Here is a 124,760-nt window from a genome sequence, read left to right as displayed (position 1 = left end):
GGATAGCAGGAAAAAGAAGGTGGATGCTGAGAGTTCTTCCCCCTTTCTGGGCTTGTTCACACATGTGGGTTAACCTAAGTTCACTGTCTCAGGGGTTACGAGCAGCATATGTTTTGAATAAAATAATTAATTGAATAAAAATAATTAGGGTATTCAGCTGGTGAACAGAAACTTACTATTAATCAACACAATGCTTTCTTCCAATACAATCCTTCCCATGGTTTTAAGGTTTTATTTTATTTTATTTATTTTACAAGATTTCTGTACTGCTTGCTTGCAATTACAGAATTGTAGAGTTGGAATGGATCCAAAGGGTGACCTAGTGCATCTCCTTGCAATGCGTAAAACCTCAGAGTTGTCTGCAAAAGAAAAGAAAAGATCAGTAAAAGAAAATAGTTTGATCTGCTGTAGAGGTCTACTGAGCATGCTTCTCAAAGTTGGGCTACAACTCCCATCACCCTTAGCTATTAGGACCAGTGGTCAGGGATGATGGGAGTTGGAGTCCAAAAACAGTTGGCGATCCAAGTTTGAGGAAAAACAGGGTGCTGTGTGCATATACAAAGGAATGGGTCTTCTGGAATTGGAAGTTGCCTTATAGGGATTCCCTTTGTGCATCTAGCTCAGCAGGGGTCACCAAAGTGGTCTCTCCAGAGGTTGTGGACTCCGATTCCCATCAGCCCTAGCCACCACAGCATATAGACAGGGTTGATGGGAGTTGTAGTCTAAAAGTATCTGGAAACTGCCAGGTTAGCTACCTCTGGTCTACATTGATTCACAGCCACTCACCTAGGTCTCAGCCATGGGGTTTCTCTATCTAAGTCTAAGCCTTTCCACCAGACAGCAGGGACTGAGCCTAAGACTTCCTGCAAGCAAGGCAGATTGCTCTCTGAGCCATGACCCTTACACTGCAAAGTGCAGTGCCAGTGAGATCCCAGGACATCTTGATTTCCGCAGAGGCCTACATTTTGTCTCTACGCATGCAAATTAGCATATGCACGCTTTATGCAGATTTGTATTGTGGGCCTGGCTTTGTCCCAAGTCTTTTAAGTACTGCCTCTGACAATGCTCACTCCACTGGTGAAGACAATAGCCTTTTCAGGAGCCATGGAACGGTGTGTCGATTGGAAAAGAAAACCACCTGCGGAATTAAGTATTCCAAAAGAGGGTGTGGCTGGCTGGACAATAAATACAGTACTGTATATAGAAAATAGAAAGAGGGGGACTGCGTTGGTAAGAGATGATAAAACAGGCAGAAAGGATCCGTTCTGGATGCTGAAAGAGTGTTTTCGTAGTAGAACAATTTAACAATCCATCTTGAAAAGCTGTTGTGAGGGGATGGGGGGCAAGAAAGTGGGCCGGCCAACAGAGCCAAGCCCTTTGCTGTAGCTGAGAGTGGAAGAAACAAAGGCCACTGAACCAGAGTCACCTTCTGCTGTCTGGCTGTCTGTTCGTGCTTGACGTGCCGATTAGGCTAGCTAAATGTAGTGGACAAATTCTCTCTCTCTCTCTCTCTCTCTCTCTCTCTCTCTCTCTCTCTCTCCCTGCATGTTTTCAAATAGGATTGTTTGGCAAGCCAAGTCTTCAGACCTGTTCTCCCGCTTTTCAAGCCCCAACTGCTCCTACATCTCTCTTTCAAGAGGACATGCCTAGCGCCCAGCTCCTGCTAATTTCTCACAGACTGGGAAAAGAAATAGGCTGTGTACACACTATACATTTAAGTACATTACTCCCCCCCCCCAAGAAGAATCTCGGGAACTGTAGCTTGTTGAAGGTGCTTGGAACTTTAACTCTGTTATGGGTAAACTACAGTTCCCAAGATCCTTTGGGGGGGGTACGCCATGCACTCTAAATGTGCTTTAAATGTATGAGGTGGCTATGGCCTTAAAGACTGGCCACGGTTTACTGGGACATGTGGCCAAAGTGAATCTTTTATTGCGGTGTGTTGCGTGCTTGCAACACAGGAAGGGTTAGGAGCTGTTATCTCCCTGTCTATTATATAGATAGATAGATAGATAGATAGATAGATAGATAGATAGATAGATAGACTTTTCAGGTTTATACATTTCGCTGATTTTACAATCATCTTGACATTTCAAAACTTGACTTCCTTCCCCCTCTTTCTGTGGTTCCTTAAATTTATTTTTACTATCTTCTGCATATCCAAATCGTAACTTAACTTGCTCATTTATTCATCTTCTTGCTGGCTGTAGTAGCGTACATGAATAAATTTCTATACAGTTTAGGCAGTTCTGTCCCTATAATTTGTTACCTCCCTGCCCTGCCTGGGCCTCAGTGCAAGAAAACAATACTCATTGATTTGATTTGCAGGCCACTCTTTTCCAAAGCCTTCAGTATGGTAACAATGTGTAAAAAACAAAGATCCCACCCCCCCTCCTGGGAACTGTAGTTTTTAAGGGTGCTGGGAGTGGTAGTTCTGTGACGGGTAAACTACAGTTCCAGGGTGAGGGTAATTCACAGGAGTTGACATTTTAATCATCATTTGGCTATCATTTTAGCTCAGCAGTGAAAACCCTCAGGGGGACCTAAGCCAGGCCCCCAAGACTGTCCCCAGGTCACACCCCACACTAGCCCTGCCCAATCCCTTCCTTGAGTGCTTTCTCTGGGCTGGGATGTGCCCTTCATCTGGGATAAAGCTTATTTCCTTGCACCTGAATGGAGACAGGTGTGCTTAGAAACCCCTGACTTCGGTGTGGCCTGACAGAGTGGGTCACATTTGTTGCCCTGCCCATTTTTCATTTGTCCCTGCCCACCACTGGAATGCAGGCCCCGCCCCTAAGGAATGCGGCCCTCAGGCTGAAAAAGGGGACCTCCTCCCTGTTTCAACTGGTTCAGAACACTTTGGCTGTTGTAATAAGAAAAAATCTGCCCTTATTCCCTTATGGGGTACACAAGAGCCCTTGCAAAGTCCTTTGCAGGTTCTCCATTGGTAGGAGTAAAAAACAGAGGCCAACCAGAGAAGATTGAGAAGCAAAGCAGCTAGTAAGCTTGATCTTTATTGAAGCTGTTGCAACAGAGGTGATTTTCAGGGGGGGGAACCAGAACAATGCAGGCATGCTCTTATAAAGAAATTTCAAAATCCCTCCTGGAGTCTAGCCCACCCCCAGAAACATCATCCAATCAACAGAAGAGATGTCACCCAAGACCACCACCCCATACATCAGAGCTACATCACAAAATGGGAGGGCCAGAGGAGGTAACTTGGGAATTTTCCACACCTGTGCCCTCTCTCCTTCACCCCTCCCAGACACACATTTCTGCAAAACAAAAGGTTTCCTGCCCTGGCTGTTAGGGCTAATGGCTGTCCTTTGTGAGGGAAATAGCCCATCATCTGGCACTCAGGCAGAGACTTCTCACCTCCTCCCTGCAGATGAAAACACTTGGCCAGCTAGGATCAAAATGGAGTGAGGCCTATCTTCCTGTGCTGTTTTCAGACATGTGGCCTTATTTGTTTGGTACATTAATAACAATTATTATATATGAAAGACCTTTAAATTCTTATAACACTGTTCAGCTGGGAGAGCCCTGGCTTGCGGTCCGTCTTCCTTCCACCCTCCCGTTCAGAACCCTTAATGGAAACTCCCATCTTTGTTCCAGTCGGTTTCCTCTTTGTTGACATTTGTTAAAACAATCTGACGGGCGATGAAAATTATTTAAGAGCCGGCCTTGCTACATCAAAGCAAAACCGCTTTTGCAGCGTACACGGCTGAGGTCGTTTGCACAATTGAAATGGGAGGCTGGGCACCGCCAGTGGCGCCAGGGACAGTTCTTGCAGGACGTCTTAAGAATTTGCAGAGCAGGAAATGCGTTCTCCCCCACCTTTAAACGTGGGAAAGAAATATACAAAAGTGAAGAAGAAACGAGAGTACAAAAAGGGTCCTCGGACAAGAAGGTTGTAAAATCAATATAATGTGAGAACAGTCTCTCTGCTGCCTGCTAATAAGGGTCTGTTTGGGGCTTCTGTAAATAAATCAGATACAGTGCTGCAAATGGCCAAAATCCAGTCCTCATGTAGTATTTTTAATAGTCTTAATTTAAGTAAGAGAGTTAGGCACCTGCTTTAACCTGTCCCACTGAAGTGAATGGTAGTTAAAGGGGCTGTAACAAGCTCTTCTGTTGCACCTGGAAGGCCAACAAGTTTATTATGTCATAAGCCTTTCTGGACTGCAGTCTGCTTCATCAGATGTATGAAGTGTGCGTGTATTAATGATTGTGACGAGGAGAGATTTTCGAACAGTGAGGCAGAGGAAAACAAATGCAGAAAAGAACAGACTGCAATAATTATGTAATTAACAGTAGCAATTGACAAAACAGTTGTCAAGACACAGACATCTTGGCATTGGCAAGCCAATTTTGTTGTTCAGAGCACGCCAGGCACCCCTATCCTCCACTGCCTCCCACAGTTTGGCCAAACTCAGGCTACTCTCTTGGAGAACACTGTCCAACCATCTCATCCTCTGTCGTCCCCTTCTCCTTGTGCCCTCCATCTTTCCCAACATCAAGGTCTTTTCCAGGGAGTCTTCTCTTCTCATGAGGTGGCCAAAGTACTGGAGCCTCAACTTCAGGATCTGTCCTTCCAGTGAGCACTCAGGGCTGATTTCTTTAAGGATGGATAAGTTTGATCTTTTTTGGAACTTCCGGTTAGGTGCTGGTCAATGGCGGACGGGAGCCCATACATTACTACTGGGAAAACCATAGCTTTAACTATACGGACCTTTGTCGGCAAGGTGATGTCTCTGCTTTTTAAGATGCTGTCTAGGTTTGTCATTGCTTTCCTTCCAAGAAGCAGGCTGTCACCATCTGCAGTGATCATGCAGCCCAAGAAAGTAAAATCTCTCACTGCCTCCATTTCTTCCCCTTCTATTTGCCAGGAGGTGATGGGACCAGTTGCCATGATCTTAGTTTTTTTGATGTTGAGCTTCAGACCATGTTTTACGCTCTCCTCTTTCACCCTCATTAAAAGGTTTTTTAATTCCTCCTCACTTTCTGCCATCAAGGTTGTGTCATCAGCATATCTGAAGTTGTTGATATTTCTTAAGGCAATCTTAATTCCGGTTTGGGATTCATCCAGTCCAGCCTTTCGAATGATGAATTATGCATATAAGTTAAATAAGCAGGGAGACAATATACAGACAATTGGTAAGCCAATTAACACATCCTAAAAATTCTTTCTCTCCACCCAGTTCGCAATCACAGCATTGAACCTTCTGGTGTATTGTACTGCAGTGATCTCCCTTTGAACCAACCAGTCAGGTCTGAGGCCAGCATTAAGGACATGGAACCTATTATCGCTGCAAAGTGCAAGGGGCAAAGCACTATCAAGAACTGTACTCATGGGAAAACATGGCAGTCAACAGTCTCCAGACTCTGCCTACCTTGGAAGACCTGGATGTCCCTCCCTCCAATGACCAGCTGAAGAATAACATCAAATGTGGGGAAACTTTAGCCCTCCAGATGTTGCTGAACTACAATTCCCACCACCCCTGTCCATTTGTCATGCTTGCTAGGGCTGATGGGAATTGCAGTTCAGCAACAACTGGCAGGCCAGAGGTTTCCTACACCTTCTGTAAACCTTAGAACTTCTTGCTGGTCAGGAGAGTATGGAGCAAGTGACAATCCTCAGGGCCGGATTTAGGTTTGATGAGGCCCCAAACTACTGAAGGTAATGGGGTCCATTAGATGTCCAGCTGTCCTTTGTCAACAACAATTTGTTGCTGTTTTTTGTGTTGAATATATGCTATATGGTAATTTGTGGACCTAATAGTTATCTAAAGCCATTTGCACATAACAAAATATGTATTTTATCAAAGTAATTGTTGAACTTACATTATATTTTGGAAATGTACATCCTTTAAATTTGGGGAGGGGGGCCCTAAGCTATAGCTTGTTTAGCTTATACGTAAATCCGGCACTCACAATCCTGACAAATGTTTCTGAGCACCTTTGGAGCAGTTCATTTTGCTTTTTGCAGTTTTTTGTGAGGCTGAATTATTCTCCCTGACCCTTCACCCCCTAGCACTCCTGGGCCAGGGGTCTCTCGAATGGATTTTCTCAGTCCAAAGATACAGAACAGAAGCTCTTTCACTCCCACCCTTTTCCTAGCATGCACAACCGTCACTCAAGAGGGCTCTGGTTTGTCTGCAATTTACTCGTTCACTCTTATTTCTTCCTTTCTGGTCTGCGATGCCAGTTAAGATATTTCCAGCGTCAAATTTAATCCAGCCTGCAATTTCCAAGAAGGACAGAACAGCACTTCAAACGAGGAGGATTGCTCTGAAGAGCCTATCTGGTCTTAACTACCTGCTGCCACCCAGATCTGGAGACCAGCTGCGGGGAAGAGTTTGCGACGTGATGGCACTGATAACAGATTCCATTGTTGCTGCAGCGCGTTTGAGATGAAAGATGCTTCAGTTTGGGGTCGTTTATAGATTCAGCGCCTCACTTTTGTGCCTCTTTTGGCACCGGCATTTTGACTAGTTTGAGCAACTTTCCAGGAAGGTACGTGTTCCTAAGCTATCACACACCTGACAAAAACACACACAGGCACCTAGCAATGTTTCTTTTTGTGTGTACAGACGCTAAATAAATACAGTGGTACCTCGAGTTACGTACTTAATCCATTCTGGAGGTCCCTTCATAACAGGAAACCGCTCGTAACACGAGGCGCGCTTTCTCTAATGGCGCCTCCTGCTGCTGCCGCGTGACTTGCACTCGCATCCCGGAGCAAAGGTCGCAACAAGGAGCAAAGGTCGCAACAAGCATATACTTCTGGGTTAGCGGAGTGCGTAACCCACAGCATTCGTAAGGGTATGTAACACGAGATACCACTGTAGCATTTTGATGGGCCTTAAGAGAGCCCTGCTTGGATCAAGACAAAAGCTCATCTAGTCCTGTTAGTGGTCTGGCAAATTGTAGGGCAGTTTTTCTATGTTCCATACCCTCTACCCCTCACACTTCTCCATCACCAACCAGGTTTCCAGGCATGCAACTTAATCCCATCCGAAAATATCAAAAGAGTCTGGAAGCATCCTGAGCGGCACGCTGCCAGATATTCCTGCAAAATAAGCAACAGTATGGAGGGGCTGAATTCAGCTGCCTTTGAATGATGTGCTGAGAATGAATGAGTTTCGTTTAACGAAGTAAACTGATTTAGTTCAGAAATCTCTGAAGTACATCTCAAAGTCGTTCCCATAGTTACCAGATGAATGGACTGAATTAAGTTCATCCTGATAGAACTTTGAAGAATTTCAGTTCTAATTCATTCTTACGTCTGTTTTCTTTTACTCTTCAGATTCTTTGGGTCTATAAGCTTAATTGTTGGGGGTGGGGATAATTTCCGCCCTCCCTTCCCCGGTGGGCGGTGTTTGTGGCACCGGGTGGGATCACCTGGTCAGGTTCCCCTCCCCCTGGCTCAGGTCTGCCCTTGACCTGCCTCCGGCCAGGATGGGACAAAAGGACAGAGGCCGGGGTCGGGGTCAAGGGCCAGGTAAAAGTGGCAGAGAGCCGCCCAGATTTTCTCCCTTTCGGTTTCTCTCCCGCAGGTAAACAACTCACCTTGCAGGCTCTGTGCATTCTGATGTTTTCTTAGTCTTCTTAAGTGTAATTTAGTTTTCAGCACAACAGCTTGCAACATCCCAAATATGGAATCCCTACCCCCCCCCACCCCCTTAGGATCATTTGGATAAACTGGAACTGAGAAATAAACTAGTTCCTTTTCCAAAGGGATGAACATGAGCTGGAATTAGTTCCTTTTTGGGACGTGTCAAACATGAACAAGGACTACGGTATTTCATTTCCCAAGAGGGGCTGTCCACGCTCTGCTTTCACCGCAGAGAGGGATGCTGCGGTATCTGAAGAGCAAAAAAGAGATATTTGGGAGCCGCACGTTCTTTTATCATCTGCTTTTGTGACAACAAGGCTTGTCGAGAAGGCTTTCAGAGAGAGGTTAATACACTCTTAGCAGGCTAAAAGGCTATCTCCTTCACCAAAGTGACAATAGCAGTGAAAGGCTAAGTGACACCTAGCATTTCACAATGCAAGATTCATTGCTAGATGGCGGTACTTTTTCTAATGGATTGCCCAATAGCAAAAGTGCTACAGGACTCTGCTATTGTTGGGTGGCATGTATATATATCTATCTATATATCTCCCAGAACATCTCCCTGTAAGCTGCATTTGCCAAGGATTTAGCCCACACAAGTGAAACTTAATAGCATCTCATTTGAAAGGCCACAAAACAGCAAGGAAAGCAGGGTTTGGGGTGTATTGATACAGCAACATCAAAGTGTGCAGTGCTTTGCAGAGTGACAAGCAAAAACAAAAAGGAAGAAGGATCCCTGCCCCCCAAGCGCTTCCAGTCTAAATTCAGCCCAGCCGGGTGCAGGGGAAGAGGGAAGAGGCAGCAAAGGAGGTGCAAATGAAAGAAGACGGCCAGGTATGAATACGTGGACATGCAGTTACTCACTTGGGGATAAATAATAATCCAAGAGAAGGAATGTCATTGGTGGGTGGCTGGCGCCCTTTGCAAGTGGTAGGGCAGAAGGCAAGGAGGCCAACAGTAGGTGGCGCCAGAGTGAATGTGAGACAGAACCAAGTCATTCTCGGTTTGCCGGCACCCTCTTCCTCTCAGCTGGTTGGAAGCTCTGGGCTGGTTGGAAGCCAGTGGATTGGGGCCGGCTGAGCACAGACCGGATTCAGAGGGGCAGCATAGCTTTCCATTTCAAAATCTTTAAAATATTAAAGGAGGAGTGTGTGTGTGTGTGTGTGCGTGTGTGATTTAAAAACCAGAAGAAGAAGGAAAAAAAACCGCCACAAAATATTAACATGCACAAGCAAAAACACAGCATGCCAAAAAAAAAACCCCAAGTATTTCTTGTTGTTATGTTATAAAAGTTTGACAACAACAGCAACAAAGAGAGAAAGGGGAAATTAAAAAGACAAAGGAAAAAAATCAGCTTACATTAATAATGCAATAATCATCAAGTAAAAGACAAGTACTTGTAAATAATAATAATAATAATAATAATAATAATAATAATAAACTTCTTTTAAAGTGGCATCAGTTCTCCCCAAACTGTAGTGAGGCCAAAGGCCAAAAAACCACCACCACAGCCAGGGGTGGAAAGTCAGAAGAAGTTTATTTTCAGACATAAGGATGAAGGCATAGGTGTGTTAAAACACCGAGTCTGTGCACCATGCTAAGGCATGAAGCTCATAGTTACAGGTTTTTCTACCAAGTGTCACGTGTGCACTACATGTTACGAGTAAGCATCACCAGAACATGTGTACAATTCCATTGGTTACAGAAACATGCTCCTATCTTAATTAAACCAGGCCATGGCAATGAGAAACTTTGAATCAAGGCTGCATTCTTTAGCTAATTCTACTATCCCATATAAATGTTACATTCCCTCCTGCCCGCCTTATGAAGCTGTCTTTGAATCAGGTGAGTTACTATTCCTCTGCTTTGCCCAAAGACCTGTAACTCTGCCAAGAGACATCAAGCTTTGTATATATCCCCCCAAATAATAATAAATAAGGGGGCTACAGGCAGGACCGGTGCTAGGGCTTCTTGCGCCCTAGGCGAGACCACCTTCTGGCGCCCCCCGCCCCCCCACCAAAGCCTGCTTTAGTGGGAGGTGGGGGGTGGTGAAGAGGCAAGCAGCAGTTTCTCCACTGTAGCAGACAAGCTGCTGCTCGCCCATCCCTCCCCCGCCCAAGCCTGGCCAGCACCCCCTCCATTTTGGCGCCCTAGGCAATTGCCTAGTTTGCCTTAATGGATGCGCCGGCCCTGGGTACAGGGAGAAGAGAAAAATCTCCGTTTTAAAGATAGGAAAAGGCTATTTGCACTTTGACCCTATTCACATTCCACCCTTGCAGCCTCACGGCTTCTAAATGCCTGTGATCTCTTCCTTCCTTTTCTCTTGTGCTAGAACCCAGCTGCATAGTGACTTGTTCTGCAGCCCCACAACTCTGGCTGTTAACTGTAACTTCCATGGCCATCATTTGGCCGCGAACAATGCCAAGGCCTTTTAGGAGGAAACTGCATGGACAAAAGCCTAGAGGAGTAGTTGTCCCTTCACAATAGCAGCTCCCTAACATGACGGAATTGATCAGTCAGCTGTTGGTTCCTTAATTTCTGCACATTTAACTCGACACATTTAATTCTCAAATATTATTGATAGGCACTCCCCAGATTATTATTTTTTCGTTATCAAATGCAAAAGGTAGAATGACTAGCAGCCACTGCCCTCTGCTGGGTGGAATTGGAACCGCATCAAATTATCTGAGGTTTTCGTCCCAATCCCTTGCAATGAGCGAGGTGGGAACCTCAAGGGGATCGAGGAGGAGGCGGGCCTTTGCTGACCCCGAGCAACTGAATTAGGGTGTCACAGTGCAAATGAGGGGGCTCCTACAGCTTTAATAGAAGAGGAGGTTTCTGCAAGTATTGTTTGCATGACTAGAAGCCTGGGTCACTTTACTGGTGACTTCAGGGCTGGATTACTGCAATGCGCTCTGTGTGGGGCTCCCCTGGCGCTTTATCTGGAGACTGTAGTTATTGCAGAATGCTGCAGCGCAGTTGCTGACAGGAATGAGACCCTGCCAGATTACGGCACCCCTGCTCACAGATCTGCATTGGTTCCCCATTTGCTAGTGGGCCAAATTTAAGGCGTTATCACTGGTGCACAAATACCTTAACAAGAGAGCAAGCAGACGCCCTCATCTGCCCCAGCTGCAACGAAGCATGTCTCTCCTGTATTGGTCTCTGTAGTCGCAGCAGCACTGTAACTCTCCAACGGTTTGACTTCACCCATGAAGGCGCTCTCTTCCATTGTTTCCCGAGATACACAGATGGCGACAATATCTGCACTGTGCAAAGCAGTGAGATGGCAATTTAAACAGCCATTGCTTTCCCCAAAGCATCCTGAGAACTGTAGTTTGTTAAGTGTGCTGAGAATAGTTAGGAGACCCTTATTCACTTTGAAGGGCTACAGTTCCCAGAGTTCCCTGGGAAGAGAACTGGATGGTTAAACCACTCTGGGAATTCCACATACCGGGCAAGTTCAAGGTGGTACTATTAGTATATAAAGCCCTTAACAACTTGGGACCAGTTTACGTACAAGATTACCTTGTAATCACGGGTGGCACTGTGGTCTAAAACACAGAGCCTAGGGCTTGCTGATCAGAAGGTCGATGGTTTGAATCTCCGCGATGGGGTGAGCTCCCGTTGCTCTCCCAGCTCCTGCCAACCTAGCAGTTCGAAAGCACGTCAAAGTGCAAATAGATAAATAGGTACCACTCTGGCGGGAAGGTAAACGGTGTTTCTGTGAGCTGCTCTTGTTCGCCAGAAGCAGCTTAGTCATGCTGGCCACATGACCCGGAAAGACAAACATCAGCTCCCTCAGCCAATAAAGCGAGATGAGCGCTGCAACCCCAGAGTCGTCCGCGACTGGACCTAACAGTCAGGGGTCCCTTTACCTTTACCTTACCCCATATTTGCCCACTCAAGCGCTTCCATTGGCAGAATTGGCACTTATGCAAGTGCCACATAATACATGCACCGGTTGTTATAGTGTGGCCGCACTGGCACTTTGGAACTCCCTGCCTCTTGAGAAGAGGCAGGTGCCTTCACTGTATTCTTTTTGGTGCCTGCTGAAGAAATTCTCATTTAGACAAGTCTACCCAGATTTTTTGTAATTTTGTAGCCGTTTTAATTGCGGTTCTAACCTTCTGTATGTTTTAAACTATGGTTGTAAACTTTTAGTGATAATGTTATTGTTTTATCTTTTTTGTAAACCACTTTGATGGGTTTTTTCTACAATCAATCAGTATATAAGTTTTATGAAATAACTAAATAAATTTTAAAGCAGCACAGAATGATTATGATTATTTTTATCATTATGCTGTCTGTTACTATGCTTTGTTTATGTTATTTATGTTATTATTATTATGCTCTGTAAATACGTTTTTAATGATGTTTTGATAAAGGGTGGAATGGACACTGAATTAATAACAGCAACAACAATAATTTTAGATAAGCTCCTCTTAAGCTTCAGGATGAACTAAAACAACTAGCACACGGGAACCTTAACAGATCCAAAACAGAGAAATACAGCAGAGGCCACACACACAGTCCAAACATGCGTTGCATGCATTGATAGCAGAGCTTTCCAAACTCTGTGTTGTGACACATTAGTGTGTTGGCTGCAGTGTATAGGCGTGTCACGCAAATGCTCTCTGTGTTCCTCCCGGGGCTGGAAAGGGGTTAGTTTAAACTCCAGTTTGCTAGTAAAACTGAATTACTGTGTCACGAAACATTGACACACAATAAGTATGTCACCAACATGAAAAGTTTGGAAAGCTCATTCCTGCTGCTCGCTTCCCAATTTAAGATTACATTAATAGGTGGGGCAAAATTACACACTCCTCCCCAGCCCTAGAGCTGCCTGCTCTCATTTTAGGCAGCGTCCACAATCCTTCCATACTGCCACCACAATACCCACAAAAAACACACAACAAAGGGTGGGTGGGTGTAACCCAAAGCTGTAATGGCATATTTTAACCACCAGAGGGCTTACACATTCCTTTTTCTCCACCTCCTCCCAAAGTTGCTTAAGGCTTTTCTGTATCGGTGTTTATTGTCAGTGTTTATTTGCTATTGCTTCAGCCATTTATGGTCGTTACATTATGCAGAAATCCTTCAGTAAAGAACATGATCTCAGCAGCACCTACGGAGTATCCCAGGACCGACAGCAGTATGCTCTGTGCTCACGTTTAAAGAGGAGCACAAAGGCTGTGTGAGCAAGATGCTTTTAAAGCAACACCTCCTGAGGCATATTTTTCTTCTCAAAGAATTGTGGGCGCTGCAGTTTAAAGGATGCTTGGAATTGTAGCTCTGTGAGGGGTAAACCGCAGTGCCCAGAATTTTCGGGGGGGGGGAGGGAATATGTGCTTTGAATGTGCCCTGAAGGTTATATCTCCTTCTTTGGCGAACACTCGTAGCTGAGTAAGGTTGTCTTCCATTAACACAGTCGTAACAGTGGGTCCATAAGTGACTGTGGAGGCCAATTCTGGATCCACACATCCTTCCACAGTGGGGACATAGGTTTCCGGGTGGGAATTGATCATGGTGAGGATTTGCCAAATGTGCCTTCCTCTTAGCACATTTCTCCCTTTCGTCTTGAGTTCAAGCATCTTCAAAGCCCATGACACCTTTGGGAAAGGCTGTTCTCCAACTGGAGCGCTCGCAGGCCAGTGTTTCTCAGTTGTCGGGGTTTATGCTACATTTTTTAAGATTTGCCTTGAGAGTGTCTTTGAACCTCTTTTGTTGTCCTCCGGCATTACATTTTCCATTCTTAAGCTGGGAATATAGTATTTGCTTTGGAAGACAATCATCAGGCATCTAAACATGACCAGTCCAACAAAGTTGATGTTGAAGAATCATTTATTTCAACACTGGTGATCTTTGCTTCTTCCAGTACACTGGCATTAGTTCACCTGTCTTCCCATGTGATATGGTTTATATAGCATTTACACAGATGTAATGCAATACACAACTCATTCTCTCCTTCTTGAAATCTACCTCAGCAAACCTCTCTCACGATTTTAGAGCAGCCCCTACAAATCTAACTGCTCTGTTACATATTTATAGGGATTAGCTTTTATTCTACTGATTTTTATTTATTTTTTTAATCTAGAGCCATATTATTTATGTACAAAATATTATTAATGTACAAATACTGTTCAGCCAAACACCCTCAAGGCAGTTACAGTTGGTGATTTAGAACCCGTCAACAGTTGGGGAATGTCCGGGCAAAAATGTGAGTTCCTTATAAGCAGGAGGTGGCTTGTTTAATCGTATATAAATTATAAATGCATGAAGTATAATTTATAATCGTTTTCTTCCTTAGCAGGCCTCCTCCAGACTGCCACCATTCAACCTGTTATTCAGTTGCACAATTAAAATTGATTTGGCACCGCCGCTTCTCTCTCTCTCCCCGGCCCCCCGGCCCCCCCCCCCCAAGTGAAAAAGAGCTGCATGCATTCAAGAGTGGTTTAAGGTTTTCGAAAATGGCTGCTCTCTGAAACACCAGGCAAAATGTGGCCCAGCTGCTGCTGGGGAGGGTGAAGGAGTTTTCTCTGCCCTCGCTTTCCACTAGGTGGAAGCACCTCCTTCTCCTGAAGGGCGTTCCCTGCTCAACTTGCCTGCCAAGGCCGCAGTGCCATGGTTGCTATAGCAACAAGCCTGAGGGGTTACGTCATCTCCAAGGCTGGAAAGGCAAGGATCGCACGGCCGCATTCTCCAACAAAAGGGGTGCAGTCATTTATCTGGATTGGACTTCGTAAGCACATTATTCTGCCTATTGAGTACATGTGCTCCAGGTTGCCCCTGCTACTGATGAGAGAAGGGGTTCTTAATTTTCGGTACCCGATCTCCTGATTACGTCCTTTTCCTCTCTCGCTCCAGACTGTCAGGATTTTTGCAGTGGGGGATGGGGAACTCAAGCGCGTACCAGACATTTAGGTTTGTGCAATTAAAGCAGATGAAAGAGATCTGTCGACCTGACCCACCCAACAAATCCACTTTAAAAAAGCAAACACACACCGTGGGCTTTTTGCGATTGGTGGGGGGCGGGGTGTGCACTGAGGGATGAAGGAATGAATGATTAGCAGGAAGATGTGAAACTACCCACATAAAACTAACCTCCACATAAAGCTTTGTGCAAGCAAATCAGGATGAACACTCGATCAAATGGGTCCCTCGGAGGAGCCTCCTGTTTATTTTTCTGAAATATGAGGATGCCTGGTTAAAATAATGTTGCAGGCTGTTGGGGTGCAGGGAAGGCTGTAGCTTCAGCAGTGGGACATCCGCTTTGCATGCAAAATGTCCCAGTTTCAATCTCTAGCATCTCTTGGTAGAGCTGGGAGACATCCCTCTGAAGCAGATCTGTGAAGCTCAAAGTCTGTCTCCTCCTGCCTTAATAGATGGATTTTTAATCAACTACCCAGAAATCTTCATCTTGGGGCAAATGGGGCTCCTGGGAACATAGCCCATCTAGGAGAAGGAAAACTCTGATCTTAAACCTCCACTGCCTTGTGGGATATCTTCGGGAAAATAAAAGGCTAAGGAGTAAACCCTACACAAATCCAGAGCGGAGTCCCTAAGATGGTTGGGTGGCGCCTTGTACACTTCCTTCTGGCAATTCCTAGAGCCAAGCTGGTGCCAAAAGTATTGCTCTGCTTTCCTTTGGACCATCAGAAGAGGGTCTTGTTGTCTGCGCAGCCCTGGACCTCCATGCACACTGCCCAGGCTTGCGCCCCTAGGTGCTTTGCACACTTTGGTGCTGCCAATGCAGCTGTTTGACTTCACCATTGTCTCTTGAGACAGATGGATGCCAACAATAACCCAAACCCCATCAATTAATTGGGCATCATATTATTAAAAAAAAAAAAACAACCGTCAATTTTTTTTAAGTTGCCCAGTTTTAGTTGACTGGGAGGTCTTGCTCAACAAACCAACAGCAAACACTATGCTGGGAAATCAGGATGAACACTCAATAATCAGGTCATTTGGAAGCAACCAAGGTTTGCCAAGACATTATATGCTGTCATCTATTTGTTGACTGGTCATCCTGATTCCTTTTGCAGGGAGATTAGACAACATTGTTTCAAGCAAAAATCACCCACACGTTCCAATGCGTTTTCCCCAACAATTTCCTAATCTCAAAAAGTTTGTTGTTGTTTTGGAAGGGTGTATGTCGATTTGTTCCACAAGAGCACCAGGTCTGCTTCAGTTGTGCAACTTGAGTTTCTCAATATGCAGTTGAATGCCAACAGTTTAGAGGAGCCCAAAGGCACAGTAGCTCTGTCAGAAGAAAAAGGCAACAAATCCTAATGCTATAGTCTGGAATGGCAAGGGCCAGGTTGGATGTTTCATTACTCGTGCTTTAAAAAACAAACAAACAAACATGCAGAATGCAGTTAATCATGCTTAAGATGGTCCCTTTAATTTGAAGGGAAAGCAGTCCCCGCACATGAACCCTCAATCTGGATCAAGTGCATGTTCTGGTTCAGGGACTGCCAGCTTATTTTCCTTCAGAATGAAAAACGCCTTGCTTGAGCATCCTTTGAAAGGGAGAAAGCTAGAATAACACAGAGTGTAGCTTGGCCCCGATTATGTAACATCAAGAAAGCAGAAAAGGCACAAGACACAACCAACCGACTGGTTTTGAGCATGCTTTCGTGATTGCTGTGCAACTAGCAGCAATAATTTCTGCAAAGGGGAAAACATAGGCCTAATTGACTTAAAACTGTAGACAGGTGAATATTTCAGCTACAACGCTTGGGCATGCTGCTGCATTGATGCTTTATTAATAATTGTGTTATCCCTCCCTATAAGCTCAAATGCTCAGAAGTTGAGAAATGCAGTGCTGCTGTCTGGGGAGGATGCTAGAAACTTGGAGAGGTTTGACTGCTTGCTATCAGTCCAGGCTACTCCAGTATATGGAGCTGGAGCTGGGTGTGCCCAATTGCTTAAGAATGTTTGGAATGTCTTGCCAGATCTGATCACGCTCTGTCTTACCTGGCACTCTGTGCAAGCAATCCCAGGAAGCAACATGTGCAAGATCATTCCTCCATCCTGGATGCAGAAAGTCCCAGGTTTAAATTTTTGAAAAAGGTTTCTTTTTTTTTAAGCACAGGAGCAGGGAAGCTGTGGACCTCCATATGCTGCTGGACTCGAACTCCTGACTCAATCCTGACCATGTTGGCTGGAGGAGCTGATGGGAGTTGGAGTCCCCATGCCAGAGGCTTTGAGAAAGGATTCTGCCTGAGTCCCTGGAAACCCATTGCCAATCGCTTCAAGATCAGGGGCTGAGACCATTGGACCTAGAGGCCTCTCTGTCCATAGGCCAGGCCCCCACCAGCCTTGCTCTGCCTCCTCCTCAAATGTTTTTCTCTGGGTGGAAGGTGTCTTGGAAGTGTGGTGGTGCTTCTTGCATGCCCAGATGGAGGATGGAGAGATTGGCAGGGGGCAGGGAGAAACGAGGGGGTAGAAACCTACGACAACTGTCCAATGAGGAAAGGTTGCAGCATTGGGGAAGGGGGTTAACTTAGGGGAAATGTGGGTAAGAGGATACACGACAGAAGTCTGTAAAATTATACATGGCATGGAAAGAGTGGGGAGAGAGAGGTGTTTTTCTCCCTCTCTCATAATGCTAGAATTTGGGGACATCCAAATGAAACTGGTGGTTGGAAGATTTAGGACAGAGAAAATAACCTTCTTCCTGCAGAGTATTGTTAAACTGTGGAACTCACTCCCACATGAGGTGCTGATGACCACCAACTTGAATGGCTTTAAAAGAGGATAGTGATGAAATGGATGTCCTGCTTGACCACTTCAATAGCCCCATTAGCTTTTTTTAGGGAAATCAAAGTTGTTTAGGGCAGACGCCGAAAAGCCAAGTAGCTGATGTGCCGCCCACAAACTCCACTGCCACCCAGAATCCCAACTCCCGATGCTCACTAAAGACCACCGTGCTGCACTAAAGACTCCTGTGCCGCCCTACAGACCCCTGTGGCGCACAAATGAACTTGATTCATGCAGTACATAATCTCTGGAACTTGCTCCGACAGGAGGCAGAGATGCTTCTGAATACCAGTTGCTGGAATGGGAGAATGCTCTTGTGCTCAGGTCCTGTTTGCAAGTTTCCGGCAGGCATCTGGTTAGCCACTTTGAGAACAGGATGCTGGACTAAATGAGTCATTGGCCTGATCCAGCAGGCTCTTAGGTTCTCAATAAAGGTCCAACTGGAGGGGTTCTAAATGTTTGGGGGGTGGGTGGATTGTTGCATTAGCAGCAGTAACATGGTAGCATGTGTGGGACGGGGGATGGCACACATGGCAGAACAAAGGAAAGCAGAATAAATTCTTTTTTTATTTTATAAGAATTTATTAAATGTTAATAAAACACACACAAAATACAAAATACAACATAACACTACAAAATACTACAAAACTACAAAAAAAAACAAAAGAATCAAAACACAAAAATACAAAAATCTTAACAAACAAACACTTATTTAACTATCCTTATAATATTCCTAACATTGTTTTGGGACCTCCTCACATCCTCTCTTCTGCATTCATTTCTAATCTTGTTTAGTAATTTTATAACATTATAAAATCCTCATTCTCATCTAATCCTAATCTTTAGGAAAGCAGAATAAATTCACCGCTATTGCACTATTATTGCATCAAGAACCTGCAGCAGAATACGTCTGCAATGATGCACCAATCTGGAGGGTCTCCTGTTTATTAAGCCCTTTGCTGATCTTGCAGTTGTGTTTCACGTTTTTATTGTAGCAAAAGAAACAGCCCAAATGTATTGTGGGGATAATCGAGGAAGCCTCTGTTCAGCTACGCCAAGTTTGCCATGCACCGAAAGGAAAAGATGCATGGGTTTTCTTGCAGAATAGTATTTGTAAAATGTTTTCTGTGTTAGGAAACTTGAATAAACGTGCTTGAATAACGAGTTGGGTGTGTGTGATGCTGGCCCTTTAAGGGAAAAGTCTGTAGTAAATTTCCACTCTCTTGCCTATGTGGCAGGAATCATTTGCAAGGCATGCTGCAGTGCATGATGGGAGGGGCCCAGGCCCAGATCCCCTTTCGCCAGTTGCCTAGTAACGCCTTTTGGTATGCAGGCTGCGTGCCAGGTTCCTCCTGGGAGGTGCTCCTGGCGTCTGGTGTGGGCAAGGAAAACAGCAAAAAAGAAATCCATGATAGAGAGCTCTTTCCAGTTAACATTCTTCTTAAGCTTGGAAAAAGGGAAGCCTGCCATGAAACCAGTGTGAACTCCTTAGCTGCAGCAACGGAGTGTCTTTATTAGGACTCCCTAAAATGTCACAAAGTCTTAAGCAAATCTATGCTTGGGAAAGACAGAAAGAAAAAGAAAGGGACAAAAGATGATGGCTGTGTGCACACCATACATTTAAAGCACATGACACACACCCCAAAGGATTCTGAGAACTAATTAACCATCCACAATGCTACAATTCCCACCATCCTTGGCAAACTACAGTTCCCTAACACCTTCTTGCAAACTCTAGGCTTTGGGGACTGAGGCATTGCATTTATTAACTAAATACCTGCACCCCTTCTTGTAAAGAAGCCCACAGAGGTATACACACTTTCCCCCTTCTGCTATATCTCCGAAACAACCCTGCAAGGTATATTAAAACGTCCACTGTTTATTGACCATTCTTTCTTTACAGGGAGGTTGTAGGACATTGTAACCAGGAAATTATCCCACTTTTCCTGGTTACTTTCCTTCCAGCAAACCGCCTAGGGTTTTTGGAAGTAGATTTGTTGTGCAAGATTGCCCAATTCGCTGTACCTGTAGTTTTGCAACCTGAATTAAGACAACCTGGTCACTGAACCACAATGGAGTTCACACTCTTCCCCCCCCCCCCTGATTTGTTTTAACATCCAACACGGGGGAGACTTTGGGAGAACTCAAAAAGCTTGTTCTCTGCTTTGGTTTTTTAATGGGTCCTTATGCTTACTTGAGAGTCCCATGGACTGCAAAAATATCAAACTTATCCATCCTTAAAGAAATCAGCCCTGAGTGCTCACTGGAAGGACAGATCCTGAAGTTGAGGCTCCAGTACTTTGGCCACCTCATGAGAAGAGAAGACTCCCTGGAAAAGACCCTGATGTTGGGAAAGATGGAGGGCACAAGGAGAAGGGGACGACAGAGGATGAGATGGTTGGACAGTGTTCTCGAAGCTACTAACATGAGTTTGGCCAAACTGCGGGAGGCAGTGAAGGATAGGCGTGCCTGGCGTGCTCCGGTCCATGGGGTCACGAAGAGTCGGACATGACTGAACAACAAAATGCTTACTTATTTATAAATCACACTTCCATTAACAGAGTAACAGAATTTTTAGGAGACTTCTAAAAGAAGGTGGAGACGGTTCATGCTGAGCCTCTTCTGGCGAGGATTTGCACAAGGCAGGTCCTGCCACACTCTCCCAGCAGAGGCTGAATGAACCTCAGGGGTGTGGAGAGAAGCAGAAGAAGTGCCCCAACAAAGGACCTTGGTGATCAAGTTGGTGCGCAAGAAATCAGATGGTCCTTAGCCAGGCTTTCTTCAAAAACCCTGATCTACGGCAAATTTCCCAGAGGTCCTGATCTGCCTGCCTCTGAGTGTATATTTTGATTTATAAAGAACAAGTTTGACTGGTCCCTCCCTCCAAGGCACTAGAAATCTAAAAATTAGACATAAGGGGGGAAATGAGGAAGGGCAAGGAGCCCACATTTAAGTTTGATTAGTTACAAAGTTTCTGAAATGTGTGAAAAGGCCCTGGGGCACAGTTTGCTTGGCACTTCTGCACCCCACTTGGATCATTCATTCACGTAAAGCGTTTCTATCCCACTGTTGTGCTGGAAAGGAAAGGCACACAGAGCAGCTTACAGATCAGTCAAACCCCTCCTGCATAGTTCTTGCTCTTGGGTTGGAGAGGCAGAGGCAGAGGAAGGGGGGCGGTGGGGGCGGGTCACCCCAGGTGTCACCATGGAGGGGGTGGCAAAATGCCGGGCGGCACTCACCACGGGCCTGCAGCGTGCCCGAGCCACGCATCTCTCCTGGGAGTGACACAGTGGTTTGGGCGCCCACAGGCTTTGCGCTGCCCCAAACAGTCCGCCCACCGCCTCCCCCTCAGCTGTAGGGCGGATGAGTGGGAGGAGGCAGGCAGACTCCTTGGAGGCCCCGTGGAGCGTCCTGCCCTGGCTGGCCCCACCCCCGTGGGTAGCTGGCCCCGCCCCTGGGCGCATGGCACACACGCTGCTCCAGGTGCCCGATCGGCTTGCTCCACCACTGTGGAGAGGCTTCCCCATTTCCTTCCTCCTTGTAGAGAAATATCTGAGGTCAATTTGGGAGAGTCAAAATGGCTCCAGGATTGCTCTCCTGTACTATTTCAGACACATGGTTTATATACTTATGTACGTCTTTGCCTTGTATATTTATGAACGTTTATTTTATATTTGGGACCTTAGAATTCTTATAACGCTATATAGAGGGGGTTCTGAGGAGGGAGGGAGCGAGGATGGAGAAGCAGTAACAGGGGAAAAAAGAGTAAAGAGCTTAGGCTAAGGCAGTAGTGTAGTGGCAAATCCAGGTGTCCCTTCATGGGAGTGACAGCCATGCCCCTTCTAAGTTTATAAATAATCTTATAATTATGCAATAATAATAAATAGGGATATCTGGCAACACGCAGATCTCCATGTGTTGCCTTTTAGCGAAGCTACTGTTTTCTGTGCATGCACATGGGCACATGATTTGGAGCGCTCCGGCATCCTCTTTTGGATTGACTTAAGTTGTGTTTTCTGTGAAGTTCCTTTGTACATAGCAGAACTTGCACACTATTCTCTTGAAACTGAAGCACCGTCGGTTTTTCAGTGCTCCTAGGTGCTTTACTTCAGGGCATAATGTGACTAAAAAGCTGCCTTTTCAGGCGGCTCTGACTCTGGAGACAGGGACCCTGCTGTAGAAATAGTTATGGGTCTTTGGCACCCGGCAACTTTGGACTACTACACACCAATCCTTGCCAGTGTGTTTTAGGATTCCATGTGGGAGGAAGGAAAAGGCAGCCCCTCCTAAGGCTAGCTACCTCAGTGGTAAATCAGGGAGAGAAAGGATTACTGGTTACTGGAGCAAGGGAGCGACTTATGGGATGATAGAGGGATTAATGGGGGAGCAAGCCTGCTTAAGTAAACAGATATCAGAAGGGCGGAGGCTCACCAGGTAGTTTCTGAAGGCAAGAGTGCCCCTGTGGCTCTGAAACCTGTGGGCTGTATCATGGGGAGGGTGGAAGCTCTCACAGCCTGCATGGGAACATCTCTGGAATCCACCGTGCTTTTAACTACAAGAGGGACATGCAAATGTCTTTTCCCCCAATCAAGATCCTCCCCCCACAGCCTAATATTTGTCCTGTTTGCAAAATGCATGAATACAAGATATAACAGTATATATAATCTCTTCTCGACATAGAGCAGATTTGTGTGATTTGGATCAGTGTCACAAGAAGCAGCGATGGCCACCAACTTGGATGCAGTGGTGGAGCTTCAAGCTCTGGTGAGGTGGGTGTGTCAGAGAGCAGGGGGAGTGTGGTGCGCGTCCCAGGGGCATGGTGCGCCACCTGCGGGGGCATGGCACCCAGCATGGGGGGGGGGTAGCTGTGGTGGCACCCCACTGGGATCGTGCCACCGGGGGCGGTGCGCTCCCCTCCCACACCCCTGTTCCTCTACCAGTGCTTGGGTGTCTTTGAAATATGATTCCAAGGCAGATTCATGGAGAAGGCTGTCAATAGCTACAGTAAAAAAATTCCTTCCAGTAGCACCTTAGAGACCAACTAAGTTTGTTCTTGGTATGAGCTTTCGTGTGCATGCACTAAGGTGCTACTGCAAGGAATTTTTTATTTTATTTTGTTTTGACTATGGCAGACCAACACGGCTACCTATCTGTAACAATAGCTACAGTAGTACCTCTGGTTACAAACTTAATTCGTTCCGGAGGTCCATTATTAACCTGAAACCGTTCTTAACCTGAGGTACCACTTTAGCTAATGGGGTCTCCCGCTGCCGCCGCCACGTGATTTCTGTTCTCACCCTGGAGCAAAGTTCTTATTTATTTATTTTTAATAAGAATTTATTGGTTTTTCAAAATCAAAATACACAAAATACAAACACTACACAAACTACACAAAAAACACACACAAACAAAACAATTAATTCCTCCTCCTTATCTTCTTTAAAATCCTAAACTTGGGACTTCCTCACATCCTCTCTTTTGCATTCATTTCTAATCTTCTTTAGTAACTTTGTAACATTGTAAATCTACTTTCTTACATCAAATCTTAATCTTACAATTATAATCAATATATCTTAAACCTTAAATCTTATTCTTATCATCCAATCTCAAATCTTAGATCTTGTTTTTATCAAATAAAACTTCAAATTACACATCTCTACCTCTTTTATCCTCTCTTCACTTAACTTAGTTATGCTGTGGCCTATATTTCCTCTGATTCCAATTTCAAATATATAAAAAAGCAACACATTTTAACCAGTACCTAAATATTTCTTCCATTCTCATAGTCCGTTTTCCCTCTGGTATTGGGGTGCTGTGGTCAGCCTTCCACTCCCTAATAATTCATACTTTACCCCACCCCTCTCCTGTCCAACATCACCCTTCCCTTTACCTTCCCCATCCCCCCACAGTCTCCCCCCCCAACATTCCACCAGTCCAGGTTCCCCTTCTTCTATTATTTCCTTCATGTTCAATTTTAATTCTTTTCCTTCTGATCTTTCCTTCAGATGTAACTTCCTCTTCTCCAGAATGTAGCAATCTTCTTGATAGGTAGTTGCAATAAGTTTATGACAAAGTATCTTTCCTCCACTCTCAACTTCTTGTTGCAATTTCCATGATTGTTGCTCTCGAACCTCTGGGCTGCCACCCCAGGAGTTCATTGTACTGTCCATACTGAGGGCTTCCCGCCTCTCACGCCAGGGAAGCCTTTCTTGTTTACCAGCTTGTGCATATTCCTCTTCAAAAAGTTGCACTGGATCAGCATTCTTTCCATCCTTTCTATCAAGTGGATATATAGAACAGTTTTTCAAAGTAGCTCCAATCTGGGTAAACTTTTCTATAACATTCTGCTGAAGTAGTTGTAATTCAAGCAATAGTCTTTCCTGGATTGATGTCATTGTTGAGTCTAAGGAGACAGTGGGATTTAAGTAGACAGGAAGTGATAGGGTCTCAGTATTTTTCCAGCTGCGCCAGCCAGTCCACAGCCACCATTAACCAGAGGGTTAACGGTATCTCTCTTTTACTTTGTAATTCACAAGAAGAAATCAATCAAGGCCCCAATTTTACCCCCCCCCCCAAACAGGGTTTTCTAAAGTATACAAAATCAGCGTAAAACTTCCAAGCAAGTCCTAAGCGGCTCCAGCTCCCTTGACGTTACTTTGATCTTCCCGCTGTCAGAGAGAGATGGACTTCCTCATTTTAAATCTCTCTCCGTAAGCCAAATTTCAGCCTTTTAGGCACAAATTAAGCTCCGTACTTACAGAGTCCTTGTTTTAGATCCAAATTGAGGAAAAGTGGAGCACTCAAAATCCGGCAGTTCCTGCTGCTTCGTGCCTTCGATTAGAGGTGGTTTCTTCAGCGCTGTCCCAGAGCCCCGCTCGCTCAAGCCTCCCTTTTACAAGGGTTGCTTGAGAGCAGGGACAGGACACCTGGCACCCGCTAGAAACCCAGGACTGCGGGACGCTCTTCCCGTGGTTTAACGGAGCCCGCAGCGCGGTTGTGGTAGCTCCAATCCCTGAAGACACCGGAGCTGTCTCAGAGCCGAGACAACTCCCAACTGCTCGGAATGGCGCTCACACCGGAAGTCGGAGCAAAGTTCTTAACCCAAGGTACTACTTCTGGGTTAGCGGAGTCTGTAACCTGAGGTGTTTGTAACCTGAGGTACCACTGTATTAACACTGATAGCTATGTTCTTCCTCCCCTCTTAGAGACTGTAATGCTTCTGAATACCAGTGGCTGGAAGCAACAGGAGGGAAGAGGGCTCTTGTGCTCAGGTCCTGCTTGTGGGTTTTCCACAGGCATCTGGTTGACCACTGTGAGAACAGGATGCTGGAGTAAATGGGTCAATGGCCTGACCCAGCAGGCTCGTCTTGTGTTCTTAAAGCCTTACGTGGCTCAGAACGCCAAGACTTGATGGAAGGCTTCTTCTAACTTGAAGCTACCTAGACTTTGAGGTCTTCATCCAAGGCCCTCCTGCAAGAGATGTTTGGATGGTGGCAAAAGGAGAATCATTCCCAATGAGTTCTGCTTGTCACCACCAACCTATGCTATCTGTTTAGCTCCAGCTTTAAGGGTTTCCTTTATGCTCAGGCATTCCTTTGTATCTGATGAACTGTTAACTATTGATCACCTATTAATTGACAGCTGTGCTGGTAATAATTTAGGCCAGTGGTCCTCAATTATTGAGGACCCCCTATTTGCCAAAAGCCAAGCCATGCACCCCCTAATTTTGACAATTTTGATAACTCTATGTTGGTTACCTCTGCAAAGCAATTTGTTGAACAAAATGTGGGGTAGCCCCTAATAAGCAAAGGATTTTAGGTATACTAAAAAAACAGACAAGGGCTGAGCGATATCTGGTTTTCAACAATATGCTATATCAGGAGCTAAACATTGTGATATTCAGATATATCACAATGTCTGAAATTGGAGATCAGGTGTGGAAATGAGGGAAGGAATAGCCATTGAGATCACACAGGTAGGATCACTGGCGTAGCAAGCCCAGATGGTTGTTAGCCGCCCTGAGCCTGGTTTTTGGATTGGGAAGGGCGGGGTAGAAATAAAAATTTATTATTATTATTATTACCCGGCGCGGAAAACTTTTTGGCACTCCGTACGGACTGCGCATGTGCGGCATCCCGCATGTGCGCACTCCGTACAGAATGCCACACATGCACAGTCCATACAGGGTGCCGCTCACGAGTGGCAGCCCATAAGGAGCTGTACACCTGGGGGGAGGCAGGGGCCATCTTGTCCCCCCTCCCAGAGTGACACCCGGGGCGGTCCGCCCCCAACACCCCCCCTTCCTACACCACTGGGTAGGGTGAAGCAGTGGTATTGGCTGAGATTATCGTGTGTTATTGCCGGTCCCTTGAAATCGTCTGCTCTGTTCTCCCTTGTGTGAGGACCAATGCTCCTCATTGTCAGGTCAAAATCATTATCGTGGTGTGATTTCAAAACTGATTTTGGCCAATATATTTAACACAGTGCTAAACTTTGAGGTATTATCATGCAAAAAATGACAAAAAATTAGTTAGGGGGTGGGAGGCAGGGGGTGGGGCCGTGAACCCCCATGGGAACCACGTTCCCATAATTGGGAACAACTGATTTATGATGTAATCCTAACCCCATTTACCTAGCTCCATTGAATTCTATAGGGCTTCCTTCTGAGTAGCCATGGTTAGGCTTGTGCTGTTGTTTGTTTTTGTTGTTTGTTTTAGATTCTTTGTTTTATATCACTTGTACAATGCCTTGAAACCGCTTTGTAGTCTCAGCCAAGACTACGCCTGGCCATCCCAAGATTGTTGGGTGCATGAATGTTTTTAACTGTAGCTGGTTTTAAATGTTTTAAATTATAATTGTTTCTAGAATGTTGTGATCTGTTTTATACTGTTTTTGTTTTTAAACTGTGTATCTGCTTGCTGCCCTGGGTTCCTCGGGGAGGAAGGGCGGGATAAAAATCCGACAATTAATCATAATAATTATTTGTAGAAGCTGGTAAATAAATTGTATTGCACTACTTGTACCAGTCTTAGAGAAAGTGGTAATTAAGCATAGATAAATTCTCAAAATAAAAATCCAATAAATAACAATTAATAGCCGTGTCCCAATTTGTGCTGCTGCTGAATGTGCGGCACAGGGGGGCTTTTCCCTCTTGCGCTGTGCATGGAATCTATGCAGAATACATTTTCACTTGATTCTGATGGATCCATGTTTGTTAAGAGGAGGCTGTTCACTTTTCGCGTCTGTAACTAGGGCACGGTAGCAGTCTCTCCTTAGAGAGTGGGTGGAGGGAGGACGCTGTTTGCAAAGGCTTTATTGGCTAGGGAAAAGGGCAGAGAGAAACCCGTGGCTGTTTTACACAGGCTATATTTAGTGAAGGCAGCAGCAGCGGAAACAAGAAGGTGCTTGTTATTTGCTCTGTAGAGCTTTCTATTGCTCCTAAATGGGAGTGGTTCAGTTTCTTTCTGTAATGCTAGGTTGTCTGCCCTAGCGCACCCTCCCCCATTTTTTGGGTGCGTGGTGGTGGTTGAATTTAAAGTTGCAGTTTGATACTAGTGGAACTTCTTATGGATCCCAGAAATTTATTGTTAGGAGGTCCTCACGTCCTTAAGCCAGGCATTCCAGGGGCAATAACTCTCTTGAAGATTTGTGGTGGTCTTGTACTTTTTATATTTAAGAAAGATACAAGCAGTGCTTTTTTCCTTTAAAAAAATGTTTAGGGCAGGGGTCCCCAAACTAAGGTCTGGGGGCCGAATGTGGCCCAATCGCCTTCTAAATCCGGCCTGCGGACGGTCCAGGAATCAGCGTGTTTTTACATGAGTAGAATGTGTCCTTTTATTTAAAATGAATCTCTGGGTTATTTGTGGGGCATAGGAATTTTTCATTCCCCCCCCCCAAAAAAATAGTCCGGCCCCACACAAGGTCTGAGGGACAGTGGACCAGCCCCCTGCTGAAAAAGTTTGCTGACCCCTGGTTTAGGGGTACTCAGGGCTGGATTTAGGATTGATGAGGCCCTAAACTACTGAAGGTAATGGGGCCCTTTATATGTCCGGCTGTCCTTGTCAACAACAAATTGTCACTTTTTTGTGTTGAATATATGCTATATATATATGCTATATGGTAATTTTTGGACCTAATAGGTATCTAAAGCCATTTGCACATGCAGAATGTAGGCACTCTATATATAGAAATGAGCAAACCAGTGATATTTTAGGGAGCAGACTAGCAGGCAGGGCCCATTACTTACATCATAGAAGCCTACACAACACAAAACACTGTTGCTGTATGTAGGTGTTATTTTTTTATCTCATATTTTGGAAATGTACATCCACGTGTTTTTTTCTTTAATTTTTTTTGGGGGCCCCAAGAGAGTGGGGCCCTAAGCTATAGCTTGTTTAGCTTACGTAAATCCGGCACAGGGGTATTCTCATTTTGACTCCAGAAAATCACCATTTTATAGTTCAAATCTGGAAAAATAAATGCAGTAAATGGACAAAAGTACAAAGATTCACAAAATGTTTAGGGGTATGTGTAACCCTGCATCCCCCCAGGAAAAAAAGCACTGGATACAAGTAAAATGCACATGGTGGCAAACGGTGTTGCATTCCTAGAAGGTGGTAGATTCACTGTCCTACATTAGATTTATAGAGGTATTGGCAACCCAGGATGCCTCTTCCTCATAGCTCAGACTTCTTTCTCTTTCATGGAGCAGGTCCCTAGCAAAGTAGCAGAGCATCTGCTTTGCATGCAGAAGGTCCCAGATTCAATCCCTAGCCCTGCAGAACTGCTGCCAGTCAATTCAGGTAATACTGAACTAAACATTCTGACTTGGTTTAAGGCAGCTTCCTATGATTTCTGGATCAAGAAACCATTTTCTTAAAGATCCCATAGAGAGACATCACTTGTCCGTTAAGGAATATTAACCAGTCACTCTGTCCCATTAACTCTCTTTAGGCTAGGGATGGGGAACCTTCCAGATATTATTCTACTCCCAACTCACAGCAGCTACAGCCAAGGCAATGGAAGTTGGAGTCCAACAACATCTGGAGAGGCAGAAAGAGAGAAAGCATGTGCACCCACAATTCCTGGTTGTTGTTTTTTAAACATATTTCACTGGGCAAAAGTCAGTTCCAGTAAAGTTAAACAGAGCCTTGAAAAGCCCATCATGAAGAGATGGGAAAGAGTTCCACACTTCCTCCTTCGTCTCTATATAATTTTCCAGGAAGAAAACAGTAGCTACCATTTCATGGCTAATGGGGCAGTGAGGTGAAGGGGCCCTCAGAAGCTTTGTGGGCACCGGGAGAAGAACCCAAGGGCACAATTACGCCCACAGACACCACATTGGTGACCCCTATTGCAGGGAACTAAAAACTTGTAAGGATACATGTTTGCTGTAAAGATGTTCCAGCAGTGATCCTATATACAGGTATATGCATGGATAGGGTGCACAGATGCAATAGGGCAAGGTGATTAATTGGGCCCAATCAAGGCATTCATTTGGGGGCAGTGGCAGTGAGGGGCTACAGATGGGTGTGGTGTAGCAGGCTACAGAGGAGGCGGATGTGGCAGTGGCAAGGAAGCAGGTGCTAGTTATGACTTGGTTTTTTTCCCATTCTGTGTGTGACATCCCGGTTTGACTGGTTTATGGTAAGAGTGTGGAGTAATGCAGAGAAACTGGCTTCTGTATTTGGTTTAATAATATCAGCATGTTTTGTTCACTCAGTTTTTACAGGGCATCTTCATAATGTGGGCTGCTTCCACACTAGGGGTGCTTTCTGACAGTTGTGTGATAGATGCTACTCTTTGCCCACCCCCAAGTTTAATCCAGATTTATCATTTACAAGGCTGAAATCCAATAAGTTAAAAAAACAACAACACCCTGTTGTCAACCCATTTATGATACCTCAGTGACCTATTTTACAATATTAAGCCCTTGTCTGGAAGCATTCTAGGGATGCTTCCAGGCTGTTGCTATCACATACTTTCTAATTACCGGTAATTTAGTTGATTGGGACATCTTGTACGATGAACCTGCTTCCCCCAAAATATCAGACTTTTCGCAATAAGGAAAATGGACTAGAAAGTGTAGATCAACATGTGCTTTGATGCAACATAATGTAACCTCCCTACAAGCAAATCAAAATGAATGCTCAATAATGAGGGTGGCTGGTAGCACCCTACTTGTTTATTGTGAGATAGCCATGCTTTGTTAATTCACTTTCTATGAGGATATAGTACATTACATCTTTATCAAGTTGTTCTCTTCCTTTGGTTTTCCAGTGCTTCATCCATCTTATTTCAGATCTCACTGTCTTTATTGTGTCTTTATTTATTACTGTTTCCTTTGATTCCATGTTCAAAATCCAAGCTTTCCAGAAGCTGAATAGTTAAATCAAATACTAACTTGTCCCTGCAGAGCTCTAGTCTTCTGAGACAGATTATTGACACAAGAGCCACTTCCTTTCCCATCCCCCACCCTTGCAAATACATATCCTCTGTTGAGAAACTGACTACTTTGTGACGCAGTGCAGCTACAGCATTTCAGTAGCATCATGGCACAATATTTAGCATACATGCAGGTCCTTTTATATCTCAGAACTAGAGGATAAGATATTTTTTTTAACATCCCTGTGAATTGCACGACAGTTCCATGCATGCCCTTGATTAAATTATGTGAAAAACTAGTGGGTGTGGAATTCTGCTTTTGACAGCTGACACCCAGTATGAGTGATGTGGGAAAGGCCAGGCAGCTAATAATGTAGACAGCACTCAGCAGCGCATAATTTTTTTCAGTTCTTTATTCAGCACACTGTAGTTTGGGGGCTTCCTGTTTCAATTTCAACATTAAAATAAGGACAGTAAGTCAGTGCAAATAAGAATACACTACTTTTGTTATGCTTTTAAGACTGAAAGCTGCAGAAACACCACATTGACCATGCAAATGAACAATGATCTGGAGAGATTTTGAAGGGCAGTATGGGTAATGCATGTGCATTGCAAATTTATATGTGAGAGGTGAGGTATGAGGAATTGGTGCACCTAGCTATTTTCCACAACAGGGATGGGAAAGCTCACGCCTAGGTGCTAAATGTGCCCCATCAGGTCTCTTTGTCTAGGGCTTGGGACTATCCTCAGACCACACACCTTTCCCAGACTGCATCCCTGCCCTGCTTTGCGCTGTCCTTTACTGTTTTTGCCTGACTGGACTGCACCCTTGAATGCTGATAATGCCTCTTGCTTGCCTGGATGGAGGATAAAGAGGATAGAGGATATTTCCCCACCTCATGCCTACAACCACTGGTAGTGGCTTTCCAGAGATTCAGGCAAGGAACTTTCCCAGGCCCATCTATAAATGCTGGGGATTTAAGCTGGGAGCATCTGCATGCAAAGCAAATGCTCCACCACTGATCTATGGCCTTTCCTAATAGGTTTTCCATTACGCTCTATGTTCAGTACATTCTATGGGTGTGAGACCTCATGGGGAGATGATCCTGGTTTGAGGTTATTATCAGAGTTGTTGTCAGAAGAGTATCAGAACCAAGTCAGAATAACAAAGGAGAAACAGTGTAAAACATGCATAATCACACTTTGGGTAATTGTAGCTTATAGGGAAAACTGAAGCAAAATAGTTACACCTGAAAGGATCAGGGGACTAGAATGACAAGGGAAGAAATCCAGAGAAACAATGTGAATGTAAAAACTCCATAGATCCGTCTACCAACACATTACAAAGAAAATGTTGAGGAGAAAGTATAATAGCCAACTACCAGTTTTCTACAGTACTAACTATGAGTGCCTCCAGATCATCAGTATCTTGTGAGAAGGATTCAAGTGCATACCCAGTCTGTGGGCTTCTAAGTGATCTACAGCAGTGTTTTTCAACCACTGTTCCACGGCACACTAGTGTGCCGCGAGATGTTGCCTGGTGTGCCGTGGGGAAAATTTGTTTATTTGATTCCTATTCAAGAGAATTACTTTATATATAGTCAATATAGGCACAGAGTTAATTTTTTTAACATTTTCTAATGGTGGTGTGCCTCATGATTTTTTTCATGAAACAAGTGTGCCTTTGCCCAAAAAAGGTTGAAAAACACTGATCTACAGTACTGTCAGCTATTGGTTCAATGGACAAACTAATCAAAATTTTACTGGCAAACTAATATTTAGAATCAAAGAAGCTGAACTTTCACATTTGGTTTCCTCCTCATCCTCTGGTGTTTGTTCTTAACGTCCTCCTTGGGTCACAGGGCAGCCCCACTATTAGAGTGAATAAACTTTTCCAGCTGGCTGGACGTGAAACATTAACAAGATGATCGTGCTGCTGTCTGGTGTTGGTTCACCGTGTTTGTGGCAAAGGCTTAAGGCAAGATCATCAGGAGCTCATGTGGCTTTGCAACAGCTAAGTTAAAGCGCTGAAGAAACCTTGGTTAAGTAGTGACTTTCTGTGAAGAACAGCAATGACTTATAAAATCACAGTCTCTGGTTCTCCCTTGTCCCCTCCCCAATTGTGCAATGCCCTCACTGGCAAGTTGGCCTAGGTCTGACTATTGTCATTTCACATCTTTATCCCCAAGGCATTTGGACACCACCATTTCAGACACCATGATCATATATGTGAAATTAAGGTGGGGAGGAGGTTTGGCCGAAGATGCATTCCTTTACACTGAATCACATTTGCCATTTTACTGCCCATTCACTCCGTTTGGAGAGGTTCTGTTGGAGCTCTTCACGATCCCGTTTTGTTTTTAATTACTTTATTGAATTTATATACTGCCTTGTACCCGGAGGTCTCAGGGTGGTTCACGAAAAAGAATCAAAATATAAAACCTCAAAATATATAATCAAAATAACACCCCCCCCCGAAAAAAAACACATAGGATGTTGATCGAATCAACCAAAGTATAATAAGCAAAGTTGGCCACCTGGTCACTGGCTCCCAACTAACTAGCTTATCTGTGAACAAGTTAAATAGCACAGGCACCAACAGTAGCCTATCACTTTGCACCACATCTAAGGGCCATCTTGCCCTGAGGGGTCTGAAGGAAAGGAGCTTGAGGGACTGTTACCATCCAGTGCCCATAGTGGGCCTCCCCTCAGCTGCTACCATCCGGCGACTGAAGGACTATCTTGCCCTGAGGGGTGGGGGAGCTTTTCTAAACAACTTGTCCATTCTTTTCTCACTTAATTTTTTTTTTATAAATCTATGTTCATTGTAACAATCTCATGAAAACCGCTTTATGACGTCCACCTGAAAAGCGGCATATAAATACTTGTTGTTGTTGTTGTTCAGTCGTTCAGTCGTGTCCGACACTTCGTGACCCCATGGATCAGAGCACGCCAGGCACGCCTATCCTTCACTGCCTCCCGCAGTTTGGCCAAACTCATGTTAGTAGTTTCGAGAATACTGTCCAACCATCTCATCCTCTGTCGTCCCCTTCTCCTTGTGCCCTCCATCTTTCCCAACATCAGGGTCTTTTCCAGGGAGTCTTCTCTTCTCATGAGGTGGCCAAAGTACTGGAGCCTCAACTTCAGGATCTGTCCTTCCAGTGAGCACTCAGGGCTGATTTCCTTGAGAATGGATAGGTTTGATCTTCTTGCAGTCCATGGGACTCTCAAGAGTCTCCTCCAGCACCATAATTCAAAAGCATCAATTCTTCAGCGATCAGCCATCTTGATGGTCCAGCTCTCACTTCCGTACATTACTACTGGGAAAACCATAGCTTTAACTATACGGACCTTTGTCGGCATGGTGATGTCTTTGCTTTTTAAGATGCTGTCTAGGTTTGTCATTGCTTTTCTCCCAAGAAGCAGGCGTCTTCTAATTTCGTGACTGCTGTCACCATCTGCAGTGATCATGGAACCCAAGAAAGTGAAATCTCTCACTGCCTCCATTTCTTCCCCCTTCATGGATCACTGCCTTGTCGTGGCGAAGGGGCTTGAATTACTCAGGGAAGCTATGAGCTATGCCGTGCAGGGCCACCCAAGATGGACAGGTCATAGTGGAGTTTGGACCAAACGTGATCCACCTGGAGAAGGAACTGGCAAGCCACTCCAGTATCCCTGCCAAGAAAACTCCATATAAATACTACAGATAAATAAAAAAAACTCCATTCGGAATACTTTCCATTGATTCCTACTTTCTGATATTAACTTTGATTGTACAGGGATTCAATCGTCCCACCAAACACACAAAAAATTCATGTGAAGCAATGCATACATTGTTTATTTAGTCGAATTTACATTGTGATGCGGCGTCTGTGGGAGCGACACACACCGCACTTGACAGATGGAGGGAGAGTGGGGGAAGGGCGAGTGATGAGCCTGCGCGCACGCGCAGTAACCGCGCCAACCCCCTCCCCCCACCAGCAGCTTCGGCGGCTTTCCCTCCCTTCGCGTATTTTCTGTAGCTCTGCAAGAAGCGTGAGAGGGCGGGGGGGACGGGGGACGGTAAGGCGTTTCGCCATCGAAGGGGCCGGGCGAAGGTACAGAGAAAACTGTTGCAAAGAAGCAGGGAGAGTGCGAGGGGCAGGGGAGCGGCACGGGAGCAACTCTAAACCTGCCAATCAAGAAGAAGAGGCAGCTGAGGGATTCGCGTCTCAGCCAGTTATAGGTAGCTGTTCGTGGAGGGTGGGGAGGAGGAGGCGGGAGCAGCAGCTGTCGGAGAGCAGATGACAACAAGGCGGTGGCGAGAAAACGAAGCAATAGGCGCCCCACAGCCCCGTGACAGGAGAATGCCAAAGCAGAGCGACCAATGGGCGTGAGGAAGAAGGAAGGCCAATAGAAAAGCAGCTTGCCCGCATGCGTAGTTGGATGGAGGGGAGACGGGTGGAGAGCTGCGTCGTGCGCGGGCCCCGCCTCCCTCCCTCCCTTCTCCCCCCTCCCCCTGCCGCAGAGCCGTTGCTGAGGGAGCGGATGGCGGCCATTTTGTGATGCTGGGTAGGGGCGCGGGTGGGGGAGGGGGAGGAGAGGAAGGCTTCGCTGAGAGGCAATGAAGACGGGCACAGACTTCACTTCCCTCGCTCCCTCTCACACACACGCACATACGGCACAAGATGGCCGGGGAGACAGGAGCCTCCGCTGGTCGCTGCTGCCGTTTCCCTCCCTGTCCCGGGCGCCTGTTCCTCCGGCCACCCCCCTGGCCCGAGGCGGGCGCTCGCTTGAGGAGTGGGGGGACTCTCCGGCTGGGCCCAGGCTCCTGAATTGGGGGGTGGCCTGTCAAACCCCCAACCCCTCAGAAAAACAACCGCAAAGAGAGGCGCCTATGCGGCAGAGCTGGCTCGGCTCGTCCTCGGGGCGGCGGCGGCGCCGAGAACGGCGGCAGCTACGCCCGGCGAGCCCCTTTCGGTATGCCCGCGTCGTCTCTCCCGCTTTGGGTGGTAAGTATCGTCCGCAGTTTCAGCCCTCCATATCCTCCTTCTCCGCCATTGTCTCTTTGTCCTTGAGAAAGGAGAGCCGCCTGGGAGAGGCAGGTGGTGGTTTTTCGGGAAAGAACCACCGGCCATCACTTTTAGCCGTCCCTCGACGCCTTTTTTCACTTAGGGGGCAAAGGCGGATTTAGGGTCCTCTCCTTACATTTGGGGGGTCCTGTCTCCCCACCTCCCAATTAAAAACGGTGGGGGGGGGAAGGTACTGAGTGTTAAGGCTTCCTGGGACAGGACTTGAGAACCGAGGGAGGAAAGACACAATTCACTCCTTCGCTTGGGCTTTTTATGATTATGGGAAGGAAAAGGGCAAGACCAGAACCCCCCTTCCTAATTTTCCCCATTTCGGGGCATCTTGGGAGCTGGAGTTGGGCGAGGAGGGTGCCACATAAAAAGAGCGGCAGAAGAAGGAAAAAGACCCGGTTCCTCGCACTTTACCTGTCAAGTATTGGGTATGTATTAAAACTCACACTTTTATGTGTGGTTTCTTAATCGAAATTAGGGGTGCCCAGGAAGGACTTATGGGGGCAAGGGCAAAACCTGATAATCAAGGCTGGGGTGGAAAAAAGCCAACACCCTGGCTTCTTACTCGCTTTATTTACTGAACATGTTCTTGTTTGTAATTTAAAGGAGTGTTAAAGCACCCCTTCTCCATTTTGAAGGACTTCCTAAATTGAATTAGGGGTTCTGTCTCTATAGACTCCCGATCTAGGCACAGAACCTAATCTTCAAGGATGTTGGTGTCAAACCAGAGCCGCCATTTGAGCCAGAGTTTTTCTTCTCTCCTCTGTTGCCTCCCCCCATCTTATGCACCATTTCTTTTTTTTGTGCGGGGAGGGAGGCTAATCAATCCACAACATTAAGGACTTGATGCACTTTCTCCTTAATATTGATTGGAAAAGGTCTGTGTGGGATTTTTTTTTGCAAACTATTTTCTTGCTGTAATTAGTCCTGAAGGGCAGATATCTTGTAATGCAGCTTGTTGTTACCCCAATGCAGCATTTTTGTAGGGCATCATAGGGTGAGGGTCTGCAGCAAATGTAGATGGCACCCCTTTACAGTATTTGGAGGAGGGAAATCAATGGTGCCTTATATGTCTTCTGCAAACTCCTAAGTACTTTGAAAGGGAGCTGTTGTTCACCATTGCTTCTGAAAAGGGGAAACAATCCATTTCTATTTTGGTAAGAACAAAAGACGCCATGTCTGTTCTTTCTCTCAAATATAAAACTTGTTTTTCTGAATGTAGGGTGTTGGCTTTTAACTCTTTCTAAACTACCAGTAGAAGAACAGGCTGTGGAAAAAAACTTTATTTTGAAATGATATGTTGAAAACATATATACACAAACTGTTTATTTGTGTGTGTGTTTTAACCTGAAAGGGCCAGTGATGCCTTTTTATGCTTTGGGCTTGAGGAAATATTTAGTGAGCTTATAACGTAAGGGTTTTTGTTATGTGTCAATTGTACAGTTGAGTGAACTTCTAAATTAGAACTGGAATACGTAAGTGGAAAGTGCAGCTTAGTAAAATGGGATGCAGTAGGATAAAAATAAGAAATTTGGAGTTTAAAAGTCATAGAGGGGATTTTTATTTTAAGTATGTCTATATGTCTCAGAAGCATCAGATTTTCTGTTGTTCTTAATTGAGTAAATTTAATTTAAAAATCCATTTCCTTTTACCTGAATTAATAGTAAATGCTTAAAATGGAATATTGAGCAATTGCTTTTCCTTGGCTTCCTGGAATCTTTTAATACTTGGATGTTATGCCTTAAAATTTGGGGTTTCTGTTTGTAGAAGAACTACAATTATATTTTGTTCAGGTGTTGTGTTAACTACTTGTCCTTGTTCTAGAATCTTCCTGTTCAGGCTTACCATTTCGGTGGCTAGGACACTGTGTGACATAAGAAATTTATCAGAGAATAAAGTTCTACCAATGAAATGAGTAGTTGCTATATCTTTAGCATGCTAGTAAATTCATTTTATATTTTTGAGGCTTATTAGTTTAAACTGATGATAAAACCACTATTTGCCATGCAGATAACTCAGTTTTATTTTTTAGGTATATATATTTTAAAGAATCAATACCAGTGGTTAATTTAATCTATCTTCTGAAATTGTGATCTTCTAAAAAAGACGAAATTTATAGTGTGCTGTTATGAATAAAGTTAAGTGTGACCAAGTTACATAAAGACTTCTACATCAATGCAAGAAAAAAGATGAATTCAAGTGTAAACATGAAGGTAGTAGAATTTAGATACTTCATGGGACTGATAAAGATGAAAACTTCACAGAGATTCAAAAACAACACTTAGAAGATTATCAGTTTAGGTTGTCTACTTTGGAGTTTCAAAGTGTTGGTAAAATAGTGTGTGTTGCTGTTTGATGTAACTACTCAGAATTTTGAGATTAAATACTGTATAAAGGGTAAGCACTTTTGAGAGTAAATACAAAGGGTAAGCACTTTTGACTATGTACAATGACAATAAAGTATCTATCTAATACTTTTACCTTCAGATATACTCAACACTAGCTTGAACAGTCGTTTAGGGATAAATATCCATAATGATACTGTTACTATTTTGTATATGAAAGTGCAAATTGAACAAAAAGCCTGTTATGCTTTTATTATGTGCAAAGTTAGAAAATCGTTTAACTTCAGAAATGCAGCCAGCACAGACGACCCTTCCAATACATAATACGCCGCTACAACAAAAATGAAACACTTTTAGATAAACCTAAACATGCTTTTCCTTGTTTAGGTATTCGTGAATGTTTACTACTTCTGTAACAACTGTGTTTCAGATGACCTGAACAGACTTTGTTAAGGTAAGAATGGTTTTGAACTTCATTTTTTGTCCTATTCACTGTTTTCAGTATACTGATTAGTTGTATATAATTTCCCCTAATATGGATGGAAATAATGAATTCTATTAAAATTGAATGCAGTGGTATTGTTTCTATTTATCTTCTTAATTTTTAATTGAATAAAGAATCTAAGATTTCTGACTAATAAAACGAATAGTGAGAATACCTAATTGGAAACATTTTCAATTGAAAATCAACAGGACTTTTTCTAAGTAAGTGGCTTATGGTCGCCATCGAAGGTAGCAATAGGATATGCTTCACGAAGCCAGTGATAAATAAGTGGCATTTACTTCTAAATTTAGACATATTTAGAATTAGATTGCAACTTTAGGAAGTGAATATGCAGTGGGCAAGAAAATGAATCTCAACATTGAGAAGAAAAGGATGGGCGACCTTGAATACCCAATGTAACTTAGAGAAGACAGCATTATTTACTTAAAGTATATTCCAATAAACACCTCAGTAGAATGTTATTGGAATGTAGGACCTATCTGTAACTTTAAAAAGTTTTTAAATTTTGTGATTCTTTGGAATAAAATACTCATGCTCAACAGCACAGTTGGCTGTGTTGTGTGTTCCTATTTTAACACAAATTTGTATGTTTCCTTAAAGATCGCATCAGGGTTCTGGTAACTGGGATGATTCAGATGGCACCAGAAGAAAACATGTTATGTCCTTCAGGTATGTCAGTTTACCCAACTTCTAATAATAGCTATTTTGTATCTTCTGCGGTTTGCAGCTTGCAAGTTTTTTTTTTTTTTTACAGAGTTCTTGCTTCTGTTTAAATTAAATACTTATAACTTCAAAGGCCCTGGGTAGTATTGCCCATGTCATCTTCTAAACAAGGCATCAACCATACAAATGTCTTTTTAAACAACTGAGGTACTAGAAAATATGAATATTGTTTTAGCATTACAAATAAAAGCTTGGAATACAGTAATGCTTAGCTTTATATAACACTTAAGTGTTCAAAGTGACTTGCATATATTAGCTCAATCGTAAAACAAGTCATAGGACAGATTATGGGCCTAATGCCACCCGTAACGCGTTAAGTTTGCGCAGATATTTTAACCAGACACCCCAGCCTATACAGTACTTCAAGCCATGACATGATCCCATTTTCTGATGCTGATTTCCAGTAATCCCATTTCTTAATGCATTGCGTCATATACAAAGCTGAAGACCACCACAGTAAAGTACAACCTGTTACTTTACTTTTGGATATCTGCACTTTGGTAATCTCAACTATGTTCTGTCTTGCTCAATCACTGATTTTGAATGTGCTGTTTTAAGGTAGTTACAGTGCATAATATATTAAGTAAATGTACATATTTGTAAGCTGCTGTGGAGGCTTTTCACCTGAAGAGCACAGTAAAAAACTAAAACAAATGCAATATAAAATTTGGAATTGAAGTCTGATGGTTGACACAATTTTCAAACTAAATTTATTTGTTTAAGGCTTTTCCTGTTTTGACTGAACAATAGCAAAAGGCAGTGCTGCTTTGTTTAGAAATAATTATTTAATATTCAGAAATATTTCTTATTAAAATGCACCAACATCTTTAGTGCAATTTAAACCTGTAATGCAGTCTTCCCCAACGTGGTGCCCTACAGATGTTGCTGGAGTATAGTTCTCATCTCTTACTTACCATTGCCTGTGCTGCCAGAGACTGATGAGAGTTAGGGTCAAAACATCTGAAGGACACCAGATTGTATTAAATAAACATATAATGCTAATGCAATACAATGGAATCCGATGCATGTTTGGAGATAAGTAATTTCTACCGTGTTCAGTTGTGACTTGACTCTTGAATGTGCATAGGATTGCAATCGTAATTAAATAAAATGGACTTAAATTGGGAACCCTTAACTGAAAACTGTCACATCATTTGTAGAAGAGTTCTTGCCGGTATGTGACTTTACATCCGACTGAACAGCTTGATCATAAACATTATTTACTTTAGAGAAGTCCCGTATTTTTTCTTACAATTTCCCCCGTGGAGCTCAATTTGGTGTCAATGTCCACCTCTCATCCTCATAGTTGTCCTGTAGAGCAAAATGATAACTGGCCCAAGGTGACCTAGTAGCTTTGTGACCCAGGTCTCCAAGGTTTTTAAGTCAGTACTGTACTATGTCCAGTACACCTGACTGGAATGATACTGTAAACTAAATAGTAGTTTTAATAGTAATACAGGAATTCCACCTTTTTAAAAATAATAATACTTTTGTTATTTATACTTCGCCAATCTGGGTTTCCTCAGCCACTCTGGGCAGCTTACAGCATATCTAAAAACATATTATTTGATGTAAAACTCACAAATCTGCTTTTAATTAAAAGATAAATTTACACTTCCTGTGCCACTCTGGTGAATATCATAGAACACAGACAATGATATTTTAGTGTTGAAAGTTCAGAGGGAAATGCACAAAGTTTATTTGATTCAGTCTGTGCTCTGGATTCAACTGCAAAAACCCTACATAAATCCCTTTAGAATCGCAAATCACTGTAGTATTCTAGATTAATTCCCATGGCATGTGACAGGACATTGAAAAACACCTGTGCTCTCTTGAGGGTCTAGCTGTGGTGCAATTGGAAGATAAGTGCTTGTATATTTAATTCAGAGATTGAGTTGAGGAGCTATTTGGATATTTAAATACCTGGTACAAAGAAGGCCCCCCACTTATAACTTATAGTTTTCTTATTGGAAATTACCTGACTCTGGTAATTACTAAATTGTTCTGAATGAAGTAGCAAGTTGTTTACATCTGAAAATTTAAAATTAAATTATGTTACCATAAGTTATCTTGTCCTTTGGATATATTTAGTGTCAAGTGTTTTATACCACACTTTATTCCTGAATTCCTGAATGAAATAATCTTAGTAGCCTGTTTGGTCTGAAGAAAATAACCTCTCCAGAAAATTAAAAATTCCCAGTACAGCCAAACCTCTAATGTATATTTTTGGAAATGTTATACTTTTATATATTGAAATTAAGGCTTGCCAGGGGATCTCATTGTGGTCTGCTACATGGTGAGATCAGACTATTAATTTTTATAATGTCTGGAACTTCTTGCTCATTCTTCTTATTCCTGTTCCAATCTCTAAAACTATAGCCTTTTGAACAATAGAAGATAAGAGAAAAACCTAAATCGTCAAGTGACTTAATAATGCATATGCCAAAACTTTTTGTAAGCACAGCTGTCTGAAAATGAGTTCTGTGAATTTGTGGGACTTGCTTGAAAAAGTACTCTGAACAGGACACTAATACTTGAGGTTAATTTCTAACTGAACTCAACTCACTAAGAAGCCTGGTGTTTCTTTGGCACACAGCAAAACAAATGGATTCTGCTGTATTATATTTTAGCTACAAATTGGCAACATACTTACAAAACCTGTGCTAATTCCCCATACTACAGTGGTACCCCGTGTTACACACGCAATCCGTTCGGATCGTGCTACGTAACACAGGCGTGCGTAACATGAACACCCCCCACCAAAGAAAAACCCGGAAGTAGCGCGATTTGAGCGCTTCTGTGCATGCGTGAAGTGTGCAGAAGCGTTCTGCGCATCCGGGAGTCACGTGCGCTCTGGAAACGCTTCCGGGTTGCGGGCGTTCTTAACTTGAACGTCCGCAACCCGGGGTTTGCGCAACCCGGGGTATGACTGTATTTTTAGATTTATATTTGGGTAAATATGTTTTAACAGTATTGTATGTTGGAAACAGTTCAGCTGGCCCAAATCTTGGCTAAATGTGTTTGTGAGAGTGTTCGTGTGTATAATATAGCCACAATAGATTGTGGAATGAGATCCCATGAAGGAAGAACGGGAGTCAAGTGCTGAATATTTTAATTACTAACAACTTTATGAGTGTTTAGAAAACAGATGACAAACTGTAGTATATTTCACCTTTGAAATGAGGTTTTAAGAGTTGATAGGGAACCTCTTGGCCCTCCAAATATTGTTGGCTTCCAAATCCCATCAGCTCGAAGCTAGCATGTCCAATGGTCAGGAGAGATGGAATCTGGAGTCCCAGCAACTTCTAGAGGGCATATTTGGAACTTGAAATTGCTTCACCTCTCCCCCCTCAAAAAAAGAAAAAGAAAGAAAGAAAAGAAAGGCTGTAAAGGCAGTGCAATCACAAGGCCACTTTGTATCTTAAGCAGTTCTGCACACAGTGCAGGATTCTGGTAATGTTGTGCCCTGAGCAAGGGCAGAATTTGCTGTCCCCAAAAATATTTCTTATTTTTACAACAATTCCTTTTGGTACAGCTGCTTTCAATGGAGGTGGTGGTGGTGGTATTATCTATCTATCTATCTATCTATTCATCCATCCATCCCTTTGGCTCAGTGTCTTGTGCTGGGGAACTGTCCGCATCACCCTAACTCCAGTGCTGCTGCACTTCATAATAGTACAGTGGTGGTTCCTCTGTTTTGCTTCCAGCAATCCTTCAGCTTCATTCTGTTTTTGTACTATGCTTTAGTTTTGGCTATGGAAGAATAGGACAGGGAAATAAGCTTGCAAGATAAATCCTATATTGTGGTGATGTCAGTTCGATGTTAATTTTGTCAGAGGAAGCTTATCATGATGTGAAAATTGTGGGCTGCGATTCATAACCTGATACATATTGGGGCATACAGTTTTGGGGAACAGATGATAGGATTTAGCTTGGGATGCAGTTTTGAACTTAATATACCGGTAAAAGGAAAGAACACTCACTAAACAAACAGCTTGACTTCTTTGTAGATGTTGACAGAATCATGTTGCTGATGTATTTAAAATCATTTCAATGAATCTAGTATGTTAAATCTTGTCTTTCCAGGTATGTTGAAGATCTGGATGTGTAAAATATCTGATGCTGATTGAAGCACTGGTAAGTTGCTTTCTTGTGATTTAGAAAGGTTTCTTTAATTATATATGTTGGATATTTTTATGGAAATGTCTTAAATTATGGATCTCTGGATCCATAATTTTAATCTCTGGATTAAAATAACCATTCAATAATGATAATGAGTAGAATCAACTGGTAAAACTTCTAGAGCTACAGTAACCAACATGGTGCTCTTCAGATGTTCACAGAATCATAGAATCGTAGAGTTGGAAGTGACCCAGAATCATAGAATCATAGAGTTGGAAGCGACCCAGACGGTCATATCGTTCAACCTCCTGACAATGCAGGAATCTCAACTAAAAGCATCCATGACAGATAGCCATCCAACTTCTGCTTAAAAACCTCCAAGGAAGGAGAGTCCACCACCTGAGGGATTCGGTTCCACTGTCGGACAGCTGTTACTGTCAGAAAGTTCTTCCTGTTGTTTCGCTAGAATCTTCATTTTTCCTGTAACTTGAATCCATTGGTTCAGGTCCTATCCTCCAAAGCAGGAGAAAATGAGGTTGCTCCATCTTTCGTGTAACAGCCCTTTAGATATTTGAAGTTGGCTGTCATCTCTTCTCAAGTCTTCTCTACTAGGCTAAACATACCCAACTCCCTCACTGTTTCTCATAAAGCTTCATTTCCAGACTCTTGATCATCTTGGTTGCCCTCCTCTGCAGATGTTGCAGTCTGCCAACATCGTTTTTAAACAGTGGCACTCAGAACTGGAGACAGGATAGAGTGGTATTATTGCTTCCTTTGACCTGGACACTATACTTCTGTTAATGCAGCCTAGCAGAGCATTAGCTTTTTTGCTGCTGCATCACATTTTAACTCATGATATCCTTGTGGTTTCATGCTAAGCTAGGACCCCTCGATCCTTTTCATATGTGCTACTGGTAAGCCAGGTGTAGCCCATCTTATATTTGTGTAGCTGGTTATTACTGCTTAAGTGTAGAACCTCACATTTCTTCATAATGAAATTTATTTGCTAGTTTTGGACCAGTTCTCCCAATTCTATCTTCTGTGGCACTAGCTATCTTTCCTAATTTGATGTTATCTGCAACTTGATGAGCACCCCTTCAATTCCTTCATCCAAGTCATTTATAAAGATGTTGAACAGCGGGCCCAGGACAGAATTTTGTGGCACCCCACTTGTCACTTTCCCCCCCAGGATGATGAGGAATCATTAGCACTCCTTGGGTTGTCAGTCAACCAGCTACAATTCTACTTAAGTTTCTTCATTCAACCCACATTTTACCAGCTTCCTTGCAAGAATATCATGGGCGACTTTGTCAAAAGCCCTACTGAAATTAAGTTTCACTACGTCCACAGCATTCTCCTGATCCACCAAGCTTGTAACTCCTATCAAAAAAAGATTCATCTGGCATAACTGGTTTTGAGGGTACCCATGCTGGGTCTCGGTAATCACAGCATCTTTTCCAGGAGCTCGCAGACCAAATGTTAAATTATCTGTTTTAGGACCTTTCCTGGTATCTACGTCAGCTGACTGGTCAGTAGTTATCTGGATCTCCTCCCCGCCCCCCGCTTTTGAAGATGGGGACAACATTTATCTGCCTCCAATCTGAAGGGACCTTACCTGTTCTCCAAGGATTCTCAATAGTATAGACAGAGGCTCTGAGATTACATCTACAAGATCATTTAGTACCCTTGGATGCAGTTTATCAGGCCCTCGAGATTGAATTTATTAAAGTAGCTAGGTGTTCCCTTACTACCTCTTCCTATCTTGGGCTGCAACTCCCTCTTGCATCATTTATTCTGTTATCACTAGGTTGGGCACTGCTTTCCTTTTTGGTGAAAACTGAGGCAAAATAGTTGCTGAGTGGTGCCACCTTCTTTCTGTCACCTAATAGCATTTCCCTTCCCGTCTTTTCCATGCAAAGGACCTACCACCTGTTCTTCCTCTTCAAACATAGCCAAAGAAAACTTAGTTATTATTTTAACCTCTCTTGCAAGCCTGAGCTCTAGTCCACCTGACCTTCTCCTTGCAAGTGTTGGCTATTCATTATACTTTTCCTTTGATATTATCTTTTCTCCATTTCTTACACATGTCCTCCTTAAATTTCGCTCATCTGTTAGCTCCTTATGCAGCCACACTGGCTTCTTTGATACCTCCCATTTTGTTTCTTGTTGGAATTGTCTGCACTATGCCCTCAGTATTTCACCTTTAAGAAACCCGCGTCCATCTTGGACGTCTCGTTGAGTAGTTCCTTAAGTTTGGACTTCTCATCCAGTAGTTCCTTAAGCTTTTTGAAATCAGCCTTCTTAAAAGCCCACAGTGCATGTTGGACTATACTCAACTTTCCCATGCCTCTTCATCATGAACCCACAAGGACATGGTCACTTTCCCCCCAAGATTTCCACTACTTCCACCTCTTTGAGCAGTTCTTGAGGATCAGGTCCTAGATAGATGATCCCCTTGTTGCTTCTTCCAACATCTGGGAAAGGAATTTGTCAGTGAGACCTTAAATTCTTGGTAGAGTTTGAGTTTCAACAGATATTGGGGTAGTTGAAGTCTCCCATGACTACTATAGCTCTCCTTTTTGAATGTTTGGTAATCTGCTCTAGAAAGACATCATCCAAGTCTTCAGTCTACCTTGGAGGTGGCAGACACCTACAGTAAGGTCAATATTGTTTCTTCTCTTACAGTTTCCCCCTTTTAATCACAATCTGCCTTCCATGCTCAAGGGTTTGGATTTCTTCAGTGGTGTACACATTATTTATATATAATGCTATTCACCCACCCTCCTTCCCTGTTTAGTCTATTCCTTTTGAACTAGTTATACCCCTCAATTTCTACATTCCAGTCATGAGTCTCATCCACTGGGTTTCAGTAATGCCTATTGGGTCATATTGCCATTCTGTATAGAGCTCAAATTCGTCTTGCTTGTTTCCCATCCTCTGTGCATTAGTATACAGACAACTGAAACAGTTCCCTCCAGCTGCTTCCTTCTTGTTGTTTCCTGCCCTTTACAGGTTTCTGTAGTACCAACCTCAGGTTCCTGTGCATCAATGACACTGTTATCCCCAATACCAGGTGTTCCCCTGACATCTGTAATATTGTCTCCCACCCATTCAGGATTTAGTTTAAAGCTCTCCTGTTCATGTTTGCAAGATTCTTAGCAAACACAGTCTTGCCCACCACTGTGAGATGCAATTTATCTCTTGCCAGAAGTCCTTCCTCAAGGAAGCAGAACCATGGTCCGAGAAGCCAAACCTTCTTGATGACACCACCTATGCAGCCATTGGTTACTTCCAGTATTTCCTCTCTTCAACAGAGGAGTGATGAAAAAGCGACCTGTGCTCACCTTTCAGTTACTGCCCAGAGTCTCATAGTCCCTTGTTATACATCAGAGGCTGTGTTTGGCAGTAATGTTTGTACCCACATGAATCGGAAGGAAGGGGTTGTGGTCAGTGGGTTTAAGACTCAGCAGCTTCTCTGTCACATCGTGAATCTTTGTGCCTGGAAGACAGCACATCTCCCATGTGTTGAACTGTTCTTGAACTAAAACTTCCATATTCCCTTCCCATTAACTGCTGGCTGGGACTGACAGATTCTGTAGTCCAGAAACATCTGGAGGGTACCACATTGACTATTCCTGTTCTTGAGTGAACCACTGTAGGCTGCAAGGAGAGAAATTACACATTTGTATACTTACATAGAAATTACTAAGGACAACCTAGCACTCTGGCTAGTCTGTAATATGTGCTGGTGTTTTTTACATGGGAGATGTTCAAATGCAAGATTCCCCTACTTGCAGCCCAAAATAGTTCACTCCAGGAAAAGCTTTACTCTTCTTAATTCTGTCAGTGTTGATTTGTGGGCTGGTTTATATGATTAACGTGTGTTGATATGCAAGTTCCAATCTGTTGTGCATGTAGAGTACAGTCGTACCTCGGGTTACGTCCGCTTCGGGTTACGTTTTTCGGGTTACGTACTCCGGTAACCCGTAAGTGTTTTTCGCCATGTGCGCGGTGCGCGCATGCGCAGAAGCGTTCTGTGCGGTCTGCACATGCGCAAAGTGCAATATCTCCATTCGGGTTACGTACTTTTCGGGTTACGATCGGCACCCCGGAACCAATTAAGTACGTATCCCGAGGTACCACTGTACTAAATTTTTTTGCCTGTTCAGACTACTCTGGATTGTGTAGTTAAATCAGTTAGCCACTCTAACTTTTGGGACTGAAAGTGAGTCTTAGTGAGAGATATAGAACATAAATTTCTTAATTTTCAAGTATGCTATATTTGCAATCCTGTAAGCATTCTAGAATACTTTCTGTCTGTTAAATTGAACCTTTTGAACGTGCATACTGGCTTGTATACTTCTAAGATTTTTTCAGTCTTTTGTGCAGTATGCAGAAAGAAGGGTATGCCAGATGCTCTTTTAAGTTTAGTAAGTCCAGGCTTTATCTCCCTTATTGTTCCTGTAGTCACAAAGGTTGGTGATCAAAAATGTATATTACTGCCCCAGGGTACCAACTTGTTAAATTAATTTGAGAGTGGTGGGAAACCTTTCAGTCTTTGGAGAAGAAAAAAATTATTCTGCTTAAAGAAAAAAATACTCTCATACTGAACACAAGTAGCACTTGTGTGGGAGAGACACTTTAAATAGCATGCAGTGGACGTTGCCTTCATATGGATAGCCATTTTTCTAAAGTGACCCACTATATATAGAGAAAGCTAGTGTCCATGGTAGCTCCCCCATGGAGTGGGTTGCTTCACAGATGCCACTTATGTGGTGTGATTTAGAATAGCTGTTAAGGTGTGAGGTGTTGTGTGGCTTTGCTCAGTGCAGACATTGGGAACCTGTGACCCTCCAGATGTTGTTGGACTTCAACTCTTATCAGCCCCAGTCACTATCACCAATGGTCAGGAATTATGGGAGCTGTATTCCAACAGCATTTGGAGGGCTGCAGATTAGCCACCCAACCAGAACTTTAAGTTTCATTTGCTCAACAACCTCATGCCACTTAGGCACTTCTTAGGACATTCAAGTTCGTTTGGTACTTCCTTGTGTTGACTCTTGCATCTATTAGGTTCCTAATTCCTAAGCATAACTCTCTTAGCATATTGCCATATTCTTAAGCATACTGCAATATTCTTCAAACAGGTATATTTGAAATTCCACTTCAGCACAGTAACCTTGCTTAGCAGTAGGTTTTAGATTCATAATTGAAAACTGTAAGTCATTGGGTGAAAGTGCTTCCTGTACTAAAGTGCTATTATTTAGCATTTTTTATGCTATCAAGCTGTTCTTAACTCCAAAACGATGACATTTATTCAGAATTGGTTGCTGTGAATTGAGTGCCATATTTCATAAAACTTCTGTCAAGACCAGTGCCTTCAAACCTTCTGTCTTCAGGGCAGGCTTTCTACATCATGCCTGCTGAGCAACCAATAAGTTGCATGGGATTCTGAGCATGTTCCAGCATAGACAAACACCAAACACGGACAATGATGAAGCCTGCTACACGCATTAACTGAATGACACCGAAATCTATGTATTAGAACCTGCCCAACATTCCTCTATGCCTGTTGCATTGGAAGGAGTTTGGTATTGGCATCCAGAGCGAGGCAGTGCAAGACTTTTTGGTGTCTTAGAAAATCCAGAGGGCCCCCCCCATAAAAATATTGGTAGTTTTCTGCTATATGATATCCATAATTTGCTATCTTTCTTCACCTAGCAGTCTTCCTATCAATTAGCTTGCCCACCATTTTGGATCTTGTTATGCTTCTGAGGAAACCCAGGATTCCTTGGAACATTGCTCTAAGTCAGCCTTTAATTTGTGATCTCCTGCTGACTGCTTTACATTATTCACCCCACGAGTCTTTCTGTTGCTAACAAGTTCAAAAGTGTTTCTTAGAGATTTCTGTTCACCATCGGTCTCTTTACTCTTCTCCTTTTCCATGTTCTGTATCTACCATGGATTGCCAGTAGCAATTAGTACTAACCCAAATGTGTGTTTATCTTGGCACTTTGCAAAGAATCAACATGTGAGTCAAACCTGAAGCTTAACATTATAGTTAGACAAAAATTTAAATGTGTCCTAAACACTGCTAATTAGTTCTCTTGACCCCTACATGGGACTTTCAACTGTCAATCTTATAATAGGAAGCAAAGAATTGAATATGCTGCATAGCTCCCTAAAATCTGTGCGCACACTTAAAATGCTGGTGAGCTTATTTTGCATCCTTTCTACAGTTTACAATGTTGCTGATTTTAAGAGAACCTTTGTAGAGGTATATCCTTCTGAAAGTACTAAATAGTAAAATGTGGAAGAAGGTCAATACTGCAATTTGTATACCTTGATCTAAAACACTTTTTTTAGTTTTCACTTAAGACAGGGAACCTCTGGCCTTGCTCTTGTTGGGACTTGCAGCTCACATCATCCCTGACCATTAGCCATGCTGTTTAGGGCTGATAGGAGATGGTAGTCCCACAACATCTGGAAGGCCATAGGTTCTTCATCTCTGCTCTCCTAGTGCAGGTCAGTAATCACTAAATACTTGGTTAGGACTTGACTGAATTTATTTTGACCAGTTTTTTGTTGGAATGACCCAATGAAAAATGGATACAAAGGATTGGTAAGCTGCTCTGTATGCCATAATTGTAGAATATATTGGAGAATAGGATCACTAAATGAAGAAAGCAGATAGTAGTGTCTAGAAATGGAGATAGGTTTCCTATAACCTATTTTGAGACAAGTGCTGCCTTGAGTTTTTGTGGATGTACCACAAGCATGTCCAAAGTCCGTTTCAGGGGCCTACAACTCCAACCCTAAAAAAAAGCTCTACAACTTCCATCCTAAAACAAGCTCAGCAGCTTTGGTTGGCCCATTGGTTGGCCTCCACGGCCCTTCACTTCATAAAATCTGGCCCTCTTTGAAAAAAGTTTGGACACCACTGATGTACCATAAGTCTGGCTATGGTCTTCTACTATGCTGATGCATCTGCAGAGCAATGTGGTGATGGTAGATCAAAATAATTTTTCAGGGGCTGAAAAAACACTTGAAATGTTTTTATATCTAGGCGAACCAGTCATGTGTTCCATGAGTCCTAGCTTCACTACCACTTTTACTACTACAGACTTTTTGCTTGTTAAATTTTGAATAGTTCCATGCTTCAGGGTTGGCTGCAGCACAGTTCCATGCTATAACCTGAAGTAAGGAAATTTCTGGTCTTGAGATTGAGAATCTTACTTTTTGTACTGATAATATTTGGACAAAGATTTTGTGAGAAGTGCCAACATGATTTCATGAATTAGCTTAAATTTGAAGTTTTCTTCAAAATTGAATTTGTAATTTCAAGCAAATGTGTTGCCCAGGAGCCAAAATGCTATTACAACATTCTGTTGTATTTGACAAATCTGCTGCAAGTTTAAAATAATCCTTTTTTATTTTATTTTATAAAATTTATACACTGCTTGAAAGCGGTTTAAACCCTGAAGATCTTTCCAGCATAATTGGTGCTGTCTCATTCATTAATGCTATTCCTTGAGACTAACAGTCACAACCCAGTGTACAGATGGGTACAGTTAAGAACTGCACAGGAGGAGGTGGGAAATGTGGAAGGGCTACAAAACCAGACCAACCAGAACACCTGGTTGCCCATGGGTGTCAATATAGAATGAACCTAGTGAATAATCATGCTTAAATCATGAGAATTAATTTTAAGGGAATATTACTCCCCTTGGAATCTGTAGCAGGGTTATAAATTTTTGCTGTTTCTGTTTATTCTGTGTTTATAGGTATCAAAATGAAAACAAATCCATTTTTCATTTGGATCTTGGGGCCAGTCATATAACCAAAGACCAAGCTGAGATAAATTAGTATCTAGCCAGTCCTACCTTCTAGTAATGTTCTCTGCCCACACCTTCCCATGACTTCTTCAGTTCTTATGAAATCTGTAAGGGCAGCAGAACTTGTTTGGTCCCCTAGTTGTACTGTATTGCTTGTGTTTACGCTATTTGAAATCTTCATTTTGTTGCATCTATTACAGCCTATATAACATCCAGGTGTAGTGCCCATTGGTGTGGGAGTTCACTAAACTGAACTACATATAACCAGGCCTTTGGCTGTTTAACATTTTATGGCCTTTTAATGTGTTCGTGGGAGAATATTACGTATTTTGTGTTCTAAATTTGTATTTTTATGTTGTGAACTGCTCTGTGATCTTCAGATGAAGGGCAGCTCACAAATTCAACAAATTAAATAATATTTAGGGCTGTGTCCCATGCTAGTTCTTCTCAGAGCAGGCACATTGAAATGGATAAGAATAAGGTAGCCATGGGTCTACTCTAGTTTTCTTCTGACTGGCATGTAGCATAACCCATAGTCCTAAAAGTTTGGGAAGTGATGTATTCACCAGCTGTGCACCTTATGAATTAAATGTGTAACCACAGAATTGTATGAAATTGAACAAAAACTTTATGAATTCAAAACAAAATGTTTCTTCTTTCATTGATTTTTTTAAAAAGTATATTCCCTATAGTATTTTTGTTGTGAATCTCATGATCATAAAGACTGTATCTAGAACCAGTGCATTTCCTTTCTTGTTTTAGTGGTTTAAAGTAAAAAAATTCTGCATATGTCCTTCCCTATAACAATCCTGAAAAATGGCTCTGGTCATTAATACCTTTTAAATGCTCCTCTGACATCATTAATTTTCACATTTTTTGTTATTTGAAAATACATTAAAATGTTTTCAGATATGATAATTCAATGTTGGTGTTTAGTTTAAGGATAAAATTACCTGTATTCCAACAGAATTTTTCTTTTAATTTTTTTATAAAGAGTCCAGACAAAGGAGAATCTCAAAGGGAGGACAACGAGTTCCAAATCAAGATGGCAGTTCCACAGATTGAGAGGTTGAGGAATGAACTATTGCATGATTGCTGATTATGTCCAACCAAGAGGGGCACTTTAGGATGAACTTCAGTGTAATCTAAACCAGAGAAGATTTGGGCTATGATCATCTGATAAATGGATTTTTTTTTAAAATCAAATGATTTCTGACCTTCCAATATAGCTATTTGGCATTGGGGGTGGAATGGGTGACTGAATTTTCAAACCAGGAATGTATGGCATCCTTTTCCTCCCCTATTGCAGAAGTGCTGTGCTACTTTAAATGGCTTAAATAAAAGTGGTTTTTTTTACATTTTTATCTTGTTTGTCGTCTTTCAGGCTTAAAGGTTCTTAATGTCATTGATCTTTCTGTCACTGGTTGTGTTGACAAGAACTGTTTGATTACTGAAATAATTTAATATTTTGTGAAATGATATTTCAAATACTTGCTAAATTTTCAGATTGCTGTCTGTTTTTAGTAGGATCTTATTCTTGGTTGGGGATTTATATTCTGTGGTTCTCTGGCTAGGTGCAAAAGGTTTTATCCTCCTATGGGTTTTATGTCTGCCTGATCTAGGATAAATGATGGTAGATGTCAGCAAGACACTTTCAGAACAGTGCAACTATCTTAAAATGGTACAAATATGTGTAGTCATCTCACAATCACACTATGACCTAGAGTCTCCTATGACAGTTCTACAGTTGGATAATATACACATATTGAAAAGCTGGCTTTTTTCTAAACAATTTATAGTTTTATTTCCTTATGGTATGGTATGTGGGTCTGATTTTCTTGATCATACTTAACAGTATTTTAAATGAATTGCTGTTTGTACAAATCTGTAATGTTTATGATTCTACCATGTTGGTTAATCAACCCTAGCTAGATAAAGAAGTTAGGTTGAATAATTGCCTATGCACACCATTAAAGTTAACCTTATGCATTTTATTGTATTACTGAATACCTATTGCCACCTCATGTCTACCAAGTAACACAGATCTGGTAGCTTAGTAACTCGATACATAATTTTGGGGTTAGAAGGTCCATTTTCTTTCTGACATACTGCTGTGAATAATTACTAAGGGGAAACTGGATCTAAACTGTCTGATTGCTGTTGAAGATTTTTATTGATGGGTATGATGTTCATGTTTCTGATATTAATGTTGTAAAGATGGCAGTTGCGCAATTACCCATTCTTAATGTGTATTCTGTATGGCTTGCCTAGTGGTGGTTTGGGTTTAGGCAAGACACCTGAGATACTGACTTGTGTGATTCCTTGGATATTTAGTTCTGCCTGAGGTACTAGTCAGAATCTCAGGTGGCCACTAACTTTGACCCAAAGGTGTTCATCAATTTGAAGACTTGGAACCTACCTTCAAGAATAGCCTTCTTCCATTATAGAGAATTCTCAACTAAATTCTTCAAATTGTTCACTTGAAATTGTGTATTGTGTACTAGCTTTGTTGGGCTGAAATAATGTGGGGAAGTGGCAAGAGACTGGTTCTAGTGATGGAACTTGTCATTTGCTTGGACCTTCTGCTCTGTCATTGGAAGATAGACATTTGTCCACCCATGGTACTTTTCAGTGGTATAACATGCTTTCCAAATGTTTGGGGTTATGAGAAATACCCAATATCCCAATCAGGAAGGGAATGGTCACTGGACAAGCAACTCTTTTCCATAGGAGTTTCAAATAGTTTTGTTAATTGTTGATGATTGAGACATAAGCTTTTGTCTTTGGAGTGTGGCTGAAATGAAGAGCTCAGGAAATGGGTCATAAAACCATGACTACGTTACAATTATTTTACACTGTCTTGGTAACCAGCAAATTGGAATTCCAACACAACAATTTTGTCCTTTCCAAATAGAACCACTAGGGTGGCGCTATTGAGTCAAAAGGGCTAATAGATAACTCTTTTTGTGCCCATTGGAATTACTTTTATACAATTAATGGCTTTGGGCTATTTGTGTCTCAGTGCCTATCAGAAATTAGCTACTTGAAGAATTGCTTTAAAAATTACCCTTTGGGGGTATTAGTCTTCCCATGTGAACCACTGGTGGCAACCCACTGGATACCAGTCTTGCTTCCATTCCTTCAAAATGGCTTGCTACACCACAACTTCCTGTCCAAAGAGGAAGTAATTTTAGCCCAAGGACAGTGATCTAAGGCAATCCTCTCCAACAAAAGCAACCAATAATATCTCTTTTGGCTTGGAAAGGGTGTCTGAACCAGATGGGGTTAAGTTGCCTCCTCCACAGATTGGAGTTGGGTATGAAGATGCCAGTGATGGGGGGTATGCACCCTTGAGGTAGAGTCTCCCCCTCTCTTTTTGGGTGGAAATGAAGGGGTGGGTCTATGGTACATCACCTGAGTTGTGGGGTAAATGTAGAGAGTGTCAATCAAAGGCAGAGCTCAGAGCTGGGAAGAAAGCTCTAGATGGCGGCTGTGCCTTGGAGAGCGCATTGAGCCTCCCTGCTTTTTTCCCCCTCCTCCGCCACTTTTGCGCAACTTTGCCCAACTTTTTGGCTACCTCAGGGGGCTCCTGCGGCTCCTAGCCTCTCGCGGGGACTGTCGTAGGGGGCATCGAGCGTTTTTCGGGCAGAAAAGCAGCTTTTGGGGGCTCTCTCCCTTCGCCTTGTTGGAAAGAAGCAGCCGTGGAGGCAGCCCAGGTCGTTGTTTTTCCTAGCTTGGAAGCCATGGCGTACCTCCATTTTTGTGCGCTCTCTTAATGAGCTTTTTCTCCGGATCTTTTTTACCCCATCTTTTGGCTCTAATTATCGCCTCTGGCGATTGAACGAATGCAGATCGTTTGGGATTAAAAGCCTTTTTTATTGTTTTTCAAAAGAAATCCGGCTTTTTTCTCTCGTTCTCCGTGTTGCCGTTGAAATATTTTGGAGCTAATGTTTTCCACGACCCGAAACTAATATCGGGTTGGACCTTGCGCCGGTGCCTGGATCAGGTAGGTGACCGCGCGCCGTTGCAGGCGCATGCGATTCATTACACGACCCGAACTCACCTTGCGCCGCGATCAGGTTGGCGATTATTAATTACCATTTTGAAGGTTTTTTGTCCTTTTTGAATACTTTTGATTTTTTCCCCCTCGACCGGTTTGAACGACCCTGGAATGACGCAATAAAATACCGAGAATACTTGCTTCCAGGGTTACTTTAGGAAAGTTTGTAGGATGCTCCCCAGGGCTGTGTACCCTCGTGGTATTTTTTTAAAAAATGTGTAATATTCTCCGTTTTTCCCGTGTTGATCAGCGTTCTGCATTATTGTAACAAATACCATTGCAGCGTCAGGACTTTGTTCTTGGTATTGAAAGCATGGGCACAAACTGGGACCTTACCTTTCTTTCAACTTTTGACAGTAAATACCTGGGCACAGGACTTCAAAGCAAACACAGCCACCTCTCTGCCTTTCCCTTAAATATTTAAGAATAAAAAGATGATGAGAGATACGGATAAAAGCCAAGGAGAGGAGGGTTCAGTCCACAGCAATGCTTCGAGGTATGATCTCTCAACTTTATTATTTTTTTATTAACCTGATTTCATTGTTTACCTTTTGACACCCTTGGGTTACCACCAGAGAAACAAAATATATATTTCAATGCTTTTGATTTTTTTTCTTAAGGAGTGACCTTGAGCTTGCTAATATGCCACACCCTGATTTTCTTTTTTTTTTTTTGGTTGCAATTTCTGGAAGTTGTGGTGTGATTGAAAGGCCCCATGCCATAGTTAAAAGGTAAAGCACCTTTCTACATGTGGAACCTTTTCCTGTACATTATGCAAGTTTTAGCTTCTGAATTTTGAGTTTTTGAGGGGTTTTGTGCTGTGAAAAATGACCTTGCCTGTATAGCCACTGCTGCATTGCACCATTTTACATATAAGGGATTTTTTTTTTCCTTGCAGAATTTGTGAAGTCTAAACTTTAGTTGAATGGCCAGACAGAAGCTGATAGTGTTGTAAATAAGAAACTACACAAAGTTATATGAATGAAAAAAAATCATTTTATAATTAAAACCAGAAGGGGCGCTGTGTGTCGGCTGACACCCTTCTGCTTCATATTCAATTATGCTTTTTACAGAACTTGATCCTCGTTTTAGGTATTTAATATATTTTGATTACACTTTAACCAGATTTCCCATTGATAGTTCATTTCTCTTTTAAATGGAAGAATCTACTAAGTGGCACGCCTTGGAATCTTGTTGTTTTCTTTTTAACTTGCGAGTAATTTTAATGTTGGGATTTTTTGTGTATTTATTTTTTGCAGGTGTTGGGGTGGCAAGTCTAATAAAAATATTTTTAATTTGAATCCTGTCACTTTTTTGTTTAACATTATAGCCAAGGGGAATTCTATCTTTGTGTCCCTGATAATTCTAATACATAATTGTTTTTATTGCAACAATTTAACGACCCTAGCTTGTTTCGTTACTTAAAATGCCATTCCTGCTTTTGAGTGTTTAATAATCTTGAACACTAATTGTGTTGTACCAACCTGCTGCCTTGTTGTAAGATGTATGAATGAGGATATATTTGTGATGTTTTAGATTTTAATCCAATAGATTCTTCGAATTCGAATTAATACATGGGGTAGAAGAACCTTTGGGGTTGTGGGTGTTTCCTACAGTCTTGTTATGCAATAAGAGATTCAAAGTTTAAGCAATGTCAAATATTTGCAGTGGTGGTGGTATTATTTTAATTGAAGATTTAAAACTGATTCAAAGCTGCCAATTTTTGATGGGGGTGAAAAAGGCCATTTGATTACCACAACAACGGTACAAGAACGCAATGATATCCTTTTAGAAGCTATACTTTCCAACTCTATGAAACTCACAATTCAGACATGCAGGTTGTGAAAGTCAAATTGCTGATTTGGTATCGACATAGTTTTTTGAAATTAGCTGGTTAATCGGTTAATCCACGTTGATAGAAACCCACTACACTTTTAGTAATAAATAAATGTGATAAACTGAACAAAGGGGTTAGTATCAGGAGGGGCAGCAAAACTAACCTTTAAAAAGCTGTGAAATCGTGAATTGAATTTAGAAAATTAGATGAACCAGCCCCCTTGATCAATTTTCCCCCCTTTTCCTTCCCCATCTGGGTATATTATTTGCATAACCTCCACCAAGCATGGAACTTTTGCTTTCCTGGTAAGCATTATGTTAACACCCTTTTGTTATTGAAATAAAGATCCCCATTCTTCCCCTCCCCTTGCAGTTCTTCAAAGGGAAGATATTTACTACTAGCAATACTTCTCACAGGGACCAATGGAAAAACACTATTGTACTGTAAACAATTCCTCCTCGGAGTTCATTTTCTGAGCTGCTGGTTGTCTCAATGTTGTGAAAGTACTTTTATTGCCTGGATTTAGAAGGTGTATCTGTGGGGAAAGTACTTCTAGGGAGGGCCACCTCAAAATTGTACAAACACATCCTACTTGCAACTTTCTTTCTGTATCTGATTGGGGTGGAGGAACGTGTCATAGAGGTTTACATCAAGGCCTCTCTTGATTGGGGATAAGTGATAAAATTGGGGTGTTGGTTGAAGGGTGGGTAAATGTGTATATGAGGCAGAGAGGTGGACTAGTCCCCTGCTCCTTATATGATTTTTAGGAGAAATAAGTAACTTACCTTCCTTTGCTTCCCCCACCCTGCAAAAATTGGCCTCAAGATTTCTTTTCCCTAAGTGTTTCCTATGCTTTGGTCTACAAGAATACATGTGCAGAGAACACAATTCCTACTGGGAAATATTTTGAGAACACATTTTCTTGCAGGAAGTTTTGCTTTTTAATACTTGCTTCATAGTTTTGGAATAGGGATTCTATGTGGCTCATGATCTTTAGGGTCACTTGTTGTTCTCTTCTTCCATATGCCGTTATATTGGATGGGATAAAACTCCTAAATAATATACAACTAAAGTGTGCTTTCAAGTCCATGTTCTGATGCAGCTTGTCATTGCACAATGGTTGCCTACTATAGTTTCTCTAGTTCTATAACCTTTAATCCTACAGTGGTACCTCGGTTAAGAACTTAATTCGTTCTGGAGGTCCGTTCCTAACCTGAAACTGTTCTTAACCTGAAGCACCACTTTAGCTAATGGGACCTCCCGCTGCCGCTGCGCCGCCAGAGCACAATTTCCGTTCTCATCCTGAAGCAAATTTCTTAACCTGAAGCGTTATTTCTGGGTTAGTGGCGTATGTAACCTGAGGTACCCCACTGTATTCATAATTATAATGTTTCACACTTCTTAAACCTAACAAGTGGATGCTGCGAGTGGAACAATGAATATTCTCGTGGTTATGGGCAAGTATGTTGAATGAAAATGCTGTGGTGGCTTATTACGCAACAAAACCTGTTACGGTTTAAGTGGTGGAGAACCTGTGCTTTCCACATGCTGCTGGCCTACAATTGCCATCATCCCTGACAATGGGCCACACTGACTGGGCCAAAGGGATTTTTAATCCCAACATCTGGAGGACCACAGGTTGCCCACCTTTGGTTTAGGTTATAAACAGCTTGGAACACGTCCAGTCATTTGGAAAAAGATTTCATTCAAAGCCCAAACTATTAAGAACTTTGCACAAGGTTTGTCATGGAACCATATTATTCCCAATATGCTCATGAACCATTAATTTTAAATTCCAATGCCACTTCATGTCAAAAACGTTCTCTAATGCTTACAATAAAAACAGAAAATCAAAACACAATGCAATATTTTAAAAGAATACAGAAACACACTCCCTCTTAAAACCTGGCTTAAGTCACAGTTTGATGCATGTTATGCGGAACTAAGTCCTGTGAACACAGTTGGGTGTCTTGTGTTAATAAAAAGCACTTTTCAGCGATGAAAATGTTTCCTGTTGCTGCCTGAAAGCTAGGGAAGGAAGATATTAGGTTAATCTTCCTGGCAAGGGAATTTGCTAACTGGGGTGCCACCACCAAGTAGGCTGTTGATTGGGAAGCGCCACCAGTGCCTCTCCAGCTGTTGCTGTTTTTCCATCATCTTTGATACTTGGTCATGCTGCTGGGGCTGCTGGGAGTTGGGAGTCCCAACAGTTTCTGGATGGTCACAGGTTAGTTGCACCTCCTGTAAGATCCTTAGCTACACCATATTTAAGATGGGAGCACCTGCAACAAATCCTACATATATTTGGGAACCCCCTATGTACATAAGAAGTTCCATGAGGCTGCACAACCTGACCCTAAGCAATAAGTTAAACAAGACTTGCTTCCAAGTAAGCATAGTTGGGATTGGGCTGTTACTTGGAAGTAAGCTCCGCTGTAACCAATGGAGTCCTGGTAAACAGTACACAGGATTGGGGTATTCAATAACACATGAGAGGAGTCTGCATAACGATACGATTTCTAACAAATAGCTGTTCGAGACTTGTCTTTTGTGCTGTTCGAAATGCATGCTCACATCACAAATGCTTCGGTATGGCAACATTTATATTTGCCTCCATGCACCACAATCTATAAACTAGTTAGACTACACAGAGTTAATATAGCATTTTTGTTATGCCCGCTGACGCTCTCCCTGCAAGCTGGGGGCTTTATTTCCAGAGCAATTTCTCATTAAAGCTGTAAGCAGTAACTGTTAAGCTGCATCATGCAGATTCTTGTTAACAAGCACATTCAGCTAGTGGCGGCCATTTTATGAAGCACCACTCGTATTTAAAATGAGGATTTTTAACGGGGGACAATGAGCAATGAGGGTGGAGGGGAAAGAGGGAGAGAATTACTGGTGGGGGAGGGGAGGCCTTAATATCTCTTGCGGTGTGAGGCACGAAGCATTTATTTTGAGGGGAAATAAATGGGCTAGGTGGGTCGGAGCAAAATAAAATGCTAAGCATTTTGCTTGCAGGTCTGCTTTGTCACAAAATGGCTGTTCCTTTGTGCCTCATAGCTGACAGACATACTGCATTGCACTGTGTACTCTTTTTTTTTTTTTTTAAAGCACAGCAGGAAGTTGCTGGTGGATAGTTCAAAGGCCATCTTGGGCTGGACCAGAGCTCTGGTTGGCTGCCGTCTCACTTGGAAACAGGAGGGTCAACAACTGCAGAGCTCTGTGTCAGCCGGGAGCCCTGCCTTCCTGGTGACATCACTGAGTACTCTCATTTCTCACAGCCAGACAGCTTTCTGCCTGCTCCAGCCAACCAGGGCGGATTAGAAAGGCCTTTTTGCATGCAGCGTGCTCACTTCTTCCGTGGTGCTGGAAAGCAAGAGGCTGAGAGCAATGCAGCGCTTAAAAAGCATGAAGCTTTTTTAAAAAAACGAAACAAAAACTGATGGCAAAATAAAAAAAAGGATGTGTGTCTTCATAGTCAGTGGCAACATGACCAATAAACCCTCAAGTCAGATTATTCCGCTAAAAAATGCTGGGTTTTCCCTTGAGTAATCGACTTCTCCTTATGCTCAAACCATTTTTGGAAGAAAGAACGGCTTTTCAGGCAACATATTTTTTAAGGAACGAGCTTTTTTGCAGTCTCATCAGATATTGGGGAGAACCCAACCATTTCTCCCTAAGCTATTTTGCTTTAATGGGTACAGAACGTGTGTGTGTGTTTAACTGTCTAATCGGGCTGCGATTTAACAAAGGAGAACACTCCTTTATACTGGAGAAGATTGCTATTTGGGGCAGCCTCACACATTAGATCAAATTTAAACTGGGATTTCACAGCAGGAAGGTTATGAATTCCCGGCACCTGGCCAGTTGTGCAATAATTCAGATGAAGCACTTTTACAAACATTTACTGAAATGTTTCAAATTGAGATTTAATAATGACATGGGTGTCTGCATTCACAGCTGCTGAAAAGCCACATTGCCTATCCTGGAAAGCTCATAGCTTTGGAGATGTTGTTCCCTCAGGTGTAAAGGGAAATGCACTCTAAATATTTTACACAGATTTCCTCAAAATAGGCGATGGGGCTGAAACCTAGCTCTGGTTTTTAGGTACTTCCCTTAACAATTCAAGCCAGCTGGTAGTGCTTTGGCAACCTTTGAACTGAAAAGTTTGTGTTTCCTGTACTGTGAACTCCTGCTACTTAATCCCAAACTCTTTTGTTTTGGATCTTGTCTGGTGCTCCATTGAACATTCTGAATCATTGCAAAACTGACCCTGATCTCTCATCTACACCAGACATTTAACTTGTGAAGAGTGTAGGTCAGAAGAGTGCCTGTAAAGAACATATTTAATGCAGTTAAAGATGTAAGAGATCTGGAATGTCACAAGACTAGTGTTTGTCTTCCGCCTTCCTCTGACTTCCCCATTGTTTGAGATGTGAGTCACAGATGGCCTCCTTCTTGCTGTTTGCAAGCTAGCAATTGCTGCTAATTAATGTAGAAGCAGCCCAAGTAACTGGATCTGGTTTAATGAAGAGAAGAGGAATGCCCTCATTCTACTTAACTTTAAAGTGTCACTGTTTCTTATGCCAACAAATAAAAGTACAGGAAAACAAAAACAAAAAAACCTTGCTCTGTGTACACAAATAACCTGGTTGCAGGTTGGCAGATTTTCAACTTGTGTGCCCTGTAACCCTGCCTCAATTTGTAATTGTTCGGTCATCAAAACTGTCCTCACCCCAAAATGGTGAAATATGGATCCGAGTTTTTAATTGCTCTGTGAATTTTCATCCGTCTTGTGGGCACTTCACACGTGAAATGGTAAAAGCCAGTGGGTGATACTCAGTAGGTTTGTCTACTCTTATCAGGACTATTTTGTTGGTACATGTGCACCTTAAATCCGGTAGGCTGCTCATCTATAAATGATTCATTGTTTGCCAGGCACATTTGCCTAGGCACCTGGGTAGTTTCCATCTTTTTGTGGTTTAATTATCTTTAGCAGACCATGCCCACAGCAGCTCACAATAAATATTTTTTTAAGAATCAACAATTAATCACCAGGCATGCTGACAGTTTCGAATAGGACAGTCAAAAAGTCAGGTTCAACACTACAGTGAATAGAGAGAAAATGCAAATTTCAAAGGGAATTTGCATCTGATGGACTCTAGTCCGTGAAAGCTTGTGCTACAATAAATATGTTAAGCCTTTAAGATGCCACTTTTAGGTTTTAATGAAGTGCAAAAGCAAGATCAAAAACAGCAGTGAAAACAAAAAGACTAGCTAACCAAACTCCCTATTCCAGTGCTGGTCTTGCTGAACTCCAGGGGAGCACAGAAGAGTTCAGTCTGAATGCAGGTAAGATATTGTGAATTTGGAGGGAAGATAGGCTAGTGCAGGTGTCCCCAGACATAATGGACCTCAGGCCGCTTCCTCCAGCGCCAATTGCGCGGAGGTGGGGAAGCGTGCACCCACACGCTATTTCCAGTGCACTTTCGGGTTGGTGCAACGCCGGAAATAGCTTGTGCGCAAGCACAAGCGTCATTTCCGGTGCACTTTCGGGTTGGTGCAACGCCGAAAATAACTGGTGCACGTGCACACGGGCCTCCGCAGACCTGGAAGTGCGCCGGAAATGATGCTTGTGCATGACCCGAAAGTGGGCAGCCGTGCTGGTAAGAGCAGGCGGCGGCAGCGGGTGGTGGGTGGTGCTGGGGGCTGGATAAATGAGCTCCTCGGGCCTTAGTCTGGGGACCCCTGGGCTAGTGGATCCAGTAAGGGTTAAAATCTAAGCAAGGATTAATTTGTTATAATAGCCAGGCCAGCTTCTTTGTATTGACTCCCCAAGTATGGGTCATGGGGTAACAAAGGAAGTGGCTCTGTGCCAGTCCAGAGGGAAGATGGGTGCCCCCCCCCTCAACTGGCTGGTAGTTAGAAATACAAAGGCCAGAGTAGAAGCTCGAAGCAGGAGGCAGGCTGAAGCCTGAGAGACATGCTTGATTTCTGCTTGAATCCAACTCTGTGGCTATGGGAGAAGAAAGACCACCTTGGGGTGTTAATGCTGTGAGCACCTCTAGCATAGGCTTAGGTTGTATATGTGTGTAAATAAACCATATACAGTGGTACCTCGGGTTACATATGCTTCAGGTTATATACTCTGCTAACCCAGTATTAATGCTTCAGGTTAAGAAATTGGCTTCAGGATAAGAAGAGAAATCGTGCTCTGGCGGCGCAGCAGCAGCGGGAGGTCCCATTAGCTAAAGTGGTGCTTCAGGTTAAGAACAGTTTCAGGTTAAGAACGGACCTCCGGAACGAATTAAGTACGTAACCAGAGGTTCCACTGTATCCTAAATCAGGCATAGGCAAACTCTGCCCTCCAGATGTTTTGGGACTACAACTCCCATCATCCCTAGCTAACAGGACCAGTGGTCAGGGATGATGGGAATTGTAGTCACAAAACATCTGGAGGGCAAAGTTTGCCTATGCCTGTCCTAAATAGCCTACACCACAGTCTCCTCTGTTCCTCATTCTGAGGAAACTCAGCCCTGGGTAGGCACCTGAAATCACCCACTACTCAGAGATTGGGGTGGCATGCAACAATACATTGGGTGTGGGTACTGAGCTAGCTTGTTTTCATCTGTTTTCACTTCAGGGAGACCCTTGTAGCATCTGCAAAGCGGGCATCCTGGGAGCTGCTCTATGCTGACTTTGGTTCCTCTAGTTTAGTATTGTTCACTCTGATCATAGGGCATAGAATGATTGGTAGCAGCTTTCTGGTATTCCAGGCTGCGGTCTCCCCCAGCCCTTTCTGGCGATGCTGGGAATTGAACCAGGGACCTTCTGTGTTCAGAGCAGGTGTTCTACCGCTGAGCTACAACCCTTTCCCAGGTTTATGGGCAGTGGTTTAGGGTTAGGCTTAATTCTACAGTGAACCTGGTGATGTGGGTTTAATGGGAAATTGTGAATTGGAAAATTGTCCTATTCAGATTAGTCTAATTTGATTAGGCTATGTTGCGTCGGGGATTTTTCAGTTTATATTGGAAACATTTTTGATGCTTCACAAAGTGATCCAGTTTAGCAGGTTTATTTGTGTTTGGCAAAACTTCCAAGTTTGCTCAGTATTGTATTTGCAATCACTGTGCATTTATTGTGCCTAAAACAAATATTTGCACCACATGCATGAAAACAGAAACATCCAATGGAAATGGCAAAAAAGGCAGATCTGTCTCAAGGATGCTGAATAGCAATGCTTTTTATTAGCGGACATTAATAAAAAGTGTTAATCTTCAGCTTCTTTAAGATTGGATTGCCTTTTTTGTCACTAATTAACTAGTGAAATGATTCCCCCCCCTTCCACACTATCTGACCCTGCTTTCAGTAGAAGTGCTTGATTGTAGGTTGTGACCCACACCAGTGTTGCTTCCTAAAGGGTGTGAGAGGTGTGTTTGTGTGTGCTTATGTGTTGAGATGGCTCACATTTCAAAGATTATGCTTAACCCTACTCAATTCGGTTTCCCTTGCTGTTCAAGAAGACAAGAGTTTGCAAGATTCTTGTGAAGGGTTGTGGTTTGCGGCCGGGTCAAGTTAACAGGGCCTGTGATACCACAGACCAAAAACATGAAGAAGTGATATGACGTCTTTAATTAGGATTATAGTTGCTCAAGATTCTGGCAGTGAGTTTTTGAAAAACCCATGCTACAGCACTTACTGTGCAGTCGTTGAAAGCAAGATTATTATTTAAAAAGCAGTATTCCCTTGGTTTGAGTTCGAAGAACACAAAGTTCTACCAAGTTAACATTTTCCATTAATTTGTGTGTAACTTTGAGCCTGGGTTTTATCTGGCTAAGGCTGTGTTCACGCTATACCTTCAACGTGCATTCAAAGCAAATATTCACCCTCAAAGAATTCTGGGCACTGTAGTTTACCCCTCACAGAGTTACGACTCCTAGCAGCCCTAAAACAAACCACGGTGCCCATAATTCTTTGAGGAAAAGAGTGTGTTTTAAAAGTGTAGTGTGTACCCAGTTTAGGTCACACCCAGAAATTGGTTGTATTCAGTTAAGTTATACTCAAAAGTAGGCCCACTGAAATTAATGGGCCTAAGTTAATAATGTTGGTTAATTTCAATTGGATGCAACCCCGTATCTCCCCCTCCCCATGCTTACGCCTGAAAAAGGTATTGTGTAACTTGAAAGTAAGCTCTCATCTGTTGGGATGCTCCCCCCCCATCCCACCCCCCATCACATTTCTGGGAGAATTACTTTATCTTTTGAGTCTAAAGTAGCCTTTGGTTTTTCCTCTCTCTTTTGAGAGTGTGAACTGGGAAGAGGCTTCCTATTGAGTTTGTCAGAGATGCTCTTTAATCATAGGTGGTGTGGATGGGGCATTATGCTCGATCTCTTTCTTTGCTGCACTTTTTGTTCACTCAGTAAAACATCCGTATCCCTGGCAACCTATTATTCCCTGATGGAGGCCACATTCACAGGGTTAAATCCAAGCAACTCCCCCTCTGGATGTTGAAACTCCAGATGTCACAGAACAACGGAAATCTTGTGGCCTTGCAGAGAAAGCAAGCCTGTGGGGGCGTACGATTGGGAGTCAGGCCCCTCCAGTTTGCATTCAGTGGCTGTCTGGGAAAGGGCCTGTGTGATGTATTAGGAAACTGAAAAATAGGGGGAATATGAGGATCCTAGAGGGGGTTTTTGGGATGGGGTGGGGCGGGCGGGCCCGAAGAGGAAAACAGTTAGGAGAAAGTTTCCTTAAAAGCAGTGCAAACAATGAGAAAAAGAGTGCTGTGACAGTGTGTTGCATGGGGAAGAAAAGGAACTTCCTGAAAGGTTATGCCATAAGTTTTTTAGTCTTCAAGGTTCTGCAAGAAATCTCTTTGTTTTTGCTGCATGATGCTAAGGCCGCATCCATACATTTAAAGCACCGTGATACCGCTTTGAGCAGCCAGTTGCTTTTCCTGGGGTACTCTGGAACCATAGCTCTCTGATCTACACCCTTCGTGATATACAGTTCCCAGAATTCTTTGCGGAATCCATGGCTGTTTAAAATCACGTCATGGTGCTTTAAATGTATGGGAGTGAATGTGCCCTTGCTCTGCCGGTAGGACTGGACTAGATGGGGGCAATATGACAAAGGAAGGGTCTTTTGAAGAAATAATCTGTGGAATAAGATGGCCAATTTGAGAGAGCCTTCAGGTGTCCTCGGAGGAGAGAAGGGCCATCATCACTGTCCTCTGCAGATATCAGCTTAGCAGGAGGTCGGTTCACACAATATAGGAACCAGGCCTTGAGCTTTGTGGCACCTGACCTTTGGAAATTCCCTCAGGTTAATTATCAGACAGAAGTTGTACCTGTTATCTTTTCTGCACCTTCTGAAGACAAACCTTTTAAGCAGAGATGTTTATCCCAGTCTACATCTGCTTTGGAATGGTCATTAGTACCGTATTTTCCAGCGTATAAGACAACTGGGCGTATAAGACGACCCCCAACTTTCCCAGTTAAAATATAGAGTTTGAGATACACTTGACCGCAGATTCACCACCCGGCGTATAAGACGACCCCCGACTTTTGAGAAGATTTTCCTGGATTAAAAAGTAGTCTTATACGCCAGAATATACAGTACATTTTATGTTTTTGTTTTGTCAGTTGTGGATCTGCAGCCCTGGTCTCCTTTATAGTAAAGGTAAAGGTACCCCCTGACCATTAGGTCCAGTCGTGGACGACTCTGGGGTTGCAGTGCTCATCTCGCTCTATAGGCCGAGGGAGCCGGTGTTTGTCCGCAGGCAGCTTCCGGGTCATGTTGTCAGCATGACTTAAGCCACTTCTGGCGAACCAGAGCAGCGCACAGAAACGCCGTTTACCTTCCCGCCGGAGCGGTACCTATTTATCTACTTGCACTATGATGTGCTTTCGAACTGCTAGATGGGCAGGAACTGGGACCGAACAACGGGAGCTCACCCCATCGCGGGGATTCGAATCGCCGACTTTCTGTGGTTTAGACCACAGCGCCACCCTCATTCCTTGTTTCCTTCACCGTAGTAGTAGTAATAATAATAATAAAAATAAAATAATCCTCATCTTTCAAACTGGCTGAGGCCGATGAGTGTTGGAGTCAAACAAAATCTGGAGTGCACCCCTTTAGCTACTACCCCTACCAACCAATATTTGAGTTTAGTACTGTACTACCTTTTCAGATGAGTATACATAAACAGAGCAACTTTATTGTGGATGAAATTGCTCGAGAGACGTGTTTATGAAATGCACTCAAAGACCCGGCATTTGCCCCACCACTTTTAAGTTTGTTAATAGCTTCCTGCAGTTGAAGGGGAAATCCCCTTTTCTACCAAAAGATGCATCACAGAACTGGGTGGGTGGCTAACTTTGCAGGTCCTTTGCAGGTCCACCAGGTGTGTGGTTTGTGTTAGGTAGCTGGAAACCCTTTAGATTTCTGTGGGGAGGAAAAGTAGCTTCATTGTCCCCTTTAAATATTGCCTGTGGCTCTTGTGTTTGGCAGAGGCTGAGCCTTTTCAAATGCTGTCTATTTTCCTGTATTTCCTGTACTTACTTAAAAAATTTAAGAAAAATTCTGAAACATTTATTAGTGGAATATCTTTATTAGAGCAACCAAATGTTCACAAAATACTCAAAATATTTGCACATTATTTTTGTGATATTTTTGGTTGGTCTAATAAAAGTATTCCCCTAATAACTATTTTGTCTTATTTTGGGTTGCCCTGCTTCAAAAAGTAAAAACCAGGGCACCTTGAAAGTTGTTGAAAACCCCCCAAAATTTGGAAAACCCCCCAAATTTTGTAGCACCACCTTTCGGAAATCCCCCCCCCCCGGATGTCAATTCTGCCTTTGAAATCCTGGTAACGTGTGGGAAAATCCGGACCTAGGCAGCCCTAGATTATTTATTTTAGGTAGCCTATTGACATACTGATCTACCACAAAATAGCCCGTTTATATTCTAATTACATTTACCCCACTTCTCCCTAATGGGTTGCCACCGACACAGAAAGCACACACACTGGTCTGCTCTTACGCCTGTAGTATTAGATTGATTTGCAGAAATTGGGAAATGAGTATGTTAATTTCTGTGCCATGAAAAACTCCTGGTAATTCTTACAGATCAGTTCACAGCTAAAGGCATAGGAGGGTGCCAGCTGAAACTTTAGTTTCTCTGCTTTTTGCTTGGCAGCATCTGAGCTAGCATTCCCAGACCCTCTTCAGCAGAGGCATAGTTAGGGGAAGCAGGGGGGCACTGGGTGCCACACCGCGGGGGGTGGCACTTAACGTCGGGTCTGCAGCTCGCCCGAGCCGCACGTTTCTTCTGGGAGTGATGCGGTGACTCGGGTGGCGTGGGGCTTACGTCTGCCCACCGCCTCCCTGCAGGCTCTGCGCTGCTCGAAAAAGCGACGCGGGGTCCGCAGAGCACTGGTGCGGAATGTGGTTTGGGTACTGGGATTCTGGCGCGCCCTCCCTGTCCCAATTTGGAACATCACAAATGTGCTGAGTAAAAATAGCCACCAGAAAAGTGCCTCTAGGCACATGCAGAGTGCATTTCCCTCGCACTTGACCCACCACAGCTTCCTGCATTGCAGCTAGGATTAGGAAGAAAGGCCTGAGGATGAAATTCAAGCCCCAGGGTGCTCTATGTGGCCCTCAGAACTTTCACCAGGTGGCACCCAGCACTGGTGCCCGTTTCACACTCTTGGTGACTGCTTCTGTCTGGTTGGAAAAGGTGTCTGAACTCTGATAATGCCTCTTGCTTGTCTGGATGGAAGACAAAGAGGGATGTCTTTGTGTAGAAACCAGCCTCTGCCCAACCCACCACTGTCGTGTGGCCCCTGAAAGGTTGCCCAGAAAGTAATATGCTGAAAACAGTTGTTCCACTCCTGTTGTAGGTAAACAAACAATGCCAAATTTTCAAAATTTTGGCCTAGCCTGTTCTCCCTTGTGAAACTGAACGGTTGTGTTTTGATAGGCTTTTAAGGTGTGGCATAGCTAATGTGGTGACCTTCAGATGATGCAGGACTTCAGTGACCATCATCCCTGGCAACTGGCCATGCTGCCCAGGGTTGGTGGAAGGTGGAATCCTGTAGTCATCTGGACATGGAAATCCAATAACAGGCTGGGATCATTCACTGTGCACCTTAAAGGGTTACTTCTGTTAATTTGTCAATTAGCCAAGGGGTGGCAGTGGAGGTGTTGCTTAGCAACCAGGTAGAGTTGTATGATATTCACTGTGGTAGCATGTGCCCTGATTGGTTGTATCGTTCTGAGGGAGTTTTACCTCTGTACATTTGGTTGAGTATCTTCCTTCTATGTAAAAGACTGAGCTAAGAAAGAAAATCTCTTCTTCCTTTCTTCTCTGATTGTACTGTTTGTTCATTTCCCTCAGTTATCAGGATTTCTTCTCTATTCCAGTGCTAACATTCTGGAGCTCACTGCATGGGCTGCCCCTGACCTAGTTTTATTTGCTGCCAGTTTTGATATGTAACTCCCTTTAGCCTTGCTGCCTGCGGCCATGACTCCCGCTCCTGTTTCATCCTCACAGCAACCCTGTGAAATAGACTTCATGTCATACTCAGCAGCCTTACATATGGAGAGTTTGGGGGGCCTGGGGTAGCTCAGTGGAAAGAGCATGAGACTTTTAATCTCAGGGTCATGGGTGCAAGCCCCACCTTGGGCAAAAGATTCCTGCATTACAGAGGGTTGGACTAGATGACCCCTGTGCTCCCTCCCTGGTTAGTTCAGAATACTTGATCACAATAAAGCCAGGAAATGGGATTTTATTCCTTTTACTGTTTGGGAGGAGGGCTCATTAACATAAATTTGTTGCAGTTTGAATATCCCCTTCTCTAGTTCCCCCAAAGAGGTAACAGAGGGAAGGGCCATAGGTCATTGGTAGAACAGCTGCTCTGCATGCCGAAGCCCAGGCTCGGTGCCTGGCACACCCTCTTGTCTGAAACCCTGGAGAGCTGCTGCCAGTCTGTGTGGGCAATATTGAGTTGATGGACCAATGATCTGACTTGGTATAAGGCAGCTTCCTCTGTCTAGGAAAAGGCTGCAGTTCACTGGTGGGGCATCTGCTCTGAGTGCAGAAGGTTGCAGGTCCAATTCTCAGCATCTCTAGGTAGACTAGGAAACACACACACACACCCCTCTGTTTAAACAGCTGGAGTCAAGACTCCTGGCACCCTGGAGAGCTTCTGTTGGTCCGTGTAGACACCCCTGAGTTAGATGGACGAAGGTATGAGGCAGCTTCCTTGTTTGATGCTCCAAAACAGGCAGTGAATATGTAGCTGCTGTCCAGTTCAGCAACTAGTATGATGCAGGCAGTTGTCTGAATCCTCTGCACATTTTCTGGAGACCATCCTCTTCTTAAATTTGCCTTCTATCCTCTCAAGTGTTTTTAGAGGCCCTTCTGCTTAATTGTGCTTTTCACAACACACATCTACCCTTTGGGTTATTGGTGAAGAAAACAACGCAGGGAAATCTGTAAGATGGTGGAGAGAGGAACAGAGAATCTTTTAAAATGGCTTCTGGCTCTCTGCCTCTGGAGCTGTTTGTGTCTGTTCTCCCCGCCACCTCTCTGCCTGAGTACCTCTATATTGCCCTCTGCCAGCTTCCCAAAGAAATGCATTTTGTGTTTTTGACCTTTTCCCTCATATTAAAAGAATTCAAACTTGTAGGCCTATTTTATTTTTTAAATATTGCATTAAACCTTGCTGGAATAACATTCCAACCTTTGTGCCAGATATCAGTTTAAAGCCATTTCGTATTTTAGCCACAAATCTTTGGATTTGAAGTATTTCTTAGTTTATAACCTCCCCCTCCCCCTTTCTTAAAAAAACAACAAAAACATGCAGTTGGCACAAAGCAGTGGTTCTTGAACTTTCTTTCTCTTTGGGTCACACTTTCAGGAGAAAAAAATTGCTTGCACCACAACAATTTTTTATTGATGAGAAATACATCGGAAAGAAACAACTCATCACTTAAACTGATGGAATATGTGCAGCTTGCGGACCTAACTCATAGAATAAGAGAACAAGAAGAACACATTTAAAGAAGAGTGGAAAATATTTATTGAATACATGGGGGGGAAATTGTGTACATTCAAAAATGTTGGCAGCATTAAGATAATTTTTTTTATAAAGAATTTATTGGCATTTCCACACTAAACAACAAATAAAAACATACAAACTACAAAAAATACAAATACATATATAAAAACACTACAAATACAAATATCAAAAACAAAAAACTTATACATACCTAACACCACACGAACACTGCAACACACCAATTGATTATTATTTAAATCTTGTTTCAAATCTTACTTGGGGACTTCCTCCGTTCTCTCATCTGCGTTCAGTTCGAATTTACTTTAGTAACTTTGTAACTACCATATTTTAACGTTCATTCACCATTATCTTTAAACAAATCAAATAACATCTTAACTTATCTATATCAACTTATTGCTAACCATAATATTTTGCATAACAAATTAAAACACAATCTTAACTTCATCTATACTATTTTAACCTAACATTATATAACTAAAGCCTATTATTTTCACTGATTTCACTTCAAATGTCCAATTTTTCATGTTGTTTTAAATATTCTTTAAATTTCTTCCACTCTTCTTGCACCTTCTCTTCCCTCTGGTCTCGGAGTTTCGCGGTCAGTTCTGCGAGTTCCATAAAGTCCATTAACTTCATCTGCCAATCTTCTACTGTCGGGAGCTCTTCACCTTTCCAGTTTTTTGCCATCAAAATTCTAGCAGCTGTTGTGGCATACATAAAAAACACTTTATCTTTCCTGGGTATCTCATGATTGGTCATGCCCAACAGGAAGGCCTCTGGTTTCTTAGTAAAAGTGATTTTCATCACTTTTTAAAGTTCATTGTAAATTTTCTCCCAGAAGTCCTTTACCTTTGGGCATGTCCACCACATGTGATAGAAGGTACCTTCTACTTTTTTACATTTCCAACATTCATTACTTAAGCCATGGTACATCTTAGCTAATTTCACTGGTGTTAGATACCATCTATATACCATTTTCATGATGTTCTCTCTTAATACATTGCATGCAGTAAATTTGATACCTTCCCTCCTTAACCTCTCCCAGTCTTCTAACATAATATTGTGTCCTACATCTTTCGCCCAATCAATCATTGCTGACTTGAACATTTCATCTTTTGTATGCCACTCTAGCAACAAGTTATACATTCTGGAAAGGTTTTTAGAGTTCGGTTCAATTAATTCTGTCTCCAACTTGGATTTCTCTAATTGAAAGCCGTTTTTCCTGTCCATCTTAAAAACTTCATTTATTTGGTAATACTGCAACCAGTCGGTAACCTCCTCTTTCAATTGCTCATAACTCTTCAACTTGAAACTCTGACCTTCTCGTTGCAGTATATCAGCGTATTTTGGCCATCTTGCAGACATATTGGGTCTCTTATAAGCCTTGGCCTCTACTGGAGATACCCATCTAGGGGTCTTTCTCTCCACATTAAGATAAATTCAACAGTGTAAATAAGTTTTGATGGATGTAATAACGGAATACTGAATGGTTTAGTTTATATAAAATATGCAGGGATTTAGGTTATGCAAAATGAACCATGGGAAGAGAAGAAGGGAAGTCATTGATATTTTATGGTAGTCCATCAGCATCTGAAGCGTACTAGGTGGCTCACACCTGCTTAAGAATAACAACAACAATAACTTCATTATTTGTACCCTTCCCATCTGACCAGGTTGCCCCAACCACTCTGGGCAGCTTCAATAGGTCTTAAGTGTGTGAACTTGAAAGATGGTTGACAATGATGAAACCCTCTCTTATTCCTCCACAAGTCACTCAGCATCAGAAGAGGCCTCGGGGTCTGACTCTGCCAGCCAGTCTGACAGCGAGCAAGGAAGCGACCATGGGAGCGAATCCAACAGCAGCTCGGAGACTTCCGAAAGCCAGTCTGAATCCGAAAGTGGCTCGACGGGCTCAAAATCTCAGCAGACGCCTCTGGAAGCCAAGGAGAAACCAACATCCAAGAAAGAAAGGCTAGCCGATGTCAAAAAAGTATGTTGTCCCCTTGCCGGGTGGGTATGCCTAACTCAGCTGAGTGGCCTTTGACGGAGGTGGCAAAGCACAGCCTGGTCTCTTGCCATCTACTACAAGGTCTTCTGTTTCCGGGGTTTCAGGTTTTGGTTTGATATCCTGATAGTCATCTGCTTTTGCCAACCTGCTGGCTGTGGCTGATGGGAATTGTAGTCCAAAAGATCTGGAGGGCAATGACTTGGCAAAGCCTGAATTGTGTACCCTTCTGGATTCTTTTGTGTGTCGTTGGAATTTGGCTGGGTTGCTTCTTCGGTACTTTGAAGCGCTGAAGGAAATTCTGAAAAGAAGGGACAATTTGATTGGAAGGTTTGCAAAGAACTAGCCATGATGCGTTAAAATAAAATAAAAAAGTGGCAGGGAAAAGACATAGAATGAGGAATGTATTAAAGGTCTACAGAATTTGAAATAATTTGTAGGAAATTCTATCTTGAAGGGGAGGTGGTCTTGCAAAATCCACACGCTCCATGCTATTCCTACTTCTGTTAGATAAGAATTTAAGGGTTTCTCTGCTGGATCAGGCTAAAAGGCCTATCTAATCCAGCATCCTCTTCTGACAGCAGCCAAGCAGTTGCCACTTTTGGAAGCCCACAAGCCACCCTTGAGTGCCGGCGTTGCATCAGACGGTACCAATATAGGGGCAGATGCAAGGAGCTTGAAATCAGTCTGTGGAACTCGCTGCCACAAGATTATTTTGTTTATTCATTATTTATTTAGCATATGAGTGATGAGAGGTGACCGGTTTGCATGGCTTTAAAAGCAGATTGGACAAAATCACAAAGCCTTGGTCTGTTAGCTGTTACTGGCTGCGATAGTGAAGTTGAACCTCCATGTTGTGGTTTTTATTTTGATTATGTACTTTGCGATTTTATATTCTGATTTTATCCTGTGAACCGCCCTGAGACCTGTGGGTAGAGGGCGGTATATAAATTCAATTAATAATAATAATAATAATAATAATAATAATAATAATGTTCTTTTGAGTACTGATCACTGGTTGTAAGTGACAAGAGGAAGCCTTCTAGCCTTGCAGAGTTCTTGGGAGGATAAGAAAGAGGGAACATCTGTCGACTGCCCTGAATCCATGGATGAAGGATGCAGTACAAACGTGATTATGATTTATTTTGCAGATGTGGGAAGAATATCCAGATGTTTATGGGGTGAGGAGGTCGAACCGAAGCAGGCAGGAGCCCTCACGCTTTAATATAAATGAAGAGGTAAGGGGAGGGAGGATAAAGAGGAGGGGAAATACATTATTGGGAATGGCCAAGCCATTCTGTTCAGTGTTACCTTTGAAACACAGAGGTGGCGCCACAGCAGCTGCATTTTTCCATTGGTCGTGCCGTGCGCCATTCCTGCAGTCTGACCTGAGCAAGCAGCACCCGTGGAACGCCCCTGAACTTGCAATGTTATGGTTAAAAAGTTCCAGTTGCACAATACAAATTGGAAGTCTGATGTGGTTGTGATGTACTGTAAATGCTGGGGAAATGATTGCAGGAACGGCTGTGCTTGGAACCTCAGAGGAACACCATTGAGATGAATTCATTTTGTGTGTATGCAGGGGTGTTTGTTTGCATGTTTCATTTCACTAAACCTTTTCCCTCCCTTTCGCATCTGTAGATAATTAGACATCTCTTGAATTCAGTGCATGAAATGAACTCAGTTTGGGGTTTTTATCATCTGTTGGCTGAGACATTTCTCTCCTTCCCTGCCTTCCATCAAATTCTGCTAAGAACAATGTGGTTCTGGAACTTGCGACCTTTTATTTGCTGTCCCATTTTGTGAGTTGCTTTTTCCTCCCGCCCACCCTTTCAATATTCCCCCACAACCTACCAATTTTTAAGGAGGGTAAGCAGTGGTTTCGCCTTCTGTTTTTTACAGATGGAGAAAATGAGGCTCAGGAAAGTTCAGAGTCACACTGAAAATGTCCAAGTTGGAAATCCAAAGGTAGGCACCTAAATTTATATTCAAGCACCTGAAAATATAAGCGGCACCCGCATCTCCCATTCGGGAGTCCTCTGAAAATGGGTCCATTTATGCTTGGGTGCCTATATATGGATTTAGGTGCCTAGCATCAGGCACCCACGGTTGAGCATTTTGTCTCAAAATGCATAATATTGTTCTTGGCCACTTGTGGCCAGCTCGGAGCTGAGTTTGGATAAGATTTGCTTTTCCTCAGTGTGCAACTTTATAGCACACTGACCTGTGTTGCATCTCCAGGGTCAAAGCTGGTATGCATCTGAGGACCAGTTGCTGGGGTGCATAAGCGAGGGAAAGTGCTGTGGCATTCATATCCTGCTTGAAGGCTTCTCAGATGCATCTGGTTGACCACTCTGAGAGCATGTTGCTGGACAAGATAGCCTATTGGTCTGATCCAGCTGCCAGGCTGTTCTTACATTCATAAAAAGGTGGTGCAGAGCTGGTCAGAAATTGTCTTGTATGTTTCCCACCTTTTTATACAGTCTACCCGCCAAAACCCTTGAGGCGGTTTACATTTTTATAAGAAGCACTTCTGGATTTAAGATCTGTCCATCAAGACAAGCTCACATACTAACACACAAGCTGGTCAAACACACACCTGTCTATCCAGGTTAGGGATAGGGAGCCTGTGGCTCTCCATATACTCCTGCACTACAACTCCCAGCAACCCTGACTATTGGCCATGCAAATTGGGGCTGATGGGTGTTGGAGTACAGACAATTCCCTGTTTGTGTGGGAGTTGCGTTCCAGGTCATGGTTCGTGTTGGTGGCTTCAATTGGACACACACAAACTAGCCTCTACCTGTATATCAGCATCTCGAGGGCCACAGGTTCTCCATCCCTACAGCATATATATCTACATTCTGCAATGTTTCTCCCGCTTGACTGCCCAACAGTATGCATGGGGTGTGTAAAAGCAGTATGCATGGGGTGTGTTTATGTGTGGACGCAAGGAAAGTGCTTAAGCAAATGCTCCCCTCTATTGTCCACCCAACTTCCCCTCCTTTTTCTGCTGCTCTGGGGAGACCCCCCTCCCAAGTCCCAGATGTGGGAGGTCCAACATCCCTTCCTTTTATTGCCTCGCAACAGTAATTAAGCGACTAAGCGTCCTTTGCAGTGGTGCTGCCTGCCGAGTGCCAAAGCCTTAGAGCTGCCTCCGTGTTTTGTTTTATAACTTTCACAATAATGGTAAGCCCGTATTCTCATATCCCATATTACAGATGAGAGAAAACAGACTTGCTCACTGAGTGAGTTAATGGTGGAGGCAGAATTTGAATCTCGGTCTCCTAACCACGCTGAGCCAGCTCTCAAGATGCTGGCAAAGAGATGCACCCCATTTCCATACTACTCACCCATGGCACCCATTTTTCTGCAGTACTCTGTGGCCAGATTGTTGCTCCCTTCCTGTCCCATGATACTTAGTGATCCCGCTATCATAGATGGTGTTTTCCCCCCACTTCAACTCCTCCACCTCCCCAAACTTCCTAGTTTCCATTGTGAGATGGGAAATGAGAAAGCCAGGAGATAGTTTGTAGACCACTGTAGTTTGCTTTAGGGGGTGATTGGGTTGCCTGTGGCCCTTCAGAGGCTGCCAGACTTCCAGCCATGCAGACAGGACATAAGTGAACAATGAGATTTGCTAGCACAAGAGATACCGGTAGTGAGGGCCACCAACCTGGATGGCTTCAAAAGAGGATTAATTGATGAAATGGCTATCAGTAGCTACTGGCCAGGATGCCACAGTATGCATCTGAATACCAGTTACTGAGAATTTCAAGTGTGCAGACGGCTGTTCCATCCAGGTCCTGCTTGTGTGCTTCTCAAAGGCACCTGATAGGACACTGTAAGAACAGCATGCTGGTCTAGATGGGCCTTTGGCCTGTCCACCAGGGTTCTTCTTGTCTTCTTAACTCTTATCAACCCTGACCATCATCCACATTGGTGGGGGCTACTGGGAGGCAGATTCCAAGAAAGTCTGGAGGGTGCCAGGTTCCCCATTATTGACAAAAATCCACAGATCCTCCCTCCCCACCCCCCAAGAAAGGTCAGATCCAGCGGGCTGTTAGCATGCCATTTATGCCAGTTTTTGTTTTCCTTTTTCCCAAGTTCTGCAAATACTAGGCTCTCTCTGTAACGATGGCCCAGCATGCATTGTGCTGGTGATGTCACACCCACCTCAGATCTCCGCTGCAGACGAAAGCAGCGCCCTCTAGGGGCTCAGGTAAGTCCTGTCCTTTTTTTGTTTTACAATATTATGTGGTCTCGTAACTATTGGGCCCATTTCCTCCATTGCCATTGGCTATGCTGTAAGATAAAGAGTTAAAAACAAAAACAAAAAAATACACACATGTGTCATTCAGTAGGAAACTTTTGCTTATACCACACAATATTGTAAAACCCAAAAAAGAACGCCCTCTTCCCTTCTGAAGTGGAGGTAGAAACACAGAGTAAGCCCATAGCTCACCACATGGAACGGAGGCTTCCTTCCATGGAACAAGGAATGGGGAAATTGTGCTGGCGCACAGTTAGAAACACTGCTCCCTCGCTCCTGCCTAAGCGATGGTTGGGCTTGGTGTTGTGTCCCAACCTGGGTTCGTGATTGATCTCACTTCAAAGGAATCACATTCAGTAAGCCGAGAACAAATCTTGGTTGCAGTTTGTGGTTTGTTTGGAGTGACACAAAGCCCATTGCTGGGTTAGAACATAGTGCTAAGCCCAACCTGTGCAAGCAGCGAAGCGGCTGCAGTTTTGTCACTGTGCGCCAGCATGCTTGCTCACTTACATTAAGCCGTAGTTTGTCCCAGCACTGTGTGGGAACCAGGCCAGTAAGTTACACCAGCCTCCTTCAGGCATGGATGGAGTTCAAATAAGTTAAACCGAGCTGATGCAAAATTTCTGCATGCGAACACTGTGGTCGCTAAACAAGAGGCATTTCTTCTTAGGCTGTTCGGGGAATTCTGTCTTGCTTTATGTTTTTTAACCAACACCACTTAGCGAAGGAACACCTTTACCTGCATAAATTTGCACATAATCCCAGAAGACATGAAACCTGTTTCTAACTGGGACATAGATGAGATGCTGGGAAATACATATTCAGTCTTCTCTTAGCTGTCTCCCCACAAGATCACTATCAGGATGGTCTCCTTACCTGATTGGAGCAGGACAAAAAGGGGCACTTAAACCTCCCTCCCCTTGGGCAACTTTCTAAGTGAAATTGCCCCCCCAGTCCATTTCCTGCTGCTGTTTTGCCCGTGTAATCCTAGAAGATCCCTTGCTGTCTTACCTCGTTTGTCTTTCATTTTTAAAAGGTGCTCTTTTCTTCATTATAATGTACACAAAATAAAAAATGAAGGAGACAACACCTACAAGCAGGCGAGGAGTCATACGGGTGGAAACAAGGCTTCTTGTTTTGGCCTGAAAAATTCTGAAATAGACACAACAGGTGTGTAGGGGAATGTTGGGGGAAATGGGGCAGGACCCCTCTCCAAAATAGGCCTCAGAATGAAACTGAGCTCTTCCATGTCCACTAGCAGTGGTTTAATTTTGCTGGTATGTTTTGGATTAGACCTCAGGACCTCTTAAGGTTTTCAGGTCCATACCGGCCACATGGATGCCACTTTATTCTCCTCTCCTCTCCTGCCCAACCCAATGTGACGTGACCCTCCACTTTTGTGTGGGTGTTGGCGGTTGGGAGGATTCTGCGAGTGCCATCTTAGGACAGATTGGGCATGAGATGCCCTACTAAGCTTCTTGCTTGATGACAAAGCTCTGGCCTCCAGATAACTGTATTTTGGATAACAGCTCCCTGATAGGAGTTTCCTTAGACAGCCAGGACCTGAAGCAAACCTTGGCCTGAGACCGGCTTTTGTTGACGAGGCTCTTATCTGCAGCAGAGAGTCCCAAAGAAGGGTGAGACATGCCCACCAGCACAGCACAGAAGCTTTGTGGTGATCGGTTTTTGTGGCAGTGCCTCGGGTTTTGGGGCAGGGAGCACTGAAGTTGACAAGCCTGGGCCTGTACATTGGTGCATGTTGGTGCTTGCAAAGGGGGGCTTGCTTAGGGTTGGCTGACGTGTCAAGCATTAGGGGTTCTTGGGAGGTGAAGGTTGCTTAAAGTAAGCAAATGGTTCACATCACAGAGCCGTAGAACTGTAGGGTTGGAAAGGACTTCAAGGGTCCAGCAGCTCAACGCCCAAATTGAGGATGTAAGTGACGGCGAATAAGCATGTTCCCTCACCTTTGAACTCTGCAAAGCCCTTTTTCATTCTGTTTTGGTTTTTTTTGCCCCCGATGTGCCTTTTTCAAACCCTGGAGAGCTGCTGCCTACCCATGGAGACAACACTGAGCTCTCACACCTCCTTCTCAACCATCTCCCCATCCCGTCATATGACTCTTGCTTCTGCCCCTCTTCAATTCCCCCCCCCCTCAGTTGTTGATTGCTTTCTCAAGGATCTTGCTGGTACTGGGGCAACTAGGGATGTTTTCTTGCCATTGCACTGTGTGTTTGTCCGTTGTTGAGAAGCTACTTTGCCTTTTAATTGCAAATCACCCTTGTATGTAACACATGCCCCCTTCTTTGGGGTCCTGCAGAACAACGGTTGGAACATTCTGGAGAGGGGTGGCTGGCCCTCTTCTTCCCAAGGGACAAAATTCAGCCTTGGAAAAGCCTTTGGGGCTACATGCTAGTGATGGATGTGACCTCACACACAAGCACACAAGAAACAGAGCTGCCCCCCTCATCCTTGTGGATCAACTGAGGAGGGTTTTTCCTTTTTGCTCTTGCTCATCAAATGATTCATCTCATGATGGGGGTGGGGGGAAGTTGCATAATCAGGGTGCTCCACTGGGTGGAGATATTTCTGCCTACCCTAGTACTCTTTTTGCATTCATTTTTATTTTTATTTTTGCTGCCACTGACAAAATTGGTGTGTTCTTACTGGAGAAGGGAGGAGAGGCAATGGAAACAAATTGCTTGGGTGGCTGAATCGGGCCAGCTCTGATCTAGGGCCTAGCCCGTCACAAACTTTTTTAGACATGGAAACCCATGCCCCTTAGAGAGGTTGTCAGAGTCACACGTGGGGAAGGGCCATAGCTCAGTGGTAGACCATCTGCTTGGTATGCAGAAGGTCCCAGGTTCAATCCCCAGTATCTCCAGATACGAGGGACCCAGGTGGCGCTGTGGGTTAAACCACAGAGTCTAGGGCTTGCTGATCAGAAGGTCGGCTGCCACAGGGTGAGCTCTCGTTGCTTGGTCCCAGCTCCTGCCCACCTAGCAGTTCGAAAGCACATCAAAGTGCAAGTAGATAAATAGGGACCGCTCCAGCGGGAAGGTAAACGGCGTTTCCGTGCACTGCTCTGGTTCGCCAGAAGCGGCTTTGTCATGCTGGCCACATGACCCGGAAGCTGTCTGTGGACAAACGCCGGCTCCCTTGGCCTATAGAGCGAGATGAGCGCCGCAACCCCAGAGTCGAACACGACTGGACCTGATGGTCAGGGGTCCCTTTACCTTTACCTTATCTCCAGATACAGCGGGAAATGCTTCCTGCCTCAAACCGTGGAGAGCTGCTGCCAGTCAGTGCATACAATACTGAATGAGATGGACCAAGTGTCTGACTTGGTACAAGACTCGGTATGTCCCCACTCCATCCCTTTCTGACTGCCATAGCAGTGGCAGGCATTTTGGGAAGGTTATTGATAGATTGCCTTGTGCACTTGGTTCTGTTTTGTTACTCATTTTAGTCTCCTTGCCGTTTGGGGTTTTTATTAGTTGCTGTCTACTCCCTTATTCATCCATTTGTGCACCTGTAGCAGAATGGACCTTCTTTTTGGGTCAGGGCTGCAGGTGTTAAAGTGCTCGCCTAAATGGCAGATTTTTTTAAAAAAATTATTTTTTGCTTAGGTAAGGAGAGCCATCTTACCAGCGTTTTGTCACGAGTAGCTTGGTGTTGCTGCTTTTGCAGTGTGAACGACTAGTTGGCAGTGAGCATTCAGCAGCAGCAGCAAGGTTGGCCTCCTGCGTTCAGCCTCGTTCATGGTTCCCCTTCCTCTCTCCTTTTTCGTTTAAGGGAAATAGCGAGTCTGAGAGCGAAAGCCCCAAAAGAAGAGGCCAAAGGCAAATGAAGAGAACGTAAGTTTTGAGGGCCCTGTAAAACTCTGCATCCTTATTACTATGATGGATTGAGTGATTGATTAATCACATTCTAAACCACCACCTCAAGGTGACTTGCGCATAAGAATATTAAAAACAGTTAAGAACACATAAAACAACAAATGCATTTATAACAAGACTAAAACCCTAACAAATTGATCCTTAATGCAAAGGCCCATTTGTCCAGCTGAGAAAACCTGTTGGAACGAAAATGTCATCCATTGATTCCAGAAAGTACAGCTAGGCGGGGAGTGGGCTGTCATATCTCAACAGGAATGCTGTTCCACAAAACATGGGCAATTACACTAAACACCGTGCTCGCTGAGTTCCTTTTTTTAGGAGGGTTCTTGCCAACCTTTTGTGCTTGAAATGTTAATCCCTCTTGAACATAGTAGAATCATAGAATTGTAGAGTTGGGAGGGACCACAAGGATCATCTAGTCCAGCCCCCTGCAATGCAGGAATCTTTGCCCAAACCCACAACCCTGAGATTAATGCAGCCACCCTCAAACTGCTACCCACAAGATATTGCTGGACTCCAACTCCCATGAGCCCCAACCAACATGACTAGTGGTCAGGGATGATGGGCATTGTAGTCCAGCAACATCCAGAGGGCATTGCAATGCACATGGCCGTATTCTTTGTGTCCTCTGTGCAGCCCACATATGAATTGTGTGTCTACTCAGAGCAACATTTGGGGCATTCTAGAGCAGAGGTAGCCAATGCCAGGTCCTCCAGATGTTGTAGACTACAAATACCATCATCCCTGACCAATGACAATGCAGGCTGAGGCTGGCAGTAGTTGTACCTCATCAACAGCTGGAGGGCACCACTTTGGCTATGCCTGCTGTAGAGCAAAGGTGGCTAGCCTGTGTTTCCCAAACTTAGGTCTCCTCTTCAGCTGTTGTGGGACTACAACTCCCATCATTCCTAGCTAACAGGACCAGTGGTCAGGGGTGATGGGAATAATAGTCCAAAAACAGCTGGAAACCCCAGTTTGGGAAACTCTGTTCCAGATGTTGGACTCCAGCTTCTATCATCTTAGGCCATTGGATGTGCTGACTGTGGCTGATGGGAATTAACACAGAGTTCTGCAGGGAAGCCAGTCAAGCATTTTAAGGTGTGATAGCCTATAACGTGGGCTATAATGTTTTTAATGTTTCGGCCTTATATGCCTTTCTCTCCTTCTCTAGGGCGGGGGGGGGGTGTCAAATAGCCCTCCAGATGTTTTCAGGCTACAATTCCCACTATCCTTTGAACTGTTGGCCATGCTGGAGTCTAACAATATCTGGAAAGCTACAGGTCTCCATTCATGCTCTAGATGCAAAAGGGGACATCTTCTGTGTAACAGTTGCACAGAAGAGAGAATTTTGGATGATGCAACTTTTCCTCACTCCTTTGGGGCAAGCTGCATCTGCTTAATCCCCCCTCTTCTACACAACTGTTAAAAGCAAAGGGCCGTTGTTGTTTGTTGTTGTTTTTTAAAAGGGAAAAAGGCAGGGGGGGAGTTCTAGCCAAAGGAGTGGCGTTAATGTTTTTCAGTGCAGTCTTCCACCCAGGCCAACCTGTGACCCGCTTCGGAGTGCTGAGCCTCTAGCTGAAGACCAGTAGCTCTATATCAGTGGTATTTCTTAGTGTAATGATATCACATCAAGAGGCACATAGAGCACATTATCCTAATGTGTATGATAGGGTGAAAAAGTAAAATTAAGTAGATAAAGACAGCATAGAATGAAATAAAATGAGTGTCAACAATTTTGCTCTATTCATATCACAAACTCCAAAGAGGCAAAATGGCAAAATGTCTGGGGTCAGTTCCTGGTAGGTTTTTCCTTGCTGCAGCTTAGTACTTGGCCACACTGAGGGTGATAGATGCCTTTTGATCTGAGGGGAGCAAAAGGATATGAAACACATCTGATCATCCTGGCAGGTTAGACAAGAGGGGGCTCTATAAATGTTTTGTTGCGCATCTCCATAAAAAGGAGCAAAGCAAGGAAGACCTTGGGTCACCGACTCAACCTCTCCAGAGCTGCAGGGGTGCTTGTGCTCCCTGGTATGTTGTTTTAAAAGTGTGTTCCCTCCAGAACCAGACATTATAATGATAACCTTTCTTGGCGTTTTGCTTATAAATCTAGGGAACGATGGAAGAGGGAGGGCTCTGAGGATGATGGTGAGGAGGAAGATGGACAGGAACAAGGCACCAGCGCAGAAAGCGAACCAGAGCAGAAGAAAATAAGAGCTCGGAGACCTGTCCTGAGGAGGTAAGAAAGGGCTGGGGGGTGCTGCCTTTCCTTGGGTTTGCCATGTCTCCCTCACCCACCCATAGACTCTGCTTCTGGGCCCTTTAAACAAGGAGCCTGACCTACATATCTTCAGGAAACGAAAGTTTTCCTGCCCTTCCCTGGCTGGGCTTGAGGCTCCCAGGGAAGACTGGGCTTGCCTCCCCCTATCCTGAACCACTGCAATTGGGCCCCCTTGCTCTCCCCAGCTCCTCCCCTCCCCGACACACCTCCCCTCAATAGAAACCACCACCGACAACAACAATCCCACACAAATTTAAAATGGTTGAAACAATTGTTGGACTCCCGTTAGCCCCAGACAGCACAGTTAATAGCCAGGGATGATGGGTGTTGTAGTCCCAACAATATCTAGAGCAGGCATAGGCAAACTCCGGCCCTCCAAATGTTTGGGACTGCAATTCCCATCACCCCTGACCACTTGTCCTCTTAGCTAGGGCTGATGGGAGTTGTAGTCCCAAAAATCTGGAGGGTCGGAATTTGCCCATCTAGAGTCTGATCTAGAGGGCACCAAGATTGGGAAAGGCTGTCCTTGCTCGGCTGCTCCCTTTGTAACCCACGGCCTATATAATACACACCGTGGTCTGTTTTCATGCTCGTTTTTTAGAGCAGCGAGCAAAGCCATTGCGAAAAAGGTCCACAAGCCCCAGCGTGGGAAGAGGCGGAGGAAAACAGAGTCATCTGAGGACGAAGATGATGATGAAGATGACGAGGCACCCAAAAGGCAGACCCGGCGCAGAGCAGCTAAAAACGTCAGGTAATGGCGGGCAGGAGCCCTGGTGCACGGAGAGTGACCATTTCTAGATTTGTATATGGGCAGAAGCAGACCAGTTTCTGCATGCGAACCCCTGTGTTGTCTTCAGTCCTCTACGAAGAGTGGCCTCTTGAGAAAATTCCCCTCCCAAAATGTTATATTGATGGTATTTGACACCTTGGAAATTATCAAAAATGTACAAAAGTTTCCCAAATAATTGTTGGAAGTGTGGGGAACCAGGTGTCAATATGTTCCATATGAGGTGGGTGTGTAAAAAGATTAAAATATTTTGGAATGATCTTTATTTGGAACTAAAAAAAAAATGTTAAAAGTATCCCTTCTTAAAAAAAACACCAGAATCATTTCTACTCGTTATAACAGGCCCTGACATTCCTTGGAACGTAAGAAAGGGTTTTCCTATACAGTAGCACCTCGGAGGGTAATTTAAACTTTGGGTTGCGAAAGCGGCAAACCCAGAAGTGTTTCGCCGTGTGCACATGTGCAGAAGTGGTCCTTCCGGTTTGCGGAAACCTCGGGATCCGACCGGAGCTCCAGGACGGATCCCATCCGCAACCGGAGGTACCACTGTATGCTGCAGTAGCTGCAAGGATACACACTGGAAGAGCGACAAAAGTCCCCTCCAAATCAGAGTGGCTATTGAAACTTGTAGAATACGCTGAGCTAGATAACCTTGCAGGAAGGATCAAAGATAAGCCAAAGCAGGAATTCATCTCAAATTCGGAAGTTCTCAAGAAATATCTTGAGAACAGCTGCTGTGGCTTAAATTCTGTGATAGTCTTTGAATAACCTCTGTAAATAATTCGTACAAAAAGAGAATGATATAATTATTTGTACTTTATTACTAAACAAATGAACAAATCTATGCAATAGGTTTCATAGAACAAAATATGGAAAAGACGGGAAGTCTGACGCTTTGGAAGAAAATTTATTGTTAAAATGTTAGGTTCCCCCCCCCCTTTTGTATCAGTTTATTGGTAACAATGAACTCAAGTTTATGTTGTACAGTTGTATAATAAAGCATAATGAAATTTCAAAAAAAGAATGAGAAAAGAGTGGCCTCTTGTGGGAACGTTTTGTGTCTCAAGTCGGAAGGTGCCTTACACTGAGTCAGCTCGCTGGTCCATGGAGCTCAGTACTGTCTACATCAGTGGTTCCCAATTAGCTAAGTACTGCAGACCCCCAGTTTTTCAAAAGCCAAGCCATGGGCCCCCTGCCTTTGAAGATGTTTATACCTTTTTGGTAGTTTTTGTTATGTGAATGGTGCCACCATAAACTCCCAACACGTCTCAGCGCAAACCTGGGCCGCACTCCCATGCGAGAGCATGACACCCCCAAAATTAGTGTTTTTGGCTGCCGCAGTCTCACGTGAGACGTGTGGTCCGGCCACGATCTTGCATGTTTTGGGGTGCCATGCTCTCACGCTGAGTAGGATGGGGGACCCAACATGTCAGCAGCCATGGGGGGTTGAACCCAGCACCGCCTTGTGACCTCGCCCCTCCAAGATGGATTGGAGCCCCACAGCACACATTTATTTATATATAAAGAAAGAAAGAAAGAGACTTATGCTGTTGCCTTTTTGGTCCTGCCCGAAGTTATAAGGAAGACGATGACTTTGAGACGGACTCTGACGACCTGATTGAAATGACAGGAGAAGGGTCTGAGGAACAGCAGGATAACAGCGAGACCATCGAGAAAGTGATAGACAGCAGGGTGGGCAGGAAAGGAGGTGAGTGTCTATAAGCAGGGGCACCTGCCTTGTGCCAGTGGTCTCACTTGGTATATTTAGCTAAGCTTGGTCAACTCCCGACAGGGTGATGCACGGGTACAGATAGGGGAAAAAAAGCTCCCCATGCAATAGCGTTCAGCAATAAAACAACATAAACGCAAAAAGCAGCAGTGCCACAGCCATTTAACCAACTGAATTATAAAACAAAAATGTTCAAAAACCCAGCTGTTCAATGTGCTGGGATGTCTGGCTGAAAAAACATGGGCTTCAGTTGGCTGTGAAAGACAGATACCAAACTGGGATAAAGCTTTTATAAGGGGCGGAACAGACAACAGAGAAGGCGCCCATCTGGTATTCAATGGGAGGGAGTTCCCAAGCATTTTTGCAGGTTTTAAGTGTTCTCACTGCAAAACTCACCTCCACAGGAGGCAGTGATGGCCACCAACTTGGACGGGTTTGAAAGTGGGTTGGGCAAAATGCACAGAGGACAAGGCTGTCTATGGCTACTAGCCAACGGCTGTGCTCTGGTTGGAGCCAGTAATGCTTCTGAATACCAGAGGCTGCAAACCAAAGGGGTTGGTGGGGGAAGAGTGCTCTTGTGCTGCATCCTGCTTGCTGGTTTCCCACAGGGATCTGAGTTGACTCCTGAGAAAACAGGATGCAGGACAAAGATGGGCCATTGCCCTGACCCAACGGGCTCTTCCTAGGTTGATTAACTTCTGCTGTCTCTTTGACAGCCATTGGTGCTTCCACCACTGTCTACGCGACAGAAGTGAACGGGGACCCTTGTGCCGACTTTGATCCTGAGAAGGAGGAAGGGGAGCTCCAGTACCTGATTAAGTGGAAAGGCTGGTCATACATCCACAGCACGTGGGAGAGTGAAGATTCCCTGCAGCAGCAGAAGGTCAAAGGGCTGAAGAAGCTGGAGAACTTCAAGAAGAAAGAGGATGAGATCAAGCAGTGGTACGTCTCCTCTATATAAAGGGGTCCTCTTCCTTAGGAACGACACTTGCACGAAGCAGGATGCAGGTCTAGCCACATGGAGCTAGCTCTCACACCACTTCCATGTTGGTGTAGTGGTTAGAATGTTTGACTAGGACCTGGGAGACCAGGGTTCTAATCCCCACTTGGCTGTGAAGCTCTCTGAGTGACTTTGGCCCAGTCACGATCCCTTAGTTTAGTTTAGCTTCACACGAGTGTGTTAAATGAGGATCAAATGGAGATTGGGCGGGGAGCCTGCATGTCACTGAGCTCCCTTGGAGGAATTGTGGGATCAGCTATCAGTATCCTGCCTGAAGTGGGTGTAACACTCCCCCCCCCCAATTCCAGATATGACATTCAGGCTCTGAATGCTGCTCTTGATTGAAACCTGCTTCAGCTCTTCAAGTGGCTTTAAAGTCTTCATGGAATAGTATGGGCAGGATAGCGCTCTGATGCTCTGGCTCTCGAGGGCCGCCAACCTTTTGGGGCCAATGTCCACATTTGGAGTTTTAAGGAAGTGCCATGGGTGCCAGTCACATGATGGCAGCCACGGAGTGTGTGGCATAACACAAAACGGCTGTTGTTGGGGGCATAGCACAGTGCAAGATGGCTTCTGTAGGGGTGTGGCATAACGCAACATGTCTCCTCTGGGGCCGTGGCATAACACAAGATGGCTGCCGCACCTGAAAGATCAGAAAAAGAGACAAGGATACAAAATGGTGCAAGATACTCCCCTACCAAATCAAACACACTCATCGGTGAGGAGGAAAGGCACCTATTGTCAGCCACTGTTCTTACAGAGAGAAGCTCTCTGCACCTCTTCTCTGTTTAGAATAGAAGAGAAGGTGGATGTTCAGTTCTGGCACCCAGCAGAAACATGGTCACGTTTAAGAGTGTGTGTTCAATGTAAGAGAGACTTAAGCCAGTGCGAACAGGAACTGAGCAGGAAGAGCAAACAGTCTCTTTCACATTGTGGATTTTGGAGGAGTTACGTTTGGAGACCTTTTGTGGGCACCTCAGGGCAGCACATTGGCAGCCCCCTGTTCTAGCTTTTACCTGCACTCACTCTGCAAAGGGCCTTTATCTGTCTCTTTCCTGCACAGGCTGGCAAAGGTGACTCCCGAAGATGTGGAATACTATAACTGCCAGCAAGAGCTGGCTTCCGAGTTGAACAAACAGTACCAGATAGTGGAGAGAGTGATTGGTGAGTCCAGAGCTCTGTGTTCGCCCCAAGAATGCCACTGAATGCTAGTTACCAGGAGTCGCAGGTGGGGAGAGACTGCTCTTGCACTAGAGTCCTGCTTCTGAGCATCCAGTGGATGCCTTTAGCCACTGTGAGGACAGGATGCTGGACTAGATGGGCGCCCTTTGGCTTGATCCATCTGCAGGGCCCTTCTTACATTCTTTTGATGGTCTTCACGGTGCTACATCACTGTATTTATTGGTGCTGTTCTGTTCTTGATACGCAGCTGTGAAGACGAGCAAATCGGCAATCCCTGGGTCTGAATTTCCAGGTAACTTTTAATGCTTTTAATGGCTTCACTGAAACAACAGCACCAGTTTTTTCAGAAGGGGCCTCATGTGGGGTAGCACCTGTCAAAGATGACACCAGGCCTTTCCTGTTTTGTTGTTTTGTTTCAGCACCTGTAGTTCACAACCGCAAATCCTCCTCCACCGATCCCGAATACCTTTGCAAGTGGATGGGGCTTTCGTACGCAGATTGCAGCTGGGAGGATGAGGCCTTGATAAGCAAAAAATTCCAGCACTGCATTGACAGCTTCAACAGTAGGAACAACTCCAAAACAATGCCCACCCGGGATTGCAAGGTTTGTCTGCTTTTCCTTTACCTCTCTGGTCTTTGATTTCTCTCTCTCTCTCTCTCTCTCTCTCTCTCTCTCTCTCTCTCTCCACACACACACACACACACACAGAGAGAGAGAGAGAGAGATACATACATACAAAAAATAGATCTGATTTCTCTACAGTGGACAGTCACCAGCTGGAAAAACCACATGCTTTCTTTCGTAAATTTTGGTGAACCTTTCAACTATGCGGTGCACTTTTTGCGATGATGATGATGATGATGATGATGATAATAATAATAATAATAATAATTTATACCCTGCCCATCTGGCTGGGTTTCCCCAGCCACTCTGGGTGGCTTCCAACAAAATATTAAAATACAAGAATGCATCGAATATTAAAAGCTTCCCTGAACAGGGCTGCCTTCAGATGTCTTCTAAAAGTCATATAGTTGTTAATTTCTTTGACACCTGATGGGAGGGCGTTCCACAGGGCGGGCACCACTACTGAGAAGGCCCTCTGCCTGGTTCCCTGTAACTTTGCTTCTCACAGTGAGGGAACTGCCAGAAGGCCCTCAGTGCTGGACCTCAGTGTCCAGGCAGAACGATGGGGGTGGAGACGATCCTGCAGGTATACTGGACTGAGGCGTTTAGGGCTTTAAAGGTCAGCACCAAGACTTGGAGAACTTGCGTGGAGAACCTAATTGCCCTTTCCAACTTTCAAAACCTTCAGTTTTATTCAGTTGACCAAAAGTCGGTGATCTTGCCTTCCCAGGTGCTGAAGCAGAGGCCTCGATTTGTTGCCTTGAAGAAACAGCCACCTTATATTGGTGGTGAGAACCTGGAGCTCCGAGACTACCAGCTGGAAGGCCTCAACTGGCTGGCTCACTCATGGTGCAAGTAGGTGAAAGGAGGTCGGCCTGCCCAGGATGGGTGGAGGGATGATCGGGTTTGAACTTGAGAGTGAAGCCAAGCTTTTCGGGACCCTTTTCCTTGGCTTTCCCCAGTGTTGTTCAACCTGGGCTGGTGGTGGTGGTTCACCTGCAAATCACAGGCATCCTCTGTTGTCATCAGAACAGAGTGGGGCTGCCTTATCCCAAGTCAGACCTTCCCGCCAAGCCCCGGCTGGCTTCCTCCCCGCCTCCAGCGTTGTCTACACTGACGGGCAGCATCTCTCTGGGGTTTCAGAACTGTGTGTGTATGTCTTTCCCACTCATATCTGAAAATGCCACGGATTGAACTTGGGACCTTCTGCATGCAGAGCAAATGCTTTGTCATGGAGCTACAGCCCGAAGCCCAGAATTGGGATGAGTTCCTATCCATTCCCATGGTCCACTTAACTTCGCCTTTTGTTGTGCCCCTGGCATGTGGCCCCTGGCAGGTTAGCAATGTGGCCCTCCAGCTGAAAAAGACCCCCCACCCCTGGTGTAGACAAATGCTGAGCTAGATAGAGTCTGCTTCCTTTGTGATTACCCTTCTGAAGCTCGTACATTTCTGAAAAATCTACTGCTTCTGTATATTCAGTGACTGGGGGCCCATTTATTTATTTTTTATAGTTGCCCACTGAGCAGAGTTGTTGTTTTTTGGATATAATCATTGGAGGTGGATGGGAAGTGTCTGCCGTTTCCTGAGCTCTTTGGAGGATGGTTTGGATAAAAAAGCAATTAATAAACGAACTAGATGTACATGCCAAATGTGCAAATCTGTTTTCTTAAAAAAGAAAAGAATAGGAGACTTTGACCTGTGCTGAGAACATTATATAGTTGTTAAAAGGTTTTTTTTTAAAAGTAAGCATGAGACATGATCTTAAAGGAAGGTGCCCTCTTCCCCCAAATCTGTAACACTAATGTACTGTTTCTACTATTTTGATCTGATGAGAAAGAATGTTCTTAAGGTACTTTGCATTTTTGCAATGCAATCTTTAATATAACTTTGCGGAGGCCCTGAAGCCTCACCAGGACCCTGCTAAAATCTCTTCCCTCCCACTTTCCCTTTTCTGGCTCTTTGGCTATTGGCTTGGTCAGTAGGAACCAGTTGGTGGATTTATTGCAGATTCTTTTACGCTGCTACTCAACGTGTGCAAGATTCTTGTGGTATCCACACAATGTTGTCCTCATCAAAATGTTTCAACAGAGTTGGGTTAAAACAAAACAAAACAAAACCCTTTCTGTATTTTCCACAAAAATGGTAAATCTGAATTAAAAGAGGAAAGTAAGTAGGACAATGTTTTGATTAGGATGACATTAGCATGAAGAAGCAGCATATAAACCTTCTGGCTTATACCAGAAAGGCGTTGGAATTGTGAGCTGACCAGTGAGTAATGGGCATTGATCGTTTCCTCCTCTCCTCTCCTGTGTCCTTTCAGGAGCAACAGCGTCATCCTGGCAGATGAGATGGGCTTAGGGAAGACCATCCAGACCATCTCTTTCCTCTCCTACCTCTTCCATCAGCACCAGCTGTACGGCCCCTTCGTGATCGTTGTGCCCTTGTCGACGCTGACCTCGTGGCAGAGGGAGTTTGAGATCTGGGCCCCGGAGATCAATGTGGTTGTCTATATCGGAGACCAGATGAGCAGGAATGCTGTAAGCTACAGCCCGAGAAGCTGGGTTAACAGAGAACGTGCAAATGGGAGCGTATCTTGGGGTGGGTTTTGCAAACACAGGGTCAAAAAAACCTCAGCATTCCTGAAGGACTGGGCTGCCAGTGCATTGAACAGATAAATTACTTTTGTAAAAACTACAAACTGTTTCATGTCAATGTGTTTGGCTTTTCTAAAGCAGTAGTAATGCAAAGTGAATGTTGAATCTTCCCCCCAAGGCAAGCCTATATCGACTGTGCGATCATTATTTCTCTTTTCTCCTTATTTGTAAGAAAGTGCTGAAGCCCCACTAGAAATCTTGGCATGCATTCAAATGTGGGGAACATTGCATTAGTTTTCCTAATTACCGTATTGACCCGAATATAAGCCGCACCCGCAAATAAGCTGCACCTTGTTGATGTGTTGCTCTAGACCGTTTTGGGGAGCATAAACTGGGAGGAAAAAAAGACAATAATCTGAATATAAGCTACTCCCTTAAAATTGGGTTACAGGCTGAAAATCGCTGTGGTTGATAGAATTGTAACTCCCAGAGAATTTAAACCTTTGATCTTACAAGCCTGCAAAAGTTACCGTACAATTGCTAAAATCTCAAATCGCTATTCAGCTAATACAATTCCGCAGGCACTCACACCCGTAAATGGCAAATGTAGAAGAAAATCCTACGGGTTAATTGCACAACAGTCTCAAGCTTGCAAACCAGCAATAAAACATTTTTTTGCGATATTGTAAAAGCCCATTTTTGTAAGGTCACAAATTTAAGCTGCACTAACTTTTCACAGTCGGAATTTGGGGGAATAAATGTGTGGCTTATATCTGGGCCAATACGGTATCATGCTATCCCTGCTTTCCTTTCACAATGATGGAACAGCTGCTTTGCATGCAGAAGGTCCCAGGCCCAATCCTTGGCCTCTCTGGTTAGAGCTAGGAAATACCCCCACCTAAGAATGTGCCTTGCACATGAAGCTCATGCCTGAACTTTTGCCTCCTCCTCAGATCCGTGAGTATGAGTGGATCCACGCGCAGACCAAGCGGTTGAAGTTCAACGTGCTCATCACAACATACGAGATTCTCCTGAAGGACAAGGTGATTACGTAGGCGAGGGCAGGACTGTTGTCTTCCTCGTTGGAAATGGGCACTCCTTCGTACCACTGGTGGCAAGAACCTCCTCCTTATTTTCATTGGCTCTCCTCTTGCAAAACATCTGTGTTCAATGGTACATCTTCAGCTTAAAAACAGGGCATGTTAAATGAATTGTGGAGCAAGGATTTTAACCTGGGTCTTCTGGCTCCCTGGGCCACAAGGGACTCTTGATTTGTTAACGCAGCTTCCTTCTCTCCATGCAGCTCCTTCCTGGGTTGCAATACTTGGGGGGCCAAGTACCCTCTGTAAAAAGCGGCTTGCTTGCTTGCTTTGTGTCCCTCAAGGCACCATGAGGTAGCCATAGACCCCCTTCTTGCTCCCAAAGACACAGCACTTAAGTTTTGCCCTGCTCTGAAGTTGCCATTCAGACATGGAGGATGATGGCTCTGCTCTGCTGCTCCCGTCAGAGGCAGTACAGTTCTGAATATGCTGGAAGGGGAGAGAGTGCTCATGTGCTTGAGGGTATCCAGCTTTCCTGAAATGGGAAGGGGGCCAGGTCTCGGTGGCAGAGCAGATGAGTTACGTCCAGAAAATCCCCAGCTGAATTCCTTGTATTTCCAGTTAAAAATACAAGCTGGTTGCAGGGGATGGGAAAGTTCTCCTTCCACCCAAGACTACAAGGAGCTGCTACCAGTCAAGAGTAAACAGTTCAGAGCAGGATAGAACTGCTGTTGGTATGTGGGCAGTGTGTGTAGCCTAGAACTTTCCCCAGAAACCTCTGCAACACACTGTGGCCCCACCTGCATTATAAAGCAGTATCCTATCTCTTTAAACATTCAGGACTTCTCCATAAAGCACCCTGGGAACTGTAGTCTGTTAAGGGTGCTGAGAGTTGTTAGGAGACCCCTGGTTCCCTCAGAGCTACAGTTCTCAAGAGTTCCCTGGGGGAAGTGACTGATGGTTAAACTGTTCTGGGAATTGTAGCTCCGTGAGGATAGTAGGGGTTGCCTCACAATTCTCAGCACCCTTAACAAACTACAGCTCCCATGGTTCTTTGGGGGAAGCCGTGACTGTTTAAAGGGGTACCATAGTGCTTTAAATGGAGATGGGGCCTGCGATTTTCCGTGGGGCCAGTGTGCAGAGTTCCTTTGGCAGATGTAGAAAAGAGCTTGACGGAAGAGCTAGTAGGTTTGAAAAAGACCTTGTTGATGTGTTGCTCTAGACCGTTTTGGGGAGCATAAACTGGGCCTTCCTGGGTGTGGACGAAGCGCATCGCTTGAAGAACGACGACTCCTTGCTGTACAAGACGTTGATCGACTTCAAGTCGAACCACCGCCTGCTCATCACTGGGACGCCCCTTCAGAATTCTCTCAAAGAGCTCTGGTCCCTGCTGCATTTTATCATGCCAGAGAAGTAAGCCCTCCTTACTGTGCATCAAAAGTTATACCTGCCTCCAGGGCAAATGTTGTCTCTTTTAGACCAGTGGCAAGATACACAAAGGGTGCAGAGCGGTAGGAGCATGAAAGTTTGGAAGAAGCGGTGGGGTGTGTGTGTGTTACAAGATGCTGCAGAGGGAGCCACCAAAAGTGCAGGGATGGGTATTCTGAGCAGTCTCTTAAGCCTTCCTTCCTTTGTTCCTTTTTTTGGAAAGGGCTTCTAGACCCTAAGGTCAGAAGTGAACTTGCATGCTTCTAGTCCTTAATGCAGCAAGAGTTGGCTTGAAAGGACATTGCCACTGGCAGCCTTTAACGTGGCTGGGCAGGGAGCTCTGTGCCGGGCAGGGGGCTCTGTACAGAGCTTCTTGCCCCCTGCCCCCCATGATTAGCAGCAGAAGAAAAATAGAGAATAGGATAAAAAAAGAGATGCAAATGTGCTCAACAGAGCTCCAGTTCTTCCAAGCACAGAAAATGGCATGGGGGTTTGTGGCTGAGTGTGAGTGCATGCATGGACATGGGTGTGTGCGTGTGAGAGAGAGAGAGAGCATGTGCCCAAGTGAGTGTGAACCCAAGTGTGTGTGCCTGTGAGTACAAGTGTGCATATATATGTGAGTGCAGACTCGGGGAGGATGCCCAGCACCTGCTCCTTTCATCTCCACCCTGCAGCCTCTTTCCTTCCTTGCCAACACAAAGTGAGAATCTGCTGCAGATGGTCTTGAAAGCAATTCTGTTCTGAACCTGCAAACTAGTGCAGAATTTGGGTAGCCTTTGATATTTTTTGAGGGTGGGTGGGTCAGAAAGAGGAGGAAAGTGGAGTCCTGCCAGCTCATCTCTACCCCCCTTTTTGTGCCCTGTTCTCACTGTAAGGTTTGAGTTGTGGGAAGATTTTGAAGATGACCATGGGAAAGGGCGTGAGAACGGCTACCAGAGCCTCCACAAAGTCTTGGAGCCGTTCCTCCTGCGCAGGGTGAAGAAGGATGTGGAGAAGTCCCTCCCTGCCAAAGTGGAACAGATCCTGCGAGTGGAGATGTCTGCCTTGCAGAAACAGTATTACAAGTAGGTGCCTGGTGTCACGGCCAGGACTTCGCAGAGGCTGTGCTGTAAGAAAGATTCTCAGTACGCCTCAATGCACCATGGGGAATAAGGTTATTAAATAAAGGCCCCTGCGAGCCCCGAGATCACCCCACAACCTGAAGAGGTTGCCTGATGTATCTCAGTGTGATTTATTCTTCCCCATCTCTGCTTGTGATTTGGAGCATTTGGTCCCCCCCCCCCGATGCAAAGACAGAGTAGCATTAGCTACCCACAGGAGGTTCCCCATTGCATCTCTGCATGAGTCACTGCCGGAGTCCTGTCTGGGCCAGTGACTCGTGTAAGAGCACAGGAGGCAGGTTCCTCCAATAGTAGTAGTTTTTGCTCCTGGCATCCTCTTTGCCAGCCTGGTCACCCTCCAGATGTTTGGGTCACAAGTTCCACCAGCTTCAGCCACCTGTAGTCCAAACTGTCTGAAGGGCAGCAGGTTGACAGAAGCACACACCCTTTCAGCTTTAATTCAGAACCAACGAGGCCCTCCGCTTTCTAGAAGACACGGGGTTTGTGTAATGTCAGGCTGTTTAAATTGCAAGTGGCAACAGCTGCATTGTGGATGTCCTTAAATTCCAGGACCATTAGGAAGCAGGGAATGCCTTTCATAGTTATAAGAGAAATCGGCAGCAAAATGTTGCAGTATGGAGTGTGCCCGGTCAGCCACATCCTCTTCCAGGATACTCCATTCCATTCTCCACTGCCCCCTTTTTATCCTCACAACAGCTCATCAAATTTCTGTGCTTGTGGCACTTGTTCTGTTTTGGTCCTCCCCCCACCTCAAATACCTTGAGGGTTTTCCTCCTAAATAAAATCTTTTGTACTTTTGCAAGCCTCCTGATGATACCTTTGCTTTGAGCGTGATTGCTACAATTGTGGCTGAATTCAGGACCCATGCTCACATATGAATTCCTTACTTCCCTTGTGCTCAGTCTCTGCGAACTCGCAGCACGCCCACTTGGTTAGGATCGTCACCCCAAGTCCCCTTGCTAGCCAGCCTTGGAAGTAACCCAGTTGGGAGTTCATGCCTCCTGACGCCCCGTTCCCCGCTTGCTCTGCAGGTGGATTTTAACACGCAACTACAAAGCGCTCTCCAAAGGCACTCGCGGGAGCACGTCTGGCTTCCTGAACATCGTGATGGAGCTGAAGAAGTGCTGCAACCACTGCTATCTGATCAAGGCCCCCGAAGAGAACGAGAGGGAGAACAGGCAGGAGATGCTGCTGGTGGGTAACGTGGAGGGAGCGGGGGGGAGGGACAAGGACAGCAAGGAGGGAGCACATTGGCCCATGTGCTGGTTACATAAGCCTGTGGTGTGGCTGCATTCACTCTTGCAGAGTTGGAGAAGAGTCAGAAAAGGGCAAACCAAACGGTCAAGGGCATGGAGCAACTCCCACTATGAGGAAAGATTGCTGCATTTGGGAGTTGTTTTTTTTTTAGCTTAAAGACAAATAAGAGGCGAAACGATAGACATTTATACAATATGCAGGATATAGTTAAACTCTGGAACTCCCTCCCACAGGAGGCACTGATGGTCACCAGCTTGGATGGCTTTAAAAGAGGACTGGGCAAATTCATGGAGGAGTAGACTTTATCAGTGGTACTAGCCATAGCTGCTATGCTCGGCAGTCATGCTTCTTACCACGGGGGCGGGGGGCGGGGAGTGCTCTTGTGCTCGAATGCTGGTTGATGGTTTCCCACAGGCAACCTGTCAGAACAGGATGCTGGACTAAATGGCCCATTGGCCTGATCCAGTAGGCTCTTCTTATGTTCCCCGTTGCACACAGCTTCTGGACATCTGCTATGTTAAATGTGTAACATTTGTATAGCAGTTTTAAGTGTTTTAAATCCTTCACATGCATTGTCTGGCTGTAATCCATGGAAGAGCTCTGTAACACTCTGTTAGGCTACATTCCAGTAGCCCCACACGACCCAGAGGTTTCCACACACCTCATTTCTTCATCCAGGCAAGCAGAATCACAATGCAGGAATGCTTTCCAGCCATGCAGAAGTACAGGTGAAACTCAAAAAATTAGAATATTATGGAAAAGTCCATTTATGTAAGCAACTGTTTTCATTATCTACTGGAGTTTAATATATGATTTAGACTCAAGACATGCAAAGTGAGATATGTCAAGCCTTTGTTTGTTATAATTGTGATGATTATGGCATACAGCTGATGAAAACCCCAAAGTTGAAATTGTTGATTTGGGGTTCTCATTAGCTGTACGCCATAATCATCACAATTATAACAAATAAAGGCTTGACATATCTCGCTTTGCATGTCATGAGTCTATCTCATATATTAGTTTCACTTTTTAAGTTGAATTACTGAAAGAAACCTTTCCACAATATTCTAATTTTTCGTATTTCACCTGTACTTGAGCAGGATATGTGAGGTCTGTGGCCTGGGGCCAGTCCTAAGGGCCAGATAGATTTTCTTAGAGGGTCATACTTGGCTCCTGGCTCTTAAGTTCTCCACCCCTGCTGTAAATTAATCCAGCAGCATTGTCACCCATATTACAGGTGGAGACACTGAGGCGAAGACAGATCAGCTTGCCTGAATCCCCCCCCCATGTCAATTCACGGCTGACTAGGCGAGATTCAAAGGAGGGATCTTCCTGATTTGTAGGGCTCAGTTCAGGTTGGAAGCGGCATTTGCGAATGACCACCATGTCCCCCCCTTCAGTCTTTAATTAGGAGTAGCGGGAAGCTCATCCTCCTCGACAAACTGCTGAGCAGGCTGCGTGAGAGGGGCAACCGAGTCCTCATCTTTTCCCAGATGGTGAGGATGCTGGACATCTTGGCAGAGTATCTGGCCATCAAGCACTACCCTTTCCAGGTGAGGCTGCCATGGGTGAAACAGGCACAAAGGGGACGGTCTCGGATAAGCTTCAGGTGTGGAAACCAAAGGTGCATGGGAAGAAAAGGAGGGGATGATGCATTTTGTATTTTTATTATTGAATTTATACCCCACCCTTCTTCCCAAAAGAACCCATGTACTCCTTATGCATCAAGCATAGGTCTGCAGAGGACTTCCCTCTGATGATACTGTGGGCATACGGAGACAGTGTAGTTCTGTTTTCGGAGAATCTCGGCTTTTATTTCAAAGCAAGTAAGCTTCTAGTCGTTATGGTGTTCAGGGGCACATCTCAGCCCGGCAAAAGTAGTTTTTAACCGGAGACATTTGCTGGTTTGGCCTGGGACATCATCATCCAGTGATGCTGAATGTTGGAATATTCAGGGTGGATAGAAGAAAGTCATTCTTCATGCAGCACATCATTAAACTATGGAACTCACTCCCACTGGAGGCAGTGATCAGATGGCTTTACAAGAGGACTGGACAAATGCATGGAGGAGAAGGCTATCAATGACTACTCATCGCAAGGCCTGTGCTCTGCTTCCATGGTCGGAGGCAGCAGTGCTTATGAATGCCAGTCGCTGGAAGCCACAGGGCGGAGAGCGCTCTTGGCCTTGGGTCCTGCTTCCCACAGCCATCTGGTTGGCCTCTGTGAGAACAGGATGCTGGACTAGATGGGCCATGGGCTTGATCCAGCAGGCTCTTCTTAACATCCTTATGGGACCCTCTGCACTGAAATCTGCCACTGAGCTTTGCCCTTTCCACGTGGCCTCTTGTGTCTTATGCCACCTCATGTATTTTTTTAAAAAATTAAAATATGCACTTCTACAAGCATTTCCTGGCTCAGGGCTTGTAACGGGAGCTGTGGAGTCACCTGGTGCCTGTTGATGCTTCCCGGGCACCGTCCCCTGTGGCAACAAGGTTATTTTTAATCACTGTTATTTTTAAAGTGTTGCCTTGCTCCAAGCTGGTGGAAGCTGGACAGGGATTTGGGTTTCTGAACCATCCGCTGCAGCAGTACCCAGGGTATTGTGTGTGTGTGTGTGTGTGTGTGTGTGTAAAAGCAGTGATTCCACCAGTGTCCTTTGGTTCAATCACTGTTGTTCTTTGCAGCGCCTGGACGGCTCAATCAAAGGCGAGATCCGAAAGCAGGCGCTGGATCACTTCAATGCTGAGGGCTCGGAGGTAATGATCATTGCGACCTGCCCATTCAGAGGGAGGGCAGCAGCTGGTGGGGTCTTCTGAGGAGAGGCAGCGAGTACCACAAGAAAGGGGATGTCATATTTATCATCTTTATCAGCCAATTCGTCTCCGATAAAAGATGATGGATTACGCCAAAATGGCGAAAATGACCAGGAATATCAGAAACCAGAAAGATAGAAACTTTTAACAAGGAATGAGGGCAATTTATAAGTTATCTAAGAGAACACTGTAAACAACTAAAAGCTTTGGGAGTAATACCTGTAATGTATGAAAAACTAAGGTAAAAAATGGATTTTAAAGATAAATGGAGAAACTATAAGATGCAGTAAAAAAAGTTTGACAATGGAAACCATGAAGGGGTGGATCTAAGGGTTCAGGGAATCCTATATGTTTATGATTATGGTTAATGTTTAAATTCAAATGTATATTGTAAAACTGAATTTTTAAAAATGTAAAAAAAGAAAGAGGATATCGTTGCAAACATTTTGCAAAGAGTTTTTTGAGGGATTGAAACTTTTCCTTTCTATCCAAGCTTTGTCCCTAGCTAGCTGGCCAGATCTTTTTTTCAGCCTCTTATCAGAAACATCTCTGTGCAGAAATCTGCTCTCTAGTTCCCCAAAGGTTTTCCCTGCAAAGGAATATGTGTGTATTGCAAATCACTTTGGAATGCCTCAGGGAAGCCATTGCTGTGCTTAGCGCTGAGGCCTTTTTGTCTCCTCCTCAGGACTTCTGTTTCCTCCTGTCCACACGAGCTGGTGGCCTTGGGATTAACTTGGCCTCTGCCGACACGGTGGTCATTTTCGACTCGGACTGGAACCCTCAGAATGACTTGCAGGCTCAGGCCCGGGCTCACCGGATAGGGCAGAAGAAGCAGGTCAGAGAAAGAGCCGAAGCTCTCATGTTGCAGCCATGGCTGGGTGGCAGCAGCCCCTAAGATTCTGGAATGCCCACAAAGTTCCTGCAGGCCGTTTTCCTGTGTTGTTTTTCTTCGGACATGACAGTTACCTCTTAGTTCTAAATGCCAGTTGCTTTCTTCATTCCGTAGGTGGAGAGGGAGACGGAAAGATAGGACTTGAGGTAACACCAGGGAGAAGGGATATTTTCTGCCCTATTTCAATCATGGAATCCTATTTGCTGTTATTCATTGTTATTATTTAATTTCTATCCTGTCCTTTCTCCCAAGGATGCCCAGGGCGGCAAATATTTAAAAGTTTAAAAGAGGATCGGACAGATTCATGGAGAAGTTTTTAATTGGTTTTTAAAAACAATATGAAGGCCAGTTAAAAAAACACCATTTGAAAATCATCTAATAACAGTCGTGGCTCTCCTGAAATAATTCTGGGAGCTGCAGTTTGTTAGGAGACCCCCTATATTCCCAGAGTTTTCTGGGAAGAGGGATTGATTGTTAAACCTCCCTGGAAATGTAACTCTGTAAAGGGATTAAATAGGGCAGGCACGGCCAAACTTGGCCCTCCAGCTGTTTTGGGACTACAATTCCCATCATCCCTGACCACTGGTCCTGTTAGCAAGGGATGATGGGAGTTGTAGTCCCAAAACAGCTGGAGGGCCAAGTTTGGCCATGCCTGGAATAGGTGTCTCCCAACTACTCTCAGCACCTTTACCAAACTACACCCCCCAGGATACCTTGAGGGAAGCCTTGACCAATTAAAGTGGTATCATAGTGGTTTAAATGTATGGTGCAGATGGGAGCCTTTGTAGAGAGGTAATTCCACAGTTGGCTCAGACCTCTACTTTAGAAGCAGCCACAGTCGTATAGAGCTCTAAGGCATTAAACAAAACCTCTTAAGCTGTTTACATGTGGCACCTCCTTCGAGCTCCTCTGGCTTGCAGGGCAGGAGTCAGGGGCAAAGTAGTAGCTCATCCAGCAGAAGGACCCCTTAGGTTCAGTCTTTGTCACCTTCAGTCAAAAAGATGTTGCGTTTACAGGAGAAAGAAAAGCTTCTGGCTTTCATGCTCTGGGGCAAGAGAGGAACTGTGATCTGACTCTCTGGAAAATGGAGCTTTTATCTGTGCCCCCCCCCCCCGGCAGGTGAATATTTATCGATTGGTTACGAAGGGGACGGTGGAAGAAGAGATTATCGAAAGGGCCAAGAAGAAGATGGTATTAGACCATCTAGTGATACAGCGCATGGACACCACAGGCCGAACTGTTCTGGACAACAACTCTGGCAGATCCAAGTAAGGGGGATGAGGGAGGATGGGGACAGGTTCTCGTGAGGACTACAGGTCCAAACTAACTATTCTCTCTTGGGTGTATATCAGCCTTCCTTGAGATGCTGCCCTCCAGTAGGTCCAACGTCCACTTCCTTCTTGTTCCCTTGCAGCACAAACCCTTTCAACAAAGAGGAGCTGACGGCCATCTTGAAGTTTGGTGCGGAAGACCTGTTCAAAGAGCTGGAAGGGGAAGAGTCTGAGCCACAGGTGAGCCCAGCCGGAAGGGTTTTTGGTTGGCACACTTTGTTAGAGATGGTTCCCCCTCTGAAGGTTGTATTCAAAGCTACAGTGGTACCTTGGTTTTCGAACGTCTTCGTCGACGAACATTTCGGTTTTCGAACACCGTAAACCCAGAAGTAAATGTTTTGGTTTTCAAATGCGCCTCAGAAGTTGAACCGGAAATGCTGCTTCTGTATTGAGTTTTCAGTTTTGAGGCTTCCATATTGAGTTTTCGGTTTTGGAACGTTTTGGAACTCAAATGGTCTTCCGGAACGGATTACTGTATGTTCGAAAACCGAGGTGCCACTGTAGTCCTACCCAGACCAGGCCCATAAATCAATTAAAATCAAATCTTTATTGTTACAGTCAATGACCAGTATTCAACAGACCCATGAAAGTTATTAGAGCTAAGTTAGTTGTGTTCATTAATTTTAGTGGGTTTACTCTGAGTAGGATTAATTTTTGATACAAGCTTGTATGTTTCTATGATAAAAGAGGTGAATAACCACATACTTCCCCATACCAGTTCCCAGGCTGGTGTCCCACAAGGAATAAATTGATTTCATTCTTTATTCCTTCATTTATCGGATTCCTTACCTACCCCTTTCACCTCAAGGTCCCAGGACAGGTTACGATGATATAATAATACATTTATAAAATCAAATGAATCGGTTTATGATCGTAAAACTAGCAAGACCATTCTAAATGGAACGGGGGACTTTAAATTCAACGAAAGAAAGTGGATCCCCCAAAACAAAATATCTTGACTTCCAAGGGGCAGGGTAAAAGAGGTGTGTCTTCAGCATTGGGTGGAAGCTGTGGAACGATGATGTCAGGCACTGTGGGGAGGGAGTTCTAGAACTGTGGGGCCATCACAGAGAAATCCCTCTCCCAGGCTACAGTTGCCAGCACTTCTGAAGATGACAGAGCGACACTTAGGTACTCCTCTGCCGGTAGCCTGGGAGGGCCTGTAAGTGGGAATGGAGACCTTTCAGATATTTGGGGCCTTAGTAGTAGTTGCTCTGTGAGCAATGCAGAAAATTATTTGTTGTGAATCTAATAATAATATAATTTATTATTTATACCCCGCCCATCTGGCTGGGTTTCCCCAGCAACTCTGGGCAGCTTCCAACAGAATATTAAAATACAATAGTGCGTCAAACATTAAAAGCTTCCCTAAACGGGGCTGCCTTCAGATGTCTTCTAAAAGTCTGGTAGTTGTTTTTCTCTTTGACATCTGGTGGGAAGGCATTCCACAGGGCGGGTGCCACTACCGAGAAGGCCCTCTGCCTGGTTCCCTGTAACTTCACTTTTCGCAGCGAGGGAACAGCCAGAAGGCCCTCGGCGCTGGACCTCAGTGTCCGGACAGAACGATGGGGGTGGAGATGCTCCTTCAGGTATACTGAACCGAGGCCGGTGTTGAAAGGGGCACATTACTCTATGGTCATACCTTGATTGCCGAATGCCTTGGAACTCGTATGTTTCGGCTCCCAAACCATCGAAAACCAGAAGTGAGTGTTAGGTTTTCAAACGATTTTCAGAAACTGAACGTCTTGTGTGGCTTCTGATTGGCTGCAGCCGTGCCTTGGTTTTCGAACAGTTCTGGGAACTGGGAACTCCCGGAACACATTCTGTTCAAGAACCAAGGTACAACTGTACTTTTGAAAGAAGCAAAAAAACCGGGTGTCTTTGCTTTTAGAAAGTTTGAGAAATGCTGGACAACGCTATCCCATCTCCTTCCACTTCTCTAAAGCACTGAGCACACTTCTCCCACATCCCACCCCACTGAGTTCATTCTTACTCAACATTCGGTTATTGCAGATTCTCTCTCGTTTCTTATGGGCTGTGATTGCCTCCTGTCTTCCCCACCCCTTCCAGGAAATGGACATCGAGGAAATTTTGCGCTTGGCCGAAACCCGAGAGAACGAAGCGTCCACGAGCGCCACAGACGAACTTCTGTCTCAGTTCAAGGTATGGACCTGTGTGGGTGGAGCACAAAGCAAAGTTAGCATGTTTTCAGTTATTATTTATTGAATTTATATCGCAGCCTCCCTCCCCAAGGAACCCGCGGCAGAGGATAAAACAATTTAAAAATGAAATGAGAGCATTCTCAAATAGGAGCCTAGGGGTGAAATATGACCAACCCTGTGAAGATGTGATGGTTTCAGATCTTACAAGAAGTACCAGCACAGATGGCAGAAAATTTTGCCAGTGGCTATAGAGCAATGGTGTCCAAACCTTTTTCAAAGAGGGCCAGATTTGATGAAGTGAAGGGTCGTGAGTGCCGACCAAATTTTTAGGATAGAAGTTGTTGGGGGCCAGATTACCGTAAGCCCCCAAAACGGATTTTGGATATGCCTGCTTATAGAGGTTTGCATTATTGCCAGAGGCTAGGAGTGTAGGGAGCAGCCTTGTGCAGGATGAGACCATTGATCCACCTAGCTCAAGGCTGCCTACCCAATGGGTAGGGAACCTGTGCCCCACCCCCACCCGAAATGGTTGGGCTCCAGCTTCCATCTGTCCCAGCCAGCATAGGCAATAGTCAGGGAAGGTGGGAGCTGCAGTCGAGCGTCTCCTGCAGGGCCGCAGGGTCCCTGTCCCCAGTCTACACATCAACTGGAAGTGTCTCTCCAGGGTTTCAGGCTTGATTGCCAAATGACTTCAGCTGGTTCTGAGTCATTCTTCACCCGCCTTGTAAGAACGCTCCCCCCACCCCCAGGAATAAAACATCCCATGGGATTCAAATCCATTAAATAAGCACTAATGTAGTGGCAGATTCAAAAGTCCCTTTGTGACAGTCACACTTTACACCTCTTCTGAGATTATACAACCTTAGATTAAATAAGAATTGTACAATTATTCAGTGATAATAATTTGGGGTGCATTGAAAGGACCAGTGTACAGTGGTACCTTGGTTTACGAACTTGATCCGTTCTGGAAGTCCGTTCTTAAACCAAAGCATTCTTTAACCAAGGCGTGCTTTCCCATAGCAGCGGGGGACTCAATTTACAAATGGAACACACTCAACAGGAAGCAGAACATGTTCTGCTTCCAAGGCAAAGTTCACAAACCAAAACACCTACTTCCAGGTTTGCAGCATTCTTAATCCAAGTTGTTCATAAACTAAGCTTGTTCTTAAACCAAGGTACCACTGTATATCTCCATGTGTTGCCTTTTAGCTAGATTAACTTCCTTCTGTGCATATTTGTATGAGCAAATGATTTGGAGTGCTCCAGCATCCTATTTTGGATGGACTTGAGTTGTGTTTTCCTTGAAGGTCCATTGTACATAACAGAATTTGCACACAACAGCCGTACCTTGGTTGTCGAATGGAATCCGTTCTGGAAGTCCGTTCAACTTCCAAAACATTTGCAAACCAAGGCGGGGCTTCTGATTGGCTGATTGGCCCCGGAAACAATGCTGACAGCTGAAATGGATGTCCTGCTTCCAAAAAACGTTTGCAAACCGGAACACTTACTTCTGGGTTTGCGGTGTTCAGGATCCAAAACGTCCGAGTACCAAGGCGTTCGACAACCAAGGTACGACTGTATTCCCTAGAAACCGAACCACTTTGTGTTTTCAGTGTTCCTAAATGCTTTACTTCAGGGCATTCAGTGGTGGGTGGTCTGAGGACTGTAAAGACAGGGACCCTGCTGCAGAAATAGTAAGGGGTCTTTCACCCTCACCACTATGTTACTGCTTGAAGCGTGGGAGGCAAAGGAGCTGTCTCCACTGGGGAACCATAATTCCTGGGTTCCTAGCTTTCATTTTGAAAGAGAATAGTCTTCCCATTTTGTGCGTGTGAAATTAGCTTTACCCAGCTTCAGTGTTTTACATCGTCCCCACCTCATTCCAGAAAAATTCCTGCAGACGCTCATGATTGTGGCCCAGGTTCAAATTCCTGCACGGTCCCGGTGACCTTGGAGAAGGCATGCACTTGCAGCCTCAGTTTCCCTTTGTCTTCGCGGGTTCCTTCTCACATGGTGTCATTGTGAGGACACACACACACACACACACACTCCATGGGATCGGCTCGAAATATTTTTTAACCTGGTGACGAGGAATGAAACCCGGCGGGTGTTTTATCCTTTGTAGGTGGCCAACTTTACAACGATGGAGGAGGAGGAAGCTGAGCTTGAGGAGAAGTCTCAGAAGGACTGGGACGACATCATCCCGGAGGAGCAGAGAAAGAAGGTGGAGGAGGAGGAGCGGCAGAAGGAACTAGAGGAGATCTACATGCTTCCCAGAATCCGCAGCTCGGCTAAGAAGGTATGGCCAGGGCAGGGCGTGTCCTCCTCGATTTGAACCCAGACCAACCACTGCCATGTCCCAACAGCTCTTGTTGGCTAAGAATGTAAAAAGAGCCCAACTCATTCAGGCCAAAAGTCCCTCTAGTCCCCCAGTGGCCACTCGGGTGCCTTTGGGAAGCCTGCATGCAGGAGCTGAGTGCAGCAACGCTCTTCTTTCCTGCATTTAAGGCATTCACACAGAGCCTGCTGCTTCAGTGAGGGACATACGGCATTTATTTTTCCCTTCGTGCTCTCTTCACAATGTGAGGCGCTTGATAGAGGGACGTAAGCAAAGGCAGGTGCTTGCCCCCAAAGGGTTTACATTCTAAATTTAGGAAGTTGGGGACGTCGGAGGCTGGACTAGGAGGTGTGAGAGAGAGGGCAATGCAGGACTGGAGACAGCAGAGTGGGTTAAACGGGTCGCTTGCAGATTTCAGTTTCCCCTCCTGCAAACTCTGCTTTTTCAAATGCAAAGAGGGCCCCTCATTGGGAAGGAACATGTGAGGCTGACTTCTATTAAACCAGACCATCGAGCTCAGTATCACCTACCCAGGCTGGTAGCTGCTCTCTAGGGGTTCAGACTGATCTCTCCGAGCCTTGCCTAGAGATGCTGGGGATTGAACCTGGGACCTTCTGCCAGCAAAGCAGATGCTTTACCACTGAGCTGTGGTCCCACCCCTTTAAGGATTAAGTTTCCGCTCCTCATGGTTCGGAATAAAGGGCTAATTTGAATAGCAGCAAAGGAAACTGCCTTAAACTGAGTCAGACCATTGGCTCCTCTAGCTCAGTATTTTCTACACTGGTAGCAGCTCTCCAGTCCCAGCCCTAGCTGGTCTCAGATGCTTACCATTGGAACAATGGCCCTTCCTGCACAAGTGGGTCTGCTTTTATAGGCGATAGCCGGTACATCAGAACTCCAGCAGGACACTGGAAGCCTTTCACCCTCCTCATCTGCCAAAATATCTGGGGCATCCTGAAGTGATGAGAGCTCAGGGGCTAAGATACCTCCTGCTGCAAGCAAGCAGCCTGGCTGATCTGTTGTCCTTTCTGCCCCCATAGGCTCAGGCCAATGACAGCGATTCGGATGTCGAGATGAAGAAAAAGCTGCAGGGGTCATCCGGCTCGGAGAGCGAGACAGAGGACTCAGATGACGATAAGAGGCCCAAACGAAGAGGGCGGCCCCGTAGCGTCCGGAAGGACATGGTGGAAGGCTTCACCGACCCGGAAATCAGGAGGTCAGCACTGAGTCCCGCTCCAGCTGCCTGATGGGGTTTCCTCTGCATTTAAACTCATTTTCATTTAAGCAAAAAAGCCCATTTTTATTTTTTTTACAATCCAGAATTACTTTATTTACCTGGCAGCTATTTCCCCTCCACGCAGCCCAGCAAAGTTTTGTGATAACCCTTGGAATTCCAGGGAGATTGTGGTTATAGCTGTCAACCTTCCCTTTTTTGCAGTGGGAAACGGTGCTGGAATAAGGGAATTTCCCGCAAAAAAGGGGGAAAGTTGACAGCTATGGTTGTGGTAATCTTTGGATGGTGGCGCAATCATGATTTGGGAGATGCAGTTAGCAAGATCCCTGACTGCGTTTTGCCATAGTAATGTGACCAGCTCCACAGAACAAGTTTATTCAAGTAGGAATGCACTTGCTGGAACTCTTCTGACAGCTGTTGACCCATTTTTGTGTTTGAATCCCACAGGTTTATCAAGGCCTACAAAAAGTTTGGAGTTCCCCTGGAACGGTAAGTGCTGATCTATTTAGTTGGGGGTGCCAGGGATTACACTGAGGGTACTGTTATTATTTTTTATTTTATTGGATTTCTAATCATGGCTTCCCTCCCCGAGAAGCCCAGGGCAGCAAACAATACATTTTTAAAACAAAAACATTATAAAACAGATTAAAATATTCTAAAAACAATTTTAAAAAATCTTAAAACAATTAGAAACATCTTTTTTATTTTTTATAAGCCACCTTGCTAAAAAAAATTATGATACAGCATTATACAAATACTTTTTATAAATTATAAACAACAGCAATTGCAATTTAAAAACATTCTTCCATCCACTGATCTTGAGGTTGCCACATTATTTGTGGACCACAGATTTCTGGGTAGACTGGAATGTTTTCCAATTCTGCCTGAGAGTTGATAATGATGAAGGCGGACATGCCACACTAAGGAGGGTAATTCCCAAAGTTCCCTGGGAATAAGGATTGACTATTCAAACCACTCTGGGAATTGTCACATTGTGATGAGAAAGGGGTTTTCCCCACAACTCTCCGCACCCTTAACAAACTACAGCTCCCAGGATTCTTTGGGGGAAGGCCGTAGGATGTGGCATGTCATTTCATTATTTTATTTTTATTGATTTATCAGTAGACATGTGGTACAAACCATAACAGAATGATACATGGAGCATATTCAGTATGTAAGTCAAATTAAAGAGATGCAGTTAAATATAGCCAGTTTTTTAAGACGCGTCTACATAGCCCAGGAGTGAGTTATAGGAGGAGTACAACTATGGCTCTCCCTATTTATATAATTTTTAAAAAAGTGCAGACCTGCCTGCATCAAAACTTTAGCTTTGCCCCAGACTACACGTCTTATGTCTGACCAGATGTTCAGATAAAGCCACGTCCCATACATTGAAAAACGATGCCTCTGGCAGTGGAACTTCTGATGATTTCCTAGCGTGGCACTGGGTTATGAACAATCTGCCGCCACGAGGGAGCTGCGTTTCCATTCACTTCATTGTCCTCTTCTCCCTCCTCCAGGCTGGAGTGCATTGCCCGAGATGCGGAGCTGGTAGACAAATCGGTGGCCGACTTGAAACGCCTCGGGGAGCTTCTTCACAACAGCTGCGTTTCGGCCATGCAGGAGTACGAAGAACACCTGAAAGAGCACCCTGCAGAAAGTAAGTGGAGAAGAGGAAAAGGGGATTGGTTTAAAGCACTTGGATCCTCGGGCTTTTCAGATAAGCAACTCAACCCCACCCCTACCCCCCGGTTGCTTGTAGCTGGGATCATCTGTGGCTCTTTCTTTCCAGACAAAGGTCCAGGGAAGAGAAGAGGCCCCACCATTAAGATTTCTGGCGTCCAGGTGAACGTGAAAGCCATCATTCAGCACGAAGAGGAGTTTGCAATGCTGCACCAGACCATCCCAGCGGACCCGGAGGAGAGGGCAAGGTGAGTCTGAAGGTTCCTGGGGGCGCAGGGAAGAAGAGCGCAAGGAGGCGAGCGTGGGCGTAGAGCAGTGGCCTGACTTTCAGCTGCTTTCCAAATTGCAGCTTCGGTTTACCTGTAAATTAATGGGACTCGCTGAGCTTCTGGCTCACCCCTTCATCTTCAGACTCCCAGCCTACTTTCCTTTCTTGAATGAGATAGGCAGAAGAGAATATTCACGAGGGAGCCCTCGGCGGGTCCAGAATGAGCTCCCGCCTCTCAGAAGGAGTGTTCGTCGCATGTTACATTCAAACCAGTGTACCATCTCTGGACAAAGCTAGTTGGGGTGCACAAATAGTTGAGCTGTAGACTCGTGGATATTTGCATGTAGCATTCAATGCATGTAGCTGTGTGCACCATAGTGGAGTTGTACTTGACAGGTGTACACTCTTTCACACACCAACACTTGTACATGTGTAGAGAAGGCTTGCACCTCAATGTGATGGGTGAAGAAGCCTAAAACACTGGAAAGTTTAGATGAGAAAGACACACATTTGTGCCTTTTCTCTCTCTCCCTGTCCCTCTTCTGCTGCAGACCTTTAGGGGCATAGAAAAAGAACTCTGATGTAAAAAGTGAAGAGAGAAAGTGCAGTTTAGTGGTTATAGTGTTGGATTTAGACCTGACACGCCAGTGTTCAAAAATCCCTGCTGAGCCATGGGTGACCATAGGCCAGCCACCCTCAGCCTAGCCTACCTCACAGGGTTGTTGTGAAGATATAGTGGGGAAGGAGGAAAACCATATATACCACCTTAAGCTCCTTGGGAGGAAAGGTGGGATATAAATGCAAAAAACAAACGAAACAACAAAACCTCTTATCTGTTTTTCTGCTCTCCCATTAAATTGCAGGTTCTGCCTGACTTGCCGTGTGAAAGCTGCCCACTTTGATGTGGACTGGAGTGTGGAAGATGACTCTCGCTTGCTCTTGGGAGTATATGAACATGGCTACGGAAACTGGGAGCTCATCAAATCAGACCCAGAGCTGAAATTAACCAACAAGGTACAAGAAACCTCATATGCAGAGGCATGGTTTGCATATATAGTACTAAGCCACGGTTAGTTTCGCCAAAGAGTGGTTTGTTTGCCTGTGCAAACTCAGCCAACAGACTAACTGAGGTTTGTTTCCTCCCAGCCAAATCACAACGTGAAGCCACAATTTGCTGTTGGCTTACAACCTGTGACGTGTTATGGCTATGGTTTAGTCAGTGTTATGTTTGAAACCATAGCCTTGCTTAACCATGGTTTGTTAGGCCATTCCACCCTAGTTGCTCACTAAGCTGTGGAGGCAAAGCTAGCTGGAAAATGAAAGCTTTGGAGAAGCAAGATGTGCCTTGTTTGCAGGTCTGTGAACTTGGTTTGTTGAACGAGCCATAGCTAGAACAAACCATGGCATACTGTCATGTGTGAACGCAGGCAGGCTTCCTCCAAAGACAATTCCAACCCTCCACTGAGCAACCAACCTTAAATCAAAACAAGTAATGGCAATAATGGTGCAAAACAACATCTCTGTAAGTCTGTTCTGCTCAGGGAAAATGGGTATAAGTTCTGTGGTTCAACTGGCAATGTATTTTGCTGTTGACTACACCCCAGAAGGTTCATGGAAAAGCTGGGCAGAAGAAAAAGAAATGAGGAAATAGGAAGCGGAGGGAGGGTTTCTGATTGCTTTGATGCTGACATGGTGTGAGCTTCTGTGCAGGCGGATATTGCACCAGAGCTGGCCATTCATTTATCCTCTTAAAGAATGCTGCCTCCTAGAGCAGAAAACACTGCTCTAGTGTTTGGATTACTGATGGGTGTCCCTATTCTCCCCACTTTGAATTCTTAGTTCACTTCCCCATTTTCTTAGTTGTAGCTTTCTGTATCTTATATTTGGAAAGTAGTATATGTGTGTGTGGGGGGGGGTGTCTTGCTGTCAGACCGTTGCTTTCATTGATGCCCATGTCCTTAAAAACATTTCTCCCCCCGCCCCCTCAAAGATCCTTCCTGTTGAGACAGACAAGAAGCCTCAGGGGAAGCAGCTCCAGGCACGAGCCGACTACTTGCTGAAACTACTCAAGAAAGACATGGAGAAAAAGGACGGAACGAAAGAGGTGGAAGAGGTCAGTTCCACCATGGATGAACTGCAGCAGCAAAGGCAGAGTCACTAGACCAGCCCTTGTGCATTTCACACATCTGACTTGGCACTGCAGTAGTGCACAGGTCAGCTTTCTAGTCCCTGTGGAGGCAAATGCATGCTTGGGAAACATATGGATGGGGCTTTGCAGAATCTCTCAAACCAGAGTGAGGGCTGAATAGGACCCCCAGGTGTTTTAAAGCAGCATATGCCAAGCCTGATGCCTTCTAGTTTGGGCCTCAGGTCATCAGCCCCAGCCAGCACAACTGTGCTTCTGTTAACATCAGCATCATGCAGCCATGCCGCCTAGGGCTGATGTGAGTCGTAGCCGGTCCAGAACTCACAAAGAGGGGCAGCATGTTAGCAGAACGCACCGTGCTCTATGAGGCTCTATATCTCGGTCTGTGTGTCATCTGGGAGGGAAGCTTTCCTTGGAAAGTTGCAGTTCTCCTGCTCTTCACTGATTTCTTCTCCTCTCGCCTTAGACCAAGGTGAAAAAGAGGAAGCCCCGCACAAAGAAAGAAAACAAGTCTCTTAAGGGGAGAGATGAGCATGGGAATGAGGTCTCCTCTCCTCGACACTCAGACAACCCCTCAGAAGAAGGAGAGGTCAAGGTAAGCCCAGTTTGGCAGGTCTCCTGTGATTCCACATGCCCACCTGTGCAATATCTGATGTGCAGATTCTATCGTGTTGAATAATTTTTTATATACAGCTGGCAGATAAAGAATCTGGTCTGTGTTTTTATTTAGATCAGCTTTTTAGCTTTGTAAAAATGTATTTGATATTAATTTTTGTATTCCTTTTAAAATTTATCCGCCCCCCCCCCCAACAACAAAAATTCCACTAGGAGCTGGTGGCTAAGATTATGTTTCCCAGATGCCATGCCTCACCTCAGGCACAGCCAGCAGTACCCCTTCCCCTGTTCAGCTTCTGTAGTCTTTCTCCACTCCCCACAACAATAGCTTTGAAAATCAGGTTTGTTTAAAAAAACAAAAAACAAAAACAAACCCATAATAGCTGTGCACATTAGCCTCATGTAGACTATTCATGCCATTGCTGTTCCATTCAGATTATGGCTTATATATAGACTATAAATTGGCTCTTCAGATGTTTTGGACTACAACTTCCATCATCCATAGCCAGAGGCGTTGTCACAGTTCAAGGATTCATTCCAGCTAGGTAGAAGCATTTAAGGACTGGTGAGGACGAAAGGGTGGGGTGGAGGAGGGGCCTGGGTATTGTCACTAGGGCCCGATACAGAGGCGCAGGGTTCCAAATTCACCACCACCTAACCTGCAATCCCTCAGCCCTGAAATAAATGAAATAGGTTTGATTCCCACCCCCCTCCTGCTTTCCCCCTTTCCTTGCAGGAGGATGGCTTAGATAGCAGCCCTGTGAGAAAGAAGCAGAAGAAAGAGGACAAAGAAAACAAGATAAAACAGACGGCAAGCAGGAAGGAAAAGGAAGAGGAGAAAGAGAGGAGGAAAACGAAGGGCAAAAGAGAAAAGGTACCGGAGATTGTCTTGCCGCACAAGGAAAAGTCACATAGGAATCAGTTTAGCAACCCTGGGTGAGATACTGAGTAATAATTTCTCACGCAGAACTGTATCGGAAACTGCCTTCTCTGGCTTCAGCCTGGCCTCATCTCTCGCCTGTGTGAAATTGCTGCAAATGCCGTGCTTTGTTTTTATGTTTGCCATGCCTCGCTTTGTCTTTTTACAGGCCAAAGGCAGCGATGCCAAATCTGCAGGCAAAGGGAAGAAATCTCAGGGCCCCGTCCACATCACAGCTGGGAGTGAGCCCATCCCCATTGGAGAAGAGGAAGAGGATGACTTGGACCAGGAAACCTTCAGCATAGTAAGTATTTCCTCATGGGGTCAGAGAGGAAGGGGTCCCATTCGTCATTCCAGCCCCGTGTGGTTTAGACTAGTTGATCTCGTGCATCTTTGGGCTTCAGAATTTTTGCAAGCTACTTTATTCAAGTCAGCTGCACGTACCTCTTCATTCATTTATTTAGAAGCATTTGATATACTGCTTTGTATTTCAAGAAACCCTTAAGCAGGGCACAGTAGGCAATGGGGTGAGCAGGTTGGGCTTGTGGCGGGTGGTTTGGACTACAACTCCCAGCATGCATTGGCCAGGGCTGATGGGAGCTGTAGTTCAAAACATCTGGAGAGCACCAGCTATGAAAAATGCAGAATGAATGCTGGAAGTTCTGTCCCATATGTGGTGGCATGAGCACAAATAATCCCGAATTCACAATTTTTCAAAAGATGGCTGGGGCGCGCCCCCCCCCCCCCCCGGCTGTAGGAAGGCAGTAAATAAATCCTCAATAACGTGTAGCTTTGCTCTCTCTGCTGCTCCCCTCCAAGTGCAAAGAGCGGATGAGGCCTGTCAAAAAGGCTTTGAAGCAGCTGGACAAGCCAGACAAAGGACTGACTGTGCAGGAGCAGCTGGAGCACACACGGAGCTGCCTGCTGAAGATCGGCGACCGCATCTCAGAGTGCCTGAAAGCCTACTCAGACCAGGAGCTCATCAAGCTCTGGAGAAGGTAACCATCTCCGCCTACCCACCTGCCTTCCTGCCTGTCAGGCCTTCCACTGCGCTCTCACGCTGATTAGCTACTGAGGTCAGGTTTAAGGAAGCTGGCTTACAACCTTGGCCCACCTAGCTGTGTATTGTCTACCCTGACTGGCAGCGGCTCTTCAAGGAACACCTGTTCCTCATGCAGAAGGTCCCAGGTTTGATCCCTTGGAGATCTGCCGGTCTGTATGGGCCTTGGTGGACCATAGATCTGACTTGGTATGAAGTAGTTTCTTTGGTCACTATACCTTTGGGGGAAAGAGCATCCAATTTGTGTGCAGAAATCCCCAGGTATAATCCCCAGCTTTTTCTGGTAGGGCTTGGAAATACTGCCTCTCTAAAGCCCTGGAGAGCTGCTGCCGGTCAGTGTGGGCAATATTCAGGTAGAAGGATCAGTGGTCTGCTTCTTTTATAAAGAAGCTTCCTGTTCATTTCATTAATTAGACTTATTAGTTGCTCTTCACCTGAAGGTCTCAAAGCAACTTACAGCAAGGACAAGATATACAACGCACCCTGTGCTGTAAGCTACCCTGGCAGAAATGTAATATAGGGGGTGCAAAATGTAGGAAGTTGCCTTATACCGAGTAAGACCATTGGTCCATCTAGCTCAGCATCATCATCTCTGATTGGCAGCAGCTCTCCAGGGTTTCAGGCAGGGGGCATCATGCTCCTACGTAGAGATGCTGGGCATTGAATCTAGGACCGCCCGAATGCAAAACAGATGCTCTCCCACTGAGCTTTTACATTGCAAAATATCAGTTGCTTTGGCTTAGAATTTAGATTTAGGGTTTTTTTTTAATGAAAGAGTTAACGAAAGCAGAGTTTAGATAGTAAAAACATGTGTTGTAAAACAGCTAATAAAATGGAGTAAAAAAAAAATCAGGGAAGGGCAAGGTAGGAAGTCAAGAAGAAACAGGTTAAAAAATGTATAGCGTTCTGGAATATTTTTGGAGGTTTAATAAAAATGATTGGGGGTGGAGAAAAGAATTTAGATTTAGTTTTATAAGAATAAAAAACTATAACATTACTGCCACACACAGCACAGCAGGCTGGATTTCTTAGGTTGTATTTGATTTGAGGTACTGCATGGTTCAGGCCTTGAATGTACAAAGTAATCCCAAAGAGAAGAGATTGCCTCCTAAGCATATTGCAGAGTGTGCCTCTCCAGTCTCAGCTGGGTGATCTCCACGTGGAATCAAGGGATGGGGCCTCATCCGCAAATTGCTTGTTCTGTCAGTTCACTAAAGGGGGGAAATGAAAAAAAATGAAATCCATTCGCCTCCTTCCAGGAACCTGTGGATATTTGTGTCCAAGTTCACAGAATTTGACGCGAGAAAGTTGCACAGGTTGTACAAGATGGCTCACAAGAAGCGGTCGCAGGATGAGGAGGTGAGTCTGAAAAACTGAGAGGGGGGGTGGGTGGGAGAGAGAGAGAGAGCGCTTGGCTCTTGTCACTGAAAGGTAGGATACAAATCTAAAAAAAATAAAATAAGCAAAGGAGATTTGTCCTGTAGAACAGGCTTCGCCAACCTGGTGTTTTCAAGACGTTTTGGAGTACAACTCCGGACAGCTAGCTCTGTGATGCTGGGGCCGATGGGAGTTGTGGTCTAAAACATCTGGAGGGGGCACCAGGTTGGTGAAGGCTGCTGTAGAAAATAGGCGGAGCCCTTGCAGGCCCTTCCACCTCCGTAGTTCTGTGATTCACCCTTAGAAACCAGAAGGAGCCTGGACAAAGCTTTCTTGATTTGGTCTGCAGATTTACAGTGGGGGGGGGGAGGAAGTATTTGATCCCCTGCTAAATTTGCCTGTTTGCCCTCTGACGAAGAAATGACCAGTCCATAATTTTAATGGTAGGTTTATTGTAGCTGTGAGAGACAGAATAACAACAGGAAACCCCCCCAGGAGCCTTTTATTGTGAATTAACTGCCCCCCTCCTCCCCTTGTCGTCCGCAGCAAGAACAGAGGAAAAGGGAGGAGGCCCTGGGAGGCAAGAAACCGTTTCGGTCGGAGGCATCTGGGTCCGGCCGAGATTCCGTGATGTCTCAGATACCTCATGGACCTCATGCTCAGAAGCTCCACCAGCCTCCGTCGTCGCATCCTTCCCAAATGCACGGGCACCAGCGGGAGAACTACAACCACCCAAACAAGAGGCATTTCAGCAGTGCAGGTCAGAGACCAAGCAGGAGCCCACAAAGAGCCTCCTCTCCTTATTCCTCTGGGTAGAACTTATCCCTCCCTCCAGATTGAGTGGATGGCCATTGCTCCCCAACCTGGCTTCTTCCAGATGTTGCTCAAGTCCTGTCAGCCTCAGCCAGTATGGCCAGTTAACAGGGAAGATCCATCAGCCTCCAGGCTAGACTACTATAATGCACTCTATGTGGGTCAGCCCTTGAACGCAGTCTGGAAATTGCAACTAGTGCGAAATACTGTGGCAAGAATGCTGGTAGGGGCAGGAGGTTCTGAGCTTATTATTGTCCTTTAATATATATATATATATATTTTGCCTAAAGGTGCCTTCAGGAATCTTTTATTGTAAAAAAAAAAAAAAAGGCATTTCAGAAATGGTGTTTATTTAGCTGTATACCGCTTAAGGGAGTGGGTGGCACTGTGGTCTAAACCACTGAGCCTCTTGGGCTTGCTGATTAGAAGGTTGGCAGTTCTAATCTGTGCGATGGGGTGAGCTCCTGTTGCTCTGTCCCAGCTCCTGCCAAAAGCACTTGAGCAACATCGAAAGCACACCAGTGCAAGTAAATAAATAGGTACCACTGCGGCAAGGAAGTAAACAGCGTTTCCGTGCACTCTGGTTTCCGTCACGGTGTTTTGTTGCACCAGAAGAGGTTTAGCCATGCTGGCCACATGACCTGGAAAGGTGTCTGTGGACAAATGCCAGCTCCCTCGGCCTGAAAGCGAGATAAGCGCTGCAACCCCATAGTCGCCTTTGACTGAACTCAACCGTCCGGGGTCCTTTACCTGTAACCTTATACCGCTAAATGCAAAACAAGGCTTATAAGTGCTTCACAAAGTATAAAAGCCTATTATACATTTTGGCTTATGGGATTGTACGGAGGAACAGGCAGGCTTTGTACAGTCCATTGTGACAATGCCCAGGACTGATCTGATCATGGAGAACCCCGCTGCGCATCAGCTTCCAGGGACCCCTAGGGATCCTGTCCTGCCCATTCAAGGGCGTTTCGTGAAACCAAGTTGAGCCTTCCCCTCCCTTCCATTTGTGCAGATCGAGGCGACTGGCAGAGAGACCGCAAATTCAGCTACGGCGGCAACAGCAACCAAGTGTGGGGTGGAGAACGGCATCATCAGTATGAACCGCATTGGTACAAAGAGCACCACTACGGAGACCGCCGGCCGCGTGGCGAGCCTCGTGGTGAAGCTCGCAACTACCGGCTGAACAACCCGAGCCGCAAGCGGCCGTATGAGCAGTACAACAGCGACCGAGATCACCGGGGCCACAGGGACTATTACGACAGGTGAGCCACCAGCAGCAGAACTTGCTTGGGTAGCCGATTCCCTGCACTCGGGCAACCAGGCCTCTCCAGCTCTGCCCTGAGCCGTTTCATGTCCTCCTCGTCCCCATGACTCGCCACTAGGTGGAGGCCTGGCTTTGTTGAATGAGGTGACAACTTAATTTCTAGCCATGGCCCAGCATTGAGCAGCGACATCACAGTATTCCAACAAAAATGGGAGAAACGGGAGTGGAGATGGCTAATGTTCGCTTATTCATCCCACATTCAGGACGGAAATCAATCCAGTAAATACAATCTGTATTCACTGTTGTTTTTGTTTTCAGTTCACAAACCATACGCAGTTGATTGGTAGTAGTAGGAACAGTTTTGTTTAGCTGTAAGCCAAAACAGAGAAAAAAGACAGACTTGAGCCACAAACTTGGCTCTTAATTTCCTGTCAGCCAGTGTAGTAGAGAAACATACAAGGTAACATCATTTTCCTTGTCTGACTGCAAAAAGCACATGCACTCACTTGGTGGAACAATCCCCCCCCCCCCCCCGGTCGCTAAAGACAAACATTAGATTACTTTCCCCCCTTTATGCACTGAATTTCCTTTGCATTGAAACGAGCAGGGTGGAATAACGTCATGACGCTGGAATGCATTTACATAATTATGTAAGTCGCGTAATTTCACCACAGTCAGACAAATAACATGGTTCTGGGCAGAAGGCGACTTGCAGTGGACTGGAAGCAGTGCTGTGTATAGACCAGCAATAGGATTATCTCCTGCTCTCAGCTTCCTCCTTTCAATTACTGTGTCTTGAGGAACTTCAAGGGGGGGGGGCAGTCTGAACACCATTACAGAGTGAGGCCAACTGAGATCAGGGGAAGGCAACTTTCCCTTACCACTGGCTGGAACTCTAAATGTTTTCTTGATTAATTGAATGGGTTGGACATAGTCTTGCTTCGGGAGACATGGAGCCCTCCTTTGGACTGTGTCCCTTTTTCTCCCTGCACTTCCTAAAAGAGGCGAGGACAGAGCTTGTTGGGGACTAGGGGACTGCTTTTTCCCACACACCCTGCCCCAGGTCACTAAGAGAAAAACAACTACCAGACTTTTAGAAGACATCTGAAGGCAGCCCTGTTTAGGGAAGCTTTTAATGTTTAATATATTATTGCATTTTAATATTCTGTTGGAAGCCGCCCAGAGTGGCTAGGGAAACCGAGCCAGATGGGTGGGGTATAAATAATAAATTATTATTGTATTATGGTCTGCAGGTGGGTCATTGCATGTGAGTGTGGACCTGTGATTTGCTTCTCTCCAAACGGTGTTTAGAAACCAACTTGGTGCCCTGCAGGTACCTTGGCCTATGGCTGCCACCAGCCCCGGCCATCTGGGAATGGGATGTTTCCTCAGTCCCCACTTCTAAGCTGACTGCTCTTTGTGCTTGCTTCTGCCTAGGCATCACCACGATTCGAAGCGACGGAGATCAGATGAGTTCCGGTCTCAGAATTACCACCAGCAAGACTTCAGGAGGATGCCTGAGCACAGGCCTTCTATGGGCTACCATGGCCAGGGCCCCTCAGACCATTACCGGCCTTTCCACCTGGACAAATCACCGGATTACAAACAGCTTCTCCCCCCTCCTCATTCCCAAGTCTCGGACCCTCGCTCCCCACCCTCACAGAAATCCCCACACGACACAAAGTCCCCTCTAGATCACCGGTCACCCCTGGACAGGTCATTAGAACAGAAGAACAATCCAGATTATAACTGGAGCAGCCGCAAAACTTAGAATTCATGGTTGGGAGGTCAGAAGAGAACCTCATCTGAGGTAATTTGGCCTGAGGTAAAATGGCAGCTGCTGTGGTTTGTAACCAGAGACTCTGAACCTGCTGCTGTTGGGTCCTACATTTGCAGAAGGATCATAGGAGCTGGACCAATCGTGGGGGGGGGGGTTTGCCTGGTTTTCTGCCCCAATCTTCCTTAATCCACACACACAGCAGGCAATATTGATTCTAACATGTGCAGTTAATATTCCTTCCTGGGAAAACCAGAAACGAGAATCAACCTGTATGGCCTCGCTGTGGACTCCCACGGACATTTCATGGAACTTGAACCGATGGCTGCCTGAGGCACGGACGGAGGAAAGAGACCTGTATGGCCTCGCTGTGGAGATCCAAGTCATTGGCTGGAATGGAGAATGGGAATGGAGGCGCTGGCCTGAGTGGGTTTGCACCTGTTGAACGGTGGAGGTTTAGCATAGGGGTGTGGCTGGCACAGCCTTTCAGACTTGCAGGACTTGAACATCTCCAACTGTAGGTGCCCGAGACTTGCATATATATCCAAGTCTCAGGCACCTGCAGTTGAAGATGTTCAGGTCCTGTTAGTGAAAGGCTGTGCCCGCCACACCTCTATGTTAAACCTCCACCGTTCAACAGGTGCAAACCCACTCAGGCCAGCGCCTCCATTCCCATTCTCCATTCCAGCCAACGACTTGGATCTCCACAGCGAGGCCATACAGGTCTCTTTCCTCCATCCGTGCCTCAGGCAGCCATCGATTCAAGTTCCATGAAATGTCCGTGGGAATCCACAGCGAGGCCATACAGGTTGATTCTCATTTCTAGTTTTCCCAGGAAGGAATATTAACTGCACATGTTAGAATCTGTATTGTCTGCTTTGTGGCAGGATTGAGGAAGTAGCACTGGGTTTGGATCCTAGTTAGGATGAATTATTGATGGATTTGGGAATGGGGGAGGAATATTATTTCTGGGGTCCATTCCCAACATCTGCACGGCAGTATTGTCCCCCACCCATCTTCTCCCAATATCTACAGGCTGGAAGGACTAAGCTGTGGATTTCTGAGGGGGAGGGAGAAACAGAACATTAACCCACCGGGTAAAAGAAAAACAACAACCACCAGTTATTGATAATTAATTTATATTTGTGACGACAAGAATCGCCACTGTCCTAGTGATTTCTGATGTAAATATATTTGTTTATAGAGTATGTATTAAAAAAAATTCCTACATTGTAGGCTGTACTTTGGATTCTTGTATATTAAAATGTGACATGGACATTTTCAGAAATCGGACTGACTACTTGTTTTCTGTTTGTTACCCTTGAAAAAGAAGAGAGGGATTCTGCCGCTGCGTGATGAGTTCCTTGTGTCAGTTAGTTGGACAGTTTTGAGGTTTGGCTTATCTGGACTGATTCCAGGCTACAGTGGACATGCCCAAACACACTCTTACATGCAGTCCTGCATGCGTGCGCACACGTTCTCGCACACATACCCATGAAGCACTCGGCGAGGGAGAGAATGCTCTCTTTCCTCAAGTTCCTTGGAGGAAAGGCAGGATGTAAATCTTGGTCTTCCTTGCTACTTCCTGTGCAGAAAATGCAGGACAACATTTTTCTGGATGAATCTACCGTGTAGGCACACGTTTTCCAAAACGAGGCTCGCCAACTTCACTGAAAACCTCATTTTGTGTGCACATGTAACAGCGGGATGATGAGCAAGGGGTATCCTATCTGCCAGAATCTTAAAAAAAAATGGTCCTTAAATCATTTGTCAGATGCTCAAGCTCCAAGTTGCAGAATACTGTATTCTTGAATCTGACCTTTTCATCAGATCCTGCACCGACTCACCATCTGTGTTGCAAGCACTACGTCTGTATAAAGCTTGCCTGACAAATGACCTTGCATGGGTGTTGTCTCCTGGCTAGTATCTGAGCAAACTGATTCAGTTCCCAGATGCTGAAGAGGCTTGTACATAAATACGCTGCAATTCAATAGATCAGGACGGAGAACCTCATTGGAATGGGAAACTTTAGGCTCCAAGTGTGGCCTCCAAGTCCATCTCTATATGGCCCTCAGAACTCTCTGAAGCGCATGCACATGTGCGCGCACACAAAATCACCCTGCTTTGCACTTTCCTGGGATTTTTTTTTTTTTGCCTGGCTGCCCTGTGTGCTTCAATTCTAACACCGCTTTTTGCCTGCCAGGATTGAGGCTAGAGAATTGCGGCCCTCAGACTGAAAAACAGCTCGGATGACTTCATTGGGTCAGCCAAAAATGTGATAAATCAATCCGTTGACATAGAAGATGACAGTTACAACATGATGGCATGTTGTATGTCTACTTATGGCAGTGTTTTAGAATCTTAACTTGTTTTGGCATGTCCCAATTCAGAGTTTTAGTTTCCATATTTGTGGGCATTGGCTACCAGGCTTCCATTAAACTGGAGGGAAGTGGACTCTCTTGCTGGAGGTTTTCAAGCAGAGGTTGGATAGCCTTCTGTCAGGGATCCTTGAGTTGTGATTCCTGCATTGCAGGGGGTTGGACTCGATGACCCTTGAGGTCTTTTCCAACTCTACAATTCTGTGATTCTATGGCATTAGCTTTCATGCATCAATCATTTCTTCAGATAACATGGAATGTCACCCTGCATTGACAAGTATATGTAGGTTTAGAGAGGGGCAGACATTAACAGCTTGGAGGGGAAGGGAATGCTTTAGGAGTTGGTTCTTTCTGGCTAGAACTGTCTTTCCACATCACTTTTTGTAACAGAGACTTAAAGGTTTAGTGACAGGATGTTGGACTAGATGGGTCTTTGGCCTGATCCAACAGGACTCATTCTTAAGTGACAGTGGAGCAGCGCTCAGCAGGGGACTAGGATGCCTTGAGTACATCTTGGCAGCCCTGGTCTTTAATCCTCTGCCTTACTTAGCCTCTCCAGGCCAGTGCATTTTACAGAACACACACCTCTGACTTCTGTCCCTTGGGCAGTTGTACATAGGACACTCTGCACAACAGATGGGGGAACTCCACCCCCAACTAACTGGCTTTCTGCCTTCAGAAGGGTTTTGTTTGGTTGTTGGTTGGGCTTGTTTTCTTGGAAACCTGGCTTTGTCGAGACCAAAAGGGATTTACTGGCCTTGCCCTGTTGCTCAACTCACACAGGTGCTTAACTTGCCTGGCTGCTTCCCATCTTCCGTGAAGCTTCCTCCGCTGGGGCTCTGCCTTACACCCTGGGATTCCTCAGAGTTGAGTAAGAGCAGAAACAAAAGCATTTTCATGCAGCAGGTCATTCATGGCGAGAGGACAGGAGAGCCTAACAAAGGATTTTTCCACACCTGTAAGCACTGGAACCAGGAGTGAAATTTCACAGCTGAGACGTGTTCCCCATAGAGACAGATTTTATAATGGAAACACTGACTCAGCCATTTATTCCAAGAGTCTTGGCAAGGGTGAGCAGTCTGGTTTCGCAAGGAGGCCCAGATCTGTAAGAGAAGGGGGGCTATTCAAGGAGGGAGAGTTCATCTGAAACTTGTTGGGTCTGTGGGAGGTATTAAACCCCTGTGTGTTCTTTTGTCATCCCAGTGGTTATTATTAGTCTGGATCACATCCTTTTAGTTCCGTAAATACTCCGTCTAGAAGTTTGGTCATCTTATTCTTGTGATAAATCTCCAGAGGTATACAATGGACATATTTCTCTAGAAACCCAGCATATACATAAGGCCCGTTAATAAGTTTTCTGGAGGTTTGTGGACATTTATCATAGGTGGTGGGCACACTAGTTGCCAGGAATTGCAAGTGGGCAGAGTGCTGTTGTGTTCATGTCTTCCTTCAGGGATTCCCAGAAGCATCTGGGGCTGGTCACTGTGAGAAGATGATGGACTGAAGGGGCTGCTGGCTTGAGCCAACAGGGGCGTTTGTATTCTTACAGTTCTTAGATCACACTTCAGCTGAAACATACTTGGCAAAAGTTCTGGAAATTTTACGGCCGGAACTCTAAAAATTCACTTACCCAAAAGGAATGGCTATGGGGTGTTTTTGTTTTGTACAAAGGGGGATGGAATCAATGCTCCTTATATTTTAGCTGGAAGTTTCAGTAAGCCAATTCACACAGAACACAGGTACAAGCTGACTCTACACATAAACGTTTGTGGGGAAGTGTATGTTTGTTGATCTGCAGACCAGCTAGCAAGTACACAGGTACACAAACTGTACACATGTGAGCATCCCTAGGGTTAGGACAGATTGGGAAGATGTTTCTGTTCTTCGAGAGACCTCACACATCTACACTGCCTGGAGCTGATGGAAGCAGTAGCCCAAAACATCCAGAGACCACTGGGTGGGGGAAGGCAGGCTAAGCAGTTAACAAAAAGACAGGGAAGGCACATGGTTTGCGACATTTCTCACTCCTACAAAAGATTGCATCACAAGAAAGTAATTCACTGTCCATATGGTTGGGAAGAAAATGTTTTACTTGCACTTTTCATCAATAAATAATTTACAGTATTTACAGACAAAATTCTACACACAAACACACAAAAGAAGCTGGGAAGGAAAAGGGTCGGTGAGGCTGGAATTGTGTCCCCCCCTCTTGTGTTTTTGTTTTTTGTTTTAAATCCATTGGGTTTTTATCGGCTTCACTTCACCTGCAAGCCAGAATGAGCCCTATAATGTAAACCAAAATAAAGTGCTTAAAAATATTTTTTAACATTAAAGTAGAGATATTCCTATAGTTGGAAAACCTTGTTGAACTTTTTGGACTGTGAGGTCAACTGGAGAGGAGGAGGAGGAGCAGCTATGAAGGGCCATCACTACCTAATTTGAAGACCTTACAAAGGCCACATACATTTAAAGCACTATGGTACAAATTTGGTCAGTCATGGCTTAACCCTAAGAATCTGGGGAACTGTGGTCTGTTAAGAGGGGTGAGAGGTGTGAGGAGACACCCTAATTCCCTACCAGAGCTACCATTCTTAGATTGTTAAACCAATCATCCCTCTTCCCAAGGAACTCTGGAAATTGTAGCTCTGTGAGGGAATGTGTGTTGAGGTCTCCTAACAACTCTGAGAACCCTTAACAAAATATGGCTTCCAGGATTCTTTGCGGGAAGCCACAACTGTTTTAACATGGCCACCACAGTGCTTTAAATGTATGGTGTGAATGCGGTCCACGTTTTTCCAAGGAAGACAATTTTGAACTAAATATGGTGAAATGAAGCTCATGAGCCTCATCTCCAATATTGCTCCTACTCAGAGTGTGCCTGTTGAAATTAATGGACATGGCTAACTTTGGTCTATGAATTTCATTGAGTCTACTCTGAGTAGCACCCACAATTCTGAAACACAAGCAGCACTAGCTGTTGCGAGTTGCCGGTGGATTAGAACGAACCACCAAGGTGGTGGGCTCAACTTGCACACCAAGGACAGAGAAGCTGTGGCCCTCCGGAGATTGTTGGGAGGACTCCAACTCCCATCAGCCCTGACAGTTGACCATACTGGCTTGGAGGCTGATGGGACTTGAAGTCCAGCAACACCTGGAGGGTCAAAATTCTGTAGCCCTTCTGGCTATAGTGAGCGCTTCTAGAGTACATGAAGGCCCAGTCCCAGTTTGCAGCCTCAGCATCTCCCAATCTCCTCGTTCCTCCAACGTGACTCGTGAATTTGCACACTTCACAGCTCAAGTTGAGAGCTCCCTATTTCAAGATCAATGATGAAAGGAGGAGGAAAGGGCGATCGGTGAACAAACCATAGAATGCAACAGTCAACATGTATTTTTCTTTAAACCGTTCAGGAAGGAAAAGAAAACTACACCGCTGCAGAGTCACCAATGTGAGGGCACTCTATATATTAGAAGACACAATCCTATACATCGAATGGCTACTAAATTGTATTTCTCTGCTGCTTTTTCAGTGTGGGTGGCAGAGATGCTGGTGCGTGGAAGTTTGGCTACCGGGCAAATTTCAATCGATAGCCGAGTATTAAGGGGGTAGCACCTTCCATGTGAGCTGGTTCCTCAAAGATGCTGCTCTTTAATAGCTTAGTACTCTGGTACACTACAGGGGTCTCCTTGGGGCAGAAGAGATGATGGAATATACAACAGCAAACAAATGAAAGAACTTGGGGTTGTGAGCTCCATCTCTTTCCCACAGAGAAAGCGCTTCTGTATAGGAAACAGCACAACACCCACACGAAGGTTGCCACATGTGACATTTTGCATATATGCAAGTCACTGCGTGTACAAATAATGAAATATACAGGTGTGCAGTCACTGTGGAGCAATGTCGATGGCTGTGTTTTATGGGTGTGCATCTTCTGGGCTTTGGGATGGTCCAAGGAGCACCTCAAGCTTGTCCTCCGTGGTTGACCTGCTGGCTGGACACATCTGGGAACTTCCACTACAAAACTGGCACGGCTGGTGCACAGATTGCGTTTGACACGTACAACGTGGCCCTAAGTGAGGATGGGAAAGTGGAAGAGGCTTGAAATGTCACACTGCGAGTTGCCAA

General features: G+C 44.7%; 1 protein-coding gene and 1 long non-coding RNA gene across 8 annotated transcripts; both read left to right on the top strand.

The window, feature by feature from the left end:
* Positions 1 to 34,239: 34,239 nt before the first annotated feature.
* Positions 34,240 to 51,553, top strand: LOC117056548. Of its 4 annotated transcripts, none has more exons than XR_004427741.1 (5): positions 34,240 to 34,761; positions 37,563 to 37,629; positions 38,281 to 38,349; positions 42,490 to 42,540; positions 51,355 to 51,553. It is a non-coding gene; the product is annotated as an uncharacterized LOC117056548 (long non-coding RNA). The 4 variants fall into 4 exon arrangements; XR_004427743.1 differs by lacking the exon at positions 34,240 to 34,761 and adding an exon at positions 34,995 to 35,258; XR_004427744.1 differs by lacking the exon at positions 34,240 to 34,761 and adding an exon at positions 35,687 to 35,708.
* Positions 51,554 to 53,123: 1,570 nt separating this feature from the next.
* On the top strand, positions 53,124 to 118,434 carry LOC117057187 (chromodomain-helicase-DNA-binding protein 2-like). Of its 4 annotated transcripts, XM_033168037.1 has the most exons (39): positions 53,125 to 54,366; positions 54,778 to 54,916; positions 72,117 to 72,336; positions 73,503 to 73,589; positions 80,417 to 80,478; positions 82,634 to 82,759; positions 83,403 to 83,552; positions 85,163 to 85,296; positions 86,034 to 86,259; positions 87,381 to 87,481; positions 87,747 to 87,791; positions 87,928 to 88,103; positions 88,855 to 88,979; positions 90,445 to 90,661; positions 91,672 to 91,761; positions 92,981 to 93,171; positions 94,062 to 94,250; positions 95,339 to 95,501; positions 96,965 to 97,117; positions 98,249 to 98,320; positions 99,063 to 99,212; positions 100,389 to 100,537; positions 100,684 to 100,780; positions 102,671 to 102,763; positions 104,888 to 105,061; positions 106,141 to 106,316; positions 106,782 to 106,823; positions 107,855 to 107,994; positions 108,127 to 108,265; positions 109,149 to 109,299; positions 110,276 to 110,398; positions 110,898 to 111,026; positions 111,783 to 111,920; positions 112,135 to 112,269; positions 112,785 to 112,963; positions 114,285 to 114,384; positions 114,949 to 115,162; positions 116,231 to 116,480; positions 117,920 to 118,434. In XM_033168037.1, the coding sequence occupies exons 2-39, from the start codon at positions 54,855 to 54,857 to the stop codon at positions 118,251 to 118,253; spliced, it is 5,502 nt and encodes a 1,833-aa protein (XP_033023928.1). In that variant the 5' UTR covers positions 53,125 to 54,366; positions 54,778 to 54,854; the 3' UTR covers positions 118,254 to 118,434. The 4 variants fall into 4 exon arrangements, with proteins under 4 accessions (XP_033023930.1, XP_033023929.1, XP_033023928.1 ...); XM_033168039.1 differs by lacking the exon at positions 73,503 to 73,589 and having other exon boundaries at positions 53,124 to 54,366; XM_033168038.1 differs by lacking the exon at positions 87,747 to 87,791 and having other exon boundaries at positions 53,124 to 54,366.
* Positions 118,435 to 124,760: the final 6,326 nt, after the last annotated feature.

The sequence above is a fragment of the Lacerta agilis genome, chromosome 13 (assembly GCF_009819535.1).
Source record: "Lacerta agilis isolate rLacAgi1 chromosome 13, rLacAgi1.pri, whole genome shotgun sequence".
NCBI lineage: Eukaryota > Metazoa > Chordata > Lepidosauria > Squamata > Lacertidae > Lacerta > Lacerta agilis.
The sequence above is the reverse complement of the archived record's forward strand: the minus strand, read 5'-3'. Positions and strand labels throughout refer to the sequence as shown.

Bases quoted from the DNA above. Each gene is read 5' to 3' on its own strand.
- LOC117057187 (XM_033168037.1), top strand. From the start codon at position 54,855: ATGATGAGAGATACGGATAAAAGCCAAGGAGAGGAGGGTTCAGTCCAC. The intron at 97,118-98,248 runs GTGAGGCTGCCA...TGTTCTTTGCAG, and splicing joins TCAAGCACTACCCTTTCCAG to CGCCTGGACGGCTCAATCAA. The intron at 99,213-100,388 runs GTCAGAGAAAGA...CCCCCCCGGCAG, and splicing joins GGATAGGGCAGAAGAAGCAG to GTGAATATTTATCGATTGGT.